Source organism: Cnephaeus nilssonii (genome assembly GCF_951640355.1).
Source record: "Cnephaeus nilssonii genome assembly, chromosome: 5".
Lineage (NCBI taxonomy): Eukaryota > Metazoa > Chordata > Mammalia > Chiroptera > Vespertilionidae > Cnephaeus > Cnephaeus nilssonii.
Genome location: NC_137076.1, coordinates 17787126 through 17925064, shown reverse-complemented (window position 1 = coordinate 17925064; position 137939 = coordinate 17787126). Strand labels below are relative to the sequence as shown.

Here is a 137939-nt window from a genome sequence, read left to right as displayed (position 1 = left end):
TCTGTGACAGTGTTCACATGAAATGTGCCTTCGAAGTCCACGCCATTGAAAGCAGTGTAACCTGGGCAAGTAGGAGACCAATGGGATCCGGGACTCCCCAGAACCGTTCCCCCAGAGTCCAGCTTGGCCCCTGGGCCCAGATTCCCCTCTCAGTACACCCACCCCATCCCTACCCTCTGAATCCAGACACAGCCATGCCCCTGAGCCCTGGACCTGCCTCAGCCACCCTGCTCTAGCCCAGACCCAACCTGACCTCGCCCCACCCTCTGGCCCTGCCCCTGCCCCTGAGCACCTCCCTGCAGAGCCTTTCCCCTCCCAGGGTCTCACCCACAGCCAGGCCAGGGTCGCTGTTCATCGTCTGCACAATCTCCATCCCCTAATAAGGACAAAGGAAGAAGGGCCTCAGCCTGGCCATGGGGCCCTCAGCTTTCCAGCCCCTCGGTTAGCACCCTAAGCGGGCGTTCTGCGTTCCTCCCACCTTCCGCCTGGTCCCTGCTCCCACCTGGTTGAGCACCACCCAGTTGGGGTCTATTTGTGCGTCACCCTCGGGGTCCAGCACCACCGTCTGGAAGGCCCGAAAATCGGTGAGGGTGATCTCGGCATTCTCCGGACAAACATCGATCTTGTCCACCACCTTGTCAGCGTCGAAGTCGCCCTGGCACGCATCACCTACGCCATCCCCTGAGAGGAGGTGGGAGACCCTGGGGTGGAGAGGTCAGCGCCAGGCTCCCCACTCCATTCCTAGCCCCGCCCACTCCAGCGACTGGCCACGCCCATACCTTCCATTGGCCCATTTGAAAACCTGCCCCAGTGGCTCCACACACCCCTGTCCCACCCCCTGCCTTACGATCTGAGTCTTCCTGGCCCGGGTTGGGCACCAGGCGGCAGTTGTCCCGATTGTCAGGGACTCTGTCGTTGTCGTCATCCTCATCGCAGGCATCACCCTGTCCATCGCGGTCTGAGTCCTGCTGGGCGCTGTTGGGCACTGTGGGGCAGTTGTCCCGAGAGTCCTGGTGCCCATCCCCATCCCTAGAATGGGTGGGGGAGGCAGAGAAACAATGAGATCCTCACAGGGCCCGGTCAGGGGCTGCCCATCCTGAGCCCCCATCCTAGGAGGCCTCCTTACTGGTCTTGGTCACTGTCACAAGCGTCTCCCACAAAGTCGTGGTCCACATCTCTCTGGGGAGGGGTGGGGTGCAGGGTCCACAATCAGAGCAAAGGAACTCAGAAGCCTCCAACCCAGGCCCAGTTCAAGAGCAAAGGTCCTCCTGACCCCAAGGAACACCCATCCAGCTGCTTTGGAATGGGCGGCAGTCTTGTTAACAGCCTGGAGCTCAAGCCAGGGGTCTGACCCAACTGGGTCTGACCTGCCCTCACCTGGTCTGGGTTGCTCTTCTGGGGACAGTTATCACAGACATCCCCTACACCATCACCATCACTGTCCTTCTGGTCTGAGTTAGGCACCCTTGGACAGTTGTCCACTGCGTTTCGGATCCCTGCAGAAAGCAGGGGAACAGGACAGGACCCAAAGATCAGGCGGGGCCAGGCCGACTTCAGCAGGGCAAGTGCAAGCCTGGGGCAGAGTCCTACCCTCTCCTAGCTCCCAGTTACTAAAAAGTAGGCCCAGCCTCATAAAGACTTCATGAATAGATGGCCACGGAGGGGACTGGCCCTCACTAGGGGGCAGCTCAGCAAGGCCCTCTCCTTGCCCTGTGAATGCACCCCCTGAGCTTCTATGCCCCAAGTGTAAAAAGGGCGCCTCCCAGCTGGCGTGGTTCAGCGGTTGAGCATTGACCTAGGAACCAGGAGGTCATGGTTCTATTCCTGGTCAGGGCACATGCCTGGGTTGCAGGCTCGATCCCCAGTGTGGGACTTGCAGGAGGCAGCTGATCAATGATTCTCTCTCATCATTGTTGTTTCTGTCTCTCTCTCCCTCTCCCTTTCTCTCTCTCTAAAATCAATCAATCAATAAAAACATTTTATTTAAATAAGGGCACCTCCCTAAACCCTAAACTCCAGGTTTTGTCCTGCTTTTCCTCCCTGCAGCATCCGACATAGCGTTTTTCTGCTCCCCTGAGCATGGTCAATGGTCCCGAGCATCCCAGGTCAAACCCTCGGCTTTGGAGCCCGGCTATCCCCCCAACACACACACACACACCCCACCCCCCCCCCCGCCTCGCTCACGGTCACCGTCGATGTCATCGTCGCAAGCGTCTCCTTTGCCGTCCTGGTCTGTGTCCTTCTGGTCTTCGTTCTTCTGGGTTCGGCAGTTGTCACACGCATCGCCCCACTTGTCATCATCCGAATTGCGTTGGTCTGGGTTCCGGACCAACGGGCAGTTGTCCTAGGAGACAGGACCAGTTAAAGGGAGGGAGGAGTCAGGCCAAGTGGGGCAAAGGTCACATCCAAGATCAGCCCCTTTCCGACTCTGGGAACCCTATATCGCACCGGGGCCGCGAGTCCAGCCTCTGAGGCCACGCCCTCGCCAAAGCCACGCCCCACCCAGTTCGCCTGGGCCCCGCCTTGGCCCCACCTCCTCGTTTACGATTCCGTCCCCGTCGGCATCGGGGTCGCAGGCATCTCCGATGCCGTCGCGATCCACGTCCTCCTGCCCTGAGTTGGGCACAGTCACGCAGTTGTCCTAGGGGCGGGAAGGGCAGGCATGAGGGGCGTGCCATGTAGCCCCGCCCACACCACGACGGACCACGCCCTCCGCTCTTGCCCGCACCCTCCTCTTCCCCCCACAACATCTCGCCCTTTGTCCGCGCCCACCTTGCGGCAGTGGCGCTCTGAGCAACGCAGCTTCTCATCTGGGAAGCCGTCCAGGTCGGTGTCTCGGCCGCAGAGAACCCCGTTGCCAGCCCAGCCGATGGCACACTACGAGTAAGGAGGTGAGCGGATGCTCCGGCGTCACCGAACCCCGCCTCCCCATTCCACGCCCCTTCCTGCACGCCGGCACTCACCACACAGGATTTCGAGCCATCACGCTCCAGGACACAGTCGGCCTTCTCGTGGCACGTGCTGGGAGTGCCGTCGGGGCATGAGCGCTGGGAGCGCGGACGGCAGCCGGAAGCTTGGTCGCCCACGAAGCCAGGCTGGCACTGGCCGCACTGGAAGGAGCCCTGCATGTGGGCGGAGGGAGGTCAGCTCGGGACGCTGCTGCCACTTGGTGCTTCACCCCACCCCCGGCCCCGTCTCTCCATCCTTCTCCTCTCCTCCCGGCCTTACCCGGGTGTTGACGCACACGGAGTTGGGGACGCAGTTATGCTGCCCAGTCTCACACTCGTTAATGTCCGTGCAAACCTGGGGGAGAGGGAGCGCAAAGGTCACTGCCCCCACGCAGACACCCCCGAACCTGGTGCCGGGTGTCCTCTGCATGCTACCTCTCCCCTCCATCCCGCCTCAAACACCGACCATTCCTAACTCGGACCCTTACTCCACTGACTCCCTTCAGCCGGTCCCCACCACCGCTCGCTGGAGGCGAGGCAGGGAAACGGCCACGTGGCTCGAAGAGTTCACGAAACAAAATGCGCACCCCCCCCTCCTCCATGACTCCTCCTGGCGCCACTCCCCAAGGCCCTCACCTGCTTGTTGGCCTTGGCGAAGGGCAGCCCCACACCTTCGTGGGTGGTGCCGCTATACCCCGAAGGACAGGCCTCGCATCGGAAGCCAGGGCTGGTGTTGATGCAGCGGACCCGAGGGAAGCAGGGATGGGCGTTACACTGGAGGACAAGGGCCATGGAGGGTCAGAGGATGCGGAGCTGCTCCGCTCAGCCCCGTCGCCCCCCAGCGGCGCCTTAAGGTTCCTTTGGCTCGGAGTTAGAGAGTCCAAGGGCCATCAGCCGGCACTTTGGAGGGGGGATGACACAGGGCGCGGAGGCCATCGTTCCGGGGGTCAAACGCGACTTTGCCTTGTTGGGGGTAGAGGCGGGACCAGGGGAGGAGAGGGAACGCCTGGAGGGGGCTGTTCCTGGGACCCGGTAGGTTGGGTGGTCATGGGCGGGGGGAGGAATTGTGAGGGCGACCGTCCCCAGCGGAGGGGGGGAGTGGTCGTCGGGGTGTGCGTGCCCTTCGGGAGGGGGGTCGTCGGGGCGGACTCTCCGCGACGGTGGAAGGGTCGTTGGGGCTGCCGAGCCTCGGGGGTGAGGGGGGTCGTTGGGGTGGACCACTCTCGGCGGTAGGGGAGTCGTCGGGGCGGGTGTCACTGGCAGTGGAGAGAGTTATCGGCGCGGGTCTCCCTGGTGAGGAGGAGGGTGGTCGGAGCGGGTGACCCCCGGTGGTGGGGAGGTCGTCTGGACGTGCGCCCCCGACGGTGAGGGGGTCCTCTGGGAGAGCACCCCCAGCTGACGAGGAGGTCGTGGGGACGTTGGGGAGTTGGGGGATCGTCGGGGTGGTGGGGGCGGGCACACCTCGTTGATGTCAGTGCAGTGCGAGCCGTTGCCCGTGAAGCCCGCGGGGCAGGGTCCGCAGCGCGCGCCGCCGGCGGTCATGGTGCAGGCCACGCCGGGGAAGCAGAAGCCGGGCGCGCACTGGGGCAGGGGCCGCACGCTCAGGCCGGGGGTGTGCGCGGGCTGCATCCCTGCGGGGCGGACGTGGGCAGTCAGGACCACGCCCGGGGGCGGAGCCTACAGCACCCGCCCCGGCAGAGGGCTGAACCCATCGGGACCCCACCCCGGACCCGTTCTCTCGGATCGCTCCAGCCTCCCGCCGTCCGTGCTCGTGCGTCTTCCGCTGTTTCCCTCCGCGTCTCTCCACCGCCCTGTACCTCCCGCACGGCTTCTGCCTCTTTTTGTGTGTCCTCCTCCCATCACCTCTGTCTCCGTTCCCACCCCTCATCCACTATCTCCATCTCTGTCAGCCTCGTTCTCCTCCTCGTCTCTCTCCCTCCCTCTCTCTCCTTCGCTTGCGGTGTCTCCCCGGCACTTCTTGCTGTCCCGCCGCCCGGTCTCTGCCTCCTTAGGTCCACGCACCGCACGCGTCACACTCCATCACCGTGTTTTTCAGGAACGTGATCTCCTTGACCTGGTGTGCAGAGGGGATGGTGTGTGGTCAGCGGGGCTCCGTTTTTTTCTCCTCCTCCTCTCTCCACCCCCCCTGACTCCCTCCCCTCCCCTCCCCTCCCCACTCGGACACCCTTCTCCCGTCGCCTGCCCTCGCGCAGCCCCTACCTCGCAGCCCCCAGCCCCGCCTCTTCCAGGCCTCTCTCACCCCTCGCCTCGCCCCGACTCCGGTACCCTCCAACCCCGCCCGCACCTGCTGCCTCAGCAGCTCCCTCACGTCCCGCAGCGCCGCGTTGGTCTCCTGCAGTTCGCGCAGCATCTGCGGGCCCAGGTTTGCACCTGCACCGATAGGGGGCGCTGATGGGGTGTCGAGCCTGGGGACTCTCCCCCACGCAGCTCCTCACGCTGCCGCCGCCACAGACAGGAACCCGATTCCTTGAGAGCTTCCCCCCCGCTCCTCCGCTCCCCCGCAGCTGCCTGCTTTCTTCATCCCGCACGCCCCCGCTACCCGCCCCCAGCCACTGCGAGCCGCGACCCCAGACCTCCCGCGGATCCTCCTGTCCGCTTGGGGGTTGGGAGCGCGGTGTGGGGGAGGGCGCGGCTTACCCAGCGGAACCTGGCTCTGGCCCTGACCCGACGCACCCAGGGCGGCCAGGGCGAGCAGGAGAACGCAGGCGGCTGCGAGAACCATGGCAGCGAAGGGGAGCTGGACTTGGGCTTGCTCTCTGCCGCCCACCCGGCCGGCGGGGCCTATTTATCCCGGCAGCGAGGCCGGCCCCAGGGACGGCCCACCACCGCCCTGCCCAGCGTCCAGCCGCAAGGTAAACAGCCAGTTCTGGCCTTTGCGTTCAAGGCCCCGCCCGGCATGGACCTGGTGGGGAAACTGAGTCATAGGGGGCCCAGTGCAGGGGTCAGTGGGGTGGAGAGTCCGGTGGGACCACCCTCCAGCCCTCTCAGTCACTTATTTTATTGAGTGCCTGCTGTATGCCAAGCCCGGGGCAGCCCCCTCAACTCACACTTGGGGAAGCCGTCAAGGGTGGCTAAAGGTTAAGACCCACCTCCACCTCCCTCCCGGCTTTAGGTCAGGCTGACTGACCCTTCCCTTCCTCCCTCCTCTCTTGCTTCAAAACGGGGCAAGTGAGGTCTCTCTGTGCCTCTGTTTCCCCTTACACAATGGTGGAGATAAGCATCATTATTACAGGAAAATGAGGGGTCATCGGAAAGCAGGGACCCTCAGTCTGCCTAACCGGGTCCACGGAGGCATGCTCCTGGCCCTGACCCCAGACAGTTGCAGTTAACGCCCCTCAGCCCTGTCTGGTTTCCCCTCTCTCTGGTTCTCTGCCTGGTGGGTGCTTGGTGAGGGCAGCCTGGTAGCCCAGCAGCGGGAGGCCACTTGGTTTCCTAGTCTGTGCAATTGGCTGTTTGTGTGTCCATTTCCCCCCAGGGGAGGGGTGTACAAGCCAAAGGGCTCCAGCTGGAAGTCTGAGGGGGGCCCAGACTCCTGTTTGTCAAGGCTTTGCCATACCTTCCAAGCTCTGCTCCAGTTGCTGTGGGAACAGTCTGTAATAAAAATAAAAATTACTGCTAATCAGGAAAATCATCCTTCTCATCCCAGCCACACTCACGAGCTACAAAACACCTCAGGTTTCTGGAGTTAACCCTCTCCATCCCTACCCTTTACCACTACCCTCCAGAGGTGTACAGCCTCTATTCTGAGGGTGGGGAAATGGAAGCCCAAATGGTGGAAGTGACTAGCTTAGTACCACTGCAAGGGGAGGGTGACGCCAGGGTAGGGTCATAGCCAGATCTGTTCTCCTGAGAGGCTGTGGGGAAATCAATGAGGGCTTCCTGGAGGAGATGACAAGGAAACCTAAAGGAAAGGGAGGACTCAGAGCAGCAGAGGGAAAAGGTGGAGACAATTCTGGCAGAGGGAAGCACGTGGAGCTTGCAGGTGGGAAAAATTTCAGGCACATTCATGTACCCCACAAGTTTGCACTGAGCACCTACTGTGTGTCATGCCCTGTGCTAGATGCTGGGGATACTGGGTGAACAAGCCAGACCCGGCCTCTCCCTCATGGGTAGCCCAGGTTGGTGGGAGGCAGCTACGTAATCATCCAAAGGGGCCAGGACTATGATGCAGGAGCCCCAAAAGGTGCCTGACCCAGCCAGTCTGGGCTGGCTCCCCAAAGGAGAAGGGAACACCAAACAAGGACCAGGAAGATGAGGAGGACACGGCCAGGCAAGGAAATGATAGGAAAGCATTGCAGATAGAGGAACAGCATGCACAGAGCCCCTGAGGCAGAAATGAGCGTGCTGGACAGGCTGACCTCAGGACGGAGAGATCTTGGAGCTCAAGAGAAGCAGCGCCAGTGGTGTGGGGCTTGGGCTGTGTTCTGAAGGCAATGGGGAGTCACAGAGGGTGAGTGAGGAGGGGTAGGCCTGGAGGGGAACAGCTGGCCCCAGCCTGGCCAATTCCAGCGAAACACCCGCTGTGCCTCTGCCTGCCATGAGCTCACCTCCTGTTTTTCTTGGCATCTGGCACACCTGGGGGCCACTCGGGGCTGGTGCCGGAATTCTTGGGAAAACCACGGCTCCAGCAGGGCCGGCAGGCATGCGTGTGCCTCATGCAGCTGGGACAAGGGCACATGGAAGCCAGGCTCCTGCCACAGGCTTGGCACGAGGCTGAGGCTTGAACACACGTGGCCTTGTTCGGGCCATGGGAAGAAATGGGGAAGGGCACTTCAGGCAGAGGGAACAGCGCAGGCAGAGTCTCCGAAGATGTCCCTGTTTGCATATCAGACAACAGAGGACCGGAGACGGGCATTCTGGTTTCATACTCTTGCCTCCTGGGCCCCACCAGCCCTGAAATACACTTTCTAGTGTTGTCCCCTTCCTCTTCACTCCCCAGCCTTTGTGCCTGCTGTTTCCTGCCACTCTAAATACCTTTCTCTATCCTTTTAGTCCTGGCTCTGATGCCCCCTCCTCCAGGAAGTCCTCCTTGCTCTTTTTGAACAGTGCTCAGAGGCTGGTGCTTGTGTGATCAGCCCTCTGGGACCTGTGGCAGAGTGTTCCTGGCGGAGACTGTTGAGATGGCCTGACCCTGGGGACTGTGTTTAGTTCTGGGGATTCCTTAGGAGGCTGGGGGATTTAGTGATCTGTGATAGCACCTGCTACCATTAATGTAACATTGTTATTATTCCTTATAAATAATGCAACACCATTGCTATTCACAATAGTAACCCTTGCCAGCCCTGTACTTTAGGACACACTTCGGGGCAACATAGCCTGGGTTGGAAATTCAGCTAGGCACAGCCTTGCTCTGTGACCTAGCCAAGTTGCTTGACCTGTCTGTGCCCGTTTCCTTACCTATAAAATGAGGGTGCTCCTTGTTGAGAGGATTGGATGAGCAAACCCATGTGCAACATCTGGCTCTAGTGTCACACTCCTTATACAACGAGGGACTTACACACTATGTCACTTACACCTTAGAGAGTGTTTAGTCACATTTTCCTGGGAGAGGAGATGAGACACCTCAAGGTCACACAGCCAGGATTAGCACTGGGGAAGGCGGGACCTCTAAGGCCCTCACATCCCCCTCCCTGCCCTTGGTCACAGAATCCAGATGAGAAATGCTGGCCCAGGCCCCTCTGCCTGGTACCTCCTGGCCTGAGCCTTGGGCTGGTGCCCCAGCCAGCTCCCTTTCCCACCACACGAGTGGATCTGGGAGCCTGGCCAGGCTGGGGCTGAGGGGCTGGGGCCTTGGTGATGGGGCTCCTGGGGCCCCTCCTGGCAGAAGCCTTTTGGGCCAGGAGACATGTGGGCGCCCCCAGATTGCCCAGCTGCCTCCTCTGGTGAATCCAGAGGGAAAATATGTCGGGAAGGCAGCCGCCCTGCCCAGGGCGGGCCTGGCCACAGGCCCAGGGTCTGGGGAATTCATCAGGGCCAAGAGGGAGGCCACAGTCAAGGAGCCTGACCCAGCCTGCCTCTGATGGCCCCACTGGACCCATCTCTCCTGAAGGACCAAGTGGCAGGGGGCAGGCGGACAGGGTGCCGTTTGGGCACTGGAGCCTAAGAGACCCATCCTGATCTGCTCTGTGACCTTCAGCAAGCTCTGCCTTCTCTCCCACCCTCCATTTGCCCCAGCCCTGTCCCCATTCTGTCCCAGGCTTCCTGAAAGATGATGGTAAAGGAGAAGATAACAATAAATATAATGCCTACAGTTTTATTTTGTAAGTACCAAACACTCAAAACCTTGCCAACCACTTTTATGGGTTTTCTCTTTCTGTCCTCCTCATCCCCACCCTCTGCAGCCCCAAGAGGCAAGGAACTGGTCATCGGTCATCAGTCATCGCGGGAGGCAGCAGAGCGCAGCGATGAAGGTCTTGAACTCTGGCATTTGGGCCCTGAGTTTCATATTGCAGCTCTGCTGTGTGACCTGAGGCAAGTTGCTTAACTTCTCTGTGTCTCAATTTCTTCCTTATGTTCTCTCTTACTCTCTCTCTCTCACTCTCTCTGTCTGTCTCTCTCTGTCTCTCTCTCTCTTTCTCTCTCTCAGTGGTGGAAAGACCACCTTCAAAAGTTTATTATATTGTAAATTTTTTCTTCTCAAGGTTAGCAGGCAAAGTTGCTTCAGGAGAGAAAAAACTTTAGAAACAGGAGACCCACTGGAATTGAATGATGCAACATTCAGTGGATACTGATTTAAAAAAAAATACATTTTATTGATTTTTTACAGAGAGGAAGGGAGAGGGATAGAGTTAGAAACATCAATGAGAGAGAAACATCGATCAGCTGCCTCTTGCACACCTCCCACTGGGGATGTGCCCACAACCAAGGTACATGCCCTTGACCAGAATCGAACCTGGGACCCTTGAGTCCGCAGGCCGTCACTCTATCCACTGAGCCAAACCGGTCAGGGCTGGATTCTGATTTCTAAGAACGATGTTGCACAGCCATATCTCCATTGTTTTCCAAGGATAACTGTGGCAGGACAAAGGACCACCCTGCTCTGTGTCCCCGTTACAGGGAGAGAGACTGCCTGCAGGGCCACTGCAGAACTGTTGTTCTCTCCCTCGGTCCCTCTCTCTGTCCAATGAACTGACAATTGGAAATGCCTGAAGACTTTTGCACAGAAGCAGTTAAAACCAAGGTGAAAATGGAGACCATAAGAACTCTACCTCTTATGGTCATCATGAGAACTGAGTAAATTAATCCATGGAAAGTGATGAGCCCTCAGTTGGTAACATCCCCACTCTCCAAGTGAGCAAACTGAGGTTTAGCAAGGCAGGTTCGTCCCAGGTCCTCTCAATTTTGGCATGCTCAGAGAGGGAAGTCACACACACCCTCCCCTCCTCATAAAGGCACCTAGCCTGGTCACAGGAAGAGAGTTCCCCCCACCCCCCCAGGTTTCTGGGGCTCTGTCTGGAGATGGTGGGTTTGTGGACAGAGCCTACCTCCTCTAGTTTCTCTCCGGCTTCCACCCCAGCTCATTAACAGGAGGCCCTTGTTCAGCCCAGTGATGGATGAATGGAGGCTGAGGGTGGGGTGTGTTTACCCATCAGTTGCCTGGCGAGCAGGGGCCTGGCTGGGGCATGGGCCAGTAGGGGAGGGAGCTACCAGGTAGGGAGGAGCCCCAGCCCCAAAATGGGAAGACTGGCACACAGTAGGTACCAAATAAGTGATTATCATTCAGTGGGATGAAATTAAATAACTTCATTCACTGGACAGACACTGACCCGACTTCCCACACCGCGCAGGGTGGAGGAGGTCTTGGCCTTTCAGCTCCGGGGTGGGTAGCTTCGAAGGCTGACAAGTGCACACAAGCTTCATGGAACACTCACCACACAGAAGTAGGGCTGCACAGAAGTAGGGCCAGCTGGGTTGGAAGAAGGAGCCCAGGGGTTAGGGAGGCTTCTCTGCAGCGGGGATGTTGGTACCAGGACCTGTACAGGTGAGTGGTTCTGGTTAACTAGGAGCACCCCAGGCAAGGGGCACAGCAGGGGCCAAGGCCATGGTGGGATGTGCCTGATGTGTTCAGTGAGAAGGTAGGTACAGCTGGAGCAGAGGGCTCTGGCGGGGGAGGAGGTGGGACCATAGGGAGGAGTGTGGGATGAGAGCCCTGTGCAGGGACAGAGCTGTGAGCTGAAAGCCATGGTTGGGTTACACAGGCATCTCTAGCCCCATCTCTTTCTGCTCTCTGGACCCTTTACCTAGGCTGTGACTACTCCCTGGTGCATCGTCCCCTTTAACATGGCTAATTCTCATTCTAGCTGTGTTAGTGGCCTCTTCTCGCCTCCAAATTGCCCTCAGCATCCTCCATCACAGCTTGAGCATACTGTGTGGCACTGCTGGGTTACATGGGGTATGTGGGTGTGTCAAATGAGCCCCACCCTCTTGTTCCCCACCATCATGCACACAGGATGGGATAAATGAATGATGGATTAGATGTAAAGGTGGGTGAAAATAGTTGGAAGATAGGTGAATAGATGGGTGGATGGGTGGATAGATGAGTGAGTGAATAGGTGGGTAGGTAGAGGAGTGGATGGATGAATGGATGGGTGTATGAACATGGATGGATGGATGGATGGATGGATGGATGGATGGATGGATGGATGGATGAATGAATGAGAGGATGAATGGATAGATAGATGGATGGATAGATAGATGGATGGATGAATGATGGATGGATGGACAGACAGATGGGTGAGCAGATGATTGGAAAGGTGAGTGGATAGGTAGGCCAGTGGGTAGATTATATGGATAAATGGATTCTCCCCAGGATCCTCTCTGGCTATGTGGCAACCCCATTCAGAGGTCACTGTGAGGAGTAAATAAAAGAAGGCGGGTAAAGCACACAGTAGGCACACACCTATTGAGTCTTCCTGACTCTGTTTCCCACTGGGTTGAGTAATTACTAGAGCCAAGGAGTTCCAGAGAATCCAGGAGCCATAAGACCACAGAACAAGGAGACAAGGAACTAAGAAATGACAGAGCCATGACATCATAGGTTTATGGAGCCACGGGACCATAGAGTACCAAAGCCACAGAACTGTGGGATAAGGTCACAGAACTGTGGATCTTGGGGTCATGGGACCACAGAGTGCTAAAGCGACAGAATTGTGGGATCCTAGAGCCATGGGGGACCATGGTGTTAAGAGAGCATGGACCCAGAGTGATGTGGCCACCAGTCAGCAGACGCACAGAACTATGGGATGGTAGCCACAGGACCCAGGAGGGCTGAGACACAGCGCTGAGGCCTCCCACACCTGAGGGGCCACAGGGTGGAGTCTCAGAATTGACCCCAGCAGAACCGTTCTCTCAGGCACACCCTCACCTGCCCGCTGTCCACGGAGGCTCCCAGGGGCCACGGAGCTACGAAGTGCTTTCTCCCCCATCTCTGGGGAAGCCACAGGAGAGAAGGACCACAGCATCACCGACTCCTGCAGCCAGCCAGCCGCCACCCGGTGAATCCCTGTGCCAAGTGAGGCTGTCCAGGTGCCGGGAAACAATGCCAACCTCCAGCCAGGCGTGCTGGGACGCTGAGTGCTCAGCAACAAGTGGAAAAAGAATAAAAAGGTTACTTCTACATCCATGTCCTTTTAAAGGCTAACCGCAACATGGCAGGGAGGGGAGGCTGTACTCTGGCACATCCCCTCTGGGCAGTGGTGGACTGCTGACTTGCCTTCTTTCCCCAGCTTAGCTCCCACCTCTGCTCATGCCAGGAGTCACAGCTCAGCTCAGATTCCACCAGACACATCCATGTATTAATGAGTTCTCCTGGGACAGCAACTTCTCCCAGCAGAACGTACCCCTGATGCCCAAAACAATCAGTCTGTTTTGGAGAGGGGAAAAGGCCCAGGATCACAGAGAGCCAGAGCCAGAACTCAAACCCCTGTCTGGCCCTGGCTGGTGTGGTTCAGTGGATAGGGTCCCAGGTTCCATTCTGGTCAAGGGCACATGCCTGGGTTGCGGGCTCGGTCCAGCGTGCAGGGGGCAGCCAATCAATGATTCCCTCTCATTGATGTTTCTATCTCTCTCTTCCTCTCCCTTCCTCTCTGAAATCAATAAAAATATATTTTTTAAATACAAAACAAACAAACAAACAAAACCTGTCTGTTGGATGCTGAGCATGAACTCATCAGAACCCAGCGAGACTGCCTGTTGGAGCCCCGGACTGCCTCCTCCTGGAGCCCCAGCCATTTTGCTTCCCGAAGTGGCATAGTGAGGAAGCCAAGGCACGAGACTGAGTGCTGTCTTCCCTCCACTGAGCTCAGAACATGAGCCAGGGCTGCTGTGGGGACAAAATGTGATCACAGAGAGTGCGCACTGGGCCTTGGTATTGCTGGGCTGGAAGGACCTTGCCCTTTCCCCACCTTCCACGTGGGAAAGCAGAGGGCCAGGGAGTGGGGTTCTCATGCTTCTGAGGCCCTGGCACAAATGCAGCTGATCTCTGAAACGAGGTTACAGGGAGAGAAAGCCCACCCCTCATTGCCTTACCCCAGGGGCAGGGCTTCTGGATTCAGAAGCCCAAATGATGCCTTCAGGATGTCTCTCCATCAGCTTTCTTCCTTTAAAAAAGAAGTGATAAAATACACACGACATAAGATTTATCATTTCAACAATTTTAAAGTGTACAATTCAGTGGTTTTTAGTCATGGTAACCATCACCTCTATTTCGTTCCAGAATATATATTTTTTTGTCTTTCCTTCCAGAATATTGTCATCTTCCAAAAGGAAACCCCATTCCCCATTAATAATCACTCCACATTCTCCCCTGCCCCCAGCCCCAACCACTAATCTACTTTCTGTTTCTATGGATTTGCCTCTTCTGGACATCCTATACAATAAAAGGCTAATATGCAAATCGACCCAACGGTGGAACAATCGGTCGCTATGACGTGCACTGACCACCAGGGGGCAGACGCTCAACGCAGGAGCTGCCCCCTGGTGGTCAGTGTGCTCCCACAGGGGGAGCGCCACTCAGCCAGAAGCCAGGCCCACAGCTGGTGAGCAAAGGTTACGGGAGCCTCTCCCGCCTCCGCAGCAGCACTAAGGACCCCTCGGGGGATGTCCAGCTGCTGGTTTCGGCCTGCTCCCCAAGGGATCCCAGACTGCGAGAGGGGTCCCGGGCTGAGGGACACCCCCCCTCCCCCAGTGCACGAAGGTTGTGCACCAGGCCTCTAGTTTCATATAAACTGAATCATACAACATGCATCCTTTTGTGTTTGGCTTCTCTCATTGAGTATTTCTTCAAGGTTCACCCACATTGCAGTATGTATCACAGCTTCATTCCTCTTTATGCCTGAATAGTGTTCCATTGCATATATAGACCACATCTTGTTTATCCATTCACCAGCTGAGGGCCACTTGAGTTATTTCCACCTTTTAGCGACTGTGATAATGAATGCTATGAACATGTGTGTGCAAGTTTTGTTTGAACACCTGTTTTCAGTTCTCTTGGGTATATGCCTGCGAGTGACATAGCTGGATCATATGCTAACTCTATGTTTAACTTTCTTTTTTAAATATATTTTATTGATTTTTTACAGAGAGGAAGGGAGAGGGAGAGAGAGTTAGAAACATCGATCAGCTGCATCCTGCACACTCCCTACTGTGGATGTGCCCGCAACCAAGGTACATGCCCTTGACCGGAATCGAACCTGGGACCCTTGAGTCCGCAAGCCGACGCTCTATTCACTGAGCCAAACCGGTTAGGGCTCTATGTTTAACTTTCTGAGTAATGCCACACTTTTCTACAGCAACTGTACCACTGGACACTCCAACTAGCAGTGCACAAGCGTTCTCGTTTCTCTACATCTTTGCCAACACTTGTTTTTTAAGTTTTTTATTATGGCCATCCTAATGGAAGTGAAGTGGAATCTGGTGATAGTTCTGATTTGCATCTCCTGGTTATCTCTCTTCCTGTCCCTTAGGGTGCAAAACTGGGCCAGGCTTGCATTTCTCCAGCCCCATAGTCCTGAGCAAACAGATCACCTTTCCCCTGATAGGCCCAGAAGATATCTCAGAGCTGACTCTCATTAACCCAGCTCAGCGTACCATGACCCTCCCAGAGCCAATCACTGTGGGGGGAGATGGGAGACCCCAGATGGAGGAGGCGGGGTCAGCCCCTCCTGGACAGCACTAGATACTAACCGTGGTGAAGCCTGGGCCCCCCACCTCAGATTCCTGCTCAGGGGCTTTCTGGGTCACAGGCTGTTGAGTCTGGCCTGCTTTAATGGGGGTGACTCTGGTGGTGTCCCAAGCCTCTGTCTGCTGCCTCCAGCTCCAAGCGCTGCATCTGAGGCCCCTCTTGCTGCCTTCCGCCTTGGGGAAGCGTGGCAGTCCCGGCTCCAGCCCAGGCCTCCTGGAGGCTTCCGCTGAAGGCAGCTCCCAGCCCAACTGAGGCCCTTCCCTCCTTTGCTGGCCTCTTTTTTTTTTTTTTTTTTAAATATATTTTATTGATTTTTCACAGAGAGGAAGGGAGAGGGATAGAGGGTTAGAAACATCGATGAGAGAGAAACATCCATCAGCTGCCTCCTGCACACTCCCTATTGGGGATGTGCCCGCAACCAAGGTACATGCCCTCCACCGGGATAGAACCTGGGACCCTTGAGTCCGCAGGCCGACGCTCTATCCACTGAGCCAAACCGGTTAGGGCTTTGCTGGCCTCTTGATCTCCCCTGGCTATCAGGCAACCTTGATCATAGGAAACAGGTTTGGCCCAGAACAGCAGTGCCACCAGTCTGTTGTTTCCAAATGGCTGGTGTATGGCAGAGGAGGGGCCAATGGAAGGGGACTCCTCACCTCATCACTGGGTTCAAAGCTGCTCCCAGCACTGCTTGATGCCCAAAGGGTTGAAGTAGGGAAATAACAGAATGGCATGAATCATCAAGATCAGAGCAGTGATCATGACCCAGAGCTGGGAGGGACCGAGGGAGGGAGGCAGGGAGCAGACAGAAGCCCAGAGAGGGCAAAACACTTGCTCAGGGCCCCACAGTAAAGGAGAAGCAGATCTGATTCCAATCCCCACCTTTTTTTCTTTTTAAAAAATTGCTTTGTTGTGGTAAAGACATATAATATAAAGCTTACTATCTTAATGTTTAAGTGTGCAGTACCGTGCTGTTAAGTGCATTCGCATCGTGTGCAACCATCACCATCGCTTATCTCCAGAACTCTTCATCTCGAAAAATTCAAACTCTGTGCCCACTAAACAACCCCCTGCCCCCCACCCCCAGCCCCTGGCACCAGTCTCCATCTTCTCAGTCTATACTTGAACTATACTTCCTCTTAGCACCTGGGATAAATAATCAGGCCCAAAAGTTACTTCAGCCACCTGATTTTAAACAGCGGACTCGCTCACCCGCTAGCCTGGAATATCTGGGACTGCTGGGGTCTTGTCGCTGGTGCTCTACTGGGGTGTGTGATTTCAGATCAATGTCACATTTCTCAGATGGGAACCCCACTCCCTGGCCCTCTGCTTTCCCACGTGGAAAGCAGAGTTACCCCTCACGGCCAGAGAGATGCTGAAATCCAGCGTCTGACCCCCACCCCGGTCCTGACCAGGCCCCAGGGTGGGTCTCAGGCTTGTGGGTTGGCGGGTGTCCCAGGGCCTACTTTTCCACCCAGCACTGGGGTTGATGCTGGGAGGGGCAAGGCCTCAGTGCTGGTGCTTATTTTTTTAACCTTTGCAGTCAGAGACTCAAAGCTGAAACCATCCTGCCCGCCCCCGAACCCCCCGCCCACCCGGTCTGGCCAGCAAGGCTACCCAGAGGCCTGACCCTCTGGACACGCGGCCTCCCCAAACCACAGGGTCATAGGACTGCGTCCAACTGCACATCTGGACTTTTTTTTTTTTTTAAGAGAGAGAGAGAAAGTTGAAGGGAGGGGGAGAAACATCCATGTGAGAGAGACACATGGATTGGTTGCCTCCTGCACACATCCCGACCAGGGCCGGGGATCGAGCCTGCAACTGAAATATGTGCCCTTGACCGGAATCTAACCCGGGACCCTTCAGTCTGAGGGCCAAAGCTGTATTCACTGAGCCGAACAGGCTAGGGCCACATCTGGACTTTTTGACTTGGTTCTGGTTTCCAGCTAGAGCACAAGGGCCTGGGATGGGGAAAACGTGGGGCCCACTTGCTTGCACAAAGGTTTGGGTCGAGGGCTTGGCCCATGCCCCCTGCCTGCCTCTCCCAAGTGGGTCCTGTCCAGGTCTGGCCATCAAAGGCCGCTCCTTATCCCCAAGGCCCCCGGTACCATCTGGAGCGGGAATATTCTGATCCAGACATGTGGATCCAACGGTGCAGCGCACAGCCAAGGTGGGGCTGTTGGTCTCCAACATCACCTCTATAAGGTTTCCTGTCTTAGGCAATCCACTCAGGGCTGGGCCTGAGAGCTGGGCAGTGTCTGAGACTCCTCCCACATCCAGTACCTCAGTGGCTCCTGTCCTCTCATCCTCTAAAACATGCAAGTACGAACACCTCCCTGCCCTGGTCTTAACCCTGCTGACTCCTGCCTGGAACCTGCCTCAGCCTATTAACCATGGGAGCCAAAGGGGATATCTCAAAATTATAAATCAGATGGTTTTACTCTCCAGCTCACACACCCTCCTTGGCTCCCCATTATTTTCAGAATAAAACCCATCTCCTCCCCATTGCCTGCAAAGCCCCCTGTGATCTCACCTCACCTGCTCACCAGCCTGTCTCTTCCTCCTCTGCTCCCTCTCCTCCAGCCACACAACTCGCTATCCTCCAGTAGCCATGCCCTTTCCCTACCCCAGGGCCTTTGCACGAACCATCCCTTCAGTCTGGAATGTGCATCCTCCATATTTACGTGATACTTTCCTGGGTCTCAGCTTAAAGATCACCAACTCAGGAGGCCTTCCCCGCATCCTAAGCAAAAATATTTTTTTTTAACCTTCTTCCCAATACTCTTCATGCTTTGAAATTATATTCTTTGTTTGTGTTTTCATACAAATTACAAATTGTATCTTTTACGCCCAGTGTGTACCATCATGCCCAGCACATACTAAGTGGGGTTGTGTCTTCTTGGGGATGAGGGGACATACCAGCCCTAGTGCCCACATTTGAGAAACATCTACCCTCTGAGGTCCCCTGAGTGCCCCCAGGATTTATAACTAAGGACTTTGCCCTTAATGTGTGCCAGGGTGATGGGAGGCTCGCAGGTAGCCATGGGGGGCCAGGAAGAGGAACTTCCAAGTTCCAACTAAAGTAAGGATAAGAACCAGCCAGGGTGGGGGTGGGCTGGAGGGAGTTAATGAGGGGGGGAGAAGGGGGACATATGTAATACTTTCAACAATAAAGTATTATTTTTTTTAAAAATCTTCAAAAAAACAAAACAAGCCTTTAACTTACCAGGAAAAAAAAAAAAAAAGAAGAATCAGCCAGGTCAGAGGCCACAAAGGGTGCTCAGGGTGGGGAAAGCAGCACGAGCAAAGGCCTGGAGGTGACAGAGAACAAGGCAGCATTCCTGGAACTGGGTGTGGCGGGAGACAGGGAGATGGAGTCTGGCCTCCATCCCAGGGTGATGGGAAGCCACGATAGGTATGTGAGCAGAGGGCACATCAGACTTGTACCCATCACCCTGTGCCAGGCAGCAGGAGGCTCCCTCCCCAGACCTCAGCAGCCTGTGGTTCAACATGCTCTTGCTGGCCGGGAACATCTCGAAGCAGCTTTATACAAATTCTTGTGGAGTAGGTGGTGAGGCCATCTGCCATCCCTGCCGCCACAGGGCTCGGGAGACCCGCCATCTGCAGGAGCCTCCCAGACCCAGATCATGTGCTGATGGCCACCTGGCCCTACGAGGGCCTCTCAGCCTCCCCCAGAATGTCCAGGCACCCCCAAGACCCTAGGTCTGGCCACCCGCTGCCGGCCCCCAGTGGATGCCAAAGAACTCTCTCCTTATTCCCCTGGAATTTTCCTAACAGGCCCTGCCAACGTCTCCAGGAACATATAAAGGGAAATGTTTCCAGTCCGAGTTGGGCTGTTTTACGGCATTTGGGGCCAGGAGCCTGGCTGCAGAGTGGAAAGGCCTCGTCACACCTCTGTTCCTGCTGCAGAGCCGCTTGAATCCAGCCTGCCCTCCTCCGGGGCCTGGGCTCTGCAGGGATTTTCTAGCCACGCAAAGTCCCCCTCGCCCCCATCCCCTGACTGGGGAGACATCCCCACGCAACAGCCCAAAGGTGATGCATTTTTCATCCTTTATTAACTCAACAAGCACCTGTCGCACTCCCACCAGGTGCCGATCCATCTCTGGGTTGGGTGCTGGAGCCATAGTGGGAAAAGATGGGACCAGTCCTGCCCTCAGGTGGGTATTACCCCCATGTCACTGGCTGAAAATGGAGGCGGGGGGGGGGTGGGGGCAGCTCGCCGAGATGGTGCAGGGACAAGCAGAGCAGTTCCAAAGTGGTGTTTTGTTTTTTTCTAACCGAGTTGACATTCACCATTTTAAAGTGAACAATTCAGTGGCATTTAGCACATTCACAATGTTGTGCAACCAGCACTTCTATCTGGTTCCAGAACTTTCCCCTCACTCCACAAGGAGACCCCTGTTCCCATTAGCAGTCACTCCCTGTCCCTCCTCCCACGCTGATCTGGTTTCTGTCCCTATGGATTTACCTGTTCTGGACATTTCATATAAAGAGGATCATACACGTGACCCTTTTATGTCTAGCTTCTTTCACGGAACATAATGTTCTCAAGGTTACTTTCTTTATTTTTAATTAAAAATTTTTACTTTATTTGCTGAAATATTTTATTTTTTATTTTTTTATATATATTTTATTGATTTTTTACAGAGAGGAAGAGAGAGGGATAGAGAGTTAGAAACATCGATGAGAGAGAAACATCGATCAGCTGCCTCTTGCACACCCCCTACTGGGGATGTGCCCGCAACCAAGGTACATGCCCTTGACCGGAATCGAACCTGGGACCCTTGAGTCCGCAGGCCGACGCTCTATCCACTGAGCCAAACCGGTTTCGGCTGCTGAAATATTTTAAAGCAATCCAGGACCTCAAGGCATTTCTCTATTTCTTTGCTCCAAAAACACGAGGATTTTCATATGTTACCCTGATGTGTTATCCACAATCCAATTTCCTCAGCTGTTTCAAAAGTTGACTTTTTACAGTCAGTGTGTTAGAATCAGGTTCCAAACGAAGTCCCCATTTGGTTGTCATGTCCCTTATGTTTCTCTTTATCCTCTCTCTTTTTAAAAAAAAAATTGTGGTAAAATAACATAAAATTTACCATCTTAACCATTTCTAACTGTCCTGTTCAGTGTCATTTAAGTACATTCACATTGTTGTGCAGCCATCATCACCATCCAACTATAGCACGTTTTCATCTTGCAAAACTGCAACTCTGTCCCCATTAGACACAAACTCCTATCCCCCTTCCCCAGCCCCTGACGACCATAATTCTATTTTCTGTCTCTAGGAATTTGAGGACTCTAGTCACTCATATAAGTGGAACCTACGTATTTGCCCTTTTGTATCTGGCTCACTTCACTTAGCGTAATGATTTCAAGGTTCATCCATGTGGTAGCATGTGTCAGAATTTCCTTCCTAACATGTTTATGACTGAATAGTATTCCATCGTATGGCTATGCTACATTTTGTTAACCATTCACTTGTCGATGGACACTTACCACATTGCTTCTATGTTTTAGCTATTGGGGGCACTTTCTCGGAACATGGGCTTTAATATCTGGGCAGGGACCTCAGGGAATGAGAGTGCAACAAACAAATCGCCCGGCTTGCGTGGCTCAGTGGTTGAGCTTAGACCTATGAACCTGGAGGTCACATGCCCAGGTTGAAGGCTTGAACCCCAGTGGGGGGTGTGCAGAAGGCAGCTGATCAATAATTCTCTCTCATCATTGATGTTTCTATCTCTCCCTCTCCCTTCCTCTCTGAAATCAATAAAACTATATATATAAAAGCCTAAGCGACCTTTACGGCGGTTATGACCAGAAAGATGGGTCAACCAGTTGCTATGACATGCACTGACCACCAGGGGGCAGACGCTCAATGCAGGAGCTCCCCTGGTGGTCAGTGCACTCCCACAGTGGGAGCGCTGCTCAGCCAGAAGCTGGGCTCATGGCTGGCAAGCGCAGCTGCGGCAGGAGGTGCAGCGGGACCAGGATGAGCGGTGGTGCAGCTCGGGCTCCTCCCCAGCCACCTGCTGCTTCGGCACTACTACATCCCCCAAGGGGTCCTGGATTGCAAGAGGGCACAGGCCAGGCTGAGGGACCCCACCCGTGCACAAATCCATACACAGGGCCTCTAGTATTTTAATAAAATAAAATAAGAGGCTCTTAAAAAGAAAAAAGGCATCAATGGGCTTCCTCCTGTATGCCCCCTACCGGGGCAATCCAGGCATGTGCCCTGAATGGGAATCAAACCTGGCAACCTTTTGGTGCACAGAACAATGCCCAACCAACTGAGCAACATAGGCCAGGGCAGCAACAAATAATTTTTAGGGTAAGTACGTTCCAAATATTATTTGAGATATGCTTATCCTAAAATTTTATTTGTTGCTACACTTGACTAGCCATCAGGAAAATGCAAATCAGATGACTACTATAAAAAAAAACCCAGCCCAGCCCTAGCTGGTTTGGCTCAGTGGATAAAGCATTGGCCAGTGGACTAAAAGGTCCTGGGTTCGATTCTGGTCAAGGGCACATGCCCTGGTTGTGGGCTTGATCCCCAGTAAGGGGCATGCAGGAGGCAGCCATTCAGTGATTCTCTCTCATCATTGATGTTTCTATTTATCTCTCTCCCTCTTCCTTACTCTCTGAAATCAATTAAAAAAACAAAAACAAAAAGCCCAGCCCAGTCAGTGTGGCTCAATGGTTGAGTGGCCCAGGAGGTCAGGGGTCAGGGCACATGCCACAATTGGTCAGAGCACATGCCACATTTGTGGGCTCAATCCACAGTAGGGGGCTTGCAGAAGGCAGTTGAACAATGATTCTCTCACATTATTGATGTTTCTATCTCTCTCTCCTCTCTCTTCCTCTCTCTCTGAAATCAATAAAGATATATTAAAAAAACAACAGAGAACAACAATGCTGATGAGGATGTGGAGCTTTTCGAACCCTTGGGCACTGTTGGTGGGAATGTAAAATGGTGCAGCCACTGTGGGAAACAGTATGGAGGTTCCTCAAAATACTGAAAATAGACCCCTGGCCAGGGACCTCAGTGGTTAGAGTGCCAGCCTGTCTACCGAAGGGTATGTTCCCCCTGTCAAGGGCATGTACCTCGGTTGCGGGTTCACTCCCTGCCCCCAGTCGGGCCACATGCAGGAGGCAACCAGTCAATGTGTCTCTCTCACATAGGTATTTCTCTCTTTCTCTCCCTCTCCCACTCCTTTCCTCCCTTCTACTATCTCTGAAAAGCAATCTAAAAAATGTCCTGAGGTGAATATTAACAACAACAATATCTATCTAATAAAGAGGCAATATACAAATTGACCATCACTCCATCACCAAGATGGCTGCACCCACAGCTAAGGCCAAGTTCCCATAAGGAGCCTTAATGAGCAATCAGCAGGGACCTGAGGCTACACCCTCCTCCACCCCAGGGGGCTTGACAGGGAACCTCAGGCCGTGTCCCCCACTTGGTGGGGCTTGACAGGGGACCTCAAGGCATTCCCCCTACCCTGGTCTGGGCTGGGGGACCTCAGGCCATGCCCCCGGTCCTGGCGCCGGGCCAGGGGACCTGAGGCTACGCTCCCTGCCCGGCGGGGCTTGACACGGGTGGGACTGGCCAGGTCTGGATCTAGCCCAATGTGTGTGTGTGGGGGGGGGGGGCGGCCGGGTCTGGGTCTCACGCGATTTTGAGGTGCATGTGGATGGGCGGGGACTTATCTCTGGGTCCTGTGGTGAGCCCCAGACTGACAGGAGGAAGGTTTTCATATACATTTTACTAATTTTCTTTCATCTCTGACACTTCTATTGTAGAGAAAGGGAAAATAGCAATATTAAATTATTTCCTCTAATTAATCCCCTTTCAATGTGCACAAATTTTGTGCACTGGGCCACTAGTGTGTGTGTGTGTGTGTGTGTGTGTGTGTGTGTGTGTGTGTGTGTATATATATATATATATATATATATATATATATATATATAAAATAGAACCTACCCGCATTCTGTTTATCTATTCATCTGTTGATGGGCATGTGGGTTGTTTCTATCTTTTGGCCATCGTGAATAATGCTGCTGTGAACATGTGTGTACAGTATCTCTTTGAATCCCTGCTTTCAATTCTTTGGGCTATATACTCAGAAGTGGAATTTCTGGGTCACGTGGTTACTCTATATATAACTTTTTGAGGAACTGCCAGACTTTTCCCCACAGTGGCTGCACCATTTTACATTCTTACTGGCAATGTACGAGGGTTTTGATTTCTCCACATTCTTGACAACACTTGCTATTGTCCATTTTGGATTACGGTCATCCTATTGGGTGTGATGTGGTCCATTTTCCATTTCATTCTTTATCACGTTCTAACACACCACACAAGATACTGAGTTCTTTTTGTTTTAAAATATATTTTTATTGATTTCAGAGAGGAAGGGAGAGGGAGAGAGAGATGGAAACATCAATGATGAGAGAGAATCATGGATCGGCTGCCTCCCGCACAGCCCCACTGAGGATCAAGCTTGCAACACAGGCATGTGCCCTGACCTGGAATTGAACCCTGACCTCCTGGTTCATAGGTCAACACTCAACCACTGAGCCACGCCGGCTGGAGTTATTGAGTTCTGATGACTTTGTTTACTGTCCATCTTCCCACTAGAAAAGGCCACACAGCTATCTGTAAACTGGGACAGTGGCATGGGGTTGGGCCCCCTGGGAGGTGTGTGTTAGTTTCCCAGCCCAACACCTTCTAAAATAGCCGCGGTGAAACTCCACCCAAAATATATGCCAGCGTGCAGCCTGGTGAGGAAATGAAGGGGGTCTCCAGGGGCTGTCTTCCTCCAGGAGACCCTGGCTGGCCCTGACACCCTCAATAGCAGCTTTGAGTCTCTGTGGGAGCCGAAGCTTTGATGCTAGGCCATAGCCCACATCTCCAGACACCTCAGCACATCCTCCCAAAAAGCAACCTGTGGTTGAATTAGAATCAAGGTGGCCGCCCCACTGTACCCCCACCCAAGGCCTGCTGTGAACCCATCATCACCTTCAAAGAGACCGTTCAGAGAGCAGAGGAGGCAATAAAATATACACACACGCCTATTTTTCTTTTCCCACTAGCATCACCAGGGCCTTGGCCACACATCTATGGCCCACAAGGGGCTCCTTTGAAGCCAGAATGGAGCTGCAGAAGGGGAACTCACAGAAACCCACAAGCTCCCACTGTTCCTGGGAGAGCCTCAGACAGGGTCCAGTTCACAGTCCCACAGGGCTGGCCACCTCTCCGCAAAGGCTGGGTCTCAAGGGCCACATCTGTGGGAGACTGCAGCCTGACAGAGGGTTTCAAAGAGGCTGATGGCTAGATGGAGGAAAGCAGCTGCAGGATCCTAAATGTCCTTTTCCTAAAGTCCTGGAATTTCCCTGTGGTAGCCATGGGCTGCTTACCCTCTCAAGGGATCTTTCTTGCTATGAGAGAAGAATTCCATTTTCCTCTACTTGGAGGCTGGCATGGAACTCGAGGAGGGGCGGGGCCAGCCAGTGGAGCACAGTTGTGAATTCAGGACTGGTGGGTGAATTCGAGCTGGCTTAAGTCACCAAGTGGGATGGGCCTAGGATTAGTTGAGATCTACCTGGGCCGAGAGAAACACACACCTGAGGTGGAGGCCTAAGGGACTTTGTGTGGTCTGAAATGTTTGGTGTGTTTTTTCCAATGATGAATTGTTAAAATGTAGAAGAGTAAAGAAGACTGAGCATTGGCAAAGAACTGACATTTGATGGCTGGTGGCCAGGTGCTGTCCCCAGCTCTTCATATAACATACTATGAGGGGTTGGTAGCATTAGATTCCCGTTTCACAGGTGAGGCACAGAGAGGCGAAGACATTTGAGAGAGGTCACACAGTGAGCTGATGTGAATCCAGACCTTCTCTTTGAGTTAACCCAAAGTCAGCAATGGTCTATCCTACATGCTTAGAACAGAGCCATGTGCTATATTTTTCCTTTTATTTGAATTTCATTGTCTAAACTTTCATTTTGGTAAAATATAACATAAAATTTGCCATTTTACCTGTAAAATGTAGTGGCATTAAGTACATTCACCAAATGTGCAATCATCACCATTACGTATTTCCAAAATTTCTCATTGCCCCAAACAGAAACCCAGTATCCATTAAGCATCTCCTCCTGCCCCAGTCCCTGGAAACTTCTGGTCCACTTTCTGTTACTATGGATTTGCCTGTTCCAGATATCCTATATAATAAAAGGCTAATATGCAAATTGACCAAACAGCAGAACAACTGGTCACTATGATGCGCACTGACCACCATAGGGCAGACGTTCAATGCAGGAGCTGCCCCCTGGTGGTCAGTGCGCTCTCACAGGGGGAGTGCTGCTCAGCCAGAAGCCAGGCTCATGGCTACAGTGGTGGTGGCAGGAGCCTCTCCCGCCTCCGCTGCAGCGCTAAGGACCCCTCCGCGGACATCCCCCAAGGGGTCCTGGACTGCGAGAGGGCACAGGCTGGGCTGAAGGACCCCTCCCCAGTGCACGAATGTCGTGCACTGGGCCTCTAGTTTTATATAAATGGAATCATTCACTCTGTGGTTTTTAGTGTGGTTTCTTTCACTCAGCGTGATATTTTCATGGTTCATCAATGTTGTAGTGTGTCATCAGCACTTCACTCGTTTTCATGACTGAATAATATTCCATTGTATGGATGGACCATTTTTGTTCATCCATTCATTAGCTGATGGACATTTGGTTTGTATCCACCTTCTGGCTACTGTGACTAGTGCTGCTATGCACATGTGTGTATAAGGATCTGTGAATCACAGCTTTTAATTTCTTTGTTATACAGTGGGGCAAAAGTGGCTTTACAATGGTCAGGATGCAAAAACAGTTTATTCTCCTATTATTATTTATTAGTTATTGTATTATTTTCCATACGAACATCTGTAAAACTACTTTTGCCCTACCCTGTTTTTTCCCTACACACACATTTTTTCATATAATACTGTCACAGACCTTACTTTTTAAAAACAGTGTTATTAACTTATGATTGACATACCAAAAACTGCACACTTTTAACATGTACAATTCAATGTGTTTGGCATATGTGTACACCTGTGAAACCGTCACCTTTATCAAGATAATGAACACAGCCATCACCCCAAATGTTCCCGCCTGCCTTTGTCATCCCATCCCTCGACCCCTCTCCAGACTACCTTCTGACCAGTTTCCTGTCGGTTTACATTCATTCTTTTGTACTTTCTAGAACAGCTTACAAATGGAATTATACAGTGTTAGCCTTTTGGGTCTGGCTTCTTTCTCTCAGCATAATGCCTTGGAGGTACATCCGTATTGTTTTGAATGCCGGTAGTTCATATTTTTCATCAATGAGAAGTATTTTGTTGTATGTTCATCCATTTTCCTGATGATGGACATTCTAGTTGTTTCCAGTTTGGGACAATTGCAAATAAAGCTGCTGTGAGCATTTGTATTCAAGGGCTGCTTTCATTTCTCTTCGGTAAATACCAAAAGGGGAATGGCTGGTTCCCATGATGGGTGCACATTTAACTTTTGAAGAAACTGTCAAAATGCCTTTCCAAGTGGCTGCACTGGCTTGTATATCCAGCAGCCTAGACAAAAGTTGTGGCTCCTCCCCATCCTTGCCAGCACATAATAGTGTCAGTCTTTGTCATGATAGCCATTTCTGGGAGGGGTTGTGGGAGAAATGTGCTAGAGGTGACTGGGAATAGAAGAGTTTTACAAAACGTGATCCTTTTAGTCATCCCTTCAACTTTATAAATATGGGTAATAGGACTTTTTCTTTTTCTCTCCAAGCAATGACAGGGGCTCATGAGTTGTCCCATAAAACATTTGCTGAGCACCTACTGTGTGTTCCCTATTGTGCCAGTCCTTGAACATAAACAGCAAACAAGACTGACAGAGTTCCTGCCCTCAGAGAACTAGCTTCTACCTCGGCTTGAATTGGTTTTTTAGAAGCAGAGCCTGAGATGGGATTCACGTTCCTGTGAGTTTGGGGGAAATGTGTGAGGGAGGAAGGGATAAGGACAAGTTAGGGAAGGAGGAGGCAAGGAAGTGGGTTCAATTGGAGTGGAGCCTCTGATCTGGGTGAGGGCGGAGCCCTGGAATTTGACAATCACTAGAGTGTTCCCATTTTGGTGCAAGGGGTCTGGCCTCTTGTGTCCCATACCCTTCAGTCCTTGGTGTGGGCTTCCCTAGTGTGTGTGTGTGTTTTTGGCAGGTGTGGGACCATCCTGATGAGGCAGTTTGGTCGATGTCAATTCACAAGGGATGGCTATTAGCAGCCAATACTTGCAGCAGCTGGCATAGGGATGCACCAGCCAGTAAAAATTCTCGTCAAGGCACCCACAGCATCCTTTACAAAAATGGTGTCCAGCCTGGCCGGCGTGGCTCAGTGGTTGAGCATCGACCTATGAACCAGGACGTGAGGGTTTGATTCCCGGTCAGGGCACATGCCCAGGTTGCAGGCTTGATCCCCAGCAGGAGGTGTGAAGGAGGCAGCTGATCAATGATTCTCATCATTGATGTTTCTATCTCTCTCTTCCTCCCCCTCCCTCTCTGAAATAAATAAAAATATATATTTTTAAATGGTGTCCATTAGACAAATTAGCACATTGACAATAATTTAATCACAGTTATGATCAATGCAAGCTACGATGAGGGCTCCATCAGAGGAAGGGAGAGGAAGGTTTTGGGGTGACAGGAAAAGGAAGGCTAAGTAATGGATCTGGAATCCTGGCTACCATGTCACTGGGGCCTGAGGATCAGCTGATCCAGATCACATGATCTGTTTGGGCTCCCTCCTGAGGCACCTGAAATGATTAGTTGGATGGGCTTTGGATTTACTTGAAACTATCTATTGACTTATTGGGATTCCCCCTTAAACTGTATCTTCCTGGAGAGGGATGACCTAATTATTCATTTTCCATATCCCCACATTTCAGTGCATGGGAGGCCAGGAAAGATGTTAAGAAAAAGGAACCTTTTATCATGTCATGACAGGAATACTGGAAAATCAGGAACCATGAAGGATCAGGAACCAGTCCTGTGAGCTGACTGCCCATATTTAGAGAGCCCCAGAATCTTGGGACAGAAAGGGAAGTGGGGGGGTTCTCCAAGACACTTTCCAAAAAGCTGAGCCTCAGAATTTAAGGAGATTAAGGTTCATAAACCAGTGGCTGAACTTGGACAGCCTTTTATTGAGCACCTATATGTGGTTATTATTCTCTGCATGAGGAAGACCTTGTGATGAACAAAGCCAACCCCTGTCCACGTGGAACTTCATAAATATTGAGGGAGTAACTAGTAGCCCATTTATTCTTTTTTGTTGTTAATCCTCACCCAAGGATATATATTTTTCCCATTGATTTTCAGAGAGAGTGGAAGGGAGGAAGAGGGAAGAGAATGAGAGAGAGAAACATACATTGTGAGAGAGACACATCCATTGCTTGCCTCCTGCACGCTCCCCGCTCCCTGGCTGCCGCTCAAACCTGCAACCCAGACACGTGCCCTTGACCGGCCAGGCAAGCTCATTTATTCTTTATCCCACCTTAATGGTTATTATTTTCCTTTCCCAGGAAACCCGAGGCTCAGAGAGGTTAAGTCACTTGTACAAAGTCACACAGCCGGTAGGTGGCCAGGTCAGGATTTCACCCCAGAGCAAGTGTTCCCAATCACTTTGCTATATACTGCCTCTTAATATTAGTATCCGAAGCAACAGACACCATTCCGAGCACCAGGTTCCGTGCTAGGGAAGGTCCGGATTCATTTATTCAACAAATGCACACAGAATACCTATTTTTGTGCAGGCACCCCAGTGTACAGGGGACGTCGCTGAAAGATAGGGCTACACCGTCCCGCCAACCCTCCACAACTGGGTGTTCCACCTACGTAGGGCATTCGGTTAGCGCTCAATTAACCCAAGGGTCGAAGACTCTCCGTCCCCAATGCCCGCCGCCCCGTCATCAGGAAGCAGAGGTTGGGGCGGGACCACGTGTCCCGGCAGCCAACGCGCAGGCAGTTGGAAGCCCCGCCCTCGCGCGTGCGTGCTGCGCGTCTTGTCGGCTTGCTAGGCAGTGTCCCGGCGCGGTTGGAGGCGACGGCAATGAGCGCGCGCGCCTGCGTCGACGTCGGGCTCGCGCACGCGCACCTGCGCTGGCGTCGGGCTCGCGCACGCGCACAGCGCCGGCGGCAGTGGTGGCCGTTCCTGTGGGGGTCTGCGAGCGGCTGGCGGCTACGAGCGGAGCAGCGACGCTGAGGGGCTTACAGGTGGCGGCGGCGGCGGCTCGCGGCCCGGCTCGCGCCGCGGTGGGCGTTTCTCTTCGGTCCAGGGGCGCGGGCGAGGCGGCGGCTGCGGCCTGAGGCCTGCGGCCTAGGCCTCAGCGCGGCGGCGGGCTCGAGTGCAGCGCGGAGCCGGCCTGCGGGCCCTGCGCGTTGGCACCATGAGCGTGGAGGCGTACGGGCCCAGCTCGCAGACGCTCACTTTCCTGGACACCGAGGAGGCCGAGCTTCTCGGCGCCGACACACAAGGCTCCGAGTTCGAGTTCACAGACTTCACCCTCCCCAGCCAGACGCAGACGCCTCCCGGAGGCCCCGGCGGCCCCGGAGGTGGCGGCCCGGGGGTCCCGGTCGGCGCGGGTGCTGGCGCTGCGGCCGGACAACTTGACGTTCAGGTGAGCGGCACATGGCGGCGCCGGAAACCGGACCAGGCCTTAGCGCCTGGGGACCTGCTCCGGTTCCCCGACTCAGGCTGGCCCCCAAGTAACCTGTACCAGATCCCTTACTCCCGCCGGGTCCGAAGTAATCTGTTTCAGGACCAGCTACTCTGACCAGGTCCAGCGTAACCTATCCCGGTTGCCGCACTCCTTACTGGGCGCAGGGCAGACCTGCTCCAGGTGTCTGCGTCTGGGTGATCTGCCGTGGTCCGGATCTAGCTCAGGCCAGGTCTTAGGTGACCTGCCACAAGTCCTCTTCTGAGCATGTCCGAGGTGACCTGCTCTAGGTCCGTCTCCGGCCAAGTCGGGGTGACCTGTCTCTGGGTGCTCCTCCACCTGGGTCCCGGCCCTTCGGTGGAACCGGAGCCCTGCCCCACCCCCACCTGTGGTCGCAGCCATCTGGGCACCCCGCATTCACACACCGAGCCTCCAGATCAAATTTCCCCAAGCCCAGGGACTCTGGCGAGGGGAGAGTGGAGGCTCCTAGAGCAGAAAGGGAATTTTTGCTTCCAGTGGAGAATCCCATTCTCGCTGGCTATAGATGCTGTTCTAAAGGCAGGTTGCATTTTGTTTTTCCTGCTTGCATTGCCTGTTGCTGAAACCGTCGTGTTACATAACTCCATAGCCCTGCCTTGGAAAAGTTAGGTTTGAGTTTGTTCCTCCAGTGGGCAGTGATAGTGGGTTTTACGTAAATGGATCTGCTACATCGGAAATTTGTTTTTAATGATATGAACATTTAGTGAAAGCTGCTTGGGTATTTTAAATTTGGGTTTGGGTTATGAGAAATATCAGGTGTATACTTCCTGGACCTGTGTGGGGCCTGGCTAGGGTCTTGGGCTGCGGTCCCAGGGAATGTCCCCATCATCCTCTAGACCTCAGATTCCATTCAGCAGGTTTTCCTGTGCCTGGCACTTGCCTCAGATTTATTTTCCTGAATTCTCAGCCAGGGAAGAGCTACAAGGCTCACCTTGTCACAGGTGTCCCATGGCCTGAGGACCCAGTGCCAAGGCTGGGGGAGCCACCCCTTCCTCAGCCAGAGTGAACTCAAAACCTGTCCTGGGGGATGGGGGCTTGCGTTCTGGTTGGGTGTCTATCTAGTTGGTTGAGTCACTCCCGTGGGTAGGCCACCCACTTGGGCTTTCTTTTAGTCCCTTCTAGAAGCAGAAAACATTTGACTCATTCTAACCCCAGATTCCTTAAAAATAGAAGTTTGATGGGTGGGGCATCAGGGAGAACAGGTGTGCAAGTATGTATGGGTTTTTTTTTTTTTTCAGTTTTGTTTATATGTGGTGGAGGGAGGAAGGAGAGAGGGGGAGAGTTTGCCCGGAGAGAAGAATGAGCTGCTGGAGGTGGGTGATCATACCTGTAGTCTCGACTCTAGACTTCTCTGTTTCCACAGCTATAAAACGTGGCATAGCAGTTTTAGTTTTGTTACTTTTAAACATACATGAAGTCTGGACTCCTGTATGAATGGGCCAGAAAGTGCTGTCTGTAACTTGTGCTCACCGTGTCGTGTCTGGAAGCCCTAGGATAAAGATTTCTTGGTTGAGCAGTGTGCCACCATTTGTGGGGTGACCTGCCCTAGGTCCGTCAGGGTTGTAAAAGGTAATGGTTTTATTACAAATCCTTTTTTAACTGTAGCCAATACAAAACAGCCAACCTGGAGCAGCTCTGGTTCTAGTTTTGTTCCTGGTGTTTTTGGTTAAGTGAGAGCATGTCCTTCTCTTTCAGTTGAAATAATCGATTTCCTTTCCTCCACCTGAACACTGAGCTGGACAAAATAAAAGCAGTAAAACTTCACTGGAGGTAAACATTGCAGTTGAGCTCACTTGAGTTCTGATGATTTCAAAAGAGACTGCTTTTCCTTACTGGTAGTTAACCCTGATACCCATCCTCCTGCAGCCTAACTTTTGATTTGTATTTGGGGGAGGGGAGTAATATCTTTTGTCAAAGAGGCGGCCCTGAATTTAGGGTAGGGAAAGTTTGACTAGAATAGGAAAGTGAAAAAAAGTTGGTTATCTCCTTTGCCAGTTGGTGGCATTGGCTACCTACAGCATTTGGAAAGATTTTTCTTGTTTGTCCTCAGTAGTTATCTGTATAACCAACTGTATGATGGGGCTTTCAGAGAGACTCAAAAAACCTCCCATTCTGAATGCCTTTTGATCTTATTGGATGAGTGGTTGTAAAGCATCAAGTGCTGTGTAGCCAGTTTTGTATGGACAGATCACATTTTATCCACATACTAGTATCTGTTGTTGGACATTTGGATTGTTCCTGCTTTTACTTACTATGAATAGTGCTGCTGTGAACCTTGGTGTACAAGGTTCTTTGTGGATGTATGTCTTCAGTGAAATTGCTGGGTAACTCCTTCAGAAGCTGCCAGACTGTTTTCCAATGTGCAGCCACTTTTGATAGTCCTGACTGCCAGTTTTGCACAGTTGGTTTTACCTGAAAGTTTGTTTAGAGGCAGAATGAGAGAATGTCCCAGTCAGGGTGAGAGAATGGCAGGCAGGGATGACACCTGCTGAGTTCTTGAGTTGGTTCAAGTAACACTTATTTTCTTGTTTGTGAAATGAAAATGATATTTATCAGGTCCCTCCACATCCTGGGATGAAAAGTGGTGAGGACACAGCCTTGCCAAGTGTCCTTAAGACAGTTTTCTTTTGCACAGCTGACCCTTTTGTGGGTCCTTCCCCACCCTCAAAGGACAGGGAAAGGTAGTTTCAGAAGTCCTTTGCCTAATAGCTGGTGTTACAACCCTTCTGGTCTGTCTAGTTGAATTATTTCTTCTTAACTGTTTCTATAATTGTTTTTCCTCCAAGCATTGGAATTATGGTGAAAATCTAAGATTTGGGAGTACTACCCAATCAAAAAAAAAGAATGAACTGTCAATATATGCAACAATGTGGATGCATCTTAGAATAATTACACTGAGTGAAAAAAGCACTTTGACAAAAGAAAAGATGCTCCTCAACTTACAGTGGGGTTAACATCCCGTTGAGCCCATTGTAAGTTGAAAATATCATAATTCGGAAATGCATTTAATACAACTAACCTACTAAATGCTGTAGCTTAGCCTAGCCTACCTTAAATTTGCTCAGAACACTTACATTAGCCTACAGTTGGGCAAAATCATCTTGCTGCAGCTGCCCAGCATCATGAGAGTATATCGTACCACATATCACTAGCCCAGGAAAAGATAAAAATTTAAAGTATGGTTGTACTGAATGTGTATTCCTTTCTCGCCATCATAAAGTAAAAAAAAATAATAATTCTGGGGACTGTCTGTATATACTCTATATGATTCTGGTGATATAAAGTTCTAGAAAGTGCTAGTGGACTTTGAGTAATAGAGAGCAGGTCTGTGGTTGAGAGAGGGAAGAAAGAAAGGAGGGATGACAAAAGGCACTAGGGGATTTGGGGGTGGTGAATATGGGTGTTTACATCCATTGACATCTTTCAACTTATAAAATTAAACACTTTAAACATGTCATTTATTGTATGTCAGTTGTATCTCGCTGTAAGGTAAAAACCACATGGAGATACCACTGTCCACTTATTGGAGTGGCTCCTTTTTTTGTTTTTAAAAAGTTGGAAATACCACTTGGAACTCTCATAACCTTACTGATCACCCACAGCTCTGTGGCCCAGCAGAGAAACAAGGCAGTTGCCCAAATGTGGGGCTGCTCAGAGGGTTACAGCAGCTTCGTTCATGAGAGCCCCAGACTGGAAACAACCAGTGGCTGTAAACAGGTGACCAGATACACAAAGACTCTTCCTCAGTTGTAATCCTGAGAACACAGACTTGGGCTTCTTTTTCCTTTTCAAGTGGGAAGATACTTTAATAAAGAGTTGTAACCTGTTCTTCAAAACCATACTCCTGCTGCCTTCAGAATTCATGGAAGGCTGTCCCCACATATCCTTGACCATCAGGGAAACATATTTTCTTCTGCTTACTGGCCTGTAGCTTACGAAGAGGAGTGATACAGTTTAGGGGTTCCTAAAAGTGACTTTTTCCATCTGGTTTTGTGAATATGCAGTTCAGCATGCCTTGAGAAAATCCGAGATAAGACACTGGTAACCTTGCAGGAGTCCAAGAAGTGTTCATCCATCACTTTCCCCTTGTTGTATTTCCCAGGTTTGTTTCCAGATACTGAGAACTTAACTAGCAATTAGAACAAAAGAAGGTTTTGTGTCAGTTAATGGTGAATAAATGAAATTACTTATTACTCAATTTACCCATTTCTTCACCCAGATTCAGGAAGATTATGGAGAAAATTAACGCCAATGCAATACCAATATTAACTAAAAACTAAAGTTCTCTCTCAGTCCAGCTTCCACATACCAGAAAAAGACATCTTTCTAATAGCTACAATGAGGTATGATCACATACTGTAGAGCCCTCTCATTTTTAAATGTGCAAGTCAGTGTTTTTCTAGTAAATTTCCGGGGTACGTCTGACCATCACCATAGTCACTTGCTGCCTTTGATTTGTCCTTCACGCCACCTTTTCTTTTCTCCATTTTTAAATTTATTTTTTGTTTGTTAATCCTCACCTGTGGATATTTTTCCATTGATTTTTAGAGAGAGTGGAAGATGTGGGGGGGGGGGGGGGGGAGAGAGAGAGAGAGAGGGAGAGAGAGAGAGAGAGAGAAACATCTATGTAAGAGAGACACATCAATTGATTCCCCCGCCAATCCCCGACCAGGGCCAGGAATTGAACCTGCAACCCAGGTACGTGCCCTTGACCAAAAAAATGAACCCACCGAGCCACACAGGACAGGGCTCCTCCATTTTTGCTCTTGCTCATCTTTATAGTCTTTGGTCAACAGCTATAACATAGGGAAATTGGGTGACCTATACTCAGCCATTCCCGGTCATATGTTAAGGAGATGTGCTTTCCCGTGTACTGGACTCTGCACAAGGATTGTTCAGAGGCAGGAAGTGAGGCCTGGGCATCCTCACAGGTCTGTTCACATTTACTTCTGTCCCCTCTGTGCAGGCCATCAGGCAACCTCTTCAGCCTGGTCCCTGACCCCTGCCCTCAGCAATTCTGCTTGCTGTGCCGTCTTCAGGCACAGCAAGCAGTGAGTCCTTTGCCAGCTGCAGCTCTTTGTTAGAAATGACAGGTGCTGCCCAGATTGTAGTTGACTTCAGGGATGGTGAGGGCCCAGAAGAGGGAGTGGTCTGCCCTGCAAGAGTGTGGCCTAGGCCAGGAGGAGAGTTTAGTCGGCGCTGTGGTTGGATGTGTGCTGCGTGCACTCAAGTGAATGTGTAAGTTACTATGGTACCAGGCTGCCGCAGTGGTCAGTCCTCCTCCTGGGCATATGCTTGTTCTGCACTGGACGCCTCGTTACCTCTGAGTCCTCACAAGGAATTATGACTAGAGCAGACACGAGTTTGTATCTGTGGTTTTCATCAGGGTCTAGGATCCCAGGGCTGAGGCAGGCTCCTCTTGGATTGGAGGTGTGAGTGAGGATAGTGCTAGTCAGCATACCCTTTGGAGGCCCCACCTGAGAGGGGCAAGGGCCTTCCTGGATGGAGTAGCCCCACCAGAGTGATGAGCATGGGGGCTGGAGGGGGCAGATTCTGGGCAGCTGTGGTGGTGCAGAACTGTCCAGCCCGCAGAGTAGAACCATGATGCCCAGCTATGTTCAATGGGACCCAGAGCAGAGTGTGGCCTTGGGAAGTGCAGAGGGGACAGTGAGTCTAGCTGAGTCTCCAGGTCTCAGAGGGTCCTTGAACTCTTCTTGCCAGAAGAGCTTTCCTTGAGAGCAGAATGCTGCTGCTGCTTCTGATAAATGTGAGAGGCCGAGTGGACCTGTGGCTTGCAAAGGGTCCTGTGCCTTTTTATATGTGTTGGTTCAGTAGCAGCTTGCAAGCTGGGCAACTGAGCCAGGCTTCTCAGGATCCCTGTGGACTGTTGCCAGGAGGCTTCTAGACATACAACAGATGCAGGCTGCCTGCTGAGCTCTGAGCCCTTTGTCACTGATGGCACTTGCCTATCTACTTCAGCTCCTTGCAGAGCTCAGCTGCCAGGGATGACAGTGAGCCTGGAGAGGTGGCTCTCCTCACCTTGGGTGGGAGGCATTTGATAGAGCTTCTGGGGATTTCAGGTTGCCACCTATATTGTGTAAAGATGTTTATTATGGATTCTCTAATGTGTAAGTAGTGAAAGTAAACCCTGTCCATCCATTACCTTGAGTTGACAGTTATGAAGGTTTTCCTCTCCCCCTTTTAATGTTTTTCTTCACTGAAATGTTTTAAAGTGTCACTTCAGCTTCCTTCTGAGATTGCTCCATGAGAATTAGCGATGCCCAACCATTGCCCTACAGTATTTAGTCTGCATTTCTAGAAACAAAAAAGGGCACCTCTCCTTCGTAGTTTTACTGCTGTTGTCAGGTGAATGGTGTCAACAGTATTTCACAACCTTCTAATACATGGGGCTTCCTTTCTCCACAATCAGATTCTTTACTGGTTAGAAAGTGTCGCCTTTGCTTGGTCCAAACCCCTTCCAGGTCCAGCGTTAATGTGATTGTTATGTTTACCTGTCCTGCTCTCCAGGGCAGCCCCATTCTTTTCTTTTCATGCCACTAAGCTGGTGTCCGGTTGGGTCATTGTCCTGTGAGGTGTCCTGCCTTCTGGATACACCTTGACTTCTTCTCCTTATATGTGTGGGGTGGGTTCCTACTCAGTCCTCAGGCTCCTTTGCTGTGCAGACAAGAGGCAGCCCAAGGTGACTGGGGGCATGTCCAGTATCCTCGGAGCATGGAAATGAATTACAGAGGTGGACTCAGCATGCTGATCAAAACAAGGGTCCACTAAGGGGGAGGAGGGCGAGTACCTTTTATCTAGAACCCAGCTCTCTGTTGGGTGGGACCATGTCTTCATTGTAAATCCAAAGTGGTCAGCTCACAATTTCATGTGGTTAAAACTAATGGATTAGAGGATGCTAAGAGACATCACCAATAAGACATTGGATCTTGAATTTACAACAACCATAAAGGACATTATTAGGACACTGGGGAAATGTGCCTGTGAGTATTAGATAGCAGTACTATATCAGTATTGCTCCTGAGCGTGATGTCTGTACAGGTATGCCTTGGAGACATTGTAGGTGCAGTTCCAGACCACCGCATTGAAGTCAGTCATGCCACTGTCTTGGTTTCTGAGTATGTATAAATGTTATGTTTATACTATATTGTAGTCTGTTAAATGTACAATAGCTTTATATCTAAAAAAATAATGAATATACCTTACTTTAAAGATACTTTATTGCTATATAATGCTGACCATCATTGGAGTCTTCAGTAAGTTGTGATCTTTTTGCTGCTGGGAAATTTTGCCTTCAATTTGTTAAAAAACAAAAACAAAAAAATAAGATCTGCAAAGCACAATAAAACATGGTATGCCTCTATTGTGATTATGGGGAGGAAGCCATTGTCCTGGGCTCCACAATTCTGAAGTGGATCAGGAAAATAAAAGTGTGTGTGCGCAGAGTGAGAAGGAAAGAGCAGTTGTGGCGAAATGGATCCAGGTGCCAGGTATGTGGGTACTTCATTTTGAAACTTTTTCAAACGTTGGGGGAGGCTGAATCTTCTGTTATCCTTTTCCTGAGGCAGGGCTCAGAGGTTTCTGCCTTAGGCCACTCTGAGGGAAAGGTGATTTCCCACTCCCTCTTTTATATTTAAACCCTGGGTATAAAAGAACAAATGATGAGTCACTTTACAGCCTTTGTGTTTTGGATGAGATGTATTGATTTAACCACTACTAGTATGAGGGCTTCCTGGCATGTGGACTCAGTTCTGGGTGCTAGGGTCATAGCAGGGAGCAGGACAGGCATAGTGGCCTCACTGGGTTCCCCCACATGGGGTCAGGGGAGGCCTCCCAGGGACATGCCCTGTGGCCTGAGACCCGAAGGACCAGGAGCCAGCTGTGCAGAGACCAAGGGACAGTGAGTGGAAGGGCCCCTGGTACCTGCTGTCTGAGAGACTGAGGGAGAGAAAGGTCTGTTTCATATTTAGTGGTAAGATGCTTACAAAGTTTGAAGTAAAAACTGTGGTATAGTTTTTTCCAGCACATTGAGTGGTAATTTTTGAATGTACATGCTTTTCCTCTGTGAGAATGAAATGACCTCTCTTCATATGCTCTGATACTCACCGTCTGAGTTCTGTAGTGGGGTGTATGGAACTGTCTCTGGCAGTAAACCCTTGCGGGCGTTGATCAGCTCAGCAGCTCATAGATAGACTTTATACAGTGAGTGTCTAGAACACAGGTGGAGAGGGAACTGTTTACCCAGTGATGTGGTGCCTTAGGGTGCCCATGGGTGCAGGGAGGCCCTGCCCCTTTTGAGCCCAGCAGGATCCAGAGGTCCTGACTGGAAGTGAGGGCTTGGTGACCTTGGAGGACTTCAGTCCTGTGCCAGCTAAGGACGAGGACACCCTGCACTCCTCCCATTGTATCACCTGACATGGGATGTGGGCCTTCTCTGTGCCAGCTACTCTCTAGTGTTTTAACTTATTTAATTACGATTTCTAAGGTCAAAACTTTTTTAAACCTCAATGCTTTTATTATTTTTTAATGAAGCTGTGAAGATTTTGTTTTATTATTTTTAAATACACTTTTATTGATTTCAGAGAGGAAGGGAGAAGGAGAGAGATAGAAACATCAATGATGAGAGAGAATCATTGATTGGCTGCCTCTTGCATGCCCCAGAGACTGGGGATCAAGCCCACAACCAGGACATGTGCCTTTGACTGGAATCGAACCTGGGACCCTTCAGTCCACAGGACGACACTATCCATTGAACCAAACCAGCCAGAGCTAATCATTATTCTTTTATTCCTCACCTGAGGAGTGAGGATATTTTTCTATTGATTTTTAAAAATATATATTTTATTGATTTCAGAGAGAGGAAGGGTGAGGGATAGAAACATCAGTGATGAGAGAGAGAGAGAAACATCAGTGATTGATCGGCTGCCTCCTGCACGCCCCCTACTGGGGACCAAGCCCACAACCCGTGCCCACAACCGGGGCGTGTGCCCTGACCAGAATCGAGCCCTGACCTCCTGGTTCATAGGTCTATGTTCAACCACTGAGCCACACTGGCCGGGCTGACTTTTTTTTTTTTTTTTTTTTTTTTTTTGAGTGGAAGGAAAGATAGAAAGGAGGGAGCAGAGAGAAACATCAGTATGAGAGAGCTACATCAATGGGTTGCTTCACACTCTTGCCCCAACCGGGAGTAGGGATTAAACCTGCAACCCAGGTATGTGCCCTTGACCGGGAATCAAACACAAGACCCTCAGTGCATAGCCCAATGCTCCAACCATCAAGCCACGCTGGCCAGGGCAAGGTCACATGTATTTTTGAAGTTAATGTTATATTAAAACTTTACAGGCAGTAGAGGGAGAAACTAACAACCCAGCTATAGAGGTCAGTTTGTGTTGTTGCCAGCTCACAGCTGGGCAGGAGTGGGGCTAGTGGGAGCTAGGAGTGTTTGCACATGCATGTGTGCACTCAGGCATGTGAGTGAGGAGTGCCATACCACACTCCCCAGCTAGGCAGCTTCAGGGCCCTGGGGCCTTGGGGAATCTGTACTTCTCCTTGGCTTTAGTGGGGGGTGAGGATAGTATCCCTTACTTGGATCCATATTCTGTTGTCTCCCTGGAGTTCCAAAAGTGGACTTAGATTTCCGCCCCTTATTAAGCCTGAAGGGATCAGTGTGGTTTAGAGGGGGTTGCCACGTGGCTAGTCAGGCTTGGCTGGTCAGGCTCCCTTACAAGCCTCACATGCTCCTGAGGTGCCTTATCCCTCTCCCTGGCGAGGGGAGGTGAAATGTGAGGCAGGAGTGGGTAGGATGAGGGCCACCCAGGTGGTGGGCACTTTCCCTTTTATTTCACATACTACTAGTAATTTTGATGTTTCAGGAAAAGATTCAGATACCACCAAGAATGTGTGTGTATATATATATATATATATATATATATGTATATATATTGATTTCAGAGAGGAATGGAGAGGGAAGAGAGAGAAACATCAATGATGAGAGTCATTTATTAGCTTCTTCTTGCATGCCCCATACTGGGGATTGAGCCTGCAGCCAGGGCATGTGCCCCAACTGGGAATGGAACTGTGACCTCCTGGTTCACAGTTTGATGCTCAACCACTGAGCCACGCCACCTGGGCTATTTCTTTATATGTTAAAGCTTGTACTACCTGATAAGAGATCTTAGGAGTTCTTCTAGACTAGGAGTCAGTAAATAATTTCTTGACGGGCTATATAGTAAATACACTAGACTGTGGGACAAGAAACAAAATTGAAACTATTATTAGGTATTTAGTCCAATCATTTAAAAATATAAATACCATTCGGAGCTTAAGAAGGTGGCCTGCAGGCTGATCCTGGTCGAGGGGACAATTTGCATGTTAGCCTTTTATTATATAGGATATACACTGAGTGGCCAGATTATTATGCGTTCAGAGATCATAATAATCTGGCCACTCAGTGTATATGCCCCCCACACTGCCATGAACTGAAATCCAGGTGCCATGAGAAAACCAACACGAATGTGTCTAGGTACATTCACATCAAGAGACATTGTGAGCCAGCAGTGCCAGTCCTCTTGGCAGCCTCACACCAGTGTTGCCACTATATGTGTCAGGAGAGGCATGACCAGATGAAGAGGTGACTCTTTGAAGTGATATCCAACAAAAATTTTACAATCAAATTAAAATTGGGCAAAGGACTTTAATAGACATGTCTCCAAAGAGAATATACGAGTGGCCAACAAGCACATGAAAAGATGTAGCCATCAGAGAAATGAAAATCAAAACCACAATGAGATACCACCTCATATCCATTAGAATGACTCTTGTTTGTTTGTTTTTATTTTGTTTTGTTTTTTGTTAATCCTTACCTGAGGATTTTTCCATTGATTGTTAGGGAGAGTGGAAGAGAGAGGGCAAGACTGAGAGAAACATCGATGTGAAACACATCGATTGGTTGCCTCCTGCACGAGCCCTGACCAGGGCCTGGGCCAGGGAGGAACCTGCAGTGAAGGTATGTGCCCTTGACCAGAATCGAACCTGGGACCCTTTGATCCACAGGCTGAGGCTCTATACACTGACCCAAACCGGCTAGGGCTGTTTGTTTTTTTATAAAACAAAACCAGAAATATTATAACAAATGTTGATGAGGATGTGGACAAATTGGAGCCCTTGTGCACTGTGGTGGGAATGTAAAGGTGTAGCCACTGAGTAAAATAGTCTAGCATTCCTCAAAAAGTTAAACATAAAATGATTTTGGCCGAAACTGGTTTGGCTCAGTGGATAGAGCGTCGGTCTGCGGACTGAAAGGTCCCAGGTTCGATTCCGGTCAAGGGCATGTACATTGGTTGCGGGCACATCCCCAGTGGGGGATGTGCAGGAGGCAGCTGGTTGATGTTTCTCTCTCATCGATGTTTCTAGCTTTCTATCCCTCTCCCTTCCTCTCTGTAAAAAATCAATAAAATATATATTTTTTTAAAAAAAGAGTGTGGTTTAAAAAAAATAAAATGATTTTGTGACCCAGTAGCTCCACTTCTGGGTGTATAACCAAAAGAAATGAAAGCAGGGTCTCTTAAGAGATATTTGTACACCCATGTTCACAGCAGCCAAAAGGCAGAAGCAACCCAAGTGTCCACTGACACATGGCTAGATAAACGAAATGGAATGAATCTATGTAGTGGAATATTACTTTGCTTTAAAAAGGAAGGGGAATCTGACACATACTACATCATGGATGAACCTTGAAGACATTATGCTGAGTTAAATAAGCCAGACACAAAAGGACAAATACCTTATGATTCATTTATATGAGGTTCCTAGAGGAGTCGAATTCAGATAGACTTGAAAATAAAATGGTGGGTGCCAGGGGGAGGCCAATGGGGAGTTAGTGTTTAATGGGAACACAGTTTGGGAAGATGGAAAGTTCTGGAGATGGATGGTGAGAATGGTCACATACTAATGTGAATATATTTAAATGCCCCTGAACTGTATACTTAAAAGTAGTTAAGATGGTATATTTTATGTTAAGTGTACTTTATCATATTTTTTTTTAAAGAAGGTAAGGGATTCACAAAGAGGTATTTGCGATGATGTTATAGTTTTGTTGTGTTTTTTTTTTTTGCATAAAATCTAAAAGTTGATTTTGACTCTTTGAAAAAAAAATGTTTTTCAAACAAAGCATACAGTCCTATATAATAAAAGCCTAACGTGCAAATTGCCTCCTCGGGTGGTCGGGTGGTCGTTCTGGGAGACCAGGAGTTTGACCCCTCACTATGATGTGCGCTGACCACCAGGGGGTGGAACATGGCAGGTGTTGGCGATGTGGCGCTGGCAACAGGCTGTAGTGGAGGCACTGCCAGCCCCAGTGGGCCCCGATGAGAGTGGGACTGCGGTGGGATGGTGGAGCAGGTATGAGCAGGGCCTGATCGCCCCTCCTGTTGTCCTGCAGATGGTGACCGGCCGCAGTGGCGGCAGGGGGCGGGGCTGCTGCCTGGCTCTCAGGCGCTGGGGGGGGGGGGGCAACTGGTCGCCCTGCAGGTGGGATGTTAAAACAGGTGAGGGGGCGGGGCTGTGAGGCTGGGGCTGCGAGCCTGGGGGCACGAGCTGGGGCCCGATCTGCACAGGACACCCCAAGGGACCCCACTCGTGCACAAATTTGTGCACCGGGCCTCTAGTCTTATAATTAACCTGGTTGCTGCCGTCCTGAAAAAAGCATATTAATGTGGTGGCTGACACTGAAATAGCGTTCTGATCTTGGCTGAGACCATTGCAGACATAGGTGTTCTTATAACAGGATGCTGACTTCCCGACACCCCAAATGTAATACCCTTCTCATGAGAATAGCTGTCCTTAGGCTTGTACAGGTGATTCAGACAGAGTGTGGCACTGCTGGCTCAGGCTGTGCTGGCTCTGGTTTTTGGTCCCCTGGCTCTAGGTAGCAGGGTTCTGCAAGGGAATAGAGCTGATATTTGCCCTGGGGCTCCTATCACCCCTCTCTAGGCTTCCTCACCACACAAAGCTCCTGTTGCCTGACCTAGCCTTGTGTGGGCTGTGGCCCCTGGGAGGAGATGACCAGACTGTTGACTGCCACCTGAGGTTCCTATAGGGATAATGCTAGGATTCCTGTTCCCCTGGGGGAGCTGAGTCTGTGCACCCCTGAATGGACTTGTGAGCTCATCAGTAGTGCCTGTGAAATTCATGGCTTAGTTACTTAAAGTTGTTGTTTTTTGTGTTTTTGTTGTTATAACATAAAAGGTAATATATTTAGTAAGATTATTGACTGAATTCGGAAGGTTATCCTACCATTCAATTTCTAATTTGTAATCAAGAAAGGGCTGCCTTCCAGAGAGGGTACTGGGATGGAGGAAGTCTGTCTACTAAGGAGATAACTGCTTTCCAGGGCTCACAACTTAGACTCAGGGGCTTAGGCTTTGGAAGGACCCTTCACTGTGTGGGATTCCAGGTCCTCTGGCCTGACATTGTGCAGCTGTCCCCAGAGGGGATCATATTTGGCTTGTAGAAAGTCCTCTTGCTTCTGTGGCCCTCAGTGATGGAAACAAAGCATTTCCCTCTGCATCCTGGTTGTCACTGTGGCTCTATGGGGGTTGAGTCTGTCTGCCCTGTTTCGGTTTGAATAGTTTTTTTGTTTTGTTTGTTTTTTGGGTTTTTTTGTAACTCTCAGCCGAGGATATTTTTCCATTGATTTTTTAAAAATATGATATTCCTTTTTAAAAAATATTTCTTTATTGATTTCAGAGAGGAAGGGAGAGGGAAAGAGAGATAGAAACATTAATGATGAGAGAGAATCATTGATTGGCTGCCTCCTGCATGTCCCCTACTGGGGATCAAGCCCACAACCAAGGTACATGCCCTTGACCGGAATCGAACATGGGACCCTTCAGTACGCAGGCTGACACTCTTGTCTACTGAGCCAAACCAGCTAGGGCTCCATTGATTTTTAGAGAGAAGGAAAGATAGAGAGAAATATTGATGTGAGAGAACAAACACATCAATCAGTTGCCTCCTGCACGAGCCCTGACCAGGGCCCCGGCCAGGACGGAGCCTACAACCAAGGTACGTGTCCTTAACCAGAATTGGACCCAGGGCCCTTTAGTTCACAGGCTAGCGCTCTACCCACTGAGCCATACTGGCTAGGGTAGGTCTGAGTAGGTTTGATAGGGATGGGGAGAGTGTGAAATGGCAAAGCAGAAGATACTGAAATGTCTCAAAGTGGAGAGCAGGCCAGTGCTTCATAGGAGGGTTGCCATGGCTACTCACTTGGGGAGAAGCTACATGCCCAATGCCTGAAGGCTGTAGGCTTGCATGTGATACTGCTGTTCTGTGGTAGGTTGGAGGACCTGAGGGCATCCTGCAGAATGGGGCTGTGGATGACAGTGTGGCCAAGACCAGCCAGTTGCTGGCCGAGTTGAACTTCGAAGAAGATGAAGAAGATACCTATTACACAAAGGACCTACCAGTACATGCCTGCAGGTGAGCATCAACAGCAGAGGCATCCCAGAGACCGCTGTTGGTCACATGTCCTTGGGAATAAAGAGGTTGCTAGGCCTGTGTACACGTTACCAGGCAGGAGAGTGGGCTCAGTACCCTCTGTCACCCTTGGTTATTCCAGCAGGTAGGGAAAGGTTCCCCTCTTGGCCTTCCTCAGGTCCTGGGGGTGTTCCTGGTACCTGCCTCACTCACTCATCAGGAAGAACTCTTCTCATTGGGTGAGCATTTGGGTTTCTAGGGTAAATAGAGCCACTAAGATTTCTCTTACAGAGAGATTACTGTTGGATTCTTTAAAATGTCTGCTTCCTGAAAAATTGGAAGTGGACAGTCAGTGGGAGACCTGCATATTGACCAAATTTGGAATTCTCATCTAGAGCAGGACCCATTCCTTACGTTTAGACTTATTCTTGCTTTTTTGTTACACACACAAGAGGAAATTGAGACCAAAAGAGGTGAAATGATCTTGCTTAGGGCACTCAGCCAGTTGGGGCAGCTTTGGGCCTGGGGCTCTGTTCAGCCCTGCCTGCCCTTTGGGCACACTGCCCCCAGTGTCTACCCACCAAGGGACAGAGCGCTGCATCCTCCCGCCCCCTCTTCCCCCATTTTACCTTATTTTGGCTCTTTGTTCACTCTCATTTCAAATGTTTGTTTTTCATGTTTGTTAGTCCTCACTGGAGGATATTATTTTCCATTGATTTTTTTAGAGAGTAGGAGTGGGGAGGGGGAGGGAAACATTGATGTGAGGGAAAGACATCACTTAGTTGCCTCCCTCCCTGACCAGGGTCTGGGATTGAACCTACAACCCAGGTACATGCCCTTGACTAGGAATCAAACCTGTGATCCTTTGGTGCATGGGCTGACGCTCTAACCACTGAGAAACACCAGCCAGGGCTCATTTACAAATGTTTTTGCATATATATGAGTGATGTATTAGTGTTCCTGTTATATACACAGTTGCCAGTCCCGGTGAAGCTGCAAGTGGTTAAAGTCTATACAACCCCTTGGCCCTCCCGGCTGTCCATATGTGGAGGGTTTGTGGGGGAAGGTTCTTGGTTGAGCACATTCTGGTTTGAGACTGAGTCTTGGCTTCATACACTTACAGACTCTGTGGAGAGCCAGTGGTTTTGTTTTGGGTATGTTGACTTTCAGAAAAACAAGATGGGGGGTATTGTGGTGGTGGACTCTCCTGATGTGCTCTTTTGGAGCTGAGTTCTGTCACCCAGGAGCCTCTGCTGCTGGGTCTGAGTTGAGCGTTCCTGGGAGCATGGTGCCCTCTGCTGGAGTGTGAGCAAAGTATAGTCACAGCTCACTTTCCAAGTGCCCAGAGCTACCTATGGACACCCCTTTCATAAGTTACATTCCTGAAACTGAAGGCCATAGGGGTGACCAGGTTGCCTTTAGGGTGTTGGGCTCACTTGGACTTCGCACAGCGCCTGCTCCCCACTTGGAAGGGGTTTTGTTGCAGTCTGCGTTATCTCTGAGCGTCTCGACAGCACCCCAACTCCTTTCTGCATTCACAGGACCAGGAAACCTCAACAGTTAACTGATTGGATTTTGTTAGTAGGATTGTTGGGTTTGAGTATGTTTTTAATGAAAAACTTTAAAATGTTGTAAGAGGAAAAAATTTTACATTCTGCCAAATTAAAACCAGAGAGCGATCTTCCAGCTTTAACTGTTCATTTTTATTTTTTAGTTACTGCGGAATACATGATCCTGCTTGCGTGGTTTACTGTAATACCAGCAAGAAGTGGTTCTGTAATGGACGTGGAAATACTTCTGGCAGGTAGGTATCAGACTGCCATGTGTCTTTAATCAGACTGCGCTCAGATTTGTGTGTAAATTATGGAAATGCTAAAGCGAAGCACAATATAAAATCATGCTAACAAACCTGGGTTTTTTCCTTCTCTGTGACGGGTTTAACTTGAAACAGATGGTGCTGTGTGAATGCCTTAATGTATTTACCCTTGATTTATTCTCTCATTCTTTTTATTATGCCAGTATGGTTGGCTTAATTTCTCATTCCTAGTTTTTATTTATATTTTTCTGCAAGATGAGCTCCTTGCATTCCTGTTCATCTTCATTATGGGGTGCCCGGGGAGGATGTTCCCAAGACAGTAATGGGCATCCATGGGAGCCACTTCCTGAGAAGGCTCCCTTAGGCCTGAGCTCACTGAGTAGTTTAGAGGCTAACGCGGGCCAAATCCTGAATCATCAGATTAAATCAAGTTTATCTGACCAGCGGTGGCTCTGGGCTCCCTCCTGATCACCAGCACTAGTGACTGAGCCCATGCTTGTGTTTGGTATTGGGGTGAGAGCAGTGTGATGGTGGTGCTTAGTTTCTAGGGAGAGTCGGTCTGTCTAGCTCAAGTGCTGGACTCCTTGGCCCCTACCCCGGGTTCACTGCAGTGCCACAAGAAGCAGAGCAGAGTCTCAGGGGGCCAGGGCTCCAGGTCTTCAGCAAGGAAGCAGCATCTTCTGAGGTTCATGTTTTGGAGAAGTGACAAAAATCTACAGGCAGGTTTATGTGCACAGAGCCCCATCCACCCTTCCTGTACCTTCAGCAGCCGTGGGCCAGGCCTTAACATCATGCTGCCTAAGGACACAGAGTGATTGGGTCTTGGGTCATCTCACAGTTAGTATGCAAATTGTGGGGTTCTGAGCAAGGCAAGAAAGGGGGCTAATATTTTTAAAACACTTAAAAGGAAAAGCATCTCCAAGGTGACCAGAAGAGATTCTAGTCCTATTTTCAGAATGTTCTGGACAATTTGTGTTACCATGTTTGCATTAGTTCCTCTCCTGCAGGGAAAGCAATTAAATAAAACTTGTCTCAGTTGGCAACCCTAGCTTCTGGTCAGCAGTTAAGATCAGGGAAGTGAGGGAAGGGCCTCCATGAGAAAACAGGCTCAGTCAACCAGCATCACATGCTCTTTACAAGGCTTGAGTGAAAGCTGACAGGGTCCTGTTGCCACTGTAGGGGGGTGAAGTGGATACAGATGGTATAAGAGGAAACCATTGTAATATGCCCAGTGGTGGTGGCTCCAGAGAGGAGTGGAGGATTTTGGGGGGTGCTGAGAGCGGTGATGGTTGGTTAGATTATCTGATGACAGACTGTGGGGCCAGAGAGGGTTCTAGCCTAACCTCGTGACAGGAAGGGTTTACTCATGTGAAGAGAGGGCTGCCACAAGTAGTGTTCCATAAACTTACAGAAAGCCCGAGGTAGGGCCTGTACCATCTGTGAGCCCCAGTGGCACAGTCCATGAATTAGGTGAGTTGTAGCCTGGAAATGAGAACAATGGCAGAGTCCTGGACACACCGAGACAGCAGGGTTCCTGAGGATTTCATTGCTGGCCCTTGTGCTTCCTGAGAATAGCCCTGAGCTCCCTATTTGATATTTTTTATTGTCCTCAGCTTTTAATATGCTTGCTTATAAAGTTTCCTGGCCTGCAGCATATTAGGAGTCGTTGCTCCTGGCAGCCAGCACAGAGGTCACTTCCTCAGGGCTTCTATAGGCAGCCCTGTGCCAGAGAAGTGACTTTGAAAGAAGCATCAGAGAAGCTACAAGGAGCAAGAGGAGTTGGGAAAGGGGCAGCAGCTGTAGATTCAGTGAGGCCCAATAGTTGGACTTAAGAAAGCAGGAACTGGAGGGGGTGGGAGGTAAGAGGCAGAAACTGTGAAATGTGTTGGGGAAGTTTTCCTTAAAAGTGGTTCAAGGCGGATTTGTGCTCAATGGGGAGCCAGTTCAGGGGCGGCTGGTCTCCTGGGACACCAGATGGATGAGGTGTGACCAACCCTGCTAATGGACCGTGAATGGTACCGGAACTTTTAACAGGGGCTCAAGAATTGGAAGTGGTGAAAAGCCAAACTTTTGAGTGTTAACTATTTATCATTTCCTGATTTAAGCCACATTGTAAATCACCTTGTGAGGGCAAAATGCAAAGAGGTGACTCTGCACAAGGATGGGCCCCTTGGTGAGACAGTCCTGGAGTGTTACAACTGTGGCTGCCGCAACGTCTTCCTGCTTGGCTTCATCCCTGCCAAGGCTGACTCAGTGGTGGTGCTGTTGTGCAGGTGAGGGCTCCCCAATTTCCCTGGGGGCCAGCTCTGACTCAGTGGAACTTTAAAATGGTTTCTGTTGACTGGCTAGATGTTCGGGGGTTGGGGCTTGTTGGAGAGCTAGGACTGTCAAGTAACTCTGTGGGTGTGTTCTGGTTAAATCATAAAAATGATTCTATAAAACCAAAGTCTGTTTTGAGTTTTAAGAGTTCAGAGCTCAAGTGTGTGTGGAGATGCAATTTATTACTAACAATTTAAAGGTAATGTGATCACATAATGAAAGATAGGGACTGCCACCTTGGGGTGAAAGGTAAGTCTTGGGGTGGAGGTCATCTTCACCTGGGCTCTTCTTTCCTTGGGGCTTCTATAGGCAGCCCTGTGCCAGTCAGAGCAGCCTTAAGGACATCAACTGGGACAGCTCGCAGTGGCAGCCCTTGATCCAGGATCGCTGCTTCCTCTCCTGGCTGGTCAAGATCCCTTCAGAGCAGGAGCAGCTTCGGGCCCGGCAGATTACCGCCCAGCAGATCAACAAGTTGGAGGAGCTTTGGAAGGTGAGGCCTATTGAGAATGCAGTCTTCCTCAACACTAGTTTCCTGTAGACTTGGGGCAGGGCAAGGGGTGCTGTCTACATAAATAGGACATTCTGGAAGGATTCTGGAGCTTCTACCAGGAGGAGTCCTGACAGGAATTGGCTATGGGTGGACATGTCCAGAGGAGCCTGGGCCTTAGTAGATAGGACTGTGAGTGCATTTTATTTTTTGTTTGTTTGTTTCCATCTTTGTTTGTTTGTTTTCAAAATCTTTTTGTTGAGAGTATTCTAGGTGTCCCCTTTCCCCCCCCCCTTTGCTCCCCTCCACCTAGTTCCATCCCTCCCCAGGCCTTCACCACCCTACTGTCTCTGTCCATAGGTAAGATCTTTGGTTAATCTCTTCCCGTCCTCCTTCCCTCTGAGATTTGTCAGTCTGTTCCATGCTTCCATATCTCTCATTCTATTTTATTCACCAGTTTATTTTGTTCATTAGATTTCTTGTTCATTTATTTTTAAATTCAGTTGTTGATATGTATTTGTTGCCATTTTATTGTTCATATTTTTTATCTCTTCTTCCTCTTCTTGAAGAATACCCTTCAACATTTCATGTAATGCTGGTTTGGTGGTGATGAACTCCTTTAGCTTTTTCTTGTTTGTGAAGCTCTTTATCTGATCTTTAATTCTAAATGAGAGCTTTGCTGGGTAGAGTAATCTTGGTTGTAGATCCTTACTATTCATCACTTTGAATATTTCTTGCCACTCCCTTTTGGCCTGCAAAGTGTTGAGAAATCAGCTGACAGTCATATGGGTGCTCCCTTATAGGTAACTAACTGTTTTTCTCTTTCTGCTTTTAAGATTATCTCTTTGTCTTTAACCCTTGGCATTTTAATTATGATGTCTTAATATGGGCCTCTTTGGGTTCCTCTTGTTTGGGACTCTCTGTACTTCCTGGACTTGTAAGTCTATTTCTTTCATCAGGTAAGGGACGTTTTCTGTCATTTTTCAAATAGGTTTTCAATATCTTCCTCTCTCTCCTCTTCTTCTGGCACCCCCATAATGTGAATGTTGGTACACTTGAAGTTGTCCCAAAGGCTCCTTACACTATCTTCATATTTTTTTATTCCTTTTGCTCTTGCTCTTGAATGTTTTCTTTTGTTGTTGTTGTTTTTTAAATATATTTTTATTGATTTCAAGGAGGAAGGGAGAGAGAGAAACATCAATGATGAGAGTCATTGATTGGCTGCCTCCTGCACGCCCCCTACTGGTGATTGAGCCCGCAATCTGGGTATATGCCCTTGACCAGAATCAAACCGGGACCTTTCAGTCCCCTGGCCAATGCTCTATCCACTGAGCCAAACTGGCTATGGTAGCTTGGGTGTTTTTTACTTCCTCATATTCCTCATATTCCAAATTGTTGATTTGATTCTTGAAATCTTCTACTCTACTGTTGAATCCCTGTAAATTATTCTTTATTTCAGTTAGTGTATGCTTAACACATTAAGCGCCATATCAGTCACCGGTGACTGACACTATACTTTCTGTCCAGACCAGTCAGTCACTGGTGCCGCCAGCATATCAGTGAAATCCGATATCACGGGCTAAACGGAAAGGAAGACAAAACAGGCTTGGCGCTTAACGTGTTAATTTCTGACTGGTCCTTTTTCATGTCTGACATTTGCACTAAGATCCTTGAAAGTCTCATGAAGATCCTGACTAACCTTATAACCATGGTTTTGAACTCTGTATCCAGTAGTATGCTTCTATTTCTTTGATTTGTGACATGTTTCTTTGTCATCGCATTTTGGCTGCTTCCCTGTGTTTGTTTCTATGTATTAGGTAGAGCTGCTATATCTCTTGGAATTGATAGAATAAAAATAGCCTTATGTAGTAGATGCCCTTTAGGGCCCAGTGGCTCAGCCTCCCCAGTCACCTGAGCTGGGCACTCTAGGTGCGCCCCTGTGTGCACAGTCTTGTAGTTGAGCCTTGATTGCTATTGGTGTCACTAGGAGGAGTTGACCTCCAGGCCAATTGGCTGTGAGGACCAGCTGCAACTACAGTGGGAAAACTACTGTGCAGGAAACACCCGTATGGTGCAGGTCTTGCTTTAGTGGGGCTTTGGTGCTCACTGAGTCTGCCTCTTGTGGATGAGTAGAGTTGTAATCTATAATGGTCTGAAACTGTCCACTGGGTGCACTGGCTCCAGGGCCTCCAGGGAGGTGCAGTCAGTCACTTCCTGGGGCCACCTGGCAGGAGCTACAGAAGGTTCTGTAGGCAGCTGCTATTTGCTATTTGTACTGGACTTGGAGGTGCCCAGGGAAGGCCCAGCTGTGAAGCAAGGTAGACTGATGCTAATGCCAGGTCTTGGACCTTTTGTTGATAGGTTTGGGGCACACTCTCACCAGCTGCAGCTTGTTTGAGAGATTTTAGCAAAGTCTGAAGCCTGAACCAGGACAGGCCGTTCATATAAAGCTGCTGCAAACAGCTTGGGTGAAGCTGCAAATTGGATGGGGCCAGATCTCAAGGAATCCCCAGAGTGGAGCAAACAGTATGCTCTAGGTTGATGGAGACTCAAATATGGCTCTGCGATATGGGAGGCCCCAGCACGGGAACAATGACCCTTGTGATACCCCTGTCTGGGAGAATGCCACCCCTGAGTTCTGCCCTGATGCCAGACAATCCAGTTCCTCCCCATATGTGTCTGGGTCCCCCAAAGCCACCTGGGTCTCCAGCAGCCTCTGAGTCATTCAGCCACAACCCCTGCTGATGTTTACAGCCCGTAGTTACGGGGACTTCTCTTCCCTGCTCTAGAACCCTGGGCTGGTAGGGTTGGGACCCCTTGTTCCTCACAGGCGGCCTCCGCAGAGACGATCTCGCTCGCTCCTGATTAAAAAAAAGGCACACATGAGTGTTAGAACAGCCTGTTCTCGGCCTCTGCCCCTCCTACCAGTCTCAGTGTGCTTTCTTCTTTACTTCTCTAGTTGTAGGACTTCTGTTCAGCCAACTTTCAGGCAGTTCTGAATGATGGTTGTTCTGTATTTTAGTTGTAATTTTGATGTGGTTGTGGGAGGCAACAAATATAGGTGTTTACCTATGCTGCCATCTTGGTTCTCTCCCCTGTGGGTGCATTTCAAAACTTTGCTGGGCCTTTGATGTATCTGAGCCAGGGAAATACCAAACTGTGGTGAGTGTGCAGTGGGAAAGGTCACAGTCCCAAAAGTCAGAGACCCTCAACCCAATAGCTGAAGGAGAGAGGGGCCTTCCTTAGGTTTCATGGTGGGGCACCTGCCCTGCCTGCATAGCCATTTCTCTAGGGAAGCCCTTCTGTGATTTTCTGTTTAGATTTTGCTATAAAGTTTTAATAACAAGTATAGAAATTTTAATTAGGCACCTGTATAACCAGAAATCTTAAATGTAAATTTATCTTTACTTCGAGTGCAAGTTAAAATATTTTTCAGGCCCTGGCCAGTGTGACTCAGTTGGTTGAGTATCATCTCATGCACCAAGAGGTCACTGATTCAATTCCTAGTCAGGGCACATGCCTGGCTTGGGGCTCAATCCCTAGTAGAGGACGTGCAGGTGGCAGCTGATTGATGTTTCTCTTTCTCTCTCTTTCTCTCCCTCCCTCCCTCTCCCTTCCTCCCTTCCCCTCTCTCCCTCCCTCCCTTCCTCCCTTTCTCTCCCCCTCCCTCTCGCTTCCTCTCTCTCTCAAGTCAATAAAAACATTTTTAAAAGATTGTTTTTCAGACCTTGTCTAGCAAGGTGTCTTTTCACTTCCATTTTCAAGTTACCACAGTTTTTCACTGTTCCTGTTTATATTTCAGCAGCCCAGATATTGTTCTGTCCCTGCCAGGGAAGAGTGTGTAGCCCTATTGGTGCAATGTAGGATCAGGAGGAAATGGGGAGGTTAAGGCTCCTCTTCTGCTCACACAGCCAGAGGAGCTGGAGGTCTTTCTGGCAGCCTGGAAGAAGTGCTGTCCCTCCCAGTTCAGGGCCAGATGATTGTGGAGGACGCAGCCATTTGGTGGTGTAGGTATGTTAGTTGTGTTCCTGGAGTATCCTCACCAAGACTTACCCCTATTGGTGTAACCTTGTTAGGGAATATTAGGAACAACAGGCATCCAGCTCCCTATGCCACGTGAACTTCCTGATACGAGGGCTCTCCCACAGGGTTGACACCCCTGACTGCTGGCACCCTTCTCAGCATCAGCCCAACATTGGCTTGTCCTGAGAAGTGATGGGTGTTTCCCCATTCCTCTGGTGACTGGTGAGCTCGCATGTAGTTAATTTCATACACAGGTGGAATTGGGGACAAACTCGGTGTGGGTCTTGTCTTCTAGGAGAATCCTTCTGCCACCTTGGAGGACCTAGAGAAGCCCGGAGTGGATGAGGAGCCGCAGCATGTCCTCCTGCGGTATGAGGATGCCTACCAGTACCAGAACATATTTGGGCCTCTGGTCAAGCTGGAGGCTGACTATGACAAGAAACTGAAAGAGTCACAGGTGATGTGGTGTGTGCAGGAGGGTATGGTTGTTTTAACACATCTCTCCTGAGACTGTTAGGATGGTTTTACTTGCAGGCTGCCAACACTATCATGGGCCTCGGCCCAGTGCCTAGAGAGACGGAGCCATGGATCGAAGGCAGATGCTCTGTCACTCAGAGCTAGACACTAGCCTGATTTTAAATTCAACAAAAGTCCCTCACTGTTGGGTTCGCAGTCTTTGCCCGTTGCCACGAGCATCAGATCCAAGGAGCCGCGGTCTGCAGAGGGCACTCTGTGCTAGTCCCACGAAGAGCATGTCTAGGAAGTAAGAGCCGCGGGGCTCCTGGGCCGTGTCCTCAGCTGCTGGCTTCCTTCTCTTCTTCTGAGGACCTCTTGAGAGCAGACGTCGAATGGGGGATCCTGGTTGTCTTCTGCGGGTTCTTAGGTCCTAATGACTTCTCTCCCAGGGGTGCCTTTGTTGGTGTTTCAGGCTGTTGGATGCTGCTTGATGCACCCCAGCATCATGGCTCATGGAGTTGCCGTAGGGCACATGCCTGTGGATACCCAGACACAGGAGTCCAGGCCATGTCTGTGTCACAGGCTAACAGGGCTCTTATTTTTCATGTGCTCAGACTCAAGATAACATCACGGTCAGGTGGGACCTGGGCCTTAACAAGAAGAGAATCGCCTACTTCACTTTACCCAAGACTGACTCTGGTAATGAGGATTTAGTCATAATTTGGTTAAGAGGTGATTTTAAGTTTTAAAATATTTGTGACCATAAATAGCATAATTCCTAGTTTTCCCTTGTAAAATATCCCTTAATTTAAACTCTTCAATGGTAGCCTAGGCACATGTTGAAAACGCTAACTTTTTTGCTCTCTTTTTCCTGGAAGATATGAGGCTCATGCAAGGGGATGAGATATGCCTGCGGTACAAAGGGGACCTGGCGCCCCTGTGGAAAGGGATCGGCCACGTCATCAAGGTCCCTGATAGTATCCTTTGTGTGAAGAAATAGCTAGCACAGGGTTTCTGTGTGTTGGTCACTGTGGAGACCAGTCCTGGGGCCTTGGGTGGAGAGTATGGCCATGGCTGGAGACACCCCTTTGAGTCAAGTTTGTTTCAAGCCACTGAGCCCTTCATTTGGACTCTGAGGGCACACTTTTTTTTTTTTTTTAAATATATATTTTATTGAGTTTTTACAGAGAGGAAGGGAGAGGGATAGAGAGCCAGGAACATCGATGAGAAACATCGATCAGCTGCCTCCTGCACACCCCCCACTGGGGATCTGCCCGCAACCAAGGTACATGCCCCTGACCGGAATCAAACCTGGGACCCTTCAGTCTTCAGGCCGACGCTCTATCCACTGAGCCAAACCGGTTAGGGCTGAGGGCACATTTATATAAAACTAGTAGAAGCACTGCTTTACCTGGAGCCAGGATGCTTTGAGATGTTCACCTCATCTCTAAAGCTCACAGTCAGAACCTGGATTCTAGACGTGGCCAATCCATCCTGGATGACACCCCAAGGTTCACGGGGTAGTTTGGGTCGGGGGAAGTTGCAGGGGACCGGGACACTGGACAGAATCTGTCAGAACATTGGTTTCACTGGCTGTGTTGCCACCTTTTGGCACAATGGGAGGGATATGTCTCTTTAGTAACCAAATAAGAGCTCCTCAGAAAGGTAAACCCAGTTTATGACAAAGATGAACCTTAACTCAGCATTGCAGATTATGGCGATGAGATTGCCATTGAGCTGCGGAGCAGTGTGGGTGCACCTGTGGAGGTGACACATAACTTCCAGGTGGATTTCGTGTGGAAGTCCACCTCATTTGACAGGTGCGTCTGCCCCCAGCTCTAGATGATTCTCCTTTCCTGGGGGTGGGCTTACCACCAGCCTACATGAGCACGTAGCCAACCTGTTGCTTCGCCACAGGATGCAGAGTGCACTGAAGACTTTTGCCGTCGATGAAACTTCTGTATCAGGCTATATCTACCATAAGCTGCTTGGCCACGAGGTGGAGGACGTAATCATCAAGTGCCAGCTGCCCAAGCGCTTCACTGCACAGGGGCTGCCTGACCTCAACCACTCTCAGGTTCTTATCAACCTGGAGATGGTTGGGCCTGGCCCGAAGAGCTGCTGGGTGTGGGGAGGGGGCCCCCCGAGGGCATCTGTACCCCCTAATGGCCACTTGTATCTGAAGGTTTATGCTGTGAAGACTGTGCTGCAAAGACCGCTGAGCCTGATCCAGGGACCGCCAGGAACAGGGAAGACAGTGACCTCCGCCACCATTGTCTACCACCTGGCACGGCAGGGCAATGGGTAGGGATCAGCAGGCCTGACTGCAGGAACGTTTTGGGAGGGTTACCTGCTCACTGTGTTTTACATTATTTGTATTAGGTCAGGCCTCTGGTTGCTTTTAACAAGACAGCCTGCAGCCTGTTGCTCTTCTTTTTATTTATTTATTTTTAAGATTTTTTAGAGAGATGGCCAGTTCATGGGTGGGCGTTCAACCACTGAACTACACCAGTTGTTTGGCTCTCTCTGAAATTAAAAACAACAACATGAAAAATATATATTTAAAAAGTAAGAAACATCAATGATGAGAGAGAATCATTGACCAGCTGTCTCCTTCATGTCCCCCAATGGGGACTGAGCCTCGAACCTGGGCATGTGTCCTGATCAGGAATCGAACCAGCAACCTTTTAGTATATGGAACAACACCCAACTAACTGAGCCACATTGGCCAGGGCAAGCCTGCTGTTCTTAAAGGCAGTATTGTCAGTTCACCCAGGTGGTGCTGTGCTGTATGTACCTCAGCTTGGAAAGTCTTCACCATGAGATGGAGAGGGGTGAGGATGCAGGTCTGTTATTAGCAATACTTTGCATGAGTAGAGTGAAAACTGGTTGGGGACAGGGAGCCCTAGACTGGCTGGGCTTTTAGCTCCTGCATTGTGCCATTCCTGGCTTTAGTCTTTTTTTTTTTAATCTCAGGAATGGAGAGGGGGAGAGAGAGAGAAACATTGATGATGATGAGAGAATCATTGATCAGCTGCCTCCTGCACGCCCCCTACTGGGGATCAAGCCCACAACCGAGCATGTGCCCTTGACCAGAATTGAACCCGGGACCCTTCTGTCAGGCCAACGCTCTATCCACTGAGCCAAACCAGCTAGGGCTCCTGGCTTTTAGTCTCAGGTTTGTCTGCACTGCCTGTGATTGAAAACAACAGTCTTAGGTACATAGCATTTCATTAATCTCCTCTGGGCAAGCACTGAGATATTCATTCGCTTTTTGTTTAAGGCCTGTGCTCGTCTGTGCTCCAAGTAACATAGCTGTGGATCAGCTGACTGAGAAGATCCACCAGACTGGGCTGAAAGTTGTGCGGCTCTGCGCTAAGAGCCGCGAGGCCATTGACTCCCCGGTGTCATTCCTGGCCCTGCACAACCAGATCCGGAACATGGATAGGTGGGTGTCAGGTACCTGGCTGCGGTGGGGGGAGGGGAGTCTCCTCTGTGTGGCCCTGGTGCAAGTCCTCCATGCCCACTGCTGTGCCTGTGCTTCCAGCATGCCAGAGCTGCAGAAGCTGCAGCAGCTGAAGGACGAGACTGGGGAGCTGTCATCTGCCGATGAGAAGCGGTACCGAGCCCTGAAGCGCACAGCTGAAAGGGAGCTGCTCATGGTGAGGTCCTGGGCCTTAGGGCATATGATGGCACCTTTAGTTAGGTTGTGCCTGCTTTTGGAAGAAAGCTTAGGTACCCTGAGACGGTGCATACATGATTTTTTAGTAGTTTCTACTGCCTGCCAAGCCTCCCTGCTGCTGGGAACTTGGGGTCTTGGTCTGTACCCTCGGGGTGGGTCTGTTATTTCATGACAAATCAACCAAAAGTGGATCCCAGCCCAGCACCTGTTCCCCGGCTCAGCACTGCTCCCCAGAGGCTGTCTCAAGCACCGAGCCGTCTGTGCTGAGAGGTTTTCTCTGGTAAGGCCCACCACTTAGGATCTCAAAAGTTTATGTGAGTGCTGTCAGGGAGAGAGAGCTTATTTTCGTGGTTGTCAAGAGGGCAGGGACCAGAGTGGTATCATGTTCTGTTCTGCCTACCTGCCCTTCGGCGCCTGGTAACCTGTACTGTTGCAGGTGCCCCTGATGCTCACACACTCTCTTCCCCAGAACGCGGACGTCATCTGCTGCACGTGTGTGGGTGCAGGGGACCCCAGGCTTGCCAAAATGCAGTTCCGCTCCATTCTTATCGACGAGAGCACCCAGGCCACGGAGCCAGAGTGCATGGTCCCTGTGGTCCTTGGAGCCAAGCAGGTGGGCCAACCCCTTTCATGGTGTTCTTGTTTGAAAACTGGTGTGCATTCTCTCCTGTTCCAGTTCTGTATAATTCTTAATGCTGGAGGTTGTGTGTGATTTTTAACATCCTGTGAGGCTGGGTTTTTGTTTTTTTTTAACATCCTGGACACCCTGACAGAGCTCAAGGATGCATGGTGAGCCTTTTAAGGGGTCTTTGAGAGCATCTCTGTGTGGGTCCTGAATGAATGTCTGAGTGTGTTTCATGTCTGTGGTGGACAGTTTCCCATGCCCAGTCAGTATCTTACCACTGGAATTTGCATGACTTGGTGGTTATGTGGACCCCGGGCCCCTTAGTCTTCTGAGAATGGATGTCCCAGCTGCTTCATGCTTGAACCTCTCACCTGTGTGGGCCTCTCATCACAGCTGATCCTTGTGGGTGACCACTGCCAGCTGGGCCCCGTGGTGATGTGCAAGAAGGCAGCCAAGGCCGGGCTGTCTCAGTCACTGTTTGAGCGCCTGGTGGTGCTCGGCATTCGTCCAATCCGCCTGCAAGTTCAATATCGGATGCACCCTGCACTCAGTGCCTTCCCTTCCAACATCTTCTACGAGGGCTCTCTGCAGAATGGTGTCACTGCAGGTAATACTCAGCAGGGGGTCAGTGGAAACATGCGGTCACTTCCTTCCTGAGTGGCTTTACTAGCAGCCATTTGTGTGTGAGAGGTGCCTCCAAGAGGTGCCATGGTCAGCAGTACAGCATGTCCACTCTGCAGTGTGGATGGCCAGTTCTCAGAGCTCATGTCCTGGGATCCACAAGATGGGAAGGCAAGGTTCCTTTCAGAGTGAAGTTGGCATATGCCCTTTGCTGTGCTGACACTTGCACTAATGGTTCAAAAGCAGCACTGGGAACCAGCAGAGATTTCAGCAGAAGTCTGGATGGTGCCATCAGACTACTGTATGTAATCACTGCCACACGCTTATGGCAACCAACACCCTAAGTGCATATCCTTGTGACACTGGTGGGTATGCAAGGTACTTGATGAATGAAGGACTCACTGGTCATTCAGCTGGGGGAGTATTTATTTTCCTGAAAACAAAGCAAACTTATGACTTTAAGAAAAACAACTAACAGTATTTACCACTAGTGATAAAATCTGAGGATTCAACAAAAATTAATATTTTAGAATCCTCATGTCCCCTAGCATGAGCTAAGTGTTCCCAGTGCTGACTAGTTTTTCTGATGAGATTAAGGTGGTGACAGTGTCTGTGAGGGGAGTCAGTAGGTACTTCTTATCCTAACGGCTAGCGAGGGTGTTGCAAAGTCACTTGGGTCAAAGGCTGTCCCGTGCACAGGGCAGAGGAGAGAGGCTTTCGTCACAGGCCTACCCGGCACCATCTGTCCAGCTTTGGTGGAGAATTGAGTGAATCCCACAGTTGTGGGAAAAAGCTATAAAACATGTCACCAGTCCTAGCTGGTTTGGCTCAGTGGATAGAGTGTTGGGCTGTGGACTGAAGGGTCCCAGGTTTGATTCCGGTCGGCTCGATCCCCAGTGGAGGGGGAGGGGGCGTGCAAGAGACAGCCAATCAGTGATTCTCATCATTTCTATCTCCCTCTTCCTCTCTGAAATGAATAAAATTTTTAGAATAAAATAAAATCAGGATGGATATCTTGGCTATGGAGGTTTCCCTGAGGAGTGAGGGGCCAGCCCCACACCAGCCCCCCTAGCCAAGGGTTCCAGTACCAGAAGAGAAGTCCCCACAATTCCTAGCTGTAGAATCAGCAGGAATTGTGGCTGAGTGGCATGGAGACTGCTGGCCCCAGGCAGTTTCTCTTAAAGGGCTCTTTCTCCCCTCTGAGCTCCAGCACTGGGGCAGCAGCTTGAAAGGAACCTGAGACATTCAAGGAGAAACTAACCTGCCTAGAATTAGAGCAAGAGCTGGAGGGGCAGTTTTCTCCCAGACAGATGTGCTGGCAGAGGCTATTGTTTCTTTTTCTTTTTCTTTTAAATAATTTTATTGATTTCAGAGAGGAAGGGAGAGGAAGAGAGAGATAGAAACATCAATGATGAGAGGGAACCATTGATTGGCTGCCTCCTGCAGGTTGGACCGAGCCCACAACTCAGGCATGTGCCTTTGACCGAATCGAACCCGGGACCCTTCGGTCTGCAGGCCGACGCTCTATCCACTGAGCCAAACGGGCAAGGGCAAGGCCATTGTTTCTTTGCTGAGCCCCTTCCCCCCGCTACACACACACACACACACACACACACACACACACACACACACACACAGCCAGCAGGCAGGGCACCATAGTTAAATTTCCATCAACCTGGCTCATACTTTTCACCCCACTCTGGTGATTCCCTGAAACCCCACACCTCCCTACTTGCAGGCTCATCCAAGCTATTTCCATACAACTTGCCTCTCTTGCCTCAGGCTTTGGACTTTCTTAAAATTTCTCAAGCAAGCAGCAGCTGGCCTGAGTGTGCCCCATATCTCTCAGTAAGTGACCCCAGGCTGAGCACTAGCAACAGCTTTCCTTGATACAGAGGTTGGCCTCTCCTGGACATCTTCAAGCCCAACACAAGTAGCAGCCATCTACAGATTGCTTTGTAGCTCATGCTGGGAGGCCCCAAGAAGGGCATAGACAGTGGCTGACTTTGTACCTCCCGGGAGGCCCCAGAGTCTGTGCACCTGGTGGTCAGCTTCAGACCATGCTAGTTTGCAACCTTACCACATTCAAAGGGTGGACTCGGTGAGCACCAAAGCCCCACTAAAGCAAGTCCTGCTCCATGGGTTGGCTCCTATACAGCAGCTCTTCAGCTCTAGTCACAGCTGAACCTCACAACCAATTGGCCTAGGAGTCAGTCCCTCCCAGTGATGCCAACATCAATCAAAGCATAGCATAGCTACAGTAGGACAGTGCACACAGCTCACACAGGGGCACACCCGAGTGCCCAGCTCAGGTGAGTGGAGAGGCTGAGTCACTGGGCCCTACAGGACACCTACTACTCAAAGCCTCTCTACCAAGTCCAGGAGACATAGCAGATCTACCTAATATATAGAAACAAACCCTGGGAAGCAGCCAAAATGCAGAGACAATTGTCTCAAATGAAAGAACAGAAGGAGATTCTTCAGAAAAACTAAATGAAATGGAAGCAAAAAAACTACCTGATACAGAGTTCAAAATAATTGTTATAAGATGCTTAAAAAACTTACTGAGAACTTCAAGAAACTTAGAACTTGAAGGAACTTTATGAGAACATAAGCAACATAAAAAAGGAACAGTCAGAAATGAAAGATACACTAAATGAAATGAATAATTTACAGTGAAGTAGAGGGTGCCAAGAATAAAATTAACAATTTGGAATATAAGGAAGCAAAAAACACCCAATCAGAACAGCAAAAAGGAAAAGAACCCAACAAATATGAAGATAATATAAGGAGCCTCTGGGACAACTTCAAGCGTACCAACATTCACATTATGGGGGTGCCAGAAGGAGAGGAAAGAGAGCAAAATATTGAAAACCTATTTGAAAAAATGACAGAAAACATCCCTTACCTGGTGAAAGAAATAGACTTACAAGTCCAAGAAACACAGAATTGCAAACAAGATGAACCCAAAGAGGTCCACACTAAAACACATCCTAATTAAAATGCCAAAGGTTATAGACAAAGATGATCTTACAAGCAACAAGAGAAAAGCAGTTACCCTAAGGGAGTTCCCAGATGACGGTCAGCTGATTTCTCAACAGAAACTTTGCAGGCTAGAAGGGAGTGACAAAAAATATTCAAAGTGATGAAAAGCAAGGACTAGAACCAAGATTACTCTACCCAGCAAAAGTGTCATTTAGAATTGAAGGTGAGATAAAGAGCTTCACAGACAAGAAAAATATAAAGGTGTTCATCACTACCAAACTGGTATTACATGGAATATTAAAGGGTCTTCTTTAATAAGAAGAGGGGGTGGGGGGGAGATAGAAAATAGGAACAGTAAACTGGCAATACATACATATCTATCAGCAATTGAATCCAAAGATCAAAATGAACAAATAGAACAGAGGCAGACTCATAGGTACAGAGAACATTTTGATGGTTGCAGGATTAGAGGGGGGTAAATGGTATGGGTGAAAAAGGTGAAGGGATTTAGAAGTACAAATTAGTCATAGCCCCTGGATACAGACAATAGGTGAAGGCCTGGGACAGTGTGGGCGATGGGTGGAGGGAGGCAAAAGGGAAAATACGGACATCTGTAATACTCTTAACAATAAAATAAACTTTGAAAAAAAAGACATTTGGCAGCAGACCCTGGGCTAATGGGCGACTGCACTCACCAGCTGGCCTCTGTCCTCACTTGAATGATAAGAGACAGACTTGATCTCATTTCTAGCTTGACATGAAATGTATGCTTGCATGTATACTTGCATGTCGATGTTAGGCTGTTGTCATGCAGAAACATTGGTTTCCTCACACGAATTTGCTGGATAGACATGCTCCTTTGACAGGAGAGGTTGCTCAATAGTGTGGTCCACAAAAGCCAATTGTAGAGGCTTTTGAGTCCTGTGAGGGCAGTAGTAAAGCTCTAGAAGGAAATAGGAGAACATCTTCATGGGCGTGAGCATAGGTTTCGTAATTAGCTGTAGAAAGCACTAACCAGGAAGACCTGTTCAGGGAATGAGCAGCTCTTCGTTGAGTGTCATGTGCATGGCTTCACTCAGTCCTTGCATCTTGGGCAGGGGATCCTTCGGATGGCTTCTGGCTGTGTTTTTCTTCTCTGACGGGAAGTGTTGCCTCTTTTCCCTCCCCAATGACAGCGGATCGAGTGAAGAAGGGGTTTGACTTCCAGTGGCCCCAACCTGATAAGCCGATGTTCTTCTATGTGACCCAGGGCCAGGAGGAAATCGCCAGTTCGGGTACCTCCTACCTAAACAGGTATGCAGAGGTTTGCCTGCCACAGCAGCTGGTTTCAGTGGCAGCTTGGCCAACGCTTAATGTATGTAATGCTGGTCTGAAACTGCCCTCCTCACTCTGTTCTGTTCAGGTTTCTCAGGCCACAGCATGTTCTCGTTTTGCTTTTCAGTGTGTTGTTTTATGTTGAGCAGATTGTTTTTGTATGTATGTGTGGTGAGCTTTTTCTGTCCTCTATGACTCTCTTGGTCCAGGACAGGATGGCCCCACCGTGGGCATAGCTGCCCCTGCACCTCCCATAGCCTCTGGTCTCAGGAGCCCACAGGTGCAGCCCAGGGAACTGAATGCCTGGTTTCCTTAGGACGGAGGCTGCAAATGTTGAGAAGATCACCACAAAGCTGCTGAAGGCAGGTGCCAAGCCGGACCAGATTGGCATCATCACACCCTATGAGGGCCAGCGCTCCTACCTGGTGCAGTACATGCAGTTCAGCGGCTCCCTGCACACCAAGCTGTACCAGGTGCGAGCTCCATCTCCCTCTGCCACACTGACCTTGATCACCTGGCCAGGGAGGTTTACATTCGAATGTTAACCTTTCTGCTGAGTCCTGCAAATCAAGACTGTCTTAAGAGTTAGAAGTGTGAGACAAGGTTCATAAAGTTTTTCTCAGGATACTTTTCAGAGTATAACTTGAAAAGGCTCCAGGGTTGACCATTAGGGCTGTGGTGTGTGCTACTTTGTAGTGGATGTTTCTTATCCATGAGAATGCTGTCCACTTTTGGGTAAATACCTGGGTAAAATGTCTAAGTGTATCTCATGAGGGTGCAGGACAACATAATTATTTTTCCATGTGGAAATGAACCATACTTTAAAGTATGGTTCTGACAGTGACATGTGGTCTTTGTTCTGTTAATTTGGGAATAGTCTTGGGTGTTAAAATGAGCAAGTATGCTTTTATTATTGGGAACCAGATTACCAAGAATAAAAAGACAAAGTGGGAAGGCCAGGGCCGGGGACCAGGAATTCAGTGGTGCATTTGGACCTGCTTCATGTTGCCTACGGGTCCTTGAGGGCAGCCTGCTGACTGACCATGACCATGTGTCCCTGCAGGAGGTGGAGATTGCCAGTGTGGATGCATTCCAGGGGCGTGAGAAGGACTTCATCATCCTTTCCTGTGTGCGAGCCAACGAGCACCAAGGCATCGGGTTTTTAAATGACCCTAGGCGGCTTAACGTGGCCCTGACCCGAGCAAGGTACAATGGTTGAATCCTGTCTGGGCTTGTAGGTGGCAATTGCCACCTTCCTGTCTCAGGGTGCTTCAGAGGGACTATTACTCAGGGTGTGACTTTGGGAGGCCTCTCACTTCCTGATCCCCCTGTTAACAGTCCTCGCACCCCAGCCACATCTTGGGCTGGCAGGACAGGGCCTGGGATGGGGGCTTCGCCAATTCCTGAGGTCCAAAGGCTACAGCAACAACTTAGAAAGGAGGGCTCACCTGCGAGTACTTTGCTTCTGTGTCCTGGTGGTTTTCTGTGGTCTCAGTCTCATGGACAATGTCCGTTCTGGCCCTTCTGACTTGAGATTCAAACCCAGTGCCAGGCATGTGTCCCTGTCGAGTTGTTGAACTATGACTCTAACGTTTTGGCCCTGACTCCTTTTTGGTTCTGGAATGTAACTGCTCTGAAATAATGGTAACAGCAGAAGAGACTTGGAGAACAAGGTGGCTCCCGTGCTGCCCCTGTGCCAGCCGGAGGTCAGGCTCATGTTCCTACATCAATTCTTTCCCCACCCAGGACACTTGGTTTTCATGGTTACCCCTTTCTGTTGTACACTATGGTTAGGTGGCCAGCATGGGGACGTGTCTCTAACACAGCTGGGTGAAGGTAAGTGTCCACAGAAGCTAGGCCCAGTCTCAGGCATCAAGTTACATGCCTTGTCAGGTTCCCTGAGGCATCTTAGGAGGCCAACTTGAGGCTACAACAAAGAAACTGGTCTCTGAGCTAACCTGCCAACCGGGTTTTTTGTCATCTGAGCCCTTAGAAATCCACTTCCAAATAAGCTCAGTGCAATGTTAACAGCTTGTAGGGTGGGCTCCAGTGCCAGGCATCTAGGCAGGGAGGCTGAGGGTGGCCCTCAGTGACTTTGGACTCGGGTTTTGAATTTGTTTGGCCTCAGACTGTTCTATGTGGTGTTTGCTATGAGGCCATAAGCACCATGTTCTTTGTGCCCACACCTTGCAGATATGGGGTCATCATTGTGGGCAACCCTAAGGCCCTGTCCAAGCAGCCCCTGTGGAACCACCTGCTGAATTACTACAAGGAGCAGAAGGTGCTGGTGGAGGGGCCCCTGAATAACCTGCGGGAGAGCCTCATGCAGTTCAGCAAGCCCCGGAAGCTGGTCAACACCATCAACCCTGTGAGCTGTGGCCGGTAGTCAGGAGGGATGGGACCCCTTTTCCTCCAAGCCCCCGTTTTGGCATCTGGCAGTGAGCAATGGCTGTGTAGCCTGTGGAAAGCGTGTGCATGTCAGTGTGTGAAGAGGAGCAATGTGTGCTGGCTCCCCATACCAGTGTCCTGAGGGCTGGGGGTGTACGGGCGAAGTCCTGGGGGTATCTAGGAGTGAGACAGGCAGTTAGGAAACCTTGTGAACCCAGGGTGCCTTGGGGGGTGAAGGGTACAGGGCTGCTTGAACCGAAGCCAGAGATGGAATGTTGAGCATCAAAGGCTGAGTTATTGAAAGAGGAGTGGGATTTCTCACCTACCCAAACCCTCTGCAGGGAGCCCGCTTCATGACCACAGCTATGTATGATGCCCGGGAGGCCATCATCCCAGGATCGGTCTATGATCGGAGCAGCCAGGGTAAGTCCTCTCTGTGGGGGCCTGGGCCAGCGCTGAGGATGTTGACCCTTCCCACGCCTGCACTGCATCTGTCCACAGAAACCTGCCTGACAGCGAGTTCTTTCTCAGCTTCCCTCCTCTGAGATCAAAGTGTTGGTCTTTGGCAGTTTCTAAAAATAAGATATTTTTAAATAACCCAGTTCTGCCGGGTTGCCCCCATGCCCCCACCCCACCTGCCCTGTGCTCCCCTTTTCAATGGGAACTCACACATGCAGTTCCTCCAAGTGGCCTGCAACCTCATTTCAGGTTTTGTCTCCTTCCTGAAGGTCTCCTTCTGCTTTGTCAGAGCTCAGAGTTGGGAGCATGTTCTTGTCTCCTATGTGGAGTCTCTATGTCCAAAGGCTGAGTCTGACCCCTGCTGGCTGGAACACCTCTTCCTGCCTGAGCCAGTGTAGACGGTTCCCTTTCATCCCCCAGGTTCCTGCCTGCTGGGACCCTTCCCCACCCCAATCACCACAGAGGGTGACACAGCGCCCTGTCACTCAGTTCAGTGCCACCTGCCCACGGTTTTTACTGTGGGCTTTGTTCCCTCCTATGCTCGGTATTCATCTGAGGGCAGGTGTGTCCCGGATCCTCTTCTCACATGTTCTCAGCAGCCCCCTTTCTTTGACCCGGTATTTGCCTGGCTTCTGGGTTCAGATTGGGGATCGTGTTCTCTAACAACAACAATCCTCTCATCACCACATCTAGCAAGTTGCTGTGGAGCTTAGGCATTCTCTTGCTTTTTGGTGTGTGTGGTATGAACATACGTTTTGGCACAGAAAGGACCATTTTTACTTGAAATATTGAGTGGTAGTTCTCAATTTGTCAGGTCCCTGTAGTTGTGTCAGAATCCCCTAGGAAAACAGGTGGTTTCCCAGGCACCACCCCCAGCAGGTTGAGAAGGGGATTGATGGTGAGAATCTGCAGTAGGCAGTTTTTGCTGTGGGGATACCCTAAAAACTACAAGCAGAGCAGTAACAGGATGGGATAGGCATCCCACTGCAGGCAGAGTAGCTGACGGGAAGTAGGCAGCAGACTCATCTGTACACAGTGGAGAACTTGCCATGTACCCTGTCTTACAGGCCGACCCTCGAACATGTACTTCCAGACCCACGACCAGCTTGGCATGATCAGTGCTGGCCCCAGCCATGTGGCCGCCATGAACATTCCCATCCCCTTCAACCTGGTCATGCCACCCATGCCACCTCCAGGGTATTTTGGACAGGCTAACGGGCCAGCTGCAGGTGAGCGAGCACCAGGCCTCGGAGCAAAATCACTTGTCATTTAGGCTTAGACCTCCTTCAAGGAATCCTGGACACTGTATTTCAGGCCGAGGCACCCCAAAAGGCAAGACGGGTCGTGGTGGACGCCAGAAGAACCGCTTTGGCCTTCCTGGGCCCAGCCAGACGAACCTGCCCAGCAGCCAGGCCAGCCAGGATGTGGCATCACAGCCCTTCTCTCAGGGGGCCCTGACACAGGGCTACATCTCCATGAGCCAACCCTCCCAGATGAGCCAGCCTGGTCTCTCCCAGCCTGAGCTGTCCCAGGTGAGCTGGCTGCACTGAACTTGAAACACATCCCACTTGCAGAAAAGTTAGGCCAACCCAGGGTGCCACACACGCACGCACGCACGCACACACACACCCTTACCCTTGACACACTCCCCAAAGGACTCAGGAGGAGGATGGCCTCCTGCATGGCTGCCCTCAGCAGTGGTGTTACGGGTTGAGAACGTTCTGTCCATGATGCTGCCCTTTCAAGCAGTCCTAGGTCACCCGTCTCAGTGGTGAGGTAACCAGTGTGGGTCTCCTGCTGCTCAGGTTTCAGGACTACTTTTTCAGACTCTTCTCTGGGCTTGGGAGGGGCTGAACACACAGCAGATTCTCAAAGTTGCAAGGACATGAGCCAGTTCTCTGGCTGCTCATCTCCCCAACTGTGTCTTTCAGGACAGTTACCTTGGTGATGAATTTAAGTCCCAGATTGATGTGGCGCTGTCGCAAGATTCCACGTACCAGGGGGAGCGGGCGTACCAGCATGGTGGAGTGACGGGGCTGTCCCAGTACTAGAAGGCAAGCCAACTCCGGAGGAGGGCTTCACCGGGCCCTGGACTTGTCAGGAAACTCAGGAAATGTGGGAGTCTCAAGTCCAGGAGGGGCCAACTCATCATTGTGACCTGTCACTTCAAGTCCCTGCACCTCTCCCTGTGTTATGTCCTCTCCTGAGAGTCCTAGAACTCCTGAGAAAGGCTGATTGTGGAGGCCCATAGTCCCCTGGGCAGGCAGGGAGGAGGACATCCCTTTCCCTGACTGGCAGCTTGTGAGGGTGACGGGTCCTGGCACTAAGTGCATGCGGAACTTCTGCAGAAGGTGCCTGTGAGTCATGTCTTGTAGTTCCAAGGCACCTTCCTTCTGGCAAGGCCTCTTCTCCCATTGCTGTGGGGCTGTTGGTGTGCCAAGAAGAGTTGTGTGCTGGTACTGCTGGGCGAAGGGGTGCCACTCTTACAGCACAGGCTGTAGCCTTAGCTTTTGACTGCCTTCTGTCTCTGGTTGGAAAGTCAGTGGTCTGAGGGCTGTCCAGCACGTGAGGTCCCATTTTACAGGTGAGAACGTAGGTGCTTAGTGGAAATAGGGAGAAAGCACCTTGCCTTCCAGGCAAGGCTGGGCTCCTACCTCCTCTGATAGTCTGTGCCCTCTCCCTCTCTCTCTATAGGTGGCAGCGGAAGAGCTAAGCTTTGTGGCTTAGTCCATCAGCATCTTATTCTGGGTAATAAAAAATAAAATAAATGGATACCTGTTTTCCACTGCTAAAACTGAAGCACCACTGTGAGCAACAGGAGAGGGAGAGGAGCACCCGAGGGAGAGCAGCCCGAGATAGTGAGCGCCCACTGCTGGCACCGCGGCGAGGAGACAGAGGGAGAGCGGAGGTGGGGCCGGCCAGCCCGAGAGCCCTGCAGCCAGCTCGCCAAGGAGGCCCAGCTCGCCGCGTCTACACCTGGGTCTGCGACCAGGAGGAGGGAGGAAGACCCTCATCTCAGAGTAGCCCTTTCCTCTGTTCTTTCTTTCTTTTTCTCTTTTATTGAAAGGGGACTACGTTTTACCAGGAACAACTCACATTTCTGTGCTGAACAGGCTCCTTGCAGCCGTGCCTAGAGAGCCCCGCTGAGGCGCGTGTTCTGTCCACACTGAGACCTTGCAGTCACGCCGCCTGTGTTCTAAGAGGGTTTTCATTTAAAGAAAATGTGGTGTTTGGGGTTTTCTGTTTGTTTTTTAAAGATTCTTTCAAAGGAGTACTGAAAAATACTTTCCTGAGTTTGTCTCTCAAATCTTAGTGGTGGACCTGGGAGATGCAAGAAGCTTCCAGAAACGAAGTTTAAACGAGCCACACAACGAGGTTAGGATGAACACCTGTGACGCGATCATGGAGAGGAAGATTTTTGTTTTCAGTTTAGTTTCCAGCAGCTTCTCCCTGTGCGTCAGGGCAGTGAGAACATCACCTGGGCCCACGGGCTCCGCTGGACTCCGAGAAGCGAGGCACTTCTCGCATGCAGTGGACTCAGTCCCCGGAAGGGCCCAGCAAGGCCAGCCACGAGGCTGGAGGGTGGGGAGGTCGTGGTTCCTCACCCAGCGGCTTCTTCCCCAGGGAGGTGCCCACAGGCCCTGTGGCCACAGACAAGCCGAGAGCCTTCCCCCCAACCCCCTTCTCCACCCCACTCCCAAATTTTGAGCCCTTCTACCTGTGAGCATAGCTTCAATGAGTTGGGGTGGTTTTCACTTTATTTGGGAAAAGAAGTTTCGGAAATAAGTTGGTTCTGTGCTGAAGGTGCTTGGGGGAGTGTCACTTCAGCTGTACAAATGGGCATCAACCTGGATCTGCACTGTGGAAGTTCTTGTGGTTGGGAAAGGTCCCCTGTGGGGTAGGTGTGTGTTCATCATCCTGGTGACCACCAAGTTGAAAACTTTCCTGCTTACCCAGGTCCTAGTGACCATGACCCCCAGCATCCCTTCCCCATGCGTCTGACACTGGCCCTTATCCCAGAACCTCCAGATGCCATCTGGTACACGGAGAAACGGGGACACACAGGCACCTTCCTTCTGGCAAGGCCTCTTATCCCATTGCTGTAGGGCTTTTGGTAGGCCACCTAGAGGCATTGCGCTTGGATAGGCTTCTGCTGTGACCCGTGTGCCCTCGCACTGCCCTGTTCCTTCTTTGGAGTGCTCTACCTCGCTCTGTGCTGTTGGCTTTTGTTCACCTTCTAGCAGCAATTACTCTGAGTTTTCCAAATCAAGGAGCATCTTGTACCAAGGCAATGTCATTTCTGATTTTTGGTCAATTTGTTTTAAGCTCTTTTGTCACCAATAAAATGTTAAAAACAACTCTTGCATGTGTCACAGAGCTGGATAAGCTACAGGGGGTGGGAGAGCATTTGGTCTGGGGTCCTGCAATCTGAAGGGCAAAGCTAAGAAGGGCTGGGTCAGCAGACTGGAAAGCACCCCTGCCCCTCAGTGCCTGTGCTTACAGTGTGTGGGGAGGGCGACTCCCAGGGTCCCCCTCTAGACAGCCTTCTAAGAGGACCGGTGGCTCCAGACCACCCTAACCCCACCAGCCTGATGGACGTCTCAGCACTCCCCCAGCCCCAGGTGACAAGACCCAAAGACAGCAGCTCAAACCACCCAGTGTTTATTGTGTCCCCGCTCCTGCCCGGTCTGTCAGCGGCAGCCGCACTCATCCACCACCATATCCTCATAGTGCCGCAGGACCACGTTGTCGCTGTTGTCGAAGAAGAGCACGGAGATTGGTGACAGGCGCGCGGGAACACAGCAGGGCAGGCCGGCAGGACCGGGGGCTGCCGAGTGCATGAGCGCGCGCAGCACGGCGTGGTTGAGCGCGGGCGGCCCGCCGGGCCCGGGCAGCGTGGCGGGCAGCGAGCACTGGCCCTGGCAGTAGTTGGCCAGGAAACCGCGCGGCGCGATGACCCAGTGATGCCAGCCCACCTCGCGGAAGCTTACGTAGAGCCGCCTGGCGCGACAGGAACCCCCGTGGCCGCCACCCACTGAGGGCTCAGCCTCGCGCCGCGGCCGGGCTAAGGGGTGGCACAGGCGCGGGTCAAGGGTCACCAACAACAGTGAGGCCTCAGCCAAATGCCCGCAGGTGCCCGTGGCCCGGGGGCGCAGCGCCAGCACCAGGCGGAGGCTGCGTGGTACTGAGGCGTTGTGGGCCCAGTTGGCGCCCAGCAGCTCCGCGCGCACCGGTGTCCGCAGGGAGACCACCGCCTGGCGGAGCAGCACCGGGCCTACGCCCACTTCCTCGGCCGCCTGCGCAACGCTTAGCTCCCAGCCGCCTTCTGTCTCCGCCGCAGCCGCTTCCTCCCCTGCGAAGCGCAGCTCCAGACGGGCTCGGCTGGGGAGCTCGGCGGGTTCCACAGACGACAGGTCGAAGAGGAGAGTCCATGTCGGACACTGCTCTGGCGCCGAAGGCTCTGTGGTCCGGGCGCGTGCACCTATGGAGGCCGGGAGAGGGCTCAGCTCTCGTGGCGTCACCGCCTACGCGCGATGGGTCTCGGTTGGGAATTTGGGGGGAAGGTTAGTGCCTGAGGCTGAGGGCGCACCATCTGTTACTTGGCATCAAATGGTGTGAAGGAGGGGGAGAGATGGAGTGTGGGCGGGGCATCGCTTGCAAGGAAGAGACCTGCCCAAGGCAGGGTGGCCTGCCCGAGTCGGGAACACAGGCAGGGGGCAGAGATGAGCAAACGCCTGGGTAAGCGACGCTGGGGCGGGGTGTCATCTGCAGGAAGGCTTCAAATGCTGTGAAGCAGCGGGAGTGAGGGAGAGTGGGGGCAGGGCTTCAGCTGCAAGCAAAAGGCCTTGCCGGGAGCAAGGCAGCCTGGCCTTGTGGCCACTCACCCGGGTCCCCGCAGGTGTCCACGGGAGAAAGGGTGGAGTACGGGGGTTCAGGTTGCTCGTGGGCTGGATTGGGTGGGTGGAGACCCTCGAAGTCACTGGAAGCTCGTGGGGGGCTGGGGTGCCCAAGGAGGTATCGGCCTCCCAGACCCACACCCCCAGAGCAGGCACCACTCACCGCGGCCCGGGATGTGGCGCACGATGTTTCCGGCGACCCCCAGCTCCTCCACGTGACACGGTCGTAGGGTGGCCCCCGGGGGCGTCCGTCGTGGGCTGACCCTGGCCTCCTGGGGGTCCCGGCGACGGAACAGGCGCCACATGATGGGGGGTACGGACCGGGACTTTGGTGCGCCCCGGGGCGCGTCGCGCAGCCCGAGAGCCCGGAGCAGAGAGGCGGCGGGACCCGGGGCCGCGGGGCCGCGGGCCGGGAAAGGCGAGGGCAGCAGCAGGGCGAAGAGGAGGAGGAGAAGGCGGTGGCCAGGACGGCAGAGCAACGGTGGCATCTTTCTCGCTGGCGGCGGCCGGAGGAGTGCTCGGGGTCCGGGGCTGGGCCGGGTCAGGGTCCCGGGGGGCGTGGCCGGGGTGCTGAATCCTGGCAGGAACCGATCCTGGGGCGGGGTCTCCGGGGTGCGGAGCAGGGGGCCCGGGAGGGGCCAAGACCCGGGAGGGGCGGAGCTGGAAGGAGCCAGGGTCTTGGGGAGCCGGGGAGCCGTCCCAGGGGGCCAGGTGGGACGGGGTGAGGTCCGGGGGAGCGGGACGGGCGTCGAAGGGTTCAGAAGCGCTTATCCTTCACCAAACCGTTCCTCAGCGGCTTCCTGGGGGCCAAAACCCGCCCCGGTTAGCCTAGGGACCGCACGCTCCCACGGACTCCCTGACCCGCCTGCCTTGCCGTCCACATTCCCTTTCCCAGCCTAGTTCCTAGTCTGGCTCCTCCCCGCAATTAAACTCTCTCCTCCCCCTTTCCTTCCCACCCTGGGCCCTGGAGAGCAAATCCCACCTACCCACTCTGCCTGACACACTCCCATCTCCTCAACCGGGGTCAACCCTGCACTTGATCCTCCTCCCCTCCAAAAATGCAGACCTGCCAGCGGCCTCTGCCACCCTCCAGGGCAGGCTTGCCTGCTCCAGTGGCGCTGGCTGGCTCATAGCACCATTAGACAGGCTTCCCTGCCCCGTCCTTCTCCATCCGCCATCTGTCTACACTGCTGCAGCCCTTATTCTCACCCCATGTTTTTATTTATTTTTTTATTTCAGAGAGGAAGGGAGAGGGAGAGCTAGAAACATCAATGATGAGAATCATTGATCAGCGGCCTCCTGCACGCCCCCTACTGGGGATTGAGCCCACAATCCGGGCATGTGCCCTGACTGGGAACTGAACTATGACCTCCTGGTTCATGGGTCAACATTCAACCAGCTGAGCCACACCAGCTGGGCGTATTAAGTTTTTTGAACCAATAACATGTTCTCATGATCTAGACATCCTGGGATATAATCTTATAGACACTAGCAGACACTCGTTTACATAAGAACGAAGACTTTCCTGGAGATGATAGTTTGTCACTTGAATCCTTCCTTCCCTTGGGCCGGAGCCACTGGCGGTCCCGTCCTGGGAGCACTAACCCTTTTCCTGTGGGTCGCTGCTCTTTCTTCCCCTGAACAGCAGGAGCTCTTTATCTGTGAGGTTATAGAGAAGCCCTACATGGATCTCCATGTGTCTGTTGTTTTCTGGTTTTGCCTGTCCGTCCTTTAGACAAGCAGAAGGAGGTCCCTGGCTTCTGGACTCTTCTAATACATAGTTCAGTTGCCAGATGACAGTGTCCCGTTTCTGGCTCTGGTCGGAGTTCACGGTTTCCACTTCTTCGTCAACATCTTTGAACCACTGGAGTTTGCCCTGGGAACTGATGCGAGATAATCTCCCGATGGTTACCAAGTGTCCCACCGTGTTCCAACAGTCCTTCCTTCCCTCCTGGTGACCTCAAGTGTGATGGTTTGGCTGTGTTCCCCCACATTTTTAATTCCTGTACTTTTATAGTACTTTTAAAAAAACATACTTTTATTGTTTTCAGAGAGGAAGAGACAGGGAGAGAAACACCAATGATGAGAGAGAATCATTGATTGGCTGCCCCCTGCACGCCGCTCGTGGGGGATCAAGCCCACAACCCGGGCGTGTGCCCTTGACTGGAATCGAACCTGGGTCCCTTCAGTCTGCAGGCCGACACTCTATCCACTGAGCCAAACTGGGTAGGGCTATAGTACGTTTAATGCCTTTAGGGATCGTACCTCTGCCCCATGCCTTTTTATCAGAGCTTTCCTGGTGATTCTGGATTGTTTTATGAACAAGTGCCCCTCCTTCATCAAAAACAATGTTAGTATTTTTTTGGAGGGGAGGGGTCGTTGCCTCGGTAGATATCAGAGTTAGACTTTCCAGCTTCAGTGCACCCCTGTGGGGAAGGAGGCGAGGGAGGAAGGTGGGACATGAGGGCAGCCTGTAACTGAGATGGATTCTGGATGTTTCCTGGAGCATAAGGAGGAAAAGGGGAGCGAGGGGGCTTCCTGGAGTTTCCCAAGGTTTTCACCCTGAGTTGCCCTCACCTGTGATGGACCAATGTTCGGGAGAGGTCGTGGGCCTGGGGGTCGATTTGGGATATTTTAGAAGAATAACATTTGGCTTAGAATGCCAAGCAGATGCTGGAGACAGAACGGTGCTCAAAGGCGCACTGCGAGCCGGCAGAGAAACCTGGACGTTGGGGTGGATTAAGTGAAAGGGCCCTAGGGGAGGGGGCGGCTGGTGGGGCGGCCAGAGACCAGGCAGGAAGCACCAAGAGGTGGAGTGAAGAACATCAAGGATGGGGAGCAGAGGAGCATTGGATAACTTGCTTCCTGGCATAGGTCATCAGTTTGGCTCAAATAGACTCATAATTTTTTTTTTCAAAAGAGCAAAGCAGAGCCAAGATGCCACCACCACATCAAGCTTTCCTTCCTCCTGTGGTTTAAAACCCTCCTGAAGACGGGTCCTTGGGTCAAGCGTCAGCGTCAGCATGAGCCCTGAATTCCTTTCCCTCCTCTTATTTGGGCTGTGTGTTGGCCAAAGAGACACAAGAAGAGATGGATATTTACCTAAACCTTCCCTCCAAGCCCACCAAAGGGGAAAGGTGACCGAGGAGAAAACGAGATTCTGCAGTGCCGGAAGCCCAGGCCCGTGACTGAATCTAACAAGTTTGCTCTTGTGAAGAAAGGAACTTCAACACCCGTAAAGCTCCAGATCTAGTAGGAATGCAGACGGCTTCCACCTTCGTGTGGAGGTCAGTGGCCCTGGGGACTACAGCGGCGTGTGCTACCAAACAGGGCTCCTTTCTTGGCCTGAGTCCCGTGGTCAGCTCTCGATCTGGGTGACCGACTCCCCAGGTGCCACATCAGCAGATTACACCGCGGGGAACCCCATCCGACGGGGCCTGTCTGTGCGATTGTGGTTCTCACGGTGGCTTTCCTGGTGGAGACAGAAGCCGTCTCCATGTGGATCCAGCAGTGAAGACCCAACTGTTGTAGAAGAAGAAGTCCCACAGCCGCCTGGGGAAACCACAGGTGCTCCACGCAGCCGGCCGGCCCTGCTGAATCTAACAGCTCTGTGACACCTCCACGCTCAGCCAGTCCAGGACAAGGTGACGACTCTTCCTGGGTTCTTCACCGGGCCCAGCTGGCAGGCCTGAGCAGAAAGACTCGCCTGACACATTTTGGATGACTTGAAAAAATACTTAGAACTTCAGCGTCAGATTGAGTAGCAAGTACAGTCTCATGTATAGGAACTGTTCTCCCATTGAAAAGTGGGGCCTGGCCAGTGTGGCTCAGTGGCTGAGCATCAACCTATGAACCAGGAGGTCACGGTTCAATTCCCGGTCAGTGCACACGCCCGGGTTGCGGGCTCGATCCCCAGTGAGGGTCCCCAGGAGGCAGCTGATCAATGATTCTCTCTCATCATTGATGTTTCTCTCTCTCTCTCCCTCTCCCTTCCTCTCTGAAGTCAATAAAAATATATTTAAAAAAGAAAAGTGGGGAAAGCCTGGCCGGTGTGGGTCAGTGTTTGAGTGTTGACCTATGAACCAGGAGGTCACGGTTCAATTCCCGGTCAGGGCACATGCCTGGGTTGCGGGCTCGATCCCCAGTAGGGGGCATATAGGAGGCAGCTAATCAATGACTCATCATTGATGTTTGTATCTCTCTCTCCCTCTCCCTACCTTTCTGAAATCAATAAAAACATTTTTTTAAAGAAAAGTGTATAGTATTCATTATTACTTCCCCTCCACTCTATTTTCTGCTCTCTACCAATTGGTCACATGTTGGAATTTCTGCATTTATCACACGTTTTTTAAATCTCAGTTCATAGATTCTGAACATTTTACCTAATTTTGGAGAAGTCCACTCTATATCATATTAACTATTTGCTCTTGACTTGTCCCCATTATTTCTGGTGCAGGTTTAAAATGTCATCCATCATATTTTTGTTTTCAAGATCTGTTGTTGTTTCTTGTTCAATAAATACTAATTCTTAATTTTTAAAAAAATGCAGAGTAGACTGACGGATGCTTAAGGTGGTCCTGGGTTCAGTGTAAGGCTTCTTTGGGGGAAATGAAAATGTCCTAAAACTGACTGTGGTAATGGTTGCACAACTCTGTGAATGGGCTAAAACATTTAATTATACAGGGTGAATGGGTAAATTGTATGGTATGTGAATTCTGTCTCAATAAAGCTTTTATTTAAAAAAAAAAAAGAAGAAGAAGAAGAAGAAGGGAGGTGACCCTGGATTTAGCCAAGGCCTTGGTCGAGCCAAACAGGAGTGGTCTCAGGGAGGGGTGGGTGGGGGTGGGTTTGAGAATGGAGGGGTTCTGCTGCAAGGGAGGCAGTAAGTGGGCGGCTGGTGCAGAACTGGGGAAAGAAGGCCTCTCTCCTGGATCAGAATATCCTGAACAGGCAAGAGGCTGGGCGTCCCTGGCCCTGGATGGTGGCCTTGGAGGGAGATGGACCATCCACTGGAGCAGCCAGCCAGTGCAAGGTGGATGTCTCATCCAGCCACTCCTGTTTCCTTGGGGACACGCAGGCTAGCTTGTCAGCCAGGGGATGATGGTGATGGCAGTTGACGGTTGAGGAAAAGGGAGAACGAAGGAAGAGCAGGCATGCTGGCACTGTGTGGGCATCACCAAGGACCCTCTGGCCCATTATTGGTGCAGCAGCGTGAGCCAGACACGAGTCACAGCTCATTGGCCACGGCGGGGGCAGTGCTGGAAAAGTGGATGCACAAAGCAGCCAGGTGTCATCTGGTAAGTCCAGACCCTGGATGGAGTGGATGGCAGTCCTGGCTGCCCCTGAGGATGATGCCCTTCAGACCAAGGTGCCAGATTATGACCAGGGCATGGGGGGAGGGCAGCCCAGGGGGCTGAATCAGTCCAGGAGGATGGTCTCCCAGATGACCAGTGGCCCGGCTGTGGGGGTGAATCAGGAGAGAGAACGGAGGGAGGGAGTAGGAGTGAAGAGAGGAAGGGGCTGGGAGAGGAAGGGGTCAGTGCTACTCAATTGCCATACGGTTTGTTCCCTGCATTACTTCAAAGTGATTCTCAGTTGTCAGTGTCTTACTGTTTTCAAACCTGAGTTTTTGTTTATATGGTCTGTATGATCCTGGTTTCTGAGCAATTGCTCTGTGGCTTGCTGTGGTCAATTCTGAGAAATGTGCCTGTGTTAAGAAAGAACATCTGTTCACCTGCTTCTGAGCTGCTGGGTGAGGAGCACAAAGCATGAACTGTACCTCTCGGGGTCCCATCACCCCGAGGTTCAGGACTGCGTCATATGGAACATTCCAGATCAAGAATTACACCTGAATTTCTCTTCTTATCCTTTTTCACTTGCAACTTTTATGTACCTTGAAGTCTTATAACTTTTAAATATATATATATATATATATATATATATATATATACACATATATATATATATATGTGTGTGTGTGTGTGTGTGTGTGTGTAAATATATATATTATTGATTTCAGAGAGGGAGAGGGAGATAGAAACATCAATGATGAGAGAGAATCACTGATTGGCTGCCTCCTGCACGCTCCTGACTGGGGAAGAGCCTGCAACCCAAGCATGTGCCCCTGACCAGAATAAAAACCGGGACCCTTCAGTCCACTGGCTGACGCTCTATCCACTTTGGCTTAGTGACTAAGCCAAACCAGTTAGGGCAACAGTATATATATTTTAAGGCCAATCTCTTAACTGACATGATTATTCATGTGTTTATTTGGATGCCTAATATTTGAGATTCTACCCTCCTATGTTGCATTATTTATGCAGCCTTTTCTAGCCTTTCTTTTTTGCATTTCTTTTGTACCTGCTTTTTGTTAACTCTGATAGTGTTAATGTAAGTACCTAACACAGCTGAAAGGTAATCCCCACCCTCTTGAAAAATGCAAAGCCCCCAATCCTGGTCTGATATTTAATGTTTTAGTTCTAATTATTTTATATCTCTCAAATTAGGGAATTAAAATGTTTATCCAGATATGTATCAGTTTCTCTGCTGATCTACTTCTTGAGTTTTCTGAAATATAACTTTCTTAGTGTTTGCTTGTCTCTTAAGTAACTTCTTTTTGTGTGTGTTTTTTGTTGTTGTTGTTAATCCTCACCTGAGGATATTTTTCCCGTTATTTTTTTCCAGAGGGTGGAAGGGAGGAAGTGGGGGGGGAGAGAGAGAGAGGTGGACTGACCACCTCCCACATGTTCCCAAACCAAGAATCAGGTAGGTGCCCTGATAGGAAATCGAACCCACAACTCTTCAGTGTGTGGGCAGAAGCTCTAACCACTGGGAACACCATCCAGGGCGTGAGTAATTATTTTTAAAATTGAGTACGAAATTCCTCGTTGCTTGTTATCTCGTCTTAGCACTTGGGGTGATACCTGACTCCACAGTCATCTAGCATCCCTTGTTGTTAGTCTGTTTCATAGGTCATCCATCTCTTCTTTTCCGCGGCTGTTTCACATTTTCACTACGATGTGTTTGGGGCATGGATGCCTTTCTGTTCATCCTGCTTATGATTGATGTCTTGCCACTTTCTGGAAAATTCTCAGCATTATGTCTCTCATACTGTCTCTCCCCACCTGTCTCCTATTAGAATCCAGCTAGACCAGGTCCTTCTTAAAATTCTAGCTGCCATAGGTGCCATCTGTTTTTGCTGCTTCTGGGTAATTTCTTCACAGCTTTTAGTTTACTGATTCTCTCTTCAGCTGTCTGATCGTGTGAGCCCTAACAGCGTTAGCAGGTTGAAGGGTGGTCTACACCCTAACCTCTGGAACCTGTGAACGTGGCTTTATTCGGAAAAAGAGCCTTTGCAGATGTAATTAAATGACGTTTAACACAGAAAATCAGGAGAGAAGAGAAGGCCAAGTGAAGGAAGAGGCAGAGGTGGGAGTGACGCAGCCACAAGCCGAGGAGCCCCCGGAGTCCCCGGAGCTGGAAGGGGCAGGAAGGACCCTCCCCGAGAGCCTTCGGAGGGCGGGCGCCCCCGCCGATAACTTGACTTCAGACTCCGAACCTCCAGAAATGTGAGGGAATACGTTTCTGTGGTTTAAGTCGCCCCGTCTGTGGTACGTGGTTACAGCAGCCCCCGGAAAGTAATGTAGCATCCAGTGCTGTTTTGTATGTCACTCGTGCCTTTTATTTTTTGAATAAACCTTTTATTTTAGAGTAATTTTAGATTTGCAGAAACGCTGCAGAGATAGTCCAGAGAACTCGAGGGGAGCCTGCCCAGCTTCCCGGTTACCATCTGACATCGCCACAGAACGTCTGTCACCACTGGGCAGCCGGTGCCGGGACCCTGCCCGAACCAACTGCAGGCTCTCCCGTTTCCCGTGGCTGTCCTCTTTCCGGTCCAGGATCCCACCTTGCATTCAGACCTCTCATGTGGGACAGGTCCGCAGTCTCCTTGTTTTCCATGACCTGACGGTTTCGGGGCACCCTGACCACCCCATCTTTATACCCAGCTGCGCCGACTCTAGGCATCCTTGGGGAACCGAGGCCTGATGGTGCTGCCCACGGCACTGACGGTGCAATGCGTCCCCTGGCACACCCTGTCCTATCCCTGTGGAGTTCATACTCTGCTACCCTAGAGGGAATGCCAGCAGGTACCAGGCCCTCAACCCACATTCTGGCCGGACGTTCTCTGGGAGACAGAGCAGGGAGCAGCACCAGGCGAGGCTGGGGTACGGCCTTGGGCTCTGCATTTGCAAGGACTCTCCAACGGAGGCTCACTGTCCCGCAGCAGGAAGAGCTTTCAGATGTTTAGATTTGGCCGAGCGGGAGCCTCCCTCCCCCGCCCCGGAGTTCTCTCAGCCGCTGCTGTTTCCGGACGCCTCTGAGGGCCAGGCAGACTCCTCACTGATCTCTCAGCAGAATTCCTGACTCACGATCCCTGGACATCAACAGTCAAACGCCCCCCCCAAAGGAACGCCTACCCGACCCCACTGGCACACAGAACCCTGCCTGGTAAATGGCATTTCGGTAAGTGGCAGCTCGAGCCAGAAGTCTCGGGTCACCTTTGATTCTTCTATTTCAGTTTCACCTACATCCAAGGCAAGGCTGCTCAGTTCTACAACGGAGCTGGGATCTAACCACTGGGGACCCAACGTGCCGCCAAGCCCACTCGTGTCCATGATCTCCATGCACCTGGCCGATCCCTCCGTGCCCAGGGCGCTGGCTTTTGGCCGAGGCGCACCCGCCTGTAGCCCATGTTGGTGGCACAAAGTGCTTCTCTTTGTCTTAACCGGCCTTGAGAGCCCTCCCTTGGCCCCGTGCTCCGATCGGGCAACGCCCCGGCCTCTGCTTCTCGTCTCCCGTCTTTCACGTAGATTTTAAAATCTCTGCTCCTCTCATCCCCCTGGCCACCCACCCTGACCACCTCCTCGAGCCGGGAGCCCCCGCTTCCCCACAGCCGCCATTCCCTCCGAGGCTAACCTGGAGGCCTGCTTGGTCAGCACCCTGACCCCCACCTGCTCCAACACCCCTCACGCTGCCGCTGGGGCACTGCGCACCCCGGACCCTGCTTGTCACACAAACCTGCCTCTGCTCACTCCTGGGGTCCTGCAGGCCAGGGGCTCAATCCCAGGGCTGACAAGTCCCGGGGTCCTGCCTCCAGGATGCTGACCAGGCCTTTTTCTCTCCTTCCCTCGGACCCCCACCTGGGCCACCTCCGGCTCGGGTAGTCAGGGGGCCGGGGAGCAGCAGCATGGACAGGGCCCGGGCTGCCTAAGCTGCCCGTGGCACCCCCGCCCCCCGCTACCTCCCGTCTGGCCAATGGCTGCTCCTTCCCACCCACGGGGCCCCCTGGCTTGCCCCTCACCGCTCTGCTCCACCCTGACCTCCCTTTCGCCTCCTCGGTATCTATCCTTTCGGCACTACCTCCATTACTACGTCACCCACGCCTTCACCGCGGTCTCTGTTCTGGACGCGGACTCCAGGGGCAGCGTCTGCTCTAGCCTCATGGCCGCTGTGTCTCCAGGGCCTGCCCACGTGCGCACTCAGGCCGACAGACGTGACTAAAGGAAGGAACCCGGGGCGGCAGCCCCTCCAGACTCACTCAGCTTTGCTGGGCTTGGGGCTCGGGGCCTCTGCTGCATCGTATTCCCGTACATCCTTCAACTCTTGAACCTGGCCCGTCAGCACCTTGGCAGCAAAGGCCACGATGTACTGTGGGAGGGGAAGACACAGGTGAGAAAAGCGCTGCCCTTCGGAGGGCCACGCACTCCTGCCTCGGGCCCTGGGCACGGCCGTTCCGCGGCCTGACGTGCCCCGCCCCCGGGGTGCCTGAGAAGGGCCTGCACCTGGACCCCGGCCCAGGAGGGGGCAGGACTGCCAGCTGAGGGAGGAACGGGAGCCGACTCACCAGGAACCAGTAAAGGTTCATGACGGTGAGGAGCAGCAGGAGCGCGTTGAAGAAGAAGTAGAAGGGGATGTCGGGCACGGAGCGCAGGCTGCAGTGGCACGTGGCGTACAGGACCTTGAGTGGGAACCAGTAGAGGCGGAACCAGAACCTGTGGAGGGAGAACAGGTCAGGGAAGCCGTGGGCAAGAGAGGGTGGGTGGTGGTGGCCCCACTCTTATCTCTATTCCTGCTCTGATCTTTCCTGCCCAATCACACTCCTTGCCCACTCCATTCATCTCCCCATCCCTGCCAGGCCCCACCCCTTCCCACAAGCCTGTCCCTCCCGCCCCTCCCGCCGCTCACCAGCTGAGGCTGAAGCTGAGGCAGCCCAGGTCCGCCACCAGGGCGTGCAGAGGGTGGTGGGAGCCTCCCCGGGACTTGAAATAGACATTGAGCTTGGTGAACTCCAACTGCACATCGCTGATGTCATGCAGGAAGAGCACCAGAATGCCCACGTTGTGGTACCTGAGGAGGGAAGCCGGGCCGGAGAGGGGAGAGGGCAGGTCACACAGGGCCCAAATCCCTGCACTGAGGACCCCTGGGGCACCCCTTCCCTGTCTTTCAGAGCCACCCCTCTGGCTCACCTGCTCTGCCCCACCCCCCAAAGGGCCAGGTCAGCGGCAGCACCCAGACTGCACTCACCAGGGGACAGCCCCCCTGGGTCCTCACCTCACTGTCCCAGGTGGCCCAGGAGCCTGCCTGGAAGTCCTTTCTCTAATCCTTCCTCACTTCTGTGACCTCTGACCCACCAAGACGGCTGGCTCCCACAGGCCAGGGCCGCTCTGTGTCCAGATCCCCGTACACTTGCCGACACTCCCAGGTCTATGGGGTTTACCTGAACTTGGCTGTGGGCTGCAGGTGCCAAGGAAATGCAGGTCCCCACTAGGGGCTAAAGGAGCCTGAGAGCCGTCCCCGTTCCCTCCCCGGTGTCCCCCTTCCCGCGGCTTGAGCCAAGCGTCCTGAACTCAGCCTGCATGGGGCCATGGTCTCTCTCACCACGTCTCTGTCCCCACCTGGCCTTCCTGTTGTAAGCCCTGCACGTGCTGTTCCCAGCACCTAACATGTCCCCTCGGTGCTGGCAGAGCCTCCCCTCACCTCCTTGTCTCTCTCACCTGCCACCCACACCCCCACCCCACCTACACCTCCCCATCCCTGCAGTCCTTACCTTCTGGCTTGATTTTTCTCCCTAGTTAATACCTTCAAACAAATTAGTCTTTTCTTTCTTTCTTTTTTTTGGGGGGGAGGTGGGGCCTGTTATCTGATTTTATCCTCCAGGGCAGTGCTAAGAATTTTCCAGAACAACAGGAATGTTCTATACCTGCATTATCCACAGGGGAGCTACCAGCCAGATGTGGCCACTGAGCAGCTGAAATGAGGGTGGTGTGCCTGAGGGACAGATGTGTGATTTGTTGTTGTTGTTGTTAATCCTCACCCGAGGATATTTTTCCATTGATCTTTTTTTTTTTTTTTTTTAAGGGGGAGTGGAAGAGAGAGGCAAAGACAGAGAGAAACATCGATGTGAGAGAAACACATCAATTGCACAGACCAGGGCCCGGGCCAGGGAGGAGCCTGCAACCAAGGTACATGCCCTTGACCGGAATCAAACCCGGGATTCTTTGGGCCGCAGGCCGGAGCTCTATCCACTGAGCCAAAACGGCTAGGGCAGAATGTGTGATTTTTATTTAAGCTTAATTAAAGTTGAAATAGCCACTTGTAACCAGCGGCTACTATATTGGAGGGTGCAGCTAGAGCAGTGAGGCTAATAGGAACTGAACAAGAGTGTAGACCTCATTTAGATTTTCTATCACCCATGTTAAAAAAAAGAGAAAAATTAAAATAATATGTTCTAATGAACTCAGTATACCCAAAATACTGTTGTTTCAACATGTGATGGATGTAACAAAGGCCTTGGCGAGATATTTTTATCCCTTTGCCTTAGAAATGGGGTGGATTTGGCCCTAGCTGGTTTGGCTCAGTGGATAGAGCGTCGGCCTGTGGACCAAAGGGTCCCGGGTTCAATTCCAGTCAAGGGCACATGCCCAGGGTTGTGGGCTCGATCCCCAATAGGGGGCGTGCAAGATGCAGCCAATCAATGATTCTCTCTCATCATTGATGCTTCTATCTCTCTCTTCCTCTCCCTTCCTCTCTGAAATCAATAAAAATATATTAAAAAAAAAAAAAAAAGAAATGGGGTGGATTTGGAAACCATCAGCAGGCCGCAGTTTGGATAGGATCAGTGGCCGGTGTGGGCTCTCAAACTTCAGGGTTTATCTGTTCGTGGCTGTACTCCCAGCAGCACCTGCCACATGGCAGGTGTTCAGGAAACATTGCTATGTGACCTGGTCCAGGGTGCCATCCGGGTGGGGGTGGGGGGATGGATGGGATGAGGGCTCCCTGCACCTTTTCCACCCCATCCCTCTGGAATCTCTCTGGAACCCTCCCCCATGAACACCCCGATGCCTCCCCCCTCCCACCAGGCATTAGCTCTGCCCTGGGCCAGCCTCCCGCCCTTGCTCATGCAGTGCCCTCCGCCTCCTGGACTCACCGGAAGGCATAGGAGGAGACAATGAGGACCAGGGTGACCACATGGTGGACGAGCATGACCACCGAGTCCTTGCGCCAGGCGTCCATGTACAGCGTGGCGTAGATGGAATGGCCGTAGAAGCTTCCCTGCAGCAGATAGGCGGCTGCGATGTCCCGGGGCACTGCCATGCCAGGTGTCCAGTCTGGGGAGAGCCAGACCGTGTCATCAGGGACCTGCGGGGCCTCCACGCGAGTGACCTGAGTGACCCCCACACCTCTCGTGTCTCTGCAGATGCACCGGCCCCTGGTTTTCCACGCCCAGTTCTCTACCTGTTACCTTTTATTAATAAGCACTATTTTCTAGAGCAGTTTCCGTTCTATAGAAGGAGGTGCTCCTACCCCGGAAACCAGTCCCTTGCAGGATTTCTGACTCTGCCCGGGTTGCCCTTCCCGTCTTCTCTTAATTACCAGGCACCCTCCAGCCAGCGGCCATGTTCCTGTTCCAGCCGCCCCGGCCCAGCAAATTCCCAACCGGGTGGAGCCGCTGCCCACCGCCCGGTGCTGGCACAGCAGCTGCAGCAGAAGTCACAGACCCTGTTGCTGCCAAGGAACACGGCTCTCCCCAGGCGGGCCCTGGCCTCCTTTCCCCGCCTCCTGCCGCCTCCTTCACTCCTGGCACTTGTGCCACCTTCACTCAGGTCTCACCCCTTCTTGGCAACGCTGACCCCCCACCTTTCTTCTCTGCCCATTACCAGGGCCAAGGGCTCTGCCCGTTGCCCTGGGACTCTCTGCTCACTGGGCGCTCCTCCTCTGCCCCACCCCTAACTCAGTGACCCCCCGGAGCCCTAAGTTCCCTAGACTCTACCCATGCCCCTGCCTCATGATGACCCTTCATCTGTGCTCTGGCCACTCCTGCAAAGGAGATCCACTCAGATCCCCATCCAGGGCCCCTCTTCGGCCCATGTCTTAGCTCACTCCCCCGGCCCCCCACGGCCCCTACCCTGGGCCCGGCCCCCAGCACTGCCCCAGCTCCTCCTGGCCTCCGAGAGTGTTCCCAACTGTCCTCTCTGCCCATGGGGGCTCAAAGGCTGTGAAAACACAGACCCTTAGGCGTGTGCTCAAGGGAACTGAACACGGACTCAGACAGACACTTGTACATGCATGTCCACAGCAGCACTCGTCACAGTTGCCAAAAAGTGGAAACAACCCATCAATAGATAAAGGACAGGCAAAATGTGGTCCTTCCATACGTGGAATATCACTCAGCCGTAAAAAAGACAGACTCGCTGACACACTGTGTGGATGAACCCAGAAAACACGATGCCGAGCCCTAGCTGGTTTGGCTCAGTGGATAGAGTGTCGCCCTCAGACTGAGGGGTGCCAGGTTTGATTCCAGTCGGGGCACATGCCCAGGTTGTGGGTTCAATCCCCAGTGGGGGGCATGCAGGAGGCAGCCGAACAATGATTCTCTCATCATTGATGTTTCTCTCTCTCTCTATCCCTTTCTCTCTGAAATCAATAATATATATATATATATATCCCTAGCTGATTTGGCTCAATGGATACAGCGTCAGCCTGCGGACTGAGGAGTCCCAGGTTCGATTCCGGCCAAGGGCACATGTCCAGGTTGCAGGCTCGATCCCCAGTGGGGGGCGTGCAGGAGGCAGCCAATTGGTGATTCTCTCATCATTGATGTTTCTATCTCTCTCTCTCCCTCTCCCTTCCTCTCTAAAATCAATAAAATATATTTAAATATATATATATATATATATATACATATACACACACACACACACACACACACACACACACACACACACACACACAAAACAACACGCTGCTGAGTGAAAGAAGCCAGAAGCAGACGGTCCACATACACTTTAAGTTCTGCAGCATTAGGCACGTTCACATTGCTGTGCAGCATCCCCACCGTCCTTCCCAGAACCCTCTCCGGCTGTAAAACTGAAACTGTCCTTGTTGAACACCTCTCCCCCCTCCCCGCCCCCAGGCCCTGTCTCTATGAATCTGGCTCCTCTGGGACCTCCTATAGGTGGACTCACACTACTTGTCTTTTCGTGTCTAGCCAAAATGGTTACTTTTATGTTTCAAGCATTTTACCTGATAAAAGAAAGCAAAACTCCCCATGAATCAGATCTAATCTCCCCCCACTTTAACACGTCCAGGGGCTTCTCAAAGTTTGGGAATGCTGCAACTGGAGGCCCACCCAACCCCCACCCCCACAACTGCCAAATGCCTCTGTCCCTCTTCACAAGGAAAGCACGCAGAGCCCGATGCACAGAGTCCACTAGGAAAGAGGACACCAAGTCTTCCACCTCTTACACCGGTAAGCCTTACAGTGGGTGAGCATCCCCACTCCAGCCCCGGGCCCCAGGTCTGAGGCAGGGGGGAGGGGGGCATATAATTCACCGTCCAGACTTCATCTGCCCCTCCCCACATGTGAAGGGCCGGGCTCTGTCCACGGACCTCCAGCCTCCTCTCCATAGGTCCCACCTGTTGCTCTGGGTACTTCATATCACCCCCTCTCCCACCTCCAATATCAGGGCTTTGGGCTTCCCAAACCCAGCTCCTGGTCGCCCCTAGACCCAACCCTACTGACCCCCCATTTCACTGAGGAGCCCAGACCCTCCTCTCTTACACCCATCTCTGGTTTGGCAGCAAATCCTACCAGCTCTGCCTTCAAAACATTTTTCTTTTAAAAATCTATGTTTTTATTGATTTCCGAGTGAGAGGAAGGGAGAGAAAGAGATAGAAACATCAATGATGACTGAATCTTTAATAGGCTGCCTCCTGCACGCTCCCTACTGGGGATCAAGCCCACCATCTGGACCAGGAATTGAACCGTGACCTCCTGGTTCATAGGCCGACGCTCAACCACTGAGCCACACTGGCCAGACTAAAACATTTCCAAATCAACATCTCTCCTCTGCCCAGTCCTGTCCTGGTTGGAGCCCGCTCCTCTGCTCCCAGCCCCCTGGTAAATACCCTTTCTGCCCACCTGCCCGCCTCACCCCCTGCCCTGGCCAGGTGAGCTGCTCTCTGCTCCTGATGCACCAGGAACGTGATTCCCGTCTGCTTCAGGCTCCTCCGGGTCTCACTCAAAAGCCACCTTTGGAGGGGCTCTCCCCATTGCTGTAGAACATGCCCTCCCCTCAGACACCCCACACTCCCCATCAGCACTTATCACTGGTAACAGGTTTTCTATTTCACCGTCTGTCGGGGGCTTTCTCTGACCTGCTCACAGCCTGGCACACAGTAGGTACTCAAAGAATGAGCCTTCAAAGAAGCAGTTAACTTGCAAGCATGGGATCGTAGCACGATTTACAAGAAGCCAGAGGCAACTCCCATGCCTGAAATTTTAAGAGAGTTCAGTTATGGCTCATTTGCATAAAGGAACATTGAATGACAGCTAAAACTTCTCCTCTAGAAACTTACCACGTGGGAAAGGCGCACCGGAAAGTGGCCATGTGGGCAGCACAATCCCATGAAGATAGCTGGGTGCCCAGTAAACCCAGTGCTGGTTACCAGGACCCTGCAATGCAGGGGCTCCATGCAGGCCTTCCTACGTGCCAGGCCCTCCTACGTGCCACCAGGCGCCCTCTCAGGCTGTTTATGTCACATGGCAGGAAGCACATCCATGATACACGGCCCGGTGGTCAGCATAGGAACAGAGCCCCCCCCCCCCAGCCCATCACAGGCCATGTTTTCCATACTGGCCGGCTTGTTGGTGATAGAGGACACTGCAGACACCCCCCTGCCCATCCCGCCCAGCGCTCAGGCCTTGACTACCCCCACATCGAACCCAATCCACGGGTGCAGCCCCTTCTCACCGTCTCTATCTCTTTGCCAAGCTGGTCTGAACCACACTGGTCCCGCCCTTACCCCCTGGGCCTTGCTCCCATCCTTACCCAAGACTTGGCTATCTCAGCCCTGGCCAGGTATCTCAGTGGTTAGAGCATCGTCCTGCTATGCCAAGGTTGCAGGTTTGACCCCTAGTCAGGGCACATACAAGAATCAACCAATGAATGCATAAGTAAGTGGAACAACGAATTGATGTCTCTCTTTCCCTTCCTCTCTCTCACTCAAAAAAAAAAAAAATAGATTGCTGTCTCCATATGGCAGCCAGAGGAAGCTTTTTATAATCCATAAACTACCCCAGTTAGAATACACTCAAACTCTTGCTACCTTCCTCTCTTTCTCACGTGCCAAGCTTGTGCATGCCCCAGGGCCTTTGCATGAGCTGTTCCTGACACCTGGAGTGCCCACCTGGGCCACAAAAGGGGTCACCTCCTCCAGGATGCCTCCCTGAGCAGGTGCCCCTTTCATGTCCCCAGGGCCCCTTGATCACCCTTGTCCGGGGCAGACACCCAGAATGGGATGGCTGGTGAGGGCCAGCTCCCCATGTGCCCTTCTCCTCAGTGTTTAGAGCCGAACTATCCCTCACCCCCCTAGGGACCCACCATAGAAGACAGAGGGCGGGTCGTGAAAGAAGGGGTAGTCAGTGCCAAAGAGCAGGTAGGCGCTGTAGCTCCAGGTGCCCAGATAGAAGAGGAACTTCCAGGCGCTCTCAGGCATCTTGGCGGCATCTCTGGGCTGGAGGCGGCACCGCTTGGCCAGGGGCTGTGGGTGAGAAGATGGGTGGCCATCAGAGCTAGGAGCCATTCCTTCGGGGCGGGGAGACCAAGGCCCAGGGATTCCCCGAGCTGGGCCGTGCTGGGGAGGGGCCGTTGGATACCCACAGCCGCCCGGAGTAACCAGAGCCCATGTGTGCCTGCCAAGGGCTAAACTTAGTGCCCAGCTGTCTGGCTGAGGTGTGCAGAGGGGAGTGATGGGGGGACCTGAGGGAATGTGAGGGTGGAGGCTATGAGGGCCCGGAGGGGGACATGGGAGCATAAAGCAAGGGAGGTCAACAGGGTCTGCACAGGGGAGTCAAGCAGCTTGGGGGTAAGGGGGATCTGGGGGTATGACAAACAGTAGGGGGTTAAGGGAAAGACGTGGAGGGGCTGGAGCTGTGAGCCTGTGAAGAGAACATGGCGGGGAATGTGGGAACACCTGGGGGAACGCGGAGGGCTGGAACCGCAAGAGATCCTCATGGGGCAGAAATGTGAGGGAGGGGGTGCCTCAGAGGAGGAATTTGGGGAGACCAGAGAGGAACCAGGGCCTGGGGAAGATGGAGTGGGTATTTGGGGGAGGACATAGGAAATTCTCACTTTTGCTCAAGAGATAATGAGGCAAGGAAATGGCAGCACAGCGTGACGGGGTGACCTGAGGGGGCATCAGGGAAGACATGAGGAAGGTGGGGACATGCAATGATGAGGTGCTGAGGAATCTTACTCTGGGGTCCAGGCTGGGGCGGGGCCTCAAGCTCCTCAGGGGGGCGGAGCTCTAGAGCTGCCGGGCCAAGTCCCGCCCCCTTTCCAGAGGCTGAGGGGGCTGGAGCAACTCCAGTTGTCATAGAGACAGCCAGAGCCAGCTCTGGTAACCCTTGGCAACCAGGCTGCTGCCAAAAAGATGAGCTTTGGCGTTCTGCGCGGCCCCTCCGCCTATTCTTGGGAAAGGCGAGCCTCGAATTGGGGCGAGAGGCTGAGGGAGGGCAGCCCGGGAAGGGAGCCCGACCTCCAGGGATTCCCAAAGTCGGGGGGACCTGACCTTGCTGTCCCGGCCCAGCTCCCTCAGGAACATGGGAGGGGACCCCATTCCACCTTGGTGGCCCCAGAGTGACCACATGCTCCTCCCGAGCACTGGCCCTCATCCTCCTGGACTTCCCACTTCCAGCTGGAGATTGGGAAGGTGGGGGAGCAATAAAGCCCAATTGGGACCAGGGCTAACTGTGGAGGGGACACTGTCATCCCCGCCTCCGCCGCCCTGAGCAGGGTGACAGCCAGGGTCTCTCCCCAGTGGGTGATGTGGGGAGGGGGTGGGGTCAATAGCAGCCAGACAACACCCCATCCCAACTTAACAAGAGCCAGCCTCTTCCCAGCCACAGAGAAAGGCCCTTTGTTGGTGCTGGGCGCCCTGTCCCTGCGCCCCTGCCACGTCCAGCCAGACTGGGGCGCGGTGACTCCAGCAGGCCCAGGAGGGAGTGGCAGCTGAGCTAGGGGGCCAAACCCCTTCCCAGCGGCTCCCAGAGCAGACCCCTCCCCAAGGGTGGGAGGGAGGCCAGGCGCCAATGTCACCTCATGGTCACCCTCCAGTCCAGCCGGGGCGGTGGACTCTCCAGGCTCACTGAAAACTGGGCATTTCCGTCAGCGCCTCTTGGAGGCAGCCTCAGGCCCTTCCACCCCCCACCCCCCACCCCCCCAAGGCTGCGACCACCAGCGAGGCAGAGGAACCCAGGGCTTTGCCTCCCTGGAGGCGGGCGCTGACTCCAGACAGACGCAAGGCAGCGACAGGGCAACTCTGACCCTACCCTGTAGCCACAGACAAGGGGGCTCTGCCGGCTGCACAGGCCCTGGACCCGCTCCAGCTTGGGCTCCAAGCCCCCGCCCTCCCCCGCATGGCCCGGAGTTTCCGGACGCAGACCGCAGACCGACCCTAGGCCACCAGGCCTCCACAGCTATACACAGAGGCCTCCTGTCCCGCACTGACCCGAACGGGTCGTGCTCCGGTTCCCCCACATCACGAACACCCCACCCGTGTCACGGACCCAACATCGCGGGTTTCCCGGTCCGGCCACACCCCCGCATCCATCCCCACCCCCATCTCGCACTGACAGAAAAGGGCGCGGGGCGGCCCAGGACCCCGCATCCAGAGCTCCTACAGCCCGAGGCCCCCACGTTCTGTGACCCAGCTCGCAGAGACAGAAAGGGGTGCACAGCGGCCCGGGGTCCCCCAGCCCATGTCCGGGTGCCCAGCTGCACTGACCCGAAAGAGGCGCGTGGTGGCCGCTGAGCGCAGCACGGTCCAGCCGAGCGCGCCGAGCGCCAGCAGCAGCAGCTCGGAAGGCGCCAGGTGCGCGTGCTCGGCCAGGCCCCGGCGGGCCAGCCCCCAGCCGCAGTCCACGCAGCCCCGCGCCGCCGCCACCGCGCTGCCCCAGCTGCGCTGCACTAGCTGCGCGTAGCTCGGCATGGGCTCGGGCCCCGCCGGGCCCGCCGTGGTGGCCGCCGCCGCCATGCCGCGCGCTTGCCGGCTGTCTCCACCGCCTGCGCCCGCCCGCCGGAGCTGCGCGCCCCGCGTCACGCGCCGCAGCCGGGCGGGGGGCGCGCCGGCCGGAGCCCTGGGACAGAGGGGCGGGGCAGACGTAAGCTCCGCCTCGGCGGGGGACGCTGGGCCGAGGCGCGGCGTCCACGATGTGGGGGCACGCAGGTGCTGGGTCCCCAAGAGGCAGTGGCAGGGACCACCAGCGGATACGTCTTGGTGTTGTCGCGTTGCGTCCCGTTTTGCAGCAGAGGAAACCCATTTTCGGCCCCATTTTCCAGCGGAGGGAACCCGGCGCAGAGCCTCCAGGGCTCCCCACCCCTAGGCTGTGCCCTCGACACGGGGCAAGGAGGCACCAGCAAGCAGGCACTTTCCCCCCCCCCCCAGCCCTCCACCCTCAGACCTCACCATTCCCTGAAGCCAGGCACATGGACCTGGTGCATCCAGTGACCTCACTACATTCAGTAGGTTCTGTAAATGAAGGCCTCTGTTCTCATTCTCAAGAGGACACTGACCACTCTAGGGTGAAGAAACACCTGATGAAGATTCCACCCTCCAGCCCCGGGTTCCTGGACTAGGGACCTGAATATGGACTCAGGCTTGCTCCTCTGCACCTGCCCAGGACTCAGGGGTTTCAAGTGTAAGGTAGATTGCAGGCATGAGGGGGTCCCCTGGAGTGGCCAGGGGGCCTGAGAGGTTAGGCCGTGTCTGAAGGCCACCTGATGGACTTCCATGACCCTGAGGACCTGGCAGGACTCCCCTGCAGCAGGTTAACACAGGCTGTGGGGAGGCCAGGAGAGTGGGTGCCCACTTGGGGGGCGGGTACTCAGAGGCTGGATGAAGACCAGGCTTTATTGGGACCACCCCAGGTAACCTTCCACTATCCACTGATGGGCCCTTTGCCTGAAGCCCCCCAACAGCCATCCCTGAGGGCACTGACAGCCCCCATCCCAGTCCCCAGGACTCCCACCCACCTGTGCCCCTCCTTTACCCACATCCGGGATGTTATCCCCTAGCCTTTGAGGTGCAGAGTGCAGGCATCAGTGTGGGCTCTGCAGGAGCTAGGCTAGATCCCATGCAGCCACCAGCCCGATTTGACCTTCAGGTAAACAGGTGAAAACAGGCAGTCAAAGGGCCCTCATTTCTTCTTCACCTCATTCCCCCAACCAGTCCTGCAGCACATTGTGGCCCCACCTTCAAATGTTCTTGAATCCAGCCACTCTCTACACCTGCACCGTTTCATGTGGTCCTGGCCACCTCGTGCCCCGTCTGACACCCTGGCTTTCTCCTTACCCCGCACAGAGGTCAGCAGGAGCCTTCTCTGCTCACGGTCCTCCTGGTTTCTATTATTCAGAGTAAAAGCCCAACTCCTGTGACTCACCACCTGCCCCCCTCTCCACCTTGCTCCCTCCACTACAGCCACACTGGGCTCCTCCCTGGTCCTCTAATACCTCAGGCACACGTCTGCCTCAGGGCCTTTGCACTGGCTGTTCCCTCCGCCCAGAATGTTGTTCCCCTAGGGCCTAGGTCAGTGATGGGCAACCTTTTGAGGTTGGTGTGTCAAACTTCGCCAAAAAACTGAGCATAACTCGGGTAGTGTGTCACTTTGAGGAAAAAACTAACTCCAAGACTCTAGTCGCAAATGTTTCATCCTCGGCATGCGGCTGTGTGTCATCAGAAATGGCTACGCTTGTCAGTGCTGACACGCGTGTCATAGGTTTGCCATCACTGGCCTAGGTAATGGCAGGGCATCTCCTCTTCTAACTTCAGGCTTCACCTACAAATGACACTTGCTCAGTGTACCTCCCGGACCGCCCCCTCCCAATCTGTCTTCTCCTTGGCACTTGTCACCATCTGTCCTGCTGTACCTCCTACTATTTTTGAATGTGAAATGGATGCGGGGGGCGGGGTCCCACCCATCCCATTGGGTGACTAATTCCACAGCCAACCTGGCAGGCAGAGGGGCTCAGAGGTCCCGGGCTGGCCGAATATGCCCCCATAGGTCCAACTCAGCCTGTGGAGCAGCGCTGGGTCTTCCCAACCGCCCAGCACTATCTGGTGTCCATCAGTAATGGGAGAGGGCTCTGCCCACCAGCCCAGCCCAGCCTCTAGTTTCATTTTGGCAGGACCCAGATAGGAGGCCACCAACAGGTGGGTGCAGGGCCGAAATGGAAAGTAGCTCTTGGTGCTGGCAATTGGAAACCAGGGCTCCCAGGCACCAGGGGCCTGGTAAGGGGCTGCTGAAGTCCCATGGCTGGTGCTGCTTCCCTGCCCCAACTGAGAGGGCAGGCTCCTCTCTCCCCACTGATGCCCCTGCCTGGGGAGGCCTTCTCTGCACCTCTCCCCTGCTAAGCTCCACACAGGCAGGGAAAACTAGGGGCCAGCTCTACTGAAGGGGGTCCCTTGCTGTGTCCTGTCCTGGCAACCAGGGACTGAGTTTGGGTAGCCTCCTAGGGCAGATGAGGCCAGGCACTGGGAACCCAAGTGTCTTATCTCCTTCCTGGGAAGGAACCAGAGACTGGTCCAGGGACAAAGGCCAAGAAACCCTGTCCAGCTCCTGGAGCCCAGGATGGCCCCGGGGCCTTTGCATGGGCTGTTCCTGCTGCTTAAGATGCTTGTCCCCCAGAACCGGCCTGGCAGCAACTTATAGTTTGGGTGGACATAGCTTGATGGTAACCTCATCCCAGAGGCCACCTCCCCACCCCTCCCTGTTGTCCTGCTTCCTCTTATCTCGAAGGGCAAACACTATGCCTTTCTCTCTCCACCCTGGGGCTCCAGCACCCAGGGCCCTAATCACAGCAGGTCTCAAACTTGGCTGATGACTCCGAGGAGCAGGGCCTGGGGAGGCTGATGTTTTTCCACAAGGACTCAGTACACTCCTTCCTTGCTTAGCCAAGCTGAGGCTTGAGCACTTCCAGCCCCCTCACCACTTACAGACCACCTGGAGGTCCTGGGTTTGAATCCTATTGCTCCTCTTGATGGCTGTGACCTCTCTGTGCCTCAGTGTCCCTGGATGCCAACTGGGCTTGGGAGGCAGCTGTTTTGAGGAGCAAATAAGTCCCTTTGGCTGCTGTTCATAGACCCTGGTCTCCAGGACCTTGTGCCCAAGCCCCTCCTGTCCCAGCTTTGGTTCCCAAACGCCCCTCTCAAAGTGGCAGGTGCAAACATGGTTCAGGTGGGGAGACCAGAGTGGAGACGTTTATTGACAGAAGAGGGTTGGGCTTCCAGCGTCTGCCTCTGACCAGCCAGTGAGGGAGAATGGGTGAAGGCGGGTGCCAGGGGGAGGGCAGCACGGCTGGGCCTCACCTTCCCACTGAGGAAACGCATCTGGGGCCGGCCTCAGGCGCTGGGAGTATATTGCAGTACTAGCCGGTCAAAGTCATTTTCCTTCAACACGAAATGGGGGCAAAAGAGAAAGGAAACACATGTGAGTCAAAACCCGAGTTCCAGGCCCTCCCTGTGGGCTGGGGGGGTCTGGGGCTCACCTTGGCCTGGTACTCCTTGATAAAGGGGTGGAACCTGTGTGCATCCTTTAGCTGGGACAGGTAGCGGTTTGTCACCTGTGGGGAAGGTGAGCCTGAGGTTAACTGAACACAGGGACCCCTGTGGCTCTCACCTGCAGGGCAGGGGTGGGGTGGGGTAAGGGCCACTCAGCAGACTCCCTGCCAGGAGCCCGGATCTCCCCACATGCCCTCCTTTGCCCCACCCTGGAACAGTGCCCAGGCCTGGACATGAATGGGGGATTACCAGTGTTCATGGGAGTGGGCTACACAGGGACCTGAAGCCCTGGCAGAGGGTGGGGGGCCGGAAGAGTGGAGGGTGGTCAGGGGGAATGGAGTTGGGAAGGAAGAGGAGTTTGAGGAACGCAGAGGCCTGGGGACGGAAACAGAGGCCCCAGCAGAACCTTTGCTGGCAGCCTTGCCCCACCCGCGAGGCCCAGCCCTGACTGTACGGGGCTGGGGCATTGGTCTGGCTCTGTCTCCCCGAGACCAGGAGTCTGGGTCCGTTTCTACGGTGACTGGAAGGGTCAACCTAGCTGTCCTGTAGCACCCTAGCTGAGGCTGACCAAGAACTCTTCCATAAGGGCCAGGAAGTGACTGCCACGGATCCCTGGCTGGGCCCCTGGCCAGCTGGGCCAGTCACCAGTCACCTACATGAGCAGTGCCCCAGCATCCTCCTCCCGCCCCACCCTGACAAGGTGAGGATCACTCCCCTGAGCCCCTTTTCCACCCTGTTGCCCACCCCCCACCCTGAGGTAGCACAGGTCAGGGTCCCAGCCCTAGTGCCCTTTCTAAGCTCGGCCCACTTGTTCATAGGACCCATGGGAGCAGGTGACCTGTGGCCCTGGCCAGGGTGAGGGCCCTGGGAGAGCAGCTGCAACTCCAACCCCCCAGGCCCCACTAGCAATGGCAGCTGTACCTGCCCACGGGGAGCAGTTTTTTGCCCAGACCCCAGGCCAACCCTGAAGTCCAGGCCTGAGGCCCCGAACTTCCTCTGGAGCGGAGGCCACACCAAAACCCCCACCTTCCCAGGCTGGCTTCGTGAGGGCCAGACAACCCTCCGCACCTGGCTGGAGGAGGGGACCTACCTCAGGGGGCTTGCCTAGGTGCTGAGACAGGACGATGAGGTTAATCAGCGTCTCCGGGTGGCCGCTATCCTAAAAACACGGGGACACCGGGCAAGCAGGGTCAGCATCTCTAGACCCCAAACTCGACCTGCTCACCCCCATCTCGGGCAGGATGATGGCCCTCCCCCACCATCCTGGGGTGGGGATGTGACCTGCACAAGGTCACACCTTCAGAGCTGGGACAGGCTCAAGGCTCCAAGACCCTGAGTGCTCCCCACACTGGCCAGTCTGCAAGGTGGTGACTCAGGGTCCTCCCACCTGCTCTCCCTCTTGAACTTGGTGCCTCATCAGATCAAACTAGGACAGTGCCCCTTGCCTGGGACCATTTGGAAGGGGCCTATTTGGGCCCACGAATCCCAAACCTCAGAGTAACAAAGCCCGGCCAGAGGCAACCTCAGTGCCGCCACAGCCAGCTTCCCTCCTGCTGGAGGGTGGGGTCTGCCTGCAGTCTCAGACCCCACCTGTTCCCTGGAGGTCTTGGCAGGAAGCGGCTGGGAAATTACCAGAACCTCCAGGAGGGTGACATCACCCCACTGGCCCATGCTGGGCTCTAAGGCACAGGGAACTCTGGGAACAGGTTAGCCAATGCCTCCGCCAGGAACCTCCGCCAGAGCCCCTGGAGGCTATAAGGCAAGGATGCGGGGGAGAGCCCTGCTGGGGCACTTGGGGCAGGGATGCACCACCCAGGATGCGTGGCCGCTGCAGGCCCACTCCACCCAGGCTGCCCTTCTTTGCAGAGACCCGGCTTCTCCGGGTGTGTGTGGGAGGCAACCAATCGACGGGGTAAGGTCTCTCACATCGTTGTTTCTCTCTCTCTGTCTCTCCCTCTCCCTTCCACTTTAAAAAAAAGAGTCAATGGAAAAATATCCTCGGATGAGCATTAACAACAATAACAAAAACAAACAAGCCGAAACCGGTTTGGCTCGGTGGATAGAGCGTCGGTCTGTGGACTGAGAGGTCCCAGGTTCGATTCCGGTCAGGGGCATGTACGTTGGTTGCGGGCACATCCCCGGTAGGGGGTGTGCAGGAGGCAGCTGGTCGATGTTTCTCTCTCATCGATGTTTCTAGCTCTCTATCCCTCTCCCTTCCTCTCTGTAAAAAATCAATAAAATATATTTAAAAAAACAAACAAACCAAAAACAAACAAACAAACAAAAAAGACGTTTCCTAAAAATGGAAGAAGCTTTGATATCTTTTCTGGTTATAAAAATATAGCAAAAGATCTCAGGTGTCAGGGGCGAGAAGAGACGTGTGGCCATCCCAGAGGAGTATTCTTGGTTCCTCTTCTGGACAAGGTCCAGGCCCACCTCCTGTCTGCAGCCACTCTCCCCTCCCTCACAGGGAATAGTGGGTGTCTCTTCCAAATAGACCAAGAGGAGGCCTCACACTGAGGCCCCCAGACCAGGCAGCCAAGGTAACAGCAAGGAAGGGCCGGGGCATGGCTGTCCGCTCAGCTCAGGCCAACTCAGACCCCAGCTGACAAGGTCCTCCCATTTCCAAGAGAAGCTTGAATCAGGATCTTTGTTTATAATCATGAGTTTTAGCTGAGTCAGCAATGAAATCCCCATGTGGCCATGTCACCTGCCATCCTCTCCAGGAGCCCTGGGGTTACCTTGTCCAGTGCCTCCTGCAGCACGCCCTCCGCGGCCTCCCAGCGGCCCTGGGCCATGTGGCAGGCCGCCTGCCCATTGAGCAGCAGCAGAGTGGACAAGCACTTGTCGGCCATCTCCTGGAAGATGTAGTAGGCATCCTGCAGCTTCTCTCCACCCTGTGGGGACAGTTCTGACGTCACTGCTTTGTCACCCTGCTGCCTGGCCCTACACCAGCCCATTCCCTCAGAGTAGAGCAACGCCAGCACTTTGGAATGGGTGTTCTGGCATGGCCAGCCCATGGCAGTCATTCCTTGGACACTGACCCTGTGCAGTGACCCCACACAGCCTGGGCTCTGCCGAAGGGGCCAAAACAGCAAGAAGCCCTCACACTTGGCTCCCCCAGCCCTCAGTTTACAGACTTGAAGCTGAAGTTTCCAAAGGGAGCGTTAGCCCATGGGCATCCAGGCCGAGGTCAAGTGGACACACTGGGTCACATGGTTTGTCAAGGGTGGCCTCTTCTCTGTACCCAGCAGCCCTGCCCACCAGGTTCTGAGTTCTGCCCTCTTGCTAAAGGTGCAGGGCCACATTTGCAAGGGAACCTGAGACCAAGGTGTGCTTTCAAAAACAGGCAAGGCAATGGACGCAAAACTCTGGGGGGTGAGGGCATGTGTGGGTGTGGGGTGGGGGGGGGGTAATGGTAAGATATGTACACATATAATACCTCAATAAAAAATTAAAAAAAAAAACAGGCAAGGCTACCAGAGAGTGCTGTCAGAGGGTTCATCCAACTACACTGAACACATACTAGAAACCTGCCTGGGTGCGGCCTCACCCCCAAAGGCAGTGTAGACACAGATGAGGAGCACATTTTCCAAGGCTCAAAATGTAACTCAGGGAACAGCACAAAAAAGCAACTCTGGGAACAGCAGCCAAGTGCCAGAAAAGGGGCTGTTGCCAGGAGACGAGAGATGGGGTGCCCAGGCATGTGAGGAGGGGGCTGGGCACAGAGGAAGGGGCCAGGGGACACTGGCAAGCGCCCAGTGCTAGGAGCCCAGAGAGCAAGCTGAGCAGCTTCCAGGCACAGGATCAGACCTTGGAGGGGGGCACATCCCTGGAGAGGCGTGTGGACAGATGTGCCCCAAGTCTGGCTGAAGCCCCTAACTTGTTCACTCTGACTCTGGCCAAGCCACTTGGCTGCGAGAAGCCCGGAATGGGGTTGAGACTGAGGCTCAGTAAAGTGGGAAACATGCCAGGGGTGGCCTGGACAGGGGGGTTTCTCTGGGTAATGGGACCCTGGCACCAAATAAGCATCAGTCCAGTGTACCCACAGAACCCCATATCTGTACTCCCCCATGGAAGCAGCAGCTCTGGATTCAGGGGGCCACCTCCGGGCGCTCAGATGCTCCTGCACCCTGCCTCCAAGCCCCCTACACGGCCAGGGGCTCACCACGGCTAGGTTGACCCAGGCAGTGGCCAGCTGGGTGAGGGTGGCATCCTCATCTTGGTCCTGCATCTTCTTTAGCTCCTTCCTGGGGGTGGAGAGGTGGGAGGCAGCAAAGTGATATGGCTGGTGCCCCCCAACACAACCGTGTTCCTTGGTCATGGGGTGCACACACATGCTGGCTCATGGTCTCTGGCCCAGCCACCCTCCCCCCACCTTCGGCTTGGACATGCCAGCTCCACTACACTCAAAAAGCCCACCCCAACACCTACATCACAGAGGGAAACTGAGGCATGGGCATCGCCACCCTGCAATCCTGCAGGGAAAGCAGGTGAGGATGTTGTGTCATCCAATGGGATGGAATTAAATAACTGGAGAAACAATCATGTCACCATGTTCCGGGTCTCAAGGTGGGTTCTGGGACAGTCCCCATTCTGAGTGTCCCCTTGAGGGCAGAGGACCAGTTTCTGGAGAACATGGGGTCCTGACATGGACTTGTCATTGTTCAGACAACCTGATGCACAGGCCCCAGCCCAGCAGCCCCAGGTCGGGGACAGGCAGAGAGGGGCTTACCGGGCAAGGTCCACGCGGTCCAGCTTCAGCAGGATCTGCACCGTCATGGCCATGCTACGGGACAGGGCAGATGGTCAGTGGACACCCTCCCCACTCCACTCTCATCAGGGCTTATTCCATGTGGATGCCATCTTCCAGTACATTCCTATGAGTGCTCAGGCCACCATCCCTGCCTTGCAGAGGGGGACACTGAGGCTGACCACCAGTCCAGCAGAGCTGGATTAGACCTGGGCATCCCTCACTGGGCCAAGCCCCACTCCACCTCCCAGGGCCCTGGCTCCCACATCTCACACTGACCACGCTTGGGCTGGGAGCTTCTGTGCGGTCCCAAGGGTACAGACTCCAGGCCCACGGGCACTCTGTCCAGGCTGGGCACCATACCCATGCCACACACCTCCCTTCCCAAATTCAGTCACAATTCCTGAACCCATTTCCTCCCTTTTGGCCCCAGACAGTTGTGACTGCCCACTACTTATGTGGCCACTCATTCTCAAGTTTTTCCACCAGAACACGACCTAGCAGCCCTCAAAGGAGCCTGAGAAACACTTAGGGGTCCACTGCCTTGTTTGTTCTGCACCACACCTGTTTCTAAGCTGGTGCAAACCCCTTTCTGGAGTGAGCTGGATGTAAACAGGTATGTAACAAATGTGACCAACTAACTTCGGGAAGGCAGGCACCAGAGAGCTCATGGGAGAGGGCAGCTGCAACCTCGGGCCAGAGCTCTGGACACTGCACCCTGGATGCGGCGTAGGCCCAGAGTGGCCTCCTGGAGTGGGGGGTGGAGCTGATTACGGGGTGCGCTGGGCTTCAGAGCCCCCGCCCAGGAGTGCCCTAAACAAGGGTCTGTCTCAGGGGAGGGCTGGGGGGCCCAGGGAGTTTGTGGAAAGGCCAGGGCCAGAACACAAAGGGGTGTGTATGCAGAAACCACGGGCAAAGACAAAGGTGCTTTCTGCTCTGCTGTCAGAACAGGGTTTGCAGCAGTGGCCCAGCCATGCAGAGAGGACCAAGAATGGGAACTGCAGCCTGAATGGGAGGCCTGGACCCTGCAGATCTCTCAAAGCAGCCTCCACCTCACCATCCCCATGACAACAGACAAAGAGGCCCCGAGCAGTCCGGAGCCTGGGGCACTCACCACTCCAGGCTGTCCCCCTGGTGCAGGGCACGCAGGGCAGCGTCCGGGTTCTGGTCATGGAAGTAGATGGAGGCAGCCATCAGCAGGAAGGTGGTGTTGGTCACATCCACACTCCTGCTCATCTCTCGGTCCAGCTCAGCGACGATTGTGTCCCTGTTAAGACAAGGTGCTTAGGGCCCAGGGCGGCAGGAAGCAGCCTCTGCTGCACGAGCAGACATACCCAGGGTGCCCAGCGAAGGGACAGAACAGGACCAGCTGTCCGTCTAGCACCGCTGCATGCCAGCCTCACGGCCTTCCCACGAGGCACTTCTCACCTCACACAGACAGGGACACCAGGCCTCGTGGGGGAGATGCGGTGCAGGAGGGGCCGTGCCCACTAGGCAGCACGAATGAGGACCCAGGCCTAGAGTCCCCTGGCCCTCAGAGCTACCAGGCTGCTGTGGCCGACACGGAGGGACAGCTGACTCGTCAGGGGTGCCTGTGCAGGGACATGAGGCTGCACAAGTGAATTTCACACCAGTGATGTCACTGCCTTCCTGAGGAGTCGTGTCCCGGCCCAGCGTGCAAGCCACTCCTGACAGGTGGGCGCCATGCTATGCTGGGCCAGGGGCTGGCAGGCCACCTGGAACCGGGGCTGGACCAAGGATCAGCTGAACACCCCACAGCCCCAGGGGGGCATGAGCCATGCTCTGCTTCACTGGAAAATGGAACTAAGACCCCGTGTTTTAAAGGGGGTTGTGGGCTGCTAGAGTTGACAAGAGTAAGGAAGTCTGGGTCCAGCCTGCATCACCACTGCTATTTAGGGTCCAGTCTCTTCAAATGTTTATGTGCTACACAGGTGCTGGGGGGCTATTGGCCAAGTGCATGTGTTTGAGGGCCTCTAGGAGGCAGGGACATGCCCGTCACTGTCCACACCCACCAAGGGGGTGCTGAAGGACAAAGGACTTCACACGAGCCTATTTCCGGTCCTGCATGGCGGGATCACGTACAAAGGCCACTTGGGATTAGTGTGAGGAGCCCCTGAAGCCATCTCTGGAAGCTTCCTGCCTGGCTCCTGGCACACAGGGGGTGGACATGCTGCCTGCGGTTGTCGCTGTGACATTAGCGTGGTACGCTGTTCCTGTCACACACTGTAGTTAGCCTCGCGGGCTCTGGTGCTGTCTGCACCGTCTGCTCGCCGGCTGTCTGCAGGGGGCAGCAGTTTGTGCCGAAGGGATGGCGGCACCAGGTGCACTGTTTTCCTGAGCACTCCCCCAGGCCCTGTGCTTCTTGTGGTTCTTTTCTGCAATGGTGGCAGCAGTCATCGCGCCTTGAAGGCCCCAGGGTTATCTCCCCTTCCACGTGAGAATGGGCTCGGCACCCTGGCTAGTGAGTGGGAGAATCGATGGCCTCAGGAGGCTGCTTGTCTTAGTATCCTGAGGCTGTCAGCATAAAGCACCATGAACTGGGGAGTCAAAACAGGGATTCACTCTCAAAGGTCTGGAGACCAGAAGTCTGAGATCAAGGTGTGGGCAGGGCTGGCTCCTTCTGGAGGCTCTCACAGAGTCAGTTTCAGGTCTGTCTTGGTGCTGGCGGCCGCAGCAGTTGTGGGTATGTCCACTTCACCCCAGTCTCTGCGTCTGCCTTCTCCTCCGTCTCCTCCTCTGTCTCTTTGAGAACATCAGTTACTGGACTTAGGGCCCATCCTATGTCCAGGATGATCTCAAGACCCTAACTACTTACATCTGCAAAGACCTCATTTCCAGGCAAGTCACGCTCAGTTTCTGGGTGCCAGGACAATCCACCGCTGCCCAGGTAGGGGAAACCGAAGCACAGGAAGGTGAGGGGGCAGGGAGGAAGGACTGCTCCCCGACCCCCAATCCTCACCTCTGGCTGTCGCTGGCCAGGTACTCCGCAAACATGCGCACAGCCTGGAGCTCAGGGGCTGAGGACGGCTTGATCTCATCCAGGACCACGCCATACTTCCTCTATGGTGAGACAAGTACGCTGTCAGCTCCACCCGCCCTGCCCTGGAACACAGAGAGCTTCTCAGGGTTCCAGCATCACCCTAACGAAGCTCCAATGCCTAGAACTTACACCCGCCACCCCAGGGACTCCTCATCCTGCCAGGTGCCCAACCCCCACTTCGTTGGAGTCATAGCCTCTGCTCACCTGTGCAAGGTACGCTCTGTACAGGAAGACATCCCTTTCCACGTCTCTCTCCGGACTCGACGGCTGTGGAAACAGAGGCAGGTCAGGACCCACAGGGCCATGAGCAGACAAGGTGGAGTCCAGGCTCTGGCTTCTCACTTCCTGTGCCCCTGGGCAGCAGGAGAGCAGCCTCCCCTGAGGGCACACAGCATGGTGGGCACCTGATCTTGTCCCATCCTGACGTCACCCCAGGAAGGAGGCTCAACTGTCAGCACTCATCCAGGTAAGGAACTGGGCACCAGAAGTGCCGTAACTGCTCTAGCCACAAGTCAAGGGGACAGGTGATGCTGGAGAACAATGGTGCCTGGGTGGAGATGTGTGACGAGGACTTTACTTTCTGTGACAAATATTTCCATGTAGCTTGCTCCTGTCCTGCTTCTGTTTTAAAACTTTAATTTAAACATGACACACAGGAGAGACAAAGGTTTGCCTCACGCAAAGACCTTTCTGGGAGAGCTCAGCTCCGCTGCCCCAGCACAAGGACACCTGTGTCTAGCCCGGGCCAGGTGGGACCTCGGGGACCTCCCTGCACTCGGTGACAAGGTCCACGGACTGCACCGCCTTGGCCTAACCACTAGAGAGAGCCAAGGAGCAGAAGAGAGGTGACCTCATGACCTCACACAGCACCCACTGTGGGACTGTGAGGAAGGTCCCGGGAGGCTGGAGGCAGGCGAGGGACCCTCTCTTAGGAGAACAGCTTTTGGACCCCAGGGTGCTGGCCAACTTCCTGGAGGCCCTGTGATGCCTAGGACAGGTGAACACAGAGCAGCATAGCCCAGAGAGTGTGGGGGCACTGGCACAGGCTACCTGAGGGGCTGGGAGAGAAAAGTGAGGTGGGAAGAGGGCCCAGCCACCTCGGGTGGCCTCTCCAGCAAGCACAGAGAGATGGCCTATATAGCTGCCACAGCACAGGGTCTGGGGTTCCACAGGTGGGGATACACCAGGACTGCCCTCCCCCAGGTGAAAACCAGATCCTTGTCACCATGCCGTCTTCTCCCCAGCCTGAGGGGTGGGGTGAGGTTGGTGAGCGACAGTGTCCTCCTCTCAGGCCACGGGAGACCACAAACAGGAAGCCTGGCTCCTGGTCCCAGCCTGACTCAGGCCAACTTCACTGCAGGGCCCCAGGGGCTTTCTCTGACCGTGGAGACCAGGCTGGGGGTCTGGCCATGACTTGGCACATCTGCTGAATAAGTGACTTTCAAATGACCCTCAGAGGTGGATACTGGTGTGGACAACCCATATGGGGGCCCCACACCACTTTCAGTAGAAAAACAGACATGTTGTCCTGGCTGGTGTGGCTAAACGGTTAGAGCAAAGTCCATGCATCAAAGGGTCTTGGATTCCATTCCCGGACAAGGGCACGCACCTAGGTTTTGAGCTGCCACCTTCCCCTACCCCCCGCCCCGTCAGGGCACGTGTGGCAGGCAACCAGTTGGTGTGTCTCTCTCCCCTTCTCCCTCTCCCTTCCACTCTCTCTGAAATGCAATGGGAAAAAAATATCCTCATGTGAGGATAACAAAATTAAATTAAAAAAACAACAGACCTGCTGGCTCTTGGTGTCTTCGAAGGAAGGACACAATGGGGGAACCCTTGAGTCCCAGAGGAAACTCTCAGCCTGCCCATCTGTAAAATGGGCACCACCATCACCAACCCTGCAGGACTGCCAAGGTCTTACCAAAAAGCCACATGTGGGCACTTGGGACCTTCTCAATCAGTCAGAAAGAGAGGAGCTTCTGAGAGGTGTAAGAACAAGGACAGCCCGGCTGGTGTGGCTCAGTGGTTAAGAATAGGCCCATGAACCAAGAGGTCACCAGTTCGATTCCAGGTCACGGCACATGCCCTGTTTCAGGCTAGATCCCCAGTAGGGGGCGTGCAAGAGGCAGCTGATTGATGATGTTTCTCCCTCTTTGATGTTTCTATCTCTCTATCCCTCTCCCTTATCTCTCTACAAATCAATAAAAACATTTTAAAAAAAAGACAAAAAAAGACAGATGTACAGACCAGGGGCACCAGGTGAGTTGAGCGCTCTGTGGGACTGTAGGTTTTTGCGAATTACCTGGGAACTCAGAAACCAGCAAAGCCAGAAGGCCCATGCCTGTCAATGCTGTCTGACACCAGGTAGTGGATAGGTGCAGTGAAGCCCAAGAGCAAGAGGTACTACTATCTGGGGAGGCCCGTGATGGAGTGGGGGTCAGAGGGTGTTTGCATCCCCTCCCCTTACTGGCCATGAGAGTCACCTGACCACACTAGATGTCAGCTCCTCTGAGGCCATGAGAGTCACCTGACCACACTAGATTTCAGCTCCTCTGAGGCTGTCCCCAATACCTTGGTGTGCCTGCCATCTTGTTGGCGCTTGCAAAGTGTCCAACAAACAGGAGCATGATGGTGACACAGTGCTAGGACATACCAGTGTTCCACCTGGAACCACCTCAGGTCCTGCCCATCTGAGGTTGCTGGGGAGACTGTACCAAACTACCACAAACTGGGGGCTTAAAACAACAGATACGTATTCTCTCACAGTTCTCGAGGCCAGAAGTCCAAGGTCAAGGTGTCAGCAGGGCCACGCTCCCTCCCAAGGCTCTAGGGGAGAATTATTGCTTGCCTCGTCCAGCCAGGCATTCCTTGGTTTATGCCTCCATCTTCTCTGCCTCAAACCTCTCTCTGCCGTCCTCTTCGAAGGGCACCAATTACACGATTTAGGGCCTTCCTAAACCCCAGCTGATCGCATCTAAAGACCCTTCATTGAACCACATAAGTCACACTAACAGGTTCTGGGTTGGACATATCTTTCCGGGGTAGCATTCAATGCAACGCCGGCTGCCTAAGAGGCTTAGGTGCTCCAATGGACCAGAATCCACTGACATCGGATGGCTCGGCAGGGGCAGTGCTCCCATTCTCTGGATGCCTCAGAGATAAGCCTTGGCCATGTCTGTGGCTCAGAAGCTGGGCTGTGTGTGCCTCCAGCGAGAGGGGTCACTGGTACGGTTTCCTTTGTTTTCAGTCACTCTCTACGTATAGCAGATCACACTGGTTCCTTCAGCAGCGATGTACCGTTTGCATATCATGATGGGAGAAGACTCAAATAACGCATTGCTATGACGTAAGCAGCACGGACACATGGCAGAAGCCAAAAGGTGAACATGAGTGCAATGCTGAACTTCACAGTGACCCTACTGAGAGAGGTGTCAGGAGGGAAACGGAAGCTCAGCCCTAGTTGCAGAGACAACATGAAAGAACTGGGATCTGAGCCCAGGTCCATCTCAATCTTCTCACAGCCTATACCACCCTAGCAAGGAGGCACATACAGTTCTGATGGTGGGCAAATAAGGTTGCCCAGAGGGACTTCGCAGATATGATTAAAATAGAAAGAGTATGCTGGTTACCTGGGAGGGCCCAGTCTAATCACGGAAGCCCTAGAAGCAGAGACTAGGCAGAAGGAATGCAGCAGAAGGGGAAATTCAGACTTTCCCCATGGCAGGTTCTGAGAAGGGAATTGGGGACTGGACAGGGTGGAGCATAAGCAGGCAGGTTGAAGATTGGAGAAAAGCCTCTAGGAGCTAAGAGTGACCCCTGGTGGCGAGCCCACAATCTGAATGAGTTTGAGAGCAGATTCTTCCCTAGAACCTCCAGAAAACACAAAGCCTGGATGACACCTTGAATGTAGCATGGTGAGCGCCATACTGGACTTCTGACCTAAGGAACGGCGAGAGATTAATAAATTAATGTTGTTTTGTGCTCTTTGTTGTAAGCTGTCAAGGCAGTAACAGAAAATTAACACAACGGTGCAAATGTTATCTCAACAAACCCTAACAGCTTCCCGAAGTCCCCAATGCGCAGATGCTCAGAGACCTCAGGTTCACTGCCGAAGATGAGAAGCATGGAAAGCAAGCCTTCTCTACTTCAGAGTCCAAATTCCTCCCAATCGCCTGGCTGCCTCTGTGACGACGTCTGCCACTCCCTTCTTTGGTGCTCTGATGGCATCCTAATCAGTTTGGAATAAAGTCCAAAACCCTGCTGCCTCCCACCCTGCCCACACTATTCTCCATCCTCCCCCTCGGCACCTCCCCCCTACTTCTGCTACACTGGCCTCTTACGCCTTGACTACCCTGAGCTCACACCTGCCACAGCACCTCTGCAGTAACGTACGGGGTCAGAAGCTTCGCAAAGTTCAGTCTCAGGTTCAAATGACAATGGGAAAGGCAAGGCCTGATTGGACCACCCCCACCTTAAGCAGCCACCCCTCCCCCAATTTCGGACTGAGTACTTTTTATCTCCCCTTGCCCACACACAGTGCTCAAGTTGTGCTATTCCCTCGCTTCTTTGTTTACTCTCGTTGGAATACGAGGCTGTGAACACAGGCAAAGACCCTGCCATATTCCCCACTCTTAAAAAAGTTCTCCAATGGTTCACTCCAAGTGACAGAAGGTCCATGTCCCTCTCTGAAAGGTCCTGCTAACAGCCCTTGCTGTCCCCCCTCTCCTGCCATCAGCTCCTTGCTGGCTGGGCCCTGCCTGAGGATTTATTTTCTAGCTCTCAAACGGCCAAGCTCATTCCCTCGTTCTGCATCACACCACCTCCTGACTTGTTTACTAATTTGTTTACTGTTTCCCTTGCCAGGCTAACGGTTTTGTCTATCTTGTCACTCTTTTGAGCTCAGCACGAACACACTGCCTGACCCACCCAGATGCTCACTGAGGAATGAATGAGTGAGCGAGACTGGGGAGAAATAACCGGGCTAGTGGGGCAGGGTAACGTTGGGGAAGTCATTTCTCTCTTGAGAGTGAGTATTCTCATCTGTAAGATGAGATAAACAGTCCCTACTTCACGGGGATTGAGGGTATGGCGGCCAGTGTGGGCGCCCAACAAACGAGAATTACTGCCGTTATTATTACAGTGGCATAAACCCCTAACTCAAACGCCTTCCAGGACGCAGTGAGAAGTAAAAACTGCTATTGCTTCGGGTTCTGTCATGGGAGGATTACTCCTCACCGCCTCTGAAGAGATGCCTGCGGGATAAACGCCGCCAGAAGAGTTTTTTAAAAACAGAGCGCGACCCGCGGCCAGCAGGAAGCGCCTCCACCTCAGTCCCCGGCCCCGAAGCGGCCGCACCTTCACCCGCTGCGCCTCGTTGATGCACTGCTGGTAGCTGCCGATGTAGAAGGCGTTCTTCACGTCGAACAGCTCGTCCACTTCTCCGGAGCCGCCGGAAGCCGGACCGGGAGCCGGAGGCGCCATGTCGCTCTGGTGTCACCCACTCCTCTTCCGGAGGGACACGTCTACAGGAAGCGGGGAGTCACCGCGGGGCACGCTGGAAAATGTAGTTTACTCGTTCCGGCCTGAAGATGAGCCAATGAGAGATTCCTAAACCGGAGAAAAGGGGCGGGTGATGCAAGTGCGTCTTTCAGGGCATTTCGGGAATTGTAGTTTGATTTAATCCTGCGAGCCGATGGGACTCAGGAAAACCTGGGAAGGATATGGTCGAGACTGGGAATGGCAGAGAGAGTTTAAGAGGGTGGAACTACGCAGGAGTCGGAACCAATCAATGGGAAATTTTCATACGTCATTGGCACGCGCCGGAAGCGCGGCTCACAGGAGTTCTGGGGCTGGCGGCGAGGATGGCCGGGTTCGCTGAGCTCGGTCTGTCCTCGTGGCTCGTGGAACAATGTCGGCAGCTGGGTTTGAAGCAGCCCACACCCGTGCAGCTCGGCTGCATCCCCGCCATCCTGGAAGGTGAGTTGTGGCCGGGCCTCTTCCCTAGGAGGCATCTCCGCTCCTGCTGCCGCCTCCGTTCCCTTTACCCATGCTGGTCCCGAGAGGCGAGGGGCAGCCTCGGGCGTTTCGGGGAGCCTGGTTCCGGAGGCAGACATGGCAGTGTTGTTAACGACTCACTGTGTGTTCGCGCACAAGTGATGTGACCCTGAAACCGCTGTAGTCTCAGAACTCGGAGGTTTTTGTGGATGACTAACCGATAGTACTGGGAAAATTGACTAGAACTTGCACTACTGTCTTCATTTTACAAATGGAAACCGCGGCTGTCAAGTTTACTGGTAGGTCCAGGACTCTGATTCCGTGACTGCACTTCTCCCCACTCTTCCGGCCCAAGCCAGTTTTTGCCATTGCAGAGATGCCCACAGGAAGCCTAGGCCGTGGCAAGTTGGATTAAATACTAGTAAACAAAGGTGAAAGAATCAATAGGGAGCGTAAGGTGCAGATTGGAGGAGGGCATTCCAGGTTCCCCGGGCTCAGATGACGGTGGTGGTGGTGGGGAGGGTTGTCAAAATGAGGTACTAGTTAGTAGCATCTTGGGTCATGGATACGGGTTCCAGTCCAGTCTGCTACTCACCAGCTGTGTGTGTCCCTGGGCAAGTCTCTTTGAGTGTCAGTTCCCCTTTCTGTTAAAGGGGAATGATAATGGTCTCTCCTTCCTAGAATTTGTCAGTGTGCCTGGAATGGAAAGGGCATGGGCCGGTATCAGTCACTGTTCAATGGAACACCTGTCTACACCTAAACTGTTGATGTTGCTTTGCCCTCTGCCCAGGTCGGGACTGCCTGGGCTGTGCTAAGACAGGCAGCGGCAAGACGGCAGCATTTGTCTTGCCCATCTTGCAGAAGCTCTCTGAGGATCCCTATGGCATCTTCTGCCTTGTCCTGACACCCACCAGGTGAGCCCCCCATAGGCCTCCTGGGTGAGTTAACCAGTTGTGTTCTCTCGGACGAGCGACTTTCCTTCTCTTTGCCATACTCACCCTGTGTGCAAAGTGGGGACAGAAATCATGTCCCCCTCTTAAGAGTGCTGCAGAATTAAACAAGACAGGGTGTGAAAAAAGCTTGGCACAGAGCTTGACTCAGGGCAAGCACTGGCCAGGCGGGAACTGTCAGTAGCCTTGTAGCTTAAGAATAGGCACATCTCTTGTTCTTGGTCATAAAGATGTGGTGATTGACATGGTAAGTTTTGTAATGACAGGAGAGGTAGGCACTGCATGCTATGAGAGTGTGGCCTGGGAATGGGAGGGGTCAAGGAAGGCATCAGGGGTGCCTTAAAAGATGAGAAGGGTCTCTCAAAGGGACAAGTTTGGGGAGAAGTAATCTAGGTAGAGGGAACTGCTAGTACATTCATGCAGAGGTGTGAGGGGCAGGGAACAGGAAGGACATTGGGGGCTGGGCATATTAGAGGCAGCTTGAGAAGGGCCTTGAATGCCAGGTTAGAATTGATTCTGAGGGAGAGGGCAAGACAAGAGCCCAGGAAGTGGGGACGTGGGGCACTTGGACACTGGCTACCCCCAGGGGAGGAGGGTTTCAGGCTTTGGTGACTGGTGTCAAGGCCATTGCTGAGAACATGGGAGGAGGAGAGGCTAGTAGGGGAGGGGCCTGGGCTGTTCCGGGGCCCAGTCTGGTAAGGGGGAAGAGTCCACACAGGCCTCCAACGCTAATTGTCAGAGTTTTTGTCCAAAGGAGACTGGAAGCCATGGAGGGCATGTGAGCAGAGGAGGTCAGGAAGCCCTAGGAGTGGAGATGGGAATGGGAGACAGGTACAGAACCTCTGTGTTAACCAGCCCGGCTCCTTCACACCCACAGGGAGCTGGCCTACCAGATCGCAGAGCAGTTCCGGGTCCTGGGGAAGCCTCTGGGTCTGAAAGACTGCATCATCGTTGGCGGCATGGGTACGGGGGCCCCAGGGAGGCTTTGGGTATGGGACCCCTGCAGTCTTGGACCACCTGCCCAGCCCCACCTCTTGCCCTCCACCTGCAGACATGGTGGCCCAGGCCCTGGAGCTCTCCCGGAAACCACATGTGGTCATCGCCACGCCAGGGCGCCTGGCTGACCACCTCCGCAGCTCCAACACATTCAGCATCAAGAAAATCCGCTTCCTGGTGAGTTGGCCTGGGCACTGATTCATCCATTTGGAAAACGTGTCCCACAGGCCATCCAGCAGAATGTTAGGAACGTGACAGGGATAGCTCAGGGACCCACAAGAGGTAGACCCAGCGAGGGTGGTTGGGAGCAGGCCCTGTCTAAAGAAGTGACATTGGAGCTGAGACAGGTGATGGAGCAGGGCCTCCAAGACCTCAAGGGAGAGTGCTCCCAGGCTCATGGTCAAAGCTGGGAAGGAGGAACATGGGGGAGGCAGGCCCGCCTTGGACAGCACACTCACCCCAGACCCACTAACCACTACCCACTGCTGCTGGCGTTGCAGGTGATGGACGAGGCAGACCGGCTGCTGGAGCAGGGCTGCACTGACTTCACCGTAGACCTGGAAGCCATCCTGGCAGCTGTGCCGGCCCGCAGACAGACGCTGCTCTTCAGTGCCACCCTGACGGACACACTAAGGGAGCTGCAGGGCCTGGCCACCAACCAGCCCTTCTTCTGGGAGGCTCAAGCCCCGTGAGTCCACAGCCACATTCCGGGGGTATTGGGGAGGGTGGGCAGGCAGAGGTGGTGGGGTTACACCCAATACACCCAATGGAGATTATTGCCCGTAGGTGGGCAGGGCATTGGCCGAATTCAACAGAAGGGGAAACTGAGGCCTACCCCTTCCCAGGGTGCGCACGGTAGAACAGCTAGACCAGCGCTACCTGCTGGTGCCTGAGAAGGTCAAGGACGCCTACTTGGTCCACCTGATCCAGAAGTTCCAGGATGAGCATGAAGACTGGTCCATCATCATCTTCACCAACACATGCAAGTGAGCTTGGTGGGCCCGCTTCCCACAGACTTTCATGGAGGCTCAAGAGGTGGCCTGAGGTCACAGGCGGGAGGCACACAGCCAGTCTCCGCACTCCAGGGCCGCTGCTCAGATAGAGGTTTTGGGAGATTTGCTCAGAGGCTCAGAGAGAACAAGCCACTCACCAGGGTCACCTCTTCTGAAGGTGGAGCCAGGAATGGGGGGTCCTCAGATCTGCCCTTAACCGGAAAGGCCAGGCTGTCCCCATCCTCGGAGCAGCCTGTTCACTAGGTCTAAGGTCCCTGAGGCCCAGTGCAGCAGCACCCCACCCGGGGCTGTGCTCCCCACAGTCCCAGGGGACTGTAGACTCTTCCGAAGCATGTGAAGGGATTGTCAAGACGCTGTAGACTGTTCTGACATGAGCCAGTAGGTGGGCAGTCCATACCACATTCACGGGACCCCGAAGAACTTACTGGCTACCTGAAAAGTCTGGGTGTGGGGCTGGCTTAGGCTAGGAGAGGAGTCAGCAGAGAGGAGGTCAGCGGGCAAGGCACCCTGCACCTTGCTTGTCCTTACCTATCTGTGCAGGGGCACCTGCCTGAGGTCCGAGGCAGGGGCGGGGGCAAAGAGCGCTTTCCCAGGACCCCAGCTTTGTAGGGGCTGAAAGTGCATTCTTCCCACCAGGACCTGCCAGGTCCTGTGCATGATGCTACGCAAGTTCAACTTCCCCACTGTGGCTCTGCATTCTATGATGAAACAGGTGAGGAGACCCCCATCTGCCCTCCTTGCCCGAGACTCCTCCCAGCCTCCGGGCCTTTGCTAGGCTTTTCCCTCTGCCTGGAGCACTCTTCCTGCCACCCCCTCTGCCCTGTCTGGTTTTTTACAGTCCTCTCCCTCCCTGGACTGTGAGCCCTGTGAGGGCAGGACCATCCTGGCCTCAGCCCTGGCCTAGGCCTCATACAATAAGTGCTCATTGACTAAGATGGTATCTGACGCCCATCCCCATTCCCCCAATTCTTCCCTGATCCGGCTCAGAAAGAACGCTTTGCTGCCCTGGCCAAGTTTAAGTCCAGCATCTATCGGATCCTGATCGCAACAGATGTGGCCTCCCGGTGAGCAGCCCAGAATACTCCCTCCTATGTGCTGGCCCGCTGACACCCCCACAGAGGGGCCAGAGGGGGAGGCTGGCCTCGGGCAAGGATTGGGCAACCCCTGTTTGACTGCTAAGTGACCTTGGGTGAGTCCCAGCATGGGTTTTACCTTGTGGACAGTGGTGCTGATCGGCCTCTGCCTCTAGGGGCCTGGACATTCCCACAGTGCAGGTGGTCATTAACCACAATACCCCTGGGCTCCCAAAGATCTACATCCACCGAGTTGGCCGGACAGCCCGTGCAGGTAAGTAGACAGGGTGGGATGGCCTTTGGGGAGCCATCCCTCCAGATTGCCCACACCGTGAGGAGCCAAAGTCATGAGCTAGTGTGTGTGTGGGTGGCGGGGGGGGATACAGCCCCAGGTGAAAGCTGTTGGGGAACTGTCCTTTTAAAAGCAAAGGTGGGGGTACTTTGGCTTTTTCAGGGAACCTACATCTGTCTTCTGGGGCATAGCATATACTGCCCCAATCCTCATCATCCCTGTTGGCTCACTTTAGTCCTCTTAAGCTCTCAGGGCTGCCAGTTGGGACCTTGCATGAGCCCTGGTGGATGTGATGTTGCTTGTGGGATTTGGTGTCCAAGTTTAACCCCTCACTGTGACCCTAGCCGGTGACCAAGGAGGCATCCATCTCTCTGATCCCCAGCCCTAACAGGGAGGGGTAGTGCCTTTGTGAGATTTTCTCATGCCTGGAGTGGAGCCCCTTCTCCTGCCCTGTGGCCTCAGGCAGATCACATCCGCTTTCTGGACCTTACTGCTTTGTCAAATGATGGGTAACGAGAACATGTCTGTTTGAGGCTGCTCCAAGGATCCTGGGCCTTGTCAGCTGTCAGTGCTGGTCCAGCACTAGCTAGTCATTGTCCCAGAAACGGAACGGAGAAACTGGCATGCAGAAATCTGGGCTGAGGCCTGTCACGGCCTATTGCTGACATAACTCAGCCTGGGCTCCCCGGCAGCCATGCCAAAAAGGGAATCAGCCACATCACCTGCCTCCAACTCGGGCCAAGGTGGCAAGAGAGCCACCTCTCCCTGGTGTCCTGCAGCTCCCCTGGGACAGATCACCCACTACACAGGTCTTGCTGGGGGTCAAGCCCTGATACCCCAGGCTTCCTTCACCTACCCACCAAGTTCTGTTCCTCAAGAGGAGTCCTGACCTGTCTCTTGACCCCTCATCCTGGCCCCTGGCACATAGCAGGTGACTGTGGTATGTCCTTATAGGGCGGCAGGGACAGGCCATTACACTGGTGACACAGTATGACATCCACCTGGTTCATGCCATCGAGGAGCAAATCAGTGAGTAAGGGGGCAGGAGTGGGATACCCACCTACCTTCTCACACGAGCAAACTGCACTTTCCTTCCTATACCACCCCCAAAGAAGTTTCTTTCGCCCAATTATTGAAAGAGAAGCTCCCCATAATGGCCGTCTGGTGGGCAGGGACTTTGGGACTTGTCTAATCACCAGTGAATGTCCTCAAATTCAGAAACAACTTGACTTTAAAGAATACTGTCCAAAAAAAGTACTTTTTCCCCAATTCAGTTCTTAGCGTTGGTAACCACACACACATACAAAAGAACAGTCTATATCTTACTTAGGTCTGAAGTCCCAGATCTTGCCCACCTGACTTGTATCTGTTAAGACCCCCCAGACACCTTGCATGCCCCCCCCCGCCTCACACTGGGAACTCACTATTGGCTGAAATTCCTCTCCGTCATGTCTGCCCCTCCCCCCACCATTGTCCCCACAGAGAAGAAGCTGGAGGAGTTCTTGGTGGAGGAGGCTGAGGTGCTGCAGATTCTCACACAGGTCAACGTGGTGCGGAGAGAGTGTGAGATTGTGAGTGTCCAAGAGCTGATCCTTGGGACCCAGGGTGCTCCCTTCAAGATGGGAACTACCCCCCATGACAGCCTCTCCCTCTCCCCCACAACCCCAGAAACTTGAGGCAGCCAACTTTGATGAAAAGAAGGAAATTAACAAGCGGAAGCAGCTGATCCTGGAGGGAAAGGTGAGGGCTGAGCCAGCAGGTGGGAGGCAAGGTTCCTGAGGTAGGGAATAACCAGCTCAGCCACCTCCCTGTCCTCCCCGAGCCAGGACCCTGACCTGGAGGCCAAGCGCAAGGCTGAGCTGGCCAAGATCAAGCGGAAGAACCGGCGCTTCAAGGAGCAGGTGGAGCACGCGTTGCAGCGGCAGAAGGCCGGTGGGACCGGCCACAGGGGCCGTCTACCCAGGGCTCAACCTGAGGCCCGCTCGGCCCCAGGGCCCCACCTAAGGCCCACTCCGCCCCTACCTGCCCAGCCGAAGACTCCTTCATCAAACTGAGGGTTGGAGGGCAGTTTCCCCCTCCCAGGCTGCCCAGTCCCCCTCAGTGCAGCCCATGGACACCCACGTTGTGCAGTACATGGCTGCTCTACCTGTGGCCCCACCTGGCTCCTTCTCGAAGCCTTGGCCAAAAGTCAAGCTATAACGGGAAGAACACTGGCCATGTGGTTGGGCCCATCTCCATAAACAGTGACTCCAGCCCAGGGTCACTGAAGGGGGTGCTGTGGACCCAAAAGTGAGAGTGTGTCATTTGCGGGAGATAATAAACGGGTCTTTTGCCTTACCCAGTCTGACTCGGGGAACAGGAGTAGGAGAGGGTATGACTTCCTGTGCCTTTTAAGTCCCCTGGAACCTCATGTCACTCCCCCCCCCCCCCCCCAATTCTTCATTCCTGTTGGGCCAGGCCCAAAACTTTGAACTGCAGTGCTGGCTGCTCCAGGTGGGTGACCTTGGGTTGATGAAGTACCTCAGGGTCAGTTTTCTCGTTTGAAAATGGACATAGCAACTGCACCTCTTCTCGAGAACATGGCTGTGGTCTAGGAGCTTTAGTGCCTGCCCACCTCATTGAATCTAGGTTTGCAGCCAGAGTGAAGGGAGGCTTAACCAGGGCCACCTAAGTCCAAACTGGTCTGAACAACATGAGCTGAGCCCCAGGGGATGGGGGCAGCAGGACCAGGCAGCTGTGTGGCCTAGGCACCGCCCCCTGTTGGGCTCTGAGCCTCATCCTGCTCACAAGTGGCTTTCCAGCCCTATGTGAACAGAGGACAGCTAAGATGTATTGGAGAGGAGACAGGAGAAGGTCCAATGACGGCATTTAGTGTCCACACACCACACACACACAGTCATGCTTAGAAATGTAATCGGCACCAGCATGTGCCCTGGTGGAGAGTCTAGAAATCTTATACAATGAACAGCCCCTAAGCTGTAAGCAGCCAGGCCCTCCGTTGGCTGTCAGCCCTGGTCCCTGCCAGGGCAAGTGGCCTGCTGGGCCGCCTGCGGCCAGCCCGTGCCCCAAATGGGAAGCATTTGTGTAGAACCTGCTCCCATCGGCTCCAGCTCCTACAAGGACTGGTGGCCAGGCCAGGCTCAGGGAGCACCCTCGGCTAAGCGGGCCAGGCCCTCCCGCAGCTCGCTCAGCTCGAACAGCCTGACGTCCAGCAGCTGTGCAGCCCGGCCCACCTCAGCCCTTGCCCGTTCCCGCTCAGCCCGAGCCTCCTCCAGGCTGCGCTCTGTCACCCGCAGCTGGTGCTCCAACTCCACGTTGCGGGTTTCCAGGTCCTGCAGGGAGAGGGTGGGCAGGGTTACCGGCCCTGACTGGGGCATCCGTTTCTGAGCGCCATCTCCACAGTTCCCACTGTGGGCCCAGTCCCCCTCCGTCTCTTGATCTCCTCCCTGCCACCTAACCCTAACCCATGGCTGAAGACACTCCCTGATCCCCCAGCCAATGTGAACACCACAGAACTGATCACGGCCCTCTTCCGAAAGCCCTCCTGTGACCTATCAGGCTGGGGATGAAATCTACATCCCCTTCCTCCTTCCTCTTCCCAGCTCAGCCTCACCGGCTTTGTGGTTCCTTAGACACTGATACCCTCCCCATCTCAGGGCCTTTGAGGACATGCCCACGAATGTTTCTTGGATAAAGTTTTTAACAACAGCCAGGCCAGCCAGACCTGTGTTCAAATGCAGGCTGGGGAGGTGTGAGGACTTGATGGGGTCAAGAAAGCTCAGCAGGGATTCGAAAATTGCTTGTTGAGTAAATGGATCTAAAAGGTTGTACCAATAACAACCGTTTACAAACCACCTCAGACCTTCCATGCATCTGCTCTTCTCAATCCTTCACCTTAGGGTAGATGTCTTCCTGACCCCGTTTACAGATGGAAAAACAGGCTAAAAGGGACCAGCCAGGAAGGGAGGATACCAAATCTGTCTCACACCAGAAGCTGGCTGCCCAAGTGCAGTCACCCCATCTCCTGGCAGCCACACACACCTGCACCTTCTGTTGCGTCTCCTCCCGATCCACTGCATCAGGGGCCTCACGGGGCCCACCAGCCTGGCTCTTGAGCGTCTGGATCTCCTAGTGGAGAAGAGTTCCCAGGGTGTTCTGGGGTCCTGGCTCTCCCATGGGAGGTCAGGGAAGGTGAGGCCTGGGGACACACATACTCACATGCTCAGTGCTCACCTGGTCCTTGGTTTGCACTAAGGACTCCAGCTGCTCCAGCGCCTGGCCTGGCCCCTCTTTCTCACTGACTGGGGTCGGCTCTGTGGCTGCCTGGGCCTCCAGTTCAGCCACCTGGGTAGACAGAATGGTCAGCAACTCTCTGGGGAATCTGCCTTCTGCTCAGTCCCGCACCCTCTGCTTGGGGTTACCATCCCACCCCTGGCAGGGAAGACTTTAAGATCTGACACCCCTTTGAGGTGGGCTCTAAATCAGACCCATTTTACAGAGCATGAAACTAAGGCTCAGGAAAGTAACCTATAGAGATCACACGGCCAGTTGGTGAACCCAGGACAGACAGGACATGTTCAGGCAGGGGCTCCACAGTTGCCCGAGGCCCAGGGTCTCTGAGAGGGAAGAAGGGTCCCCTCACCCGCTGCCGCAGCCGCTCGGCCTCTGCGCGCTGTGCCTCTAGCTGCTGCCTCCACTGGGCGGCGGCCGCGTTGGCCTCTCTCAAGGCGCTCGCCAACTTGTTGTTGCTGTCCTGCAGCGCGAAGAACTCGGCCTCCCATTGTACCTCGCCCACGGAGCTGCGGGGACGCAGGGGTCGGCTTCGGGTCGAGGCAGACACGCCGCGCTAGGCTAGGGGCGGGGCAGCACTCGGCGGGGGCGGAGCTAGGGTGGGCGGGTTAGGAGGCGGGGCCATGCTGGACAGGGCTGGTAATTGGACAATGGGCCGAGGCGGGGCGGGCGTGGAGGCGGAGCCAAGGCGCGAAAGTCCGGGGCAGGCGGGTCCCGCCGGAGGGGTGAATGGGACTGGGCGGTGCGATCCCTGTCGTAGGCGGGGTCAGTGTAGGCGCCGGGTGTTTGTTCAGTGAGACAATGGGAATGCGGCTGAGCCCGGCGTCAGCCCACGCGGACCCAGCCAGACCCGGGTGGGGCTGGGAGGCTGTGCGGGTTAGAACTACCGGGAGGAGGTGTGAGCGGGGCGGGGGCAGGGTCATCCCTCGGAAGGCGTGGCCAAAGCCGGAGCGCGTGCAAGGGCGCGGTCGGCTCCCGAACTCCGGAAGGGGCAGGATTGTTGGGGTTAGCCGCCTCTGGGTCCCCAGGCTTTGGGTCCACAGTCAGATCCGCCGCCCGTCGCGCCTGGGCGGCTTCCGAGAAGCTGCTCGCGCAGCCCTACACCCTGCCGCGACCCTGTACCCCGCCCTACCCCCTCACCCCTCTGACAGCATCTTCTTGAGCCGCTCTCGCTCCGCGGGGCCCGGGGCTTCCGCGCTCTGGCTGCGGAACAGTTTCTCGTCGCTGGGGGGACCATTGGTGCTGATGAGGGGGCTCGGGGGCACCTAAGGGTGTTGACAGAACCGGGGTCACGGGGGGGGGGGGTGTCAGTCAAGGACCAGATCATGGTTAGGGTCAAGACTGATGCTACTGAGGTCATGGCTGAGAGCAGGCATCCTTCCCCTGTCACCCATCCTCCATGGTTCCCCGTGGCCCACCTAGACCAGAGTTCTGGACTCTGGCCCCCAACCTTGCCTGCCTGAGCTCTCACCAATTCCCCAGCAGCAAACCTGATGCAGGTCAGTCTAAACCCAGAGATAATCGAAATGTGCCCTGGCGGGGCATGGGGAGCAATCTGAAACCTTAGGAACAGTACCCCTCTGGGGCCAAATTTCAACATCCATTTCAGGAAGCCCTCTCCACCATGCTGAATTTCTTATGAATTCACCTCAGGAGCCCTGAGGGCAGGGGCCAGCCTGCCTTTTCATCTCTGTAACCCCAGTCCAGCCTTGGGCCTGGCACACAGTAGGTGGTTAATAAATTACACTGAGTAAAGTCTTGGGGGAAACTGCCCGGGAACAGTTCTTTACTCCACCCCCTCGGCCATTTGAGCTGGCTTTCTGGTCTTCCCTGATCCAAAGCTAGGCCACATTCCTCCTGACATGCTCCATGGCACCCACACTCCTCCTCCGTGGTCCCTGCCACAACTTGTGAGCATCTGGTTCTGGGCACCAGCACATCACAACGCAGGAACAGACCCCCCCCTCTCCTCCCCATGGGACAGGGAGTGCTGACCTGGTGAGTGGAGAGCCCCAGGGCTGGACTGGTGAGCTCCCCCCCATCCTGAGATTTCTCCCTCGCCAGCCTCGCTGCTTCCTTCACTTCCTGGAACTTCTCAGCAAACTGAGGAGAGGGGACAGAAACAGTCAACAAACCCCTGGCCCCCTCCCCTGGGCCCCAGCCAGAACCATCCCTGTCACTTACAGAGGGAACTCCGTGCATCCCCTCATCTCATGAACTGGGAAAGGGGAAGAAGGCTTGGAAAATGATGCCCCAGAGGGCAGAGTGAGCTGGAGAGCAGCGGGTGGGATGTTCACGGGGGAGGCTTACATTGAGCCGCCCTGGAAAGGAATCGCCTTTCCCTCTCCATCAAGCTTATTGCAGCAAGGAGAGCCTCAGGTGGGGGCTAACCCGTCTTTAATGTGTGGAACACATGCAAATATCCTGGTATGACAAAGAGAAAGCAGGTCTTGGGGTCTCAGCCCTAGCCAGGGAGGAAGTGACTGTCCTGTTCTCATTTTTGTTATATTAATTTTTGTTTGTTTGTTTTTAAGATATATTTTTATTGATTTCAGAGAGGGAGAGGGAGAGATAGAAACATCAATAATGAGAATTACTGATCGGCTGCCTCCTACTCACCCCCTACTGGGGATCGAGCCTGAACCCTGACAGGAATCAACCCGTGACTTCCTGGTTCATAGATCGATGCTCAACCACTGAGCCACACTGGCCAGGCTGTATTAATGTTTTTACATTTGCTGCCCATATCAGCTTTCCAGTTAGGGTACAATACCCGCCCCCCCTTTTTTTTACTTTAAAATAAATCTCCTTAGCTTGAAAATAACTTTTTTAAAAATATATTTTTATTGATTTCAGAGAGGAAGGGAGAGGAAGAGAGAGATAGAAACATCAATGATGAGAGGGAATTTATTGGCTGCCTCCTGCATGCCCCGCACTGGGGACCGAGCCTGCAACTCAGGCATGTGCCCTTGACCGGAATTGAACCTGGGACCCTTCAGTCCACAGGCCGACGCTCTATCCACTAAGCCAAACCAGCTAGGGCAGTTTGAAAATACTTTTTAAAGGAAATATTTAGCGCTGGCTGGTTTGGCTCAGTGGATAAAGCGTGAGCCTGAGGATTGAAGGGTCCCAGGTTCAATTCTGGTCGGGGACACATGCCCAGGTTGCGGGCTCAATCCCCAGAGTGGGGCATGCAGGAGGCAGCCCATCAACGATTCTCTGTCATCATTGATGTTTCTATCTTTGTCCCCCTCCCTTCCTCTCTGAAATCAATAAAAATATTTTTTTTTAATAAAGGAAATATTTACATATATACAGCCACTTGATTTGTGCAAAGGGGCTGGCGCAATTCACTGGGGGCAAATGGTCTTTTCAAAAATGGTCCAAGATCGCCAGGCCCGTGTGGGTCAGTGGTTGAGTGTCAACCTATGGATTCCAGGTCAGGGCACGTGCATGGGTTGTGGACTCAATCCCCAGTAGGGGGTGTGCAGGAGGCAGCCAATCAAAGATTCTCTCTCATCATTGGTGTTTCTATCTGTTTCTCCCTCTCTCTTCCTCTCTGTAAAAATAAAAAAATATGTATTTTTTTAAATGGCCCAAGATCAACTGGATACTTCTGTGGGAATAAATATTCCTACCATACACTACCCACAGAAGTAAATTCAAGCCCTAAATATGAAAGGAAAACAAAAGCTAATAGAAGAAAATCGTCATGCCCTCAGCAGGACTCAGAGAGCACAAACAAACCATCCAGGGAAACAATGGATAAAACAATACTGACGTCTAAAGACAGCAGAGGGTGGAGGGAAAGGATGATATAGTGCTAGTGTGTATGGGGAAGCACCCAGCCCATTCCTGGAACCCAGAGAGGGGCAAGGCGTGTTGAAATTGGAGGTGTCCTGCAGAGGTGGGATGTGAGTCAGGGAACAGGGAAGGGCTTCTGGCTTGTCCACTTCTGCAGCTGGAAAGGTGGAGGCCCAGCACCTGACCAGGGGCCCCAGTGCAACCAAGACATGACACAGACCCAGCCCTGTCCCTCCCACCATGTACCCCCGAGGCCCACCTGGGTTAGATGCTGTTCAGAAGCAAAGCCAAGGCCGTAGACAGTGTTGGCACGGCTGTCTGCCCATTGTCCAAACTTCTGGGAGGTTTTGGTAAAGGTCATGTTGGGGGTGACAGTACTGTTGATAATGGCCTGAGGAAAGGAGAGGAAAGTTCAAGGTCAATGGAACTGTTAATAATGAATATGAGAGCAACTAGGGTATCACTTTCTATTAGTGCCTCCAAGATCCTTGTCTGAGCCATTTCACGAGGAAGAGACTGAGGCCCAGAAAGGGTCAGGGCTCCTCTGGACCTGCCCCTGGGCACACAGCAAGGCAACAACCAGATCCAGGCCCACCAGCCCAGCCAGGCCCTGCCAGGACCTTGGCACCCCCAATGCTGATGATTCGGTAGACGTTGCGGGTGGCATCGTAGAAGTAGGAGACGGTGAGTGCGTGCTTGCCCGCAGGGATCCAGTTCCGCTTGGTAGCTGGGTCGATCTGGAACACATGTGCCCTTGTGCTGAAGATGGGCTGCTCCCTGCATGGGGAGAGGGTGCTCAGTGGGGACTAGGCACTCCCCCGAGGGCGCAGGGCCAAGCCGGTGGAGGCAGGGGCTCACCTGGCTGTGGACATTGGTCAGGCTGGGCTAGGTGGGCTCCAAGGGGCAGCCAGAGAGGTGGCAGGAGCTGCTGGTTCGGCCTCTGGGGTAGAAAGGACTTGTGAGTGTCCCCCCAGGACAGGCTGAGGGAGGCCAAGCAGGTCCAACCTCAGGACTTACCACCAGGTGCACCATTCTTGGAATTTCAACCACAAAGGTAAGAGAATCAAGTAGATCACTCAGATCAAGGAGACCCTGACTCTCTCCACCTGGAGAAGCTCCTACAACACCCTGGGCAAGAGGTGGCCCCTGACATCTCGGCATAAACCTAGCTTCATCTGGGTTATTAAGTCCTTGGTGAAGCCCCCTCAATCTCAGGGTGGGTTGAAGAGGTCAAAGCCAGCTCCCCTTCAGTACTTTCCCACACATTCACACCTATTGCTCCTCAAGCCAGAGCCTCCAGCAAAAACTGTGGCATCACCAGGTGCCTACTGGGAGACCAATCCCCACTGGCCTCCCAGAGGGACCCCTTCATTTCCACTCTAGGACACAGGCACAGACTTAGTGTCAAAGTCCAATTAGGGAGCCCCCATCCTTGTCAAAAAGACAAGATGCAGCCAAACAGGACCACCCTGGTCCCCACTACCAGATCTCCCATCACCAGTCACTGCCAATACCAAGGGGGCTGAGTGGAGCCAAGGTTGGGATATGGGCTCCCCACACGCCTCTCTCTAGCCACCACCCCACAGAAGCCAGGAATAGCTGCGGGGGACAGGGACATGAGGGGATTTTTTGACCCTCCCCCTGCCCCTCAAACTTGCATCCAGGGTATCTGCAGGGGACTCAGGAGGGACCTGGGGGAGGGGAGGCAAGTTGGGGGAAGGGACACCCGGGCTTAGTGGTCTTCGTGGTCCGAGGGGGACTGCACCCCCACCCAGAGTCCTGGGCAGCTGCTGTCCTGGTCACGGGGTCTGAAATCCGAGCCCCTGGTGGGGGAGGGCCGACAGCTCTGGCCGAGGTTGGGGGCAGTCCTGGGTCAGGCTGGGGCTCCGGGGTCCCAGGAACTCCGGCCCTTCCGGCCGGGGCGCTCCGGCTGTGACTCGCACGTTTGGGAAAAGTTACTCACCAGCTAGTCATGCCCCTCACGCCGCTGGCAGCAAGGCTCCCGGAGGGGGCCCGACCCCGCCCGGTGCCCCGGATCCTTAATCGCTTGTGCGGGCGAAGCCCACCCCATGTGCCCCCGTCAGGGCTGAGTCCCCACACGCGTCAGGAGTGGGGCGCCCAGTGCGTGCCACAACTTCGGGATATGCGGTCCCCAACCTTGGGACTTCCAGATCCTCGTGACGTCCCTGATTCCGGGTCCAGAACTTCGGGACCATATTATCTGCCTTCTCCAACCCCAGGCCCATAACTTCGGGGATCCTCCGCGCCGCCCCGATTCCTGAGCTTTCGGGACCCTCTGCCCCCTTCCACGCCCAGGTCCAGAATTTCGGGGTCCCTTCGCGCCCTCCCCAGGTCTGGAACTTCGGAGACACCTTCGCAGCCTCCGGCGAGGCTGGGCGAGGAACTTTGGGAAGCTCTCACTGTCCCCCCCTTCCTGACTCGAGCTACGGAACTTCGGGCCCCTGAGCGCCCGCAAGACCGGGTGCTTCGGGGCTTCCCGGACCGCCCCCAGCCTCCGTATCCAGAACTTCGGGGTCCCCCGCGCCCTCCCTCGGCCCTGCAACTTCGGGGCCCCCCGCGCCAGCACGCAGTCTCGGTTGGCCAGGCTCACCCTGCCGGCTGGGCTCCCCGTGAGTGTCCCGGCGGAGTCGGGTGCGGCCCGCGGCGCCGACTCCCCGCGCCCTCCGCGCCGCCCGCGCCTTTGTCTGCGCTGCCGCTGCCGCCTGCGCCGCCTCCGGTCCCATTGCAACGGGTCCCGACGCAGCCGCCGCCCCGCCTCCCTGCCTCCCCGCCCCTCCACATCCCCGAGGTCTCCCGCAGCTCCCCCTGCCGGCCCTCCGCAGCGGGGCGGGGGAAGGAGGTGGGGAGAGCCCGGTGCGATGGAGAAAGGGCTGGGAGGGCGGGGAGTAAGGGTGGGTAAGGGGGCTGGGGTGCGGGAGGGACATTGGCCCAGACCCAGAGGCAGAGAGACTGGGGAGAGAGGCAGAGAGACTCAGGAGACGGGCAGACTGAGAACTGTAACAAGACAACTGTGACAATGCCAACGATGGCTGGAGGATGTGTGTTAGGGTCCCAGAATCCAGGATGGAGGGAGTGAATGTCGGTGTCCAGTTCCCTCCAAATGGGCGAGTCACCTGGAGGTCCGCCTGACCGGATTGCTCCTCTGGTCAGAGGCAGTGCACCCCTTCATATCCACGTCAGGAGCAGGGCCTTCTGCCAGGAACAGCTGTGATCGCCTCCCCGCCCCGGCCTGCCCCAGGTCACAGAATGCCATCGGGTCCCTGAAGCGCTGAGCCTCACCACAGTGAAGCTTTCTGACAACTCAGAGGTTTTGCTTTTCGTCTTCTCTGTCACATCTCCCTCTTCTTTTATTTCTGTTTCCCTGACAAGAACCACACATCTGAGCTAGGAGCTTCAAATTACCTTTAGGTGAATTCTGGAGACTTATTCCCAGACCAAGATCTGAGTGTACGCCCTCCAGGACTTTGCCCACGCTGTTCCCTCCACCAGGCATACCCTTCCTTCAGACTCATGTTCTGCCTTGTCCTTCCAGGCTTGGCTCCGTGGTCGCTCTCCTTCTAGAAGCTTGTCAGACCAACCTGGGCTTGGAAAGGATTTCACCCTGTCCTGTCCCATGCCCCCATCCCTTTCTGTGATATCCCTGATGTGTGTTACCTGTTTATTTGTTCACCTGTGGCCAGAGCGGGGCACTCCTGGAGGGCGGGCACACCCTGGACCCCCAGCCTCGCTGGGGAGATGGAAGCACAGACTCAGTTTCTAACTTCACCAGGCATCTGCACCAGCAAAGGATTTGGCTTTGCTCTCAGGCCCGAAGCCACAAAATGCATGAACAAAGAGAATACCGTCTGTTCTGTGCAGAGTGACTTTTCCTTATTACCAAAAATATAATTAAAAAAAAAAAATAGTAACTGGAAAGGTGCCGGCAGGGCCAAGGTTTCTGGAAGCCGTTCAGGGTGTGCTGAATGCCGGGGGGCTACACCTCTGTAGCTAAGGGCCACTTGGCCCCTCGGTGGGGAGGGGTCCGGGCCAAATTCCCTCCTTGTGTGGGCAGAAGGCAACAGCAGGAGAGAAAGTGGGGAGGTGAATCCTCTCCTGGGTCCCCCTCAGGCTCTAGGAGGGGCCGGGGTCGTGCTGGCCTTGAGCAGCCCTAACCTGATATTGTCCTAGTCAAGTCCAAACTGAGGGAGTGGCTTTGTCAGTTCGGACTCCCGTTTTCTCACCTGGAGAATGGGCTGATGCTCCCAGGGCGGAGGTGGGGGAGGAGGCGGGGAGGATCCAGGTGACACCAGTAGCTCCTCACTGTCCCCTGGATATAGACACAGACTCAGGCCTCTTCTCCTTGCAGGGCAGAGTGGCTGACCGGAAGCAACAGCTTTCCCTTCAGGTCGAAGAAGGACGTGAGGGAATGAGCAACTTGTCACAGGAGGGACGAAAAAGGAGCTAAAATGGCTTGTTTGGCTCTAGAGAAGCACTTTGCCGGGTGAACTTAGGGTTAAATCTGACCCAACCTTTGAACTAAGGCTAAATGCTCTCTGCTCCCTGGAGGACTCGTGTCCTATCAGCTCAGGGGAAGCCTGTCATTCTTCCCCAAAGCCACACGCCCAACCACATGCCATGGGTCACCATGGCCACCTAGATCTGTTATGGCACGATTTGGGTACTGTCCACCTCTTCTGCAGCTTTGCTCCAGCACCTAGAGCAAGCCTGACCTGCAGCAGGAACGCTGTAAATGCTTCCGGAAGAAAGGGATCCCTCGGCGCCAGTCTTGGTCCTTGGTTGTCTCCAGAGTCACATGAGCCAGAAAGTGATTCCCAGCCCTGCTGCCTCTTACCAGTGTGGGCCACACGCTGACCTGACAAGCTCAGGGGAGGCCTGCATGCCAGTCTTGCAAACTCAAAGACTTAAAGTAAGTAACCACAAAGGATGCTAAAATTAAACTTTAACTAAAAGCAGTTATGGTGGGTAGTCACCTCCTAGGCCGGTATCTTCACTGACAAGGTCAACCTTTACCTTAACTGAGCCTATCTGTCTTTTTGCATCTATGATAACATACCTTGAAATGTCTGGGTAACTTGTAACTTCCCTTTTTCTGGACCCCTTGGGGCACAACCTAATGTGTCTGGGCGCCAGGACAGATACCACAAATTCCTTCATTGTTATCATGTTAATTGTTCCTGTACCCACCTAAGTATATGTCTATCATATACTTTTTATCCAATCCCAGGGGTTACCCCCCCCCTCCCCGTTTTGCTTTCTCCCGTCTCTCTAGTCTATCACCAATGGGTTTCATGTAACCCACCTTCGTCCCTCCTTTGATTGCAATGTATAAAAATAGAGGAAAACCCACCGTGCTCCGGAGCATTATCTCAATTCGTTGAGGTTCTCCTTCCCAGCAATTGTCGACAGTTTGGCTCAAATAAACTCACAAAAATTCTTTACAGGTTTGAATGTTTTTTTACGTTAACACCAGCAGTGTGACTTTAAAGAAGCCAGTTTCCCTCTCTGTGCCTTAGTTTCTCCATCTATAAAATGTGCATAAGAATGCTGCTTACTTCTGAGGTTTCCAGTAAGAATCCAACGAGTCCTTGAGTGGAAGAGGGCATGGCCCCAGGAGCTTAATAAATGTTCACTGTTATAAACATATTTATTCTTGAGTGTTTGGGCATGTGATTTCAATCCAGAGCAAAGTTCTTAGGATATTCTTTTTTAGGGTTGAAGGGTCCCAACCCGGCGTGAGCTCAGGTCCAACCTGGTGTGATATCCTCCTATGTGCCTCCCCAGTCATCCTCCTCCTTCTCCTCATTCCCCTACAGCCATGCCAGTAGAGCCAGCATCACATCTTAGCCTGGAGACAACTATTCATCCCTCAAAGCCCCATCTTCAATGTTCTCTCTCTGAGAAGCCCTCCCTCCTCTTTCTCTAGACCTCCCCAGCACCCTCCCTCCTTCTGATCCAATTCCGACCCCAAGGGGCTCGGGATATTTGTGTCTAACACTGACTTCCCCAGCCTGCGGGCACCTCAAGGGCTGGATTGAGGCTTCCCTTGGGTTTTGCATCTGCCAGCATTGGGTGGATGTATGGGGACCATGGCAGAGGAGAGTTTGATGACCCAGTCTTGGTGAAAGTGGCCCTACCCGGGGTTGCTCAGTGGTTAGACCGTCTGCCCACACACTGAAGGGCCATGGGTTTGATTTCCAGTCAAGGGCACGTACCTGGGTTGCAGGTTCGATCCCTGGCACTGGTTGGGGCACGTGTGGGAGACAACAAATCGATGTGTCTCTCTCACAAAGATGTTTCACTCTCTCTCCCTCCCTCCCTCCCTCCCTCCCTCCCTCCCTCCCTCCCTCCCTCCCTCCCTCCTTTTCACTCTCTCTAAAAATCAATGGGAAAAATACCCTTGGGTGAGAATTAACAACAACAAAAATGTGTGTGTGTGTGTGTGTGTGTGTGTGTGTGTGTGTGTGTGTGAGAAAGTCACCCTGCCTTAAATTTAGATCCAACTCAATTTCTACCCAAGGCCAAGGTTAATTCACTAAACAAACAGCACCCAGAAAGTAACAGAGCCAGACACCTTTAGGCCCAGGAACAAAGGGGCTTGGGGATGGGGTCATGCGCTGGGTTTTGGGCTCGAGTTCCCAGGACCAGGAGAACCCCCTCCTAACCCCAAACATGGATCTGTGGTCTGGATCCCACAGACCTAATTACCCTCATTGCCTCGTGCACTAATTACCTCCACCGTGCCAGGTGGCTGGGCGGGGCTGCTCCACTTTTGGGAGGTAGGTCGGCCCGATTATTTTTGGCTTTGCCGTCCTTGAAGGCTCCAGCATCTGCCCAAATGAAGGGCAGAAATTGGGGCGGAGAAATTGCAGCAGGAGGGACACAGGGCGATGTGGGGGTTGGGTTGGCCCAGGAGCTCCCAGAGCAGGGACTTTGGACCTGAGGCCTGAGGGTCTTTGGCACATAGCCGGGGTGGCAAGACCTGGAGGGGCTGAGAATCAGCTCTGAGGTGGGCTGTTCGGGAGGTCTAGTTTAAACGTGGCACCATTGGTGGGAGATGGCTGGGGGTGGGGACTGGTCAGAGGGGCCTGGGTGGGAACTGCTGTGTGTGTCTGGGCATATGACCTCCTCTCTTTGCACTTTTCTTGACAGATTAAACAGGGATAACAACTCACAAAAGAGTGCTCTCTCCAGGCGGAGGGCACAGCATGTGCAAAGGCCCTGAGGTAGGGATGGGCTGGGTGCATTGGAGGGAGGCCAGGTGGCCAAAGCAGAGTGAGTGGGAGGAGAGTAGGGGGTTCTGTGGGGTGAGGGGCCAGGTAGGGCCTCATGGGCCATGGTGAGGTGTGGGTTTTGTCCCAGGTACTGGGGAGTCTCGGGAGAGTTTGGAGCCAGAGAGGGAGGGATGTGATCAGATTTATACCTCAGGCTCCAGGCTGAATTTTAGCTCTTAGGAGAGAACCAGGGTGTGTACGTGTACAGACCCTTCTTTTCCGTGAGCCTCAGTTTCCACGTGTTGGACAGAGTTCTGAGGCTCAGACAGCCCCGGCACACACTGGACCTTTAGCCAGGGAAGCTCCCCTCCCCACAAATTCCTGAATTCTGGCTGAGCAGCCTACATGGCCTCTCCTTTGCCTGCCCTCTCCTCCTACTCTCCTTCTGTGGCCTTGAAGGAACAGCTGTGGGAACAGAGAGCAGGAGGCCTCAGGGAAGACAGTGAGGAGGGGCTCTGGGGAGAAGGGGGGCCGTGTTCCTGTTTGGTGGCGGCCCACATGGGGCCGCCCAGTGCCGAATGTTCTTGCAGGAATTGGGTGACTCAGATGTGGCAGCCTCTTCTCTTGATTTGCTAGGGGAGGCCTTTCCCGGTCTCCAGACACAGGTTGGAGTCAGGATTTGCCTCTCTGGGCCATCCCCCAAAACAGCCCTCCCTCTGCCACCCCCAGGACCTCTTTAACTAGCTGCATTGCTCACTTTCCTGCTCTCCTAGAGGCTTCAGAAGGAGAATCCAGCTCCTCATTTCCATTGGCCATGCTGCTGGACCCCACATCTGAGCCTCTGAACTCAGTTCCAACACCTCCTCCTCCAGGAAGCCTTCCCAGACTCCTTCCACTCCCCCAACCCTGACCCCATAGGGGTCCATGTCTGGCTTTGCTTCTACCTCAGATTGGGGCTCCTTGGAGTCCAGGTGTAGGTCAAGACCTCTCAGGGCCCCAATGTCACCCAGGGTGAGAGGGCACAAAGGGGGCTTTGGGGTGGAGGACACCTGCTGTGGCAGCCCCAGGCAGGACCCCGTGGACCTGACCTCTAACATCATTTTGATAAAAGAGAAAACTGAGACTTAGGAGGCTTAGGCTGATCCCCCAAATCAAAAGTTGGACAGGTGGAAAGCTTGGCCCTTTCCCTGCAGCCTTTGGAACCTTGTTCACCCACAGGAGAGGAATTTGGTGCAATCTGGGCTCGGACTCCAAGAGCCCAAGAGCCCATCTCCCTGGATGCACTGGGGGCCTCCCCGGGCCTGTCGCCTCCTCTGTTCGACTGGGGTTCCTCACCTGTTCACTGGTGTTTACTGAGCACTGATCGTGTCTCAGCGCTGTGGGAGGTCCTACCCTGAGGGAGAGCACAACTATCTGGTAGACAAGATGGATGACAAATAAAGGGTCAAGTAGGATGACTTCTGACAGCTTTTTGCAAAGGAGAGAAAACCAGACAAAGCAACCCAACGCCAGGTGGTTGGTGAAGGCTGCTCAGAGGAGGCAGTGATGCAGGGGAACTGCATGTGCAGAGGACCTGAGGTGGGGATGTGCTCAGCCCCTTGGAGCAGCATCCAGGAGGCAGGTGTGGCTGGAACAGGGTGACCTGGGCGGAGAGTGGGGAGCCAATGGGCAGGGACCTCCATAGGCTGGGTCACAGGGAAGAATGTAGACTTCATACTCACAGCCCTGGGGAGCCGTGAAAGGCTTCGAGCAGGAAAGGGACAGGACCTGCTTTTACATGTTTAGATAAAATTCACCAGTACCACATGACAAATGGCCTGAGGAAGGCGATCTAAGGCTTTCATCCTGGGTTATCCCAATGCAGAGGGTACCCTGGTTTGTACTTAATAAACGAATGGCATTGTTATCAGCACTATTATTATATCTTTGGAGTTGGCCACAGGCTCTGTGCTCGAACCCCTCCCGGGACCTCAGGGAGGAAGCCTGTCCAAATAACCTCCTTTCTGCCCTGTCTGGCCTTCCTTCCTCTCTCTCTCTCTCTCTCTTTCTTTTAAGGCCCTCTTATCACTGAAATTCCAGGCCTCCAACTGGACGGAAACATCTGCTTCCTGTAGAGGAATCTGTTGCCCCCCGCCCCCAGGCTGGGGGAGGAGGACCACCGAGGGAGAGAGAAAGGATCACACATTAGGCACCAACTGCATACAAAGGGGAGACACTATGTACAGGCTGCCCACTTCCCAGGCGGGGAACCACGGCAGGGCACAGGATAAGAGCTTGTTGACAGATCCAGCCGGGGCAGCCTGACTGATGTGCAGGATCCAGCGCCAAAGAAAAATTCAGGGGCCCTTTTTTGAAAAAATTATTCAGAACTTTAAGACAGTGACATCAGAGTGTTAAACTCAGAAGCTGGCCCTGGCGTGAGCTGTCACAGCCACCTTCTACAGCTGCGGAAACTGCGTCTGAGAGGGAGGGAGATGTGCCAAGAGCTGAGGGACCCGTGGGGACCCTCCCACCTCCTGAGACAGTGGCAAGAGTGTTGAGTGGCTAGTGGGCTGGTGAGTAGACCTCACAAGCTGGGATGTACCAATCGTTCTTGGTGAGAAGCCAGGAGTTGCTGTGGCCTCAGTGGTATAGGGGTTGGGGGAGGGCGGCGACATATATGCATACATTTTCTCTTCTTTTCTTTGTTAATATATTTTTATTGATTTTAGAGGAAGGGAGAGGGAGAGAGAGATAAAAACATCAATGAAGAGAGAATCATTGGTTGGCTGACTCCAGCACGCCACCCCACTGGGAATCGAGCAGGCAGCCCGGCATGTGCCCTGACCAAGAATGGAACTGTGACCTGCTGCTGACCCCCTGCTGGTTTATACTTTGATGCTGGGCCATGCGTACATTTTCTAACACACACACACACACACACACACACACACACACACATTAATTTTTCTTTTTTTAAAATATATTTTATTGATTTTTTACAGAGAGGAAGGGAGAGGGCTAGAGAGCTAGAAACATTGATGAGAGAGAAACATCAATCAGCTGCCTCCTGCACACCTGCCACTGGGGATGTGCCCGCAACCAAGGTACATGCCCCTGACCATAATCGAACCCGGGACCCTTCAGTCCGCAGGCCGACGCTCTATCCACTGAGCCAAACCGGTTGGGGCTTCTAACATATTTAGCTTTATGTATTTTATCTTCTGATTGGCAAAGTGATATATACTCAGTGTAAAATCTGTTTCAGAGGAAACACCGACAAGCATAACGTAAATAATGTAAATAGGTCCCTTGTCATAGTATTTAATTCCCTGAATGCATTTTTATTCCAAACTTACAATGTGCCTGGTGTTCACTGATAAGTTAAAACACACTGGCACAGCCTGGCCGGCATGGCTCAGTGGTTGAGCGTCGACCTATGAACCCGGTCACGGTTTGATTCCAGGTCAGGGCACATGCCCGGGTTTGGGTTCAATTGCCAGTGTAGTTGCGTGCAGGAGGCAGTGGATTGATGAGTCTCTCTCATCATTGATGTTCCTATCTCTCTCTCCCTCTCCCTTCCTCTCTGAAGTCAATAAAAATATATATTTTTAAAAACACACAGAAAACAAACTAAATTCAGATGCCATCCCTGTCCTCAGTGGGCTGGCACACTCCAGGTGCTAGGTAAAAATCTGTTGAGTGAATGAAAATTTAAGGACAAAGTGAATGCCTAGGAATCACTGTTATAACAGGATGGTCTGTTTCATTCTAGACTTTTACTTTTTTTCGCCTCTTCTCAGCCACAATGCAATCACACTGCGCCCAGGACTTCTCCGTGGAGGCCCACTTTCCACACCGATTAACATCAGTCTGCCCTCTGGTGTTGAGAGATTTTACCAGGGCTGTTCCATGATTTGTTCAACTGATCCCCTGTGGTGGGGCATCTAGGGTGCTTCCTCAAGGGATGCTTTTGGGGGGGGGGGGCCTTAACAGTGGAATCACAGCTGTGCCAGCATGGCTCAGTGGTTGAGTGTCAACTCATGAACCAAGAGGTTGCTGGTTCAATTCCCAGTCAGGGCACATGCCCAAGTTGCAGGCTCAATTCCCCTTAGGGAGCGGCGTGCATGAGGCAGCCAAATGATGATGTTTTCTCTCATTGATATTTCTATCTCTCTATCCCTCTCCCTTCCTCTCTCTCTAAAATAATAAATAAAGGAATAATTAAGGGAATCAAACATTTTCAAGGCCTTTGATGGACACCTAGGGCCATACTGCCTTCCATACCACGCCACATCCCCCTCTGTGTCTATTTCTCTGAACATCTGACATTTGCAAATAAATATTACAGACATTGGCATCGCAAGAGATGGATTAAAATCAGAGGCTCCCAAAGGCAGGTTGGGGAGTGACTTCTTAAGGGTCAAATGTTCTGGAACTAGAAACAGGTAGTGATTGTACAACATTGTAAATGTACTAAGTGCCATTGAATTATACACTTTAAAATCATTATTTTGGCCCTAACCGGTTTGGCTCAGTGGATAGAGTGTCGGCCTGCGGACTGAAGGGTCCCAGGTTAGATTCTGGTCAAGGGCATGTACCTTGGTTGCAGGCACATACCCAGTAGGGGGTGTGCAGGAGGCAGCTGATCGATGTTTCTCTCTCATCGATGTTTCTAACTCTCTGTCCCTCTCCCTTTCTCTCTGTAAAAAATCAATAAAAAATATATTTAAAAAAAATCATTATTTTGTGTTATGCAAATTTTACTTCAATTAAAAAAATCCGAGATCATAACCGGGGGGATCTCTGGCTTCCAGAAAGTCCCCAAAATTCTGCTCAGTGTCACCTCCTCCAGGGAGCCTCCACTCATTACCATGTCCACCCACCATGCCCCTTCCAGCACTTTCCATCTGTCCTCTTATTTGTCTTCAAAGCTCGCATCATTCCCTGGCATGGTTTCATTCATTCATCCATTCGACAGAGGAGTTCACAATTGTTATCAGGCCCATTTTCCAGAGAAGGAAGCTGAAGCTCAGAGAGTTGGGGTTGCCCCATGGCACCAAGCTAGGTGAGTGTGGGGCTGGGCTGCATCCCCATCTCCGTCCCGCCCTGGTTCCTTCTAGAGATGCCCAGTGGCCATTGCTGGGGTCTCCTCCGAATTGAGGAAGGGGTAAACAGTTCCCTCACTGTTACTGTCATACTGTGACTGTGTAAACAGTAGCTGGACGTCAGAAGAAGTTCTTGTGACTTCTGGTCCCTTAATTGTTTCAGTCCATTCACTTGTTCATCCATTCACTCATTCATTTTACAAAGATATTTGAGGTCTAACCATGTTCTGGGCCCTGTGCTGGGTGTGGGGGTTACAATAAGCATAAAAGGTAAATATATAAACAAGGAGAGGTCATATGGTCATAGGTACTGAGAAGGAAATCAAGCAGGAAGCAGAGATGGCCTGGAGAACATGCAAATGAGGGTGAGGGTCGGGGAGTGAAGTGGGGGCTGCCCTATTGTCTCCTGGTTGTACAGGGAGGCACCCTCTGAGGAGGTGACGTTTGAGCTGAAATTGAAAAGAGGAGGAGTCATGCACAATGAGATCAGGAGGAAGGGTGTCCCAGGTGGAGGGCACAGCATGTGCAAAGGTCCTGGGGTGGAAAGGAGCTGGACATGTTTGAGGAACATCAAGGAGGATGCTGAAGCTCCAACAGGGTGAACATGAGGGAGCGGGGAGGGGAGAGGGGAGGGACGGGGCAGGGAGATGAGCAGGGGCTGGGCCTTCTTAGGGATCACAGGAGTAGGTTCTATTCTAGGATGAAGGGAATCATAGGAGAGTTTGAGCTGGGGAGTAACTTGGTGTGGTTTAGAAGTTCTGGAAACCTTTCTGTGGCTGTTGTTGGGAGAAGGCACTCGGAGGATGATAGTGTCAGGGAAACCGAAGATGAGTTGGGGCAGCCTCTGGGAGCCTCTGATGGCCTGCCTGAGTGGGGGAAGTGATCATGAGAAGTTGGTCAAGGTTGAGGGGAATGTTCTGGAGGCTGAAGGAGAAGAGGAGTCTAGGAGGCTCCTAGATGTTTGGCAGAGTTTCTCTGTGATTCAGGGAGACTTGGAGGGTACTGGGCAGGACGGAGGGTGGCCCTGGGGACTCATGTTCACATCTCCCATGACCTTGAACTTCTTTGGCAAAGATGTGCACAGGAACACAGACAAACAGCCAGATGTCCATCTTCCCCCCAGAAGAAGGCAGGAAAAGGGAAAAATTAAAAAAAAAGGAGGGGTTGGGTGGGCAGAAGGCTGAGTGAGACGTTTCACCATCCTGTGGGAAGGAAGCAAGTTAGAGCTGGCCTGCACCTCCCCGCCCTGCTTCCTTTGGCAAACTCTCTTAAAAGTCACTGCATTGTGCTGACAGGGCAACGCTTGCTGGACTCGGGCCCACACGGGATGTGGAGACTGTTCCCTGTTGAGTCAGCTGTTTCTGGACTGGAATCTCTGTCCCATCCCTGGTTACCTGTGTGAGCCTGGACACGGAAACGCTTTTCGGGAAATTGTTCGGGAGCTACCAGGTTCCACGTGGAGCAAAACAAATGGTCCCTGCCTCACACCATCCACAAAAATTCAGTGTTGGGTAGAGACTTTCTTCCTCTGAGCCTCTTCTGGGGGATGGTCCCCACCTCCCAGAGCTGTTGTGAGATTGGGTCCCAGTAAGCCTGTTGTGCAGCTGGCACTCTCACGGCTGCTGCCATTATTATTCTGTCTTTCGGATTCTGTGAGGCACTCACATGAGTGCATGTACAACTGAAAAAACCTAGATAAAGTCTGTCAAATGTATTGCTGTCAATTTTCTGGTTGTAATAATGTACTATATTCATGCAGGTGTTCCCACTGGTGGAAGTGGAGTAAAGGGTACCCCAGATCTCTTTATTCATTGTTTCAACAGTTTTACTTATTTATTTATTTATTCATTTATTTTTAAATATTTTTTTATTGGTTTCAGAGAGGAAGGGAGAGGGAGAGATAGAAACATCAATGATGAGAGGGAATCATTGATTGGCTTCCTCCTGCATGCCCCCCAGAGGGGATTGAGCCCGCAACCCGGGTATGTGCCCTTGGCCGGAATCGAACCCCCAGGACCACTCAGTCCGCAGACCAACACTCTGGCCACTGAGACAAATTGGCTAGAGCTCAACAGTTTTATTGAGATACTAGAGGCCCAGTGCACGAATTTGTGCATGGGCGGGGTACGGCTGGCCCCAATCGGATCGAGGCTGGACCTATTGGGAGGAGGAGATGGCGGGAGGTTGGCCGGCTGGCCCACCCCAATCTGTGTGATCACGCAGGGCAGGCTGGGGGAAGGGGCCGCCCCTGATTAGGGTTGGGGGGCTGATTGGGGGCCAGCGGCTAGGGGGAGGGGCTAGGGGCCGATCGGGGTGGTGGGGGCCCATAGGGGGCGGGGCCATCTGGGGGAAGGGCTGCAGGAGGTTGGCCGACCAGCCCCACCCCCTATTGGGGTAGAGGGTATGATCAGGGGTGGGCAGCAGGGGGGAGGGGTTGAGGGCTTATCCTGGTGGGGCAGGTTGATGGGAGGGGCTGGCTGGGGGGGAAGGGCAGGGGTGTTTGGCTGGAGGCCAGCTCTTGATGGGGTGGGAGAGTTTGATCAGGGGCAGGCCGGCAGGGGGGAGGGGCCATGAGGTTGGCCGGCCTGCCCCACCCCCTGATCAGCTGGTTTGCTGGCCATAGTGGGCATCATAGGGACCAGTTGTTATGGTCGTTATGGCCATTAATGTTGCTGGCTTTTTATATATATAGATAATTTACATACCATAAAGTCCATCCTTTCTTATCTTTTTTTTAATATATTTTTATTGATTCCAGAGAGGAAGGGAGAGGGAGAGAGAGATAGAAACATCAGTGATGAGAGGGAATCATTAATTGGCTGCCTCCTGCATGTCCCCCACTGGAGAGCAAGCCTGCAACCCAGGCATGTGCCCTTGACCAAATCAAACCCAGGACCAATCCACAGGTCGACGCTGTATCCACTGAGCAAACCAGCTAGGTCTAGAGTCCATCCTTTTAAAGCAGTGGTTCTCAACCTTCCTAATGCCGTGACCCTTTAATACAGTTCCTCATGTTGTGGTGACCCCCAACCATAAAATTATTTTCGTTGCTACTTCATAACTGTAATTTTGCTACTGTTAATGAATCGTAATGTAAATATCTGTGTTTTCTGATGGTCTTAGGCTCTACAGCAGTGGTTCTCAACCTGTGGGTCGCGACCCACAGGTTGAGAACCACTAGCAGGGTCGCCTAACCTCAATCTTTTGGTGCACGGGACAGTGCTCAACCAACTGAGCCATACTAGCCAGGACAGCCTGTATCATTTTTCATTCTTCTTCTACTTCTTTTTTTTAATCCTCGCCCAAGGACATATTCATTGCCTTTAGAAAGAGAGAATAGGAGTTTTCCAAATTGAAGTTGGGAACTGATAATGAACTCAACTTTATAAAATCTAATAAACAATAAAATAAACATAATTTAAAAATGAAAATGAGTGCATACTCATTTGTCTGCATGACCTGAAGGAGTGTTTACTTTTGGACCCTTCGAAGCCCACCCTGAACCACACCTGGCTCACCCAGGCCAACTCCCGAATGACGTTGTCCATGTCCACCACAGTGACTGTGTTGTAACAGCATGTCAGTCTCTTTGTTCTTCAGGAGGATGGAGACATCGAAAGATTTGGGCCACCTGCACGCCTAGTTGATGCCCATGAGGATAACAGAAGGTCAAAGGCGAGACCTGACTGGGAACCTTCCCCAAGGACCTGCTTTCTCTCATTTAGGCTGGGTTTGTTCTGGCCTCTCTCCTCCCCGTGTGGCCGGCACATGGCTCTGGCGGGTTGCCACAGAGAGTGAGGCGGACAACGTCCTCATCTGAAAATAAATCATGACCCTGAATGGGTAAACAAGAAACTAGGGCGGAAGAGGGAGTGCGGGGGATGGGGGGGCTGAGGGGAAAGAGAATTGTGTCTTTCCTGGGAAGATGAATGCAGCCTTCAGAGGCTGGTCTCCCCGCGCGGGGCCCATAGCCACGTGGTCTATCTCTGCTGTGCCCCCAGCTGTTCCTAAGCGCCTGGTACCCACTGTACCTCCTGACTCCTGGGCCGACACCTCTCTCAACGTGGACCCCATTGTCACTCAGAAAAGTTCCTTCTTTGCACTTTTAATGTGGATCTTGCTTTTTACAGAACCAGTGTGACCTTGAACTGTTTGCTGAGTGCAAGTTGCTCTCTTCCTAAGGTCCATTTTACAGAGAGAAGGGGAGAGGGCAGGCGTGGAACTCAGTGGCAGGTCCAGAGGTGCTCCCCAGGCCTGACTGATGGTGATGTGAAGCAGGAGGTGTTTGAAGGGGTGAATGTCTTGCTCAAAAGCAAGGTGTGTATAGCTCAGGGGTGAAGACTTGATTTTGGGTCTGTTCCTGCTCCTTCTGGGGAACAGCATCTTGGTGTGCTTAGGGCTGACCCTTTCCCCTCTCAGGGAGGGTCACCCAGTGAATGAATGAGGGAACCAACAGATAGATGGATGGAGGCTTCTGAGAAACTGTCAGGGAGACGCTGGAGGGACTCATGGCAGCCTGTGCACTGGGTCCTGGGAGGAAGTAATGGGAAGAGAGAGTCTCCATTCAAATCTGGTGCTTTTTTTCTTTTTCTTTTTTTTCCCTGAGACCACAGCTGTCTCTGAAACAAAGACCGACAATTGCTGCCAGCATGTGCTTCGTCATTTTTACTTCCCTTGAATATTCTTCAATGGATTTTCTTTTTAAACTGCACTGGCGAGCTGTCTTTGGGTAATGAGGCACAAGGCTGGGGAGGAGCAGGAACAGCACCCCCCCT

General features: G+C 53.1%; 7 protein-coding genes across 12 annotated transcripts in view; 2 read left to right on the top strand and 5 right to left on the bottom strand.

The window, feature by feature from the left end:
- COMP (cartilage oligomeric matrix protein) overlaps nucleotides 1-5787 on the bottom strand; it is a 7605-nt gene extending 1818 nt beyond the window's left edge. For both annotated transcript variants that reach the window (XM_079773284.1, XM_079773283.1), the window contains exons 1-16: nucleotides 5607-5787; nucleotides 5254-5339; nucleotides 4971-5022; nucleotides 4410-4579; nucleotides 3585-3722; nucleotides 3229-3303; nucleotides 2964-3122; nucleotides 2773-2877; nucleotides 2534-2641; nucleotides 2185-2344; nucleotides 1378-1496; nucleotides 1127-1179; nucleotides 848-1029; nucleotides 503-681; nucleotides 328-376; nucleotides 1-61 (exon numbers count right to left, since the gene is read on the bottom strand). The exon at nucleotides 1-61 is cut by the window's left edge and continues 136 nt beyond it. In XM_079773284.1, coding sequence (XP_079629410.1) covers nucleotides 1-61; nucleotides 328-376; nucleotides 503-681; nucleotides 848-1029; nucleotides 1127-1179; nucleotides 1378-1496; nucleotides 2185-2344; nucleotides 2534-2641; nucleotides 2773-2877; nucleotides 2964-3122; nucleotides 3229-3303; nucleotides 3585-3722; nucleotides 4410-4579; nucleotides 4971-5022; nucleotides 5254-5339; nucleotides 5607-5691 — 1781 coding nt within the window. In that variant the 5' untranslated portion in view covers nucleotides 5692-5787. The remainder of the gene's footprint in view (nucleotides 62-327; nucleotides 377-502; nucleotides 682-847; nucleotides 1030-1126; nucleotides 1180-1377; nucleotides 1497-2184; nucleotides 2345-2533; nucleotides 2642-2772; nucleotides 2878-2963; nucleotides 3123-3228; nucleotides 3304-3584; nucleotides 3723-4409; nucleotides 4580-4970; nucleotides 5023-5253; nucleotides 5340-5606) is intronic.
- Nucleotides 5788-29347: 23560 nt separating this feature from the next.
- On the top strand, nucleotides 29348-69965 carry UPF1 (UPF1 RNA helicase and ATPase). 2 transcript variants are annotated; one of them, XM_079770919.1, is made up of 24 exons: nucleotides 29348-29858; nucleotides 44293-44435; nucleotides 46147-46236; nucleotides 48354-48521; nucleotides 48877-49057; nucleotides 53373-53534; nucleotides 54148-54232; nucleotides 54412-54510; nucleotides 55245-55353; nucleotides 55451-55610; nucleotides 55719-55837; nucleotides 56817-56981; nucleotides 57081-57195; nucleotides 57685-57828; nucleotides 58234-58447; nucleotides 62622-62739; nucleotides 63077-63233; nucleotides 63824-63966; nucleotides 64954-65128; nucleotides 65490-65571; nucleotides 66675-66836; nucleotides 66922-67139; nucleotides 67539-67661; nucleotides 68302-69965. In XM_079770919.1, the coding sequence occupies exons 1-23, from the start codon at nucleotides 29628-29630 to the stop codon at nucleotides 67656-67658; spliced, it is 3360 nt and encodes a 1119-aa protein (XP_079627045.1). In that variant the 5' UTR covers nucleotides 29348-29627; the 3' UTR covers nucleotides 67659-67661; nucleotides 68302-69965. The 2 variants fall into 2 exon arrangements, with proteins under 2 accessions (XP_079627045.1, XP_079627044.1); XM_079770918.1 differs by having other exon boundaries at nucleotides 54148-54265.
- Nucleotides 69966-70086: 121 nt separating this feature from the next.
- On the bottom strand, nucleotides 70087-72020 carry GDF1 (growth differentiation factor 1). 2 transcript variants are annotated; one of them, XM_079770929.1, is made up of 3 exons: nucleotides 71668-72020; nucleotides 71493-71555; nucleotides 70087-71089 (listed from the first exon to the last, which is right to left on the bottom strand). In XM_079770929.1, the coding sequence occupies exons 1-3, from the start codon at nucleotides 71990-71992 to the stop codon at nucleotides 70299-70301; spliced, it is 1179 nt and encodes a 392-aa protein (XP_079627055.1). In that variant the 5' UTR covers nucleotides 71993-72020; the 3' UTR covers nucleotides 70087-70298. The 2 variants fall into 2 exon arrangements, with proteins under 2 accessions (XP_079627055.1, XP_079627056.1); XM_079770930.1 differs by lacking the exon at nucleotides 71493-71555.
- Nucleotides 72021-72164: 144 nt separating this feature from the next.
- Nucleotides 72165-91100, bottom strand: CERS1 (ceramide synthase 1; the record flags this gene model as incomplete). 2 transcript variants are annotated; one of them, XM_079770931.1, is made up of 7 exons in its annotated part: nucleotides 72165-72304; nucleotides 81103-81212; nucleotides 81409-81556; nucleotides 81750-81911; nucleotides 83992-84172; nucleotides 88448-88607; nucleotides 90852-91100. In XM_079770931.1, the coding sequence occupies 7 exons, from the start codon at nucleotides 91098-91100 to the stop codon at nucleotides 72262-72264; spliced, it is 1053 nt and encodes a 350-aa protein (XP_079627057.1). The 2 variants fall into 2 exon arrangements, with proteins under 2 accessions (XP_079627057.1, XP_079627058.1); XM_079770932.1 differs by lacking the exon at nucleotides 72165-72304 and having other exon boundaries at nucleotides 81099-81212; nucleotides 81750-81866.
- A 3194-nt stretch (nucleotides 91101-94294) lies between these two features.
- On the bottom strand, nucleotides 94295-107951 carry COPE (COPI coat complex subunit epsilon). Its single transcript, XM_079771917.1, has 10 exons — nucleotides 107789-107951; nucleotides 102641-102703; nucleotides 102356-102456; nucleotides 100490-100642; nucleotides 99358-99411; nucleotides 98791-98872; nucleotides 97364-97519; nucleotides 95713-95781; nucleotides 94610-94684; nucleotides 94295-94511 (listed from the first exon to the last, which is right to left on the bottom strand). Exons 1-10 carry the CDS (start codon nucleotides 107912-107914, stop codon nucleotides 94464-94466), a joined length of 927 nt encoding a protein of 308 aa, XP_079628043.1. The 5' UTR covers nucleotides 107915-107951; the 3' UTR covers nucleotides 94295-94463.
- Nucleotides 107952-108257: 306 nt separating this feature from the next.
- Nucleotides 108258-115235, top strand: DDX49 (DEAD-box helicase 49). Its single transcript, XM_079770338.1, has 13 exons — nucleotides 108258-108409; nucleotides 109218-109341; nucleotides 110255-110340; nucleotides 110429-110550; nucleotides 110874-111061; nucleotides 111219-111359; nucleotides 112023-112098; nucleotides 112374-112450; nucleotides 112636-112733; nucleotides 113706-113780; nucleotides 114234-114322; nucleotides 114420-114491; nucleotides 114578-115235. The coding sequence occupies exons 1-13, from the start codon at nucleotides 108295-108297 to the stop codon at nucleotides 114803-114805; spliced, it is 1491 nt and encodes a 496-aa protein (XP_079626464.1). The 5' UTR covers nucleotides 108258-108294; the 3' UTR covers nucleotides 114806-115235.
- Nucleotides 115236-115321: 86 nt separating this feature from the next.
- On the bottom strand, nucleotides 115322-123591 carry HOMER3 (homer scaffold protein 3). Of its 2 annotated transcripts, none has more exons than XM_079770210.1 (10): nucleotides 123457-123591; nucleotides 121704-121785; nucleotides 121466-121622; nucleotides 121105-121236; nucleotides 119037-119144; nucleotides 118182-118306; nucleotides 117394-117550; nucleotides 116970-117095; nucleotides 116793-116879; nucleotides 115322-116083 (listed from the first exon to the last, which is right to left on the bottom strand). In XM_079770210.1, exons 2-10 carry the CDS (start codon nucleotides 121715-121717, stop codon nucleotides 115892-115894), a joined length of 1098 nt encoding a protein of 365 aa, XP_079626336.1. In that variant the 5' UTR covers nucleotides 121718-121785; nucleotides 123457-123591; the 3' UTR covers nucleotides 115322-115891. The 2 variants fall into 2 exon arrangements, with proteins under 2 accessions (XP_079626336.1, XP_079626337.1); XM_079770211.1 differs by having other exon boundaries at nucleotides 116985-117095.
- Between the last annotated feature and the right edge of the window lie 14348 nt (nucleotides 123592-137939).

Bases quoted from the DNA above. Each gene is read 5' to 3' on its own strand.
- UPF1 (XM_079770918.1), top strand. From the start codon at position 29,628: ATGAGCGTGGAGGCGTACGGGCCCAGCTCGCAGACGCTCACTTTCCTG. The intron at 55,354-55,450 runs GTGCGTCTGCCC...GCTTCGCCACAG, and splicing joins AAGTCCACCTCATTTGACAG to GATGCAGAGTGCACTGAAGA. The intron at 67,140-67,538 runs GTGAGCTGGCTG...TGTGTCTTTCAG, and splicing joins CCCAGCCTGAGCTGTCCCAG to GACAGTTACCTTGGTGATGA.
- GDF1 (XM_079770929.1), bottom strand. From the start codon at position 71,992: ATGCCACCGTTGCTCTGCCGTCCTGGCCACCGCCTTCTCCTCCTCCTC. The intron at 71,556-71,667 runs GTGAGTGGTGCC...CACCCAATCCAG, and splicing joins GCGCCACATCCCGGGCCGCG to CCCACGAGCAACCTGAACCC. The intron at 71,090-71,492 runs GTGAGTGGCCAC...CGGCCTCCATAG, and splicing joins GGACACCTGCGGGGACCCGG to GTGCACGCGCCCGGACCACA.
- COPE (XM_079771917.1), bottom strand. From the start codon at position 107,914: ATGGCGCCTCCGGCTCCCGGTCCGGCTTCCGGCGGCTCCGGAGAAGTG. The intron at 97,520-98,790 runs GTGAGCCCCTGG...CTGTCCCCACAG, and splicing joins CCTGGGTCAACCTAGCCGTG to GGTGGAGAGAAGCTGCAGGA. The intron at 94,512-94,609 runs GTGAGCCCCAGA...TTCGTGTTGAAG, and splicing joins TCAAGGAGTACCAGGCCAAG to GAAAATGACTTTGACCGGCT.
- DDX49 (XM_079770338.1), top strand. From the start codon at position 108,295: ATGGCCGGGTTCGCTGAGCTCGGTCTGTCCTCGTGGCTCGTGGAACAA. The intron at 108,410-109,217 runs GTGAGTTGTGGC...CCCTCTGCCCAG, and splicing joins CATCCCCGCCATCCTGGAAG to GTCGGGACTGCCTGGGCTGT. The intron at 112,734-113,705 runs GTAAGTAGACAG...ATGTCCTTATAG, and splicing joins TGGCCGGACAGCCCGTGCAG to GGCGGCAGGGACAGGCCATT.
- HOMER3 (XM_079770210.1), bottom strand. The intron at 121,237-121,465 runs GTCCTGGCAGGG...TCCTTTCCTCAG, and splicing joins TCAGCATTGGGGGTGCCAAG to GCCATTATCAACAGTACTGT. The intron at 116,880-116,969 runs GTGAGTATGTGT...CTTCTCCACTAG, and splicing joins ACCAGGTGAGCACTGAGCAT to GAGATCCAGACGCTCAAGAG.